General features: G+C 47.3%; 2 long non-coding RNA genes across 5 annotated transcripts; one reads left to right on the top strand and one right to left on the bottom strand.

Moving 5' to 3' along the window:
- The first annotated feature begins 22,327 nt into the window (after positions 1–22,327).
- LOC112544067 (uncharacterized) lies at positions 22,328–30,749 on the top strand. The gene is made up of 3 exons (XR_003087386.2): positions 22,328–23,004; positions 26,028–26,181; positions 30,662–30,749. It is a non-coding gene; the product is annotated as an uncharacterized LOC112544067 (long non-coding RNA).
- A 48,256-nt stretch (positions 30,750–79,005) lies between these two features.
- On the bottom strand, positions 79,006–143,427 carry LOC112544062 (uncharacterized). Of its 4 annotated transcripts, none has more exons than XR_012895731.1 (8): positions 141,715–143,427; positions 140,695–140,850; positions 138,751–138,814; positions 137,062–137,352; positions 125,084–125,153; positions 118,901–118,989; positions 116,160–116,515; positions 79,006–79,836 (listed from the first exon to the last, which is right to left on the bottom strand). It is a non-coding gene; the product is annotated as an uncharacterized LOC112544062 (long non-coding RNA). The 4 variants fall into 4 exon arrangements; XR_012895730.1 differs by lacking the exon at positions 118,901–118,989 and having other exon boundaries at positions 79,006–79,155; positions 79,633–79,836; positions 141,715–143,414; XR_012895729.1 differs by lacking the exon at positions 118,901–118,989 and having other exon boundaries at positions 141,715–143,416.
- Between the last annotated feature and the right edge of the window lie 752 nt (positions 143,428–144,179).

Raw genomic sequence — 144,179 nt, 5'->3', positions numbered from 1 at the left:
ACTGCTCTTGCTTTGCACACCTTATCTGAAAGTGTTTGCTTGGTTGTCTCTGTGTGTTCTGTGGTTCAGTCTTCTCTACCTATCCTCAGTGGTCTGTCCTCACCGGAGCGAGGATACGTTGTTTTCTGCTTAGCAACCATGCACCACAAAACACTGATGATATTTCCCACTCTCTTTTTGGTTTTGATTGTGAGTTTTATTTCCTAATCTCTCTCCTCACATAGTTTGCCCCCTGCTCTCCCTTTGTCCAAATAATACAGAAGGAAACTTTACCATGTAGCTGATGAATTTCTGCTTTTTCCAGTTCACCGGTACAGAAAGTGCTCAACATTTGTGCTAACTCTGATCTCTGTAGCTGTGTTCCAGTGCCCTCCTCGATCCCCAGCAGCTTTCATTCTCCATTTACCTCTGTCTTGATGGTAATAGCAGCAGTAAATATTTATATTATTATGGTGACACCCCAAGACCCCAAATGAGGTTGTACCCCATTGTACCAGATGCAAAATACCGTAAAGAGGGACAATCTTTGCCTGAGATCAATGTTCCCTCAAACTTTTTCCATCTATGTGCAGAATGTGCACAGAGGCATGTGTGTATGGGCACCACCAGTAGAAACGCCTGCTGCCAGCTGTGGACACTCTGCTAATCAGCTGGGCAGCATTTGAGTCTCTTCTGGGCAGTGGCCCAAGCACTCAGCTTACAAGGAACCCTGCCCAGGATGGTGTACAATCAGAAGCCTACATTCACCAGTCTTTGTCATTTCAGGTACAGTAGTTCTGGGTCCTGTAGATTAGTTCCTTGCCTGGTGTTTATATCAAAAGCTTTAACGAAACTTCAGGTAGAAGTTTTTTCCAGCAGCACCTCTTTGTCACCCTTATATAACTCTTGGGGGTGGGGCTAGGGAAAGAGTCTCCTCTGTTGTAACCTGTACTTCCTGTGCCTTCCCCTCTGCTGACATCGTGCTTATGTGTCTGGTGAGCTCCTAGATCTCCTCTACAGCCTGCAGTTCTGGTTATGTCATTAAGTGATCTCCGCCCATTGGTGTCTGTGACGTAGTGGGGGTACTTGCTGGGCTGTGGTGACCCCTGCTGTCTGGAGCAAGACCCAGCAGGGAAAATCTCGCTAGGCAGAGATAAGGCCAAACTTGTCGAACCAGTGGCCAGACACCCCCCATGGAGAGGAACAAAGGAAGGTGAATGCTGCCCTGGACTGGGGGGCAGGGCTGCAAGGGAATTTAGTTGTTACTGTGGGAGAGCATGGAGGAGGCAGCCTAGGGAGAGGAGCTGGAGTTTAGGGGCCCAGTCTCCCCCCAACTCAAGGGGGCCTGAGGCATCCTAGCCCAGTTCTGTGACCAGACTACATCTGTGCTGTGCTGTATCCTGGAGAGGCAATAAACTTCCTCTATTCCACTGGCTGGTGCAGTCTGTTTGTGACATCTCGGGGTGCAGGAGACGGGGAACCCCCAACACGCCGTCACACTGGTGTCAGAAGTGGGATGCACTGCACCCCGTGGATGGAGCTCCCAGCGGTGAGCGACAAGGCGCTGTAGAAGCAAGAGCCCTGGAGCCAGGCGTGCTGGAGACAGAGCGAAGCGGTTCCTGGGAATCGTGGGGCGCTGCAGCACTAGACTGGTGAGTCTGCACCGAGGGGCCCAGCGGGCAGATGGCCTACGCCCGACTCTTGAAGGCAGAGCTGGTGGGGCTGTGCAGAGAGAGGGGCTTGCCGGTGCGGAAAGCAACCAAGGCCCAGCTGATTACCCAGCTGGAAGAGAATGACCAGCCACGGGGCCAGGATCTTGTCCCCAGGGGAAGCAGCCAGACCCCCCCTGAGAGTGTGTCAGGCTCAGAGAGGGGGAGGAGCGCTGGGACCCACCGGAGAGATGAGACAGCGTCTCCCGGGAGGCCTGCAAGCCGTAGCCCATCTAGGGCAGGGGCCAGCCCAGCGGAGCTGCGGCGGCTGGAGATCCAGCTGCGGATGAAGGAATTGGAAGTACAGGACCGAGAGAAGGAGCGCCAGGACCGAGAGAGGCAGCGACAGCATGAGCTGGCCATGGCAGAGCGGAGAACCTGCGGGGCCCCGGCTGCGCCAAGAGTGGATGGGCCCCAGAGTCCCGGGGATGCCAGGCGCTTGGAGAGGCTCATGGTGGCCCAATTGAAGGACGTGGGCGACATAGACGGGTTCCTTAGCTCCTTTGAGAGGGCCTGTGGGCTGCAACAGGTCCCCCCAGCTGACTGGCTGCAGGAGCTCGTCCCCGCACTGAACCAGGAGGCGGCCGGAGTGCTCAGTCAGCTGGAGGACCTACAGCCAGGGGATTACAACCGAGTCAAGGAGGCCCTGCTGCACAAGTTCGGGCTGACCCCCGAGATGTACAGGAAGAAGTTCCGGGGGGTACAGAAAGGGCCACGGGAGACCTATGTGGACCTGGCCTCCCGCCTGGCGCAATACTGCCGCAAGTGGGTCTCGGGAGTCGGAGCCCAGACCGCAGAGAAGCTGCTCAAGCTGGTCATGATGGAGCAGTTCTATGAAGCGTGCCCACCCAAACTGAGGCTGTGGCTCAAGGACCGGAGACCAGAGAACCCCCAGGAGGCCGGGAGACTGGCGGATGAGTTCACGGAGAGCCGGTCCGGGGGTGAACGGGAGTCCCGGAGAGAAAGAGAATCGCGCAGAGACCGGTTCTCGGCGGAGCAACGGAGAGAGACACCTCCGAGGCGAGCCCCAGGGACCAGGACCAGTCGTCGATACCCCAGAAAACCAGCCAGGGCCCGGGCAGAGCCGACCCGAATGGGCCCACAGAACCTAACTTGCCATCGCTGTGGGCAACGAGGCCACAAGAGGGCTCAATGCACCAGGCGCAAGAACAGGTCCCATGACCTGGGACGTTCCAGGGTTAACTGGCTGGGGCGGGAGGAAGGGCAGGCTGCCCCAGTGGCAGGGGCTGGCCGGCAAACCTCAGCTCAGAGAGAGGGGAAGGATGCTCAGTGCACCTCCCCTGGGAGGTCTGACCCTCGGGAGACAGATTTATCCGTGCACCGGGTGGGGGCGGGGCGGCCCCTACGGAGGGACTGCCTCGTACCCCTGGAGGTGGACGGCAGGAAGGTGACGGGTTTCTGGGACACGGGGGCGGAGGTGACGCTGGCCCGGCCCGACATAGTGGCCCCAGACCGTATGCTACCCGACACTCAGCTGACACTGAGGGGCATAGGCGGCACCCCCTTTAAGGTACCCGTAGCCAGGGTGCATCTGAAATGGGAGGCCAAGGAGGGCCCCAAGGAAGTGGGGGTGCACCCGCACTTGCCCACCGACGTGCTAATGGGGAGTGACCTAGAGGAGTGGCCAGACGGACCCCACAGGACGCTGGTCACCACCCGTAGCCAGAGCAAGCGAGGGGCTTGCGGCCCGGAACTCGAGGAGGTTCCCCAACAGGGGGCCCAGGGCCCCGTCCCAGCAGACCTAGAGTTGGACCTAGGCAGTGGGGGGAACCACGGCCCTGTCCCAGCCCCAGCCGCTGAATTCCAGGCGGAGGTGCGAGCGGATCCCTCCTTGCAGGCCCTGAGGGACCGGGCTGACCTGGGTGCCGCTCAACCCCTAGGAGGAGATTGCCAGGAGAAGTTCCGGTGGGAGAGGGGATTTCTGTACCGGGAATGGCTTTCCCCCGGGACGGTAGGCAAGTGGGGGCTCCAGCGGCAGCTGGTGGTTCCCCAAAGGTATCGCCGCAAGCTGCTACACCTGGCCCATGACATCCCGTTCTCGGGACACCAGGGGATCCGGCGCACGCGGCTGAGGCTGCTCCAAAACTTCTACTGGCCGGGGATGTTTGCAGCTGTCCAGCGGTACTGCCGGTCCTGCGACTCCTGCCAACGGGTGGGAAAGGCCCAAGACAGGAAGAAAGCTGCATTGAGACCCCTGCCCATCATAGAGGAGCCTTTCCAGAAGGTGGCGATGGATATTGTGGGGCCCTTCAACAGAGCGACCCGGACAGGGAAGAAATACATCCTGGTGGTGGTGGACTTTGCCACCCGCTACCCCGAGGCCGTGGCCCTGCCCTCTATCGAGGCAGACACGGTGGCAGATGCCCTGCTGACCATTTTCAGCAGGGTGGGGTTTCCCCAGGAGGTTCTCACGGACCAGGGATCCAACTTCATGTCGGCCCTGCTCCGGTGCTTGTGGGAGAAGAGTGGGGTGCAACACACCTGGGCCTCGGCGTATCACCCCCAGACCAACGGGTTGGTGGAGAGGTTCAATGGGACTCTGAAGCAGATGCTACGGACCTTTATGCACAAACACCCGCAGGACTGGGACAAGTACCTACCCCACCTGCTGTTTGCGTACAGGGAAGTGCCCCAGGAGTCCACGGGGTTCTCGCCGTTCGAGCTGTTATATGGGAGGCGAGTGAGGGGCCCCCTGGACTTATTGAAAGACGAGTGGGAGGGGAAGGTCTCCCCGGAGGGTGAGCCGGTCGTGGAATACGTCCTGACATTCCGGGAAAGACTTGCCGAGCTCATGGGCCTGGCCAGAGAGAACCTGAGCAGGGCCCAGAGGAAGCAGAAGGTCTGGTACGACCGCAATGCACGGGCCCGCGCCTACGCTACCGGGGACCAGGTGATGGTCCTGATCCCCGTGCGGAAGAACAAGCTGCAAGCCGCCTGGGACGGCCCCTTCAAGGTGGTTAAGCAGGTGAACGAGGTGAACTACGTGGTGGAGCTGACGGGCCGGACGCGCGGCCAGCGGGTATATCATGTTAACATGATGAAGCCGTACTGGGACAGGGAGAACTTGGTGCTGGCCGTGTGTAAGCCCTGGGAGGAGCAGGGGGAGGACCCCCTGGTGGGCCTGTTCCCTGGGACCGGAGAGGACTCTTCGCTGGAGTCAATTTCCCTCTCGGACCAGCTCACCCCGGCCCAGCAGGCCGAGATCCGGGAGGTGCTGCGCTCCCACCAGCAGCTGTTCTCCAACAAGCCGGGTCTTACCAACCTGGCTGTCCACCGGGTGCAGACGGGCACTCACCCCCCGGTGCGCTGCTCCCCATTCAGAGTCACAGGGAAAACAGCCCAGGACCTGGAGAGAGAGGTCCAGGACATGTTGGCCCTGGGGGTGATCCAGCCGTCCTCCAGCCCCTGGGCCTCTCCCGTGGTGCTGGTTCCCAAGAAGGACGGGTCGATCCGGTTCTGCGTGGACTACCGGAAGCTCAACGCCATCACGGTGTCCGACGCCTACCCGATGCCAAGGCCCGACGAGCTCCTGGACAAGCTGGGGGGAGCTCGCTATCTCACCACCCTGGACCTCACCAAGGGCTACTGGCAGGTGCCGCTAGACCAGGAGGCCAGACTGAAATCGGCTTTCATCACGCCGCTGGGGCTCTATGAGTTCCTGGTCCTACCCTTTGGCCTCAAAGGGGCGCCGGCCACCTTCCAGCGCCTGGTGGACCAGCTGCTGAGGGGAATGGAGAACTGTGCCCTAGCGTACATCGATGACATCTGCGTCTTCAGCCAGTCCTGGGAGGACCACGTGGCCCAGGTCAGCCAGGTACTGGATCGGCTGAGGGAGGCTGGGCTGACCGTAAAGGCTGGGAAGTGCAAGGTTGGAATGGCCGAAGTGTCCTACCTGGGCCATAAGGTGGGGAGCGGCTGCTTGAAGCCAGAGCCGGCCAAAGTGGAGGCCATCCGGGACTGGCCTGTGCCCCAGACCAAGAAGCAGGTCCAGGCTTTCATTGGGATGGCCGGGTACTACCGGAGGTTTGTGCCCAACTTCAGCTCCATCGCTGCCCCGATCACAGAGCTGTGCAGGAAGGGGAGGCCCGACAGGGTGGTCTGGACGGAGCAGTGCCAGAGGGCTCTCTGTGCACTGAAGGGAGCCCTGGCCAAGGCCCCAGTGTTGGTAAACCCAGACTTCGACAAGCCCTTTATCGTATTTACTGACGCCTCGGACACTGGGCTGGGGGCGGTGCTGATGCAGGCGGACGAGAAAGGGGAACGTCACCCCATCGTGTACCTGAGCAGGAAGCTGCTGCCCCGGGAGCGGAGCTACGCGACCGTAGAGAGGGAATGCCTGGCCATGGTGTGGGCCCTGCAAAAGCTGCAGCCGTACCTGTTTGGCCGGCGTTTCACGGTGTTCACCGACCACTGCCCCCTGACCTGGCTGCACCAGATGAAAGGGACGAACGCCAAGCTGCTGCGGTGGAGCCTGCTCCTGCAGGACTACGACATGGAAGTGACCCACGTCAAGGGGAGCGCCAACATCATCGCCGACGCGCTGTCCCGTAGCGAGGGGCCCGAACTTCCCCAGGTCACGAGCGGAGTGACCCTGCTCAGTTCGCTCTCGGAGGGGGGAGAACTGTGACGTAGTGGGGGTACTTGCTGGGCTGTGGTGACCCCTGCTGTCTGGAGCAAGACCCAGCAGGGAAAATCTCGCTAGGCAGAGATAAGGCCAAACTTGTCGAACCAGTGGCCAGACACCCCCCATGGAGAGGAACAAAGGAAGGTGAATGCTGCCCTGGACTGGGGGGCAGGGCTGCAAGGGAATTTAGTTGTTACTGTGGGAGAGCATGGAGGAGGCAGCCTAGGGAGAGGAGCTGGAGTTTAGGGGCCCAGTCTCCCCCCAACTCAAGGGGGCCTGAGGCATCCTAGCCCAGTTCTGTGACCAGACTACATCTGTGCTGTGCTGTATCCTGGAGAGGCAATAAACTTCCTCTATTCCACTGGCTGGTGCAGTCTGTTTGTGACATCTCGGGGTGCAGGAGACGGGGAACCCCCAACACGCCGTCACAGTGTCTCCCTTTAACTCTCTTTATCTGTCTGGTCTGTCAGAACTCTGGGGCAGATCCTGCCTGGTCCTGCAGAAGCTCTGATTTCCTGTTCCAGTACAATCTCAATTTCCTTTGTCCTTTCTTGGGAAATGAGGGCCTGGGTATGATATAGCTTCCAAGTCCTCCTTTGCAAATACTAACGGGAAGGAATACATTTAATTTTTAGCAGCAAGGTCATTGTGTCAATAATTCCCTCCCTCTGTCTTATCATAGGCAATACCACTATCACCTTTGCTAAGCTCCCGGTTCTTACTTATTGTTATATCATTTTCCTTTCGTTCTCATCTCTTTTGTCACTCCCTTTCCTCCTTTTCTCCTGTACTTGAAATTTTTCACTTCTCTGGGGGTGTGTCTACACTGCACCATAACTCAAAATAAGATACACATTTTGAGCTATGCAAATAGCTTATTTTATTTCAACGCTGTTTCTAAATACCTTATTTCGTCATTTGGCGCTGTCTACACAGTGCCAAATTTCAAAATCAAGCTCTGTTCCAAAACATCCCTTACTCCTTGTAGAAAGAGGTTTACAGGGACTTCAGAATAGCAAACCCAAAATAACGGGCTTGCTGTGAAGATGCAGGATAGCTATAAATAGCATTGCAATGTAGACATACCCAGAAGCTGCTTTCTTCTCTTCAATTACTTTCTGGACATTGGCCTTTTGCTAGCTTGTAGTATTGTTACTCCTAGTACAGTTCTCGTTGAAGAGTCATTTCGTGCCTTGTTCAACCCTTTCCTTTCCCAGCCATTGTTTTAATCAACTCCACTTTCACCCAGCCTTTTGTGTCCTCTTCCCAAAGTCTCCCCTGCCCTCAGCTGAAATGCAGATTTGTCCCCACTTGGTTTTACATACGAATATTCTGGTCATTGTCACTGTACTAACAGCTCCCCAGGTTTTGTGCCAGCTGGAGTTCTCTAACTCGGTCCTAGATTGTCTTCGTTCCAACTCCCTCCCTCCGTACCACGTTCAGACTCTTCTCCCATCACGAGATAACCAAGTGCCGCTTTCCTGGCATTGTTAGTATTGCTGAAGTGGCTTCTCTTGAGGCACTCAGCTCCATCTTTCTTCTGAATTTCTCGGCTTCAGCTGCAGGCCATTCTTAAACAGAGGGGCTGACAGACTTGCTGAGCCCTTGGGCAGTGTTGGGGGCCCAGCTCTGTGCCCCCAGAAGGGTCAGGGCATCAGGCAGAAGGTGCGGAGGGCTGCCCAGAATGTGCCACATGTTCCTTCCCCCCAGCTCTCAGTGCTGCCCAGGGCATGCTGAGCAGCCCTCCAGCAGTGATTTAAAGGGCCTGGGGCGCTGGGCGCCACCACTCCTGTAGCAGCGGCCAGGAGCCACAGGCCATTTTGAACCACCTGGCCCCAGGGCAAATGCCCCCTTTGCCCTTCCTGTTGGCAGGCCTGGGCTTAATTCTTCTTATGTCTGTGCTTTCAATGTGAACTCAGATTACTAACTTCTTTTGTCTCCTACCCTAGCACCTGGGGGACAGTAAACTACATGTGTCATCTAGCTGTCTCAGATGACTCACAGGTGTGAGTACCAAGCTCAGGACAGACGCAAGGCACAAACCCCAGATTGGTTGTGATCTATATGCTTAAATTTCACCAGTTATCAAGTGTAAACTCCTCTGACACTGTAACAGCTTTAACATGGAGTCACAGACACACCCTTTGGGAACTCTGCCACCTAGGTAAGCTTGTCTTTATGATAGATGATCCCTTGCACCAAAAATCACAACAATATTCAAGTTACTCCTGGTCCCAAAGGACCCTTCACTTTCCCCAGGTCAGTTGTACCTTAAATCTTGCATCAAAGACAACTCTAATAGCCAGTCCTATAAAAAACTATCTAAAGGTTTATTAAGTAAGAAAAGGAAATATGAGAGCTGTTTATCAGGTTAAAGCAAGTAAACATATGTACACTTAAATAAGTTCCAATCTTAAATTTCAAAAAAGTAATAGCAGCTTCTATGATAAGCAAATGTCCTTTAGGGTTAACCCAGGCTAAACACTGGGGTACTTCTGGGGGGGGAAAAAAGTGTAGTCCTGTAGCACCTTAGAGACTAACAAAGATAGTCTGCTCATCTGAGGAAGTGGGTTTTGCCCACAAAAGCTCATGATACTATAATATAGATAGATAGATAGATAGATAGATAGATAGATAGATAGATAGATAGATAATACACACCCTGCTCTACACTATTTTGAAATACTGTAATAAGGAATAAGATTATTTCTAAATAGTTATTTCAGGAGTTATTATTTCAAATTTAGTTATTTCAAAATAATTTCCTAGTGTAGACCTGCCCCAAGGTGCTACATGGCTACTCTTTTTTTAAAAAAAAATTAGAGACTAACACGACTACCCCTCTGGGGTTCTTTTGGTTATGTTTAGTAAGCTTTGCCCCTCAGAGTCCAAGCACCATAACATTGCATTTCCTCCTTGTAAGGGGTTTGTATTTCTTCCCTCTTCTGCTTTGAATTGCAAACTCAGCTGATGGAAGGAATTCTCTTGCACCTTTCAGCTTCATGGGATGTGGGGGAAAGCAAGCAACAAGCTCTTTTGTCTCTGTTCCCCAAAAGTTCATCTGGTGTTCATGGGCCTTTGTCAGGCAGGGCATAACACCTGTTGGAGACTAGTATTAGGTAATGCTTTGCTCCTGTTTGGTGATTTACACAGTCACAGAGCCTTCCAAAGCAAACACTTAACTATTACCTTTACAGTATGGGATGCAGATGTTGTAAGTGAGATTAATGCAGGTAGCAATTTACAAGCATTCCATGTCTATACCCTCAACACATTTGTATCATTCTAACCCCTGTTTTAACAGCAAGATAGCTTGATTCCTGCTCTGTTTGTTAGTATCCAAGTGAGGCACAGGACCTTGGCATAAGCTGGCACCTGGTTTGCCAGCATGAAAGTGTTTCAGACATGAGACTGCACACCAGACTAACACTTCTGCCTAGTGTGTCTTTTCACTCTTATATTCCTAATTCTCTTTCCCTGGCTAGGGCGAGGGATGTTCTGAAGAGCTTTTTGGTGCAGGCTCCCCCATTATGCGCTTGTCCTGCCTCCTCACACAACAGGTGCTAGGTTTGCTTTCTGTCTTAGAGGGCTGCATTTGCAACAGTTTCTGTTGGCTGTTTCCTCTCCTGCTCCATGCACTGGGGTAGTGGCCATCTCTCCAAAAGTGTCCAGTTTTCTACGTGCTGTGCCTGGCACCTTGGAAGGTCAGCAGTGTGTTTAGTGCAGTGTTTGACCAATCATCAGGAAATATGGCAGTTACCACTGGATGTCTTTCTTCTGGTGGTCTCATGTCCTGGACTAGTCTCCTATTCCAGGATTCCCCTCCACATTGCAGCTCTTGTCCCTCTGGCATGTGGCTCCTTAGAAACTGGAGAGAACAGAGCTGGAAGGGAAGAAGAGAGAATGGATGAGAGTCATTGTAATGGGAGGGCTGTCTCCTCAGCAGCTGTCCACTTTGGCTGGGGATTCCACCAGAACGTGCCCCCTTTTGGAGATCTCACTATACACAGTTTTACACACCCACCCACCTACAAAAAGGCAAACAGTGCATAGCCTGGTCCACAACCCACACCACCACATTCTGGGCCAGCCCACGGTGTCCGTCCAAGACCAGCACAGATGGAGAGCTGGCAGCTCTAACGTCTGATTCCTTGACTTGACACTGGGCCCAGAGCTCTAAAAACCCATTGCGTTGGGCCCCGTCTCCATGAGGGTGGCTCCATCATGCTGCAAGGGGCGGTGTGCCTCCTTCTCCCACTGGAGTGAGGTGATCATTGAGGATCAGTCCTGGGAACCTCATCCCTGCAACCAAGATTATTGCTGCTGTGCCTTGCTCATGTGTTGTGCCTGAATCGCTACCAGACTGAGCCTTCTCCACTGGCTCCCTTTATAGAAGCCCCATTTTCTGTTGCCTCTAGCATGGATCATGGCATGGAAGGGCTTGCGGTCTATTAGAGCTGAGCTACAGCAACATGAAAGGAAGGCGCTGGCATTCCTATTTGTGAAGCACATGCTGCACCCCGTTCATTTGGTGGAGGTTTTGTTGTGGTGTTTATCTGTTTGCATTCCGGCGAGGTTCAGAGGAGGGATACAGCAGGCTCTGCATACTGTATCACAAGCCCGATCATCAGGCACATTAAAATTCCAAGACAGCTCCTGACAAAGTCTCTCTGTGCTGTGAAAGGTGGCTTGGAAATGCTGGGGAACTGTGACAGGCAGGCGCACAGGCAGACAAAGAACTCACTGTGTCAGTCTCTGTCGGCTCCAGGAGGAGAGAAACCACCCGCTCCCCCACACGGATGCACATCCCACTAGCCATCAGGCACATACACGCCAGCCTTTGCCTGCATGCATCGGCACACTGTCACAAAAAGAGGTTTTGGCTAATGCAGCCTGGAAATGTGAGGCCCAGAGAGAAATGGAGAACAGACGCACATGGCAATAAACGTTGTCAGGCAATTGTGAAGATGCATGCGCATGCACAAGTTAGAACCCAGCCTGCTTTCTTTTCCTGGGAAAGAGCACAGCCAATGACCACTGAAAAACAAATTCAGCTCCAGCCACGTGTACGAGAGCCATGTGCATGTTCTCAAAATGATTTTCCCTCTGGCTTTAGCACTAGGAATGAATAAAACCCATTGCACCCCTGTGGGATAGGTAATCTAAGCACCATAACAATGGGGAAGCTGAGGAGTTAGGTCACCTAGTGAGTCCACTGCAGAATCAGGTGTGAAACACCAGTGTCATCATTCTAACCAATGGATGGGTTTCCTTTCCAGTGACTGTCTGACTCAAAGTTTGGGTCTATGTGTGTGCAAGAGGGAGGGGTATAAGAGAATAGGCCATCTGGCTAATGTAATGCCAAATTTTGATACTCCCTTATATTTCAACTGGGCCTTGCATTCCCGCTCCCTACATTAGTAAGTGAATGACAGAGCTCTCTTGCAGAGTGATAGGGCATGGGAGGAATCAGTTACCCTGTAACAGTGGCCCATACATGGCAGGGGTTTTAAATGACGGATGGGGAATTCTCCGGGTTCTGGGGGATTTAGTGGGGGGGGGGTAATAAAAGAGAGCTCAGTAGAACAGGAACTTGATCATTTCTCCATAGCTGTGTGCAGACAGTGGATCAGCATTTGCCTGTATAATGAGGGTACATATAGTGTGTGTGCCTATAATGGGGGTGCATGCTGCCCCTTCTCAGGTTTGTATAGTTCTCAAAGGCTTCCTTTCCCCCTTCTGAAGCCTAGAGAAGCTGCAGTTATGTGTTTCACCACTAGGTGCCACTGCGGCAAAGCTGTAAAGAGCTGGGCAGGCCTCCGCTGACCTGTTTGGCTGCTGCTAACATTGCAAGTGTCTCTTGTACATTTTTATTTAATTCTATTTTTTTCTGATTTGGTCTGAAATACTCCCAAACTGCAAACACGGATCTGAATATTAAACCAATCTGAGCCTACACCCTTTGTGCGGTGAGGTTGGCAGGTCACTGAAGATCAAGTAGGGGGAATTCAGCCTGGGTAGACAAGGAGATGGCTGGGTAATGGGGGATGGGAATAGCATGTGCTTCCCCTATACACATTCCTGCTAGCACAGGGCTCAGAAGCTGGCTTCTTATTCTGCACCCTTGCCCCCAAAGCAAATGGATTAGAGTGCTCAACATGGGGTCTGTGTGTCCCTGTAATTAAAAGACCGGCAGGAAGGAGAAAGGATGAGAGTCTAATATCCTGATCATGCTTCATTCTGGGTCTCCTTTCCATGGGTGCTAGTGCTCTTTCCCGGCTCCCACAATGTCCAGCACTGGGTGGGTTGGTTGTCGTGAAAGTGCGCAGATTTAGGCTATGTCTACACTGGGAAAAGTGCTGTCGACATGCAAAAGTCACCAAAAGTGAAAACCAGTCAAGCCAATTTTTCTGCCTCCCGTTGTCAACATTTCATGGCCACATTGCTAGCACCTTGTTGACAGATAGAGCAAAGCAAGTGGGTGCAGTGTTATGGGAAGGCAGAGCTGATCCCTGTGCTTCTTGGGATTCTCTGGGAGCTCTCCGTGCTGAGAAATGTCAAAGCAGCACAGCAGTCTCTCCGGCCCTCCCCCCACAACAGCAGCAGAACAGAAGCATTCCAATGATTTGTTCTTTGTTTGTTGCTCAAACAGCACACTCAGCTGTCAGATACTTCCTGGAGCTTTGAAAGGGGAGGGGCGCATCACAAAACACTGAGCACAGCCATCGGAGCAGGCATTGTGGGATACTGGTGGAAGCCAGTTCTCTTGACAAAACAAACAGCAGAGTCCACACGGGCTCTTTGTCAACAATAAAGAGAGGGGGAAAGACAAAAGTCACTCATGGGGGTAGAAGCTTTTTGTTGCTAAGCTGGGTGTATTTTTCCCCTTGACAAAAGTTGCATTGCAGTGTAAACACTCTCACTGTTTTGTGGCCAAAAGGCAGGTTTTGATGACAAAACGTGCCAACGTAGACAAGCCCTAATTAGATGCCATCAAGAGAAAGCAGAGGTGTTGCTGATTGCCGTCTAGAAGCATTCTGAGGGCCTGACAAAGTCTGTGCCTGCGCTCTCGGTCGAAGAGAGCTGCGATTCATGATTTCATCCACAGCTGTGATGGCTAGAAATTTCCCAAGTGAGCCTCCCTTTCTCTCTAAAACAGGCCTTAGCCCTACTACTTACCTCTGTGTTGTAATTTTCCCCACCTGCCCTCAACAGCCACTTGGAAGCCTTTTGAGCAGATGCTAACATGCCTGGGTCTTTTGTAAATACCTACATAGGCACCATGAGCTGGTCTCTATTCTCTGCACTAGCTGCTTGTTCAGTGCTAACTGAAATTCCACAGTGAATAGCTGAGGTTGACAATGACCTTAAGTAGACTTGTCCTCGCTGCCTTGCCTTCTGTGTTTTGATGTGTTTGTGGAAGATGAGGCTGGAAGCAATAGGCCCTACGTACAGACCTCAGTGCTTGTGGACAGGGCTGGATTTAGGGGAAGGTGACTGCCTGGAGTGCCAGGATTTCTATAAGCTCAGAAGAAACTAATATTTTCATTTCCTTATATATGGTGTGAATAAATACAGATCTACAGATCCTAGTGTGCAAATACATTGTCTTGTACGGCAGGGATAAATTGTGCATCAAAGTTGTAATTGGACTACCAATGCAATCAAAATAAGGTATTCCAAAGGTTAGCCAATGGAGGCAGTGCTTCATGAAATCTAGGGCTGTCCCTGCCTGAGGATCCCTGTGAGATGGTGCTTTCAGGGATCTGTTGGGGGCCAGGGTCATCCACAGAGAAGCACCTGTCTGATGGGGCCATGGTGAGGTCCAGAGTAGGGATGTAAGCAAGTAGTCGAGTCGACTACTTGTCTGCTCACATTTCCCCCTGCCCCTGCTGCCTTTGTATCAGAGGGGGGGAAGCAGGACCCAATACTTGGGGAAGCCATCTTGAAATCCGGTTCCTCCTAGCACCATCTCCATGGTGCCACCTCCCCCCGACCCATGCTGCTGCCTCCAGCATGGGGGGAACAAAGGGAGGTTTCCAGGGGCTGTTGGACCTGGCGTGAGCTAGGACTGAGGAAGCCAAGCTCAGTCCCAGCTCGCGCCGGGTCCAGGAGCTACCCCAGCTGTGACTCTGAAGTTTAAATGTAGTAAGAGCCAGGCTGTTTGCCCACCTGGCTCTTACTACGTTTAGAATGCAGAGCCACAGCAAGCGTAGCTCCCTGACCTGGTGTGAGCTGGGACTTAGCACCTTCCCTTATCGACTAATCGTGTCGGCAATAAAAATTCTATCGACTACACGATGAGTGAAATACTCATTTCTTAACATCCATAGTCCAGGGTAGGGTGGCATTCTGCTCTGAAAGTGAGCAACTCACAATTCCCCCACCTATGAGCTAGCTAACATTGCTGAGGAATTAACTTTTCCTTTCTACCCTCCCCCAAGCAGTGACTTCAGGATATGGCCCAGATGGCATTTTGCTTTCCCACTGGATAGATTGGATGTTACTCTATTGGGAGAAATAGGCAATTCCTGATATTTGCAGAGTAAAATTGATCCTTTCTGAATCTGCCTGTGTCTTTGTAGAGGAGACACTGTGGTCTGGAGGGTAACACTGTTGCCAGCCACATGACCTAGCCTAACCCTCAAGCAGTCTGACCCATCTTCAGCACTCGCTGCTGCCTTCATGGGTGAGCTCTATCCCCAGCAAATAGCTCTTTAGCTCTCTAGGCTAGATCCTGCTCACTGTACTGTGTGTGCAGCAGGGCTTGCATGCCTGTCAACAAGAGCAGAATCAGTCTCCCTGCTCTCGGTGTCACACCATCTCAACACGCTAGAGAAGGGAAGACACCACCTCGCTCTATTCTTGTATCTTTGAGGCATATTTTCCTCCCATATCTTATGTCTCCTCCTGTGCCCACAACCTCTAATTTACCTGCCAGACCCTCCGCATCAAAGGAGGCCATCAGCTCCTAAAACATAGCCAAGCCCCTTGGAGACTGTGCAGTGGCAATGCACCCTGGCCTGCATTGCTGAAGGGAAACTGCCACATCTCCCCTGTCGGCACATCCCTCAAGTTCTTGATCCCGACACTAAACAGGCAGCAGTCACACCACACTCAGATTAGCTCCTGACTTCACCTCTTCTGCAAAACTCGGCTACTCAAAGTCCCATGTAATATGCAGCTGCATTTCCGTACCTCTAAGGGATGGCATGCTCCTTGTGAGTGGTTTGCATGGCAGCTTAAGGGCCTGATTCTGTGTGCATGCATGTGTAGCATTACTCATGTGAGTAACCCTATTACACTCAGATGGGGAAAGTTACACACATGTTTAAAGGTTCAGGCCCTAAATCTGGGATCCCTTGGGGTGACAAGTACTTTAAAACTGTAGGGCAACGGGATTATTTTGAAACCCCTCAGTACTAAGTTCTTGGCAGGCTGAGCTAGTGGAGGAAAATTTTTCACCTTCCCTTACTAATAAAGTCTGGCTAGAATGACAAAGTATAATCAGTGTTTACCTGGGAGTTTACATACAGTTTATTGTAATTATAGTTTCAATTCCTGCTTTTGATTTTTTTAAAAAATCTCTATTTTTCAATCAGTAAAAGTAAATACTATTTTCAGCCCAATGTAATTCTTCCACTCCCATGGCCACACACACAGCAAGGAGAGAGATTCCATTTGTGAGCTGTGCAATTGAGCATAGACAGGCGCCTGATGACTGCCGGGTGTTAGCAAAGTGAGAGCAGACTCAGAAAGCTCGGTGCCTGATTCTTCTCCCACTTACCCCATGTAAATTGGGAGGGAACTGCATTGAGGCTGCTGGTATAAGCAAAATCAGCATTAGAACCAGAAACTGCTTTCCCATCATGCCTGCTTCTTTTTAAAAAACATTGGGCCTTTTAATAGGCGACGTTAGGGAACATAAAAAAAAAGCCTTTGAGGTCTCACAGGCACTTTCCTGGATGGTAAAGGATTGTTCCTGATTGTATATTAACTTGGAATCAAAAAAATGGATTTGTGGTTTGAAAGACTGAATTTTTCCTTTTGCTAAAGACGTATTTTATTTGAAATAAAGGGTCTTCGGGATGTCATTCCTTCTCCCCGCTGGAGCTCTGTGTCTCACACATCCTGATTAAATCATTACAGTCCTAAATGGTTACACATACTCCGTCCGTCATTTTTAACAGACAAATGTAGACAGACCATGCCCGTTCATCCATACTGACTCACGCATATCCAAAGAGTTGCGGTCACTTTTAAGCCAAAGTTGGCTACTAAACTGACACTCTGAACTTCCTATTCGATATCTTATCATTGGTGCACAGATCCTTTCCAAGACAACTAGAATTCTGATCTGAGAATGAAACTGATCAGCATGCCAGAGGGAAGTACAGAACACCTTGATGCCTGAAATGCTGCTGTAGAGAGACTCAGATGAGCTGCCTAATTTTCATGCAAACCAGTATGTTTTACAGTTGGATATTAAGATATCCAGCTAGTTCCCAACAAATAGGTGCAGTTTGCACTTGGTAGCATTAGTGGCTTGATATGCAGGGAGAAAAAACAGCGTACAAAAGAAACACAAAGAATAACATTTGGGAGTTCTCTGTGTAGCCCGGGGCAAGGGTGATAAGTACAAAAAGCAAACTCTTCCTCCTTATAGGCTTTAATATCATTCCTCCATCCCAAGAAATATTATCTGGGATTTTCTATACCGCTGATCACCATAGTATCTAAGCACTAAGCATTAACTGTTTAGGCAAAGATTCAAGAAAAACAAAACCTTTACAAAAAACAGTCCTATAGAGCAATGCTTTACTCTGCTCAGTGCTGCTTCCATTCCCCATTCTATTCTATATATTGCTTGTTTAGGATCCTAATCCCCTACTCGTTACATCTGTGAGTACATCTTACGTGTGTGAGTAGTTTTATTGACTTCAAGGAGGCAACTTGTCCAAAACAGGGCTTGTGGAATATGTCCATAGGAAGTAAGTTGTTGTCCTACCTTTGGTTAATTGCTGTCAGTGCTATAGAATTCATAGATCTATTGTTTTTACATCTTCAATTTTTGGCTGTTTTTCAATATACACAAAACAAGGCAATTTTCCTAACAGCTGAAAATTGTCAAAATTTTGCCACAGAGAAAATGTCTGAAAAAATATATAATTTATTCTGTGTTTAAATAAAATAATCTTTAAAAAAACCTGTCTCTAAAAATGACATGTCAGAGAGGGGAAAAAATACTCATCACCCGAACTTTCAAATTCTTGTACCAAATTTTAGAGCAAAACCAGTTCAAGCTGTTTTCAATTTTAGCAGGTGATATTTCACCTCTCTAATGTCCCTCATTTCAAAAGACAGAAAGCAGTTGTTCAAGTCCCAGAACTTCCTGTTTTCCACACAGATTTGATGCTCCCGATTCTTACTGTTGAAAATGTCTTTACCTCAGAAATAAAGAATCACAAAGTGAAGTTCAGCAAGGAGAGTAACTTGCACTAGGCTCTTCAAGCTGTTTAAGTTTTCTTCATGAATAATGTTTTATATGTACAGTTCCTATTTGCGTCTTTTTTACTCATTGTGTCTCCTATCTGGGCTTTTGTCAGGCAGAAAGGTATGTATGATACCGTTCTGTGATTTTCAGTACAGCAGAAAACAGGAAGTGAAGGCTATCAGAGATAGATTGTCCTTATTACACTATCTTCTAACTTCATATAGTTTTCAGACTATACCAAGGAAGAAGAAAATTGCAGCTCCTCTCTTTACACATTTTAAAAATATGTTTTCCTTTTTTTCTTGGGCAACAAAGCCCTTCTTATTGTCCTGTGTAGCTTAACAGACCATCTCAAGAGAGCCTATCCAACTTAGCATGCTTCCCCTTTTTTAGAATAAGATGTTTAAAACCATCATACAAAATATTTATCATTTGGAACAAAGACATTAGATTTTTTTCAGTTTGGTTTAAATTCTGTTTTCCAGGCTTTTATCTTTTCACTCCAAATTTCAGTGACAATAATCAGATTTTGATTGGCATTAAAATTATTTATTGTCACACTGGAGCTGTTTAATAAATCATGTCTGCTTTTTAGTTGTATAAATGCTCCATCATTAGCTACCTTGTTGCATATTTCAAGGAAAAGAGTCCTTTCTAAAGGCCAACTTCAATGCGCTTAGCATGAGACAGGACTGTCTTTTGTGCAGCTGAAGGCTGAGAGCCAGTTGCATGTCTGTGCCTGATTTACGCACATTGCCGAGATATGGTTTGTTTTAAAATTTACTCTGTCTTATCTGATGGCATGTAAAGTACTTGTTAGCTGCCTACAAGAGCAAGAGAGTTAGTCTCTATGCAGACATCAGAGTACTACTTGCTTACCACAATTACTATTTTTATTTTTTAAAATCAGGATAACAGTAGGGGTTAACTTTGTGTAATCATTCAGGCAAAAATCATTGCTTAAAATGGAGCAAAGTGAGGGAATGGCTCAAGTGTGTATCAAAAAGTCTGGAGAGGTTAATTTGAATGATTTTTTAAAATTTTGCTTTCATTATATTGGAATTAATTTAAAAAAAATGTTCATCCCCATTTATGTCAGATGCCTGGAAAATGAAAGAAATACCTATTTACTTAAAAAAAAAAACCACACTTCCCCCCCCCCCCCCATCAAAATAAATGTTAACAAACTGGCCAGAGTGGATTTTCAAATCTTTAACAGCAGTGTGTATGTGTGTGCATGTTCTAGTCGTTTTCTAATTGGAGCCTTTGCTCCTTTGGAGCGGGGTTTGGAAGCAGTGTGTTATTTAGTGACATGAGCTGTGGCCAAAATTCTGAAGTGCTCAGCACCCTCAGCCAAGCCATGATTTTCTAGAGAGCTTTGCTCTGATTTAGGCACCAAAATATGACATCTGGCCCGTTTGGGTGCTGAGCTGAGGCCTTTTAAAAAAAATGGGAACTGCTATGTGGTGGTGGATGGTGTTTTATTATGAGCCTGATCCAAAGCCTTTTCAAGTCAATAGCCTCCCATTGACCTGAATGAACCTTCCATCAGGCCCTGTGAGTACAGGTGGGGGCAACTGGTAGAGAACAGAGATGAGGCTCCTGTAGATGATACTGGACGATGCGCAGTTTGCAGGAAAGCAGCACAGCTCATACGAGTCAAACAGAGGCTGATCTTGCCCCCATTGAAGTCCGTGATTTAAGTGAGAGTAGAATTTGGCCTGTGCTGCTCATACCTGCGGAAGAGCGATTTCCTCTGGGGTATCTGAATTCTTCAGCTAACTATCCCTTTCCTTGTTTTACAAATGCTAAAACCAGACATGTCGCTCTGGCATTTTGAACCTAGAGAGCTAACTCTCCCACAGCCTGGCTCTGCTGTCATGTTACCTGGGTTGTGCTCAAGGGGGTTGTACATCGCCGTGAGGAGCAGGATTTGGCCCCTCAGCTCTGCCATTCTGCTCTCCCTACGTGCATGTGTCTGGCATGTACAGTGAGAGTGGAATATTGGTGTGGATAATGCAGCTAGACGGCACAATGGGCCCTCTGTGCAACCAGCCCGGATCCCTTTTTTCTTCACAACAGAAAGGATGGAGAAAAGGACCAAGTAAAATAAAAACCATGTATTGTACCTGCTCTCTGGGGCAGGTAGCATTTCAGGCTACCTTCCCTGTTCTTGCACCACACAATCAGCCGGGATTTTATCTACAAAGGTGGAATTTCACTATCATGGAGGCAAATAAAATGCCCAGCCAGGGGAAAAATAAATTTACAAAATCTACATCAGACTCATCACTGCTTAACTGAGAGTTTTCTCTGCTGAAAATATGCCAGCATTAAAGACCCCTATATGAGCTCTCTGTGCCAGCACACTCATCTGAGCATGGCCCTAGAAAAGTAGGCATTTGAGCCATAGTAAGAAAGCATCTTTGCCCCTCTCATGAGGACTTTCTGATTCTTATTTTCAGGCTCGGAGGCACAATCCAAAGAGCCACTTGACTTAGAGTGGACAGTATCCACTGGAGCTTCAGTCACTATGTGCAGCAAATAATTTTTCTGAATTTAGTGGGGGGTTTCTTATTTACAAACCACCTGAAAACAGGTGTATTTGACTATCATGATATGTCCTTGGTCAGACTTGTTTCAGTTCATGGGTCAATGACATGAACTGTCCACAGCTATTTGTTATCTGGAGCATATGATATTGTGTCAGCTCCAGAACTGGAGGTCTGAAACTTTACATATTGGACCAGCATTAACAGCCTGTGGCACAACTAGCCCATTATGATGTGTGGCTCCCTTTGTTCCTGGTTAGGGGCATTGCACAGATAGCAGCTGTTCTCTAACATTTGTGTGAGCGAAGACCCATTTGCATGGATGTCCGGAAAAAAAGTGAAGAACGTGTGAATGAGGACAAGGTGGACGAGTGATTGAGAGTTGGTGCAATTGTTTCGATATTTTCCTGTCATTCCCCTGCTCTAGTACCCATCACTGGAGGCCTCCTGGGCTAGAAAGGCTTACAATTCACTCCTTGTGGAATCCATCCTAGATAAGGGCTCAGGCAGCCGGATTTGTTTACAGGCAGTATTTGTATTAAAATGGTTCGTTATTTTCCTGACTGGCAGATTTCCAGAGTCCATGCTGGTTAATAATTGCAGCCAATTAAATGTTCCCAACATATGCATCAGGAGTGGGGGGGGGGGGGGGGGGGGGAAGAAGAACCAAAACCCTGAAAAAGAATTTCTTACGAGATATCCCCAGGCTCAAGTTGGGTAGCTAATAACTCTAGGCCTGACTTATGCTGGGTCAGATAAGTTGCAGACATGAAATGAGGGCCTTGCTCCAAGCCCTATGTGCTGCTCTGACAGGCTACGTCTACATTGGCCCCCTATTACGGAATAGGGATGCAAATGTAGCATTTGGGAAGAGGCAAATGCGCGGGGGATTTAAATATCCCCCGCGGCATTTGCATTTTCATGGCCGCCGCTTTTTTCCGGCTTGGAGATAAGCCGGAGAAAAGCGTCCAGACTGGCGCGATCCTCCGGAATAAAGCCCTATTCTGGAGGATCTCTTATTCCTACTTGCAAGCCCTGGTTGCCAGAGATGGGAGGGGATGGTACAATAGCACAGACTGCAGAGTGCATTCTGGCTTGGGTCTCAGTCCATAGGCTGCATAGTGAGGCACTGGTTCTTTTACCTCCATGTCTGTCCCCACAGGGGTGTGAATCAGAGGCAGTATATCCTATGGTGAGCAGAGGGGCAAAAAGGCAGCTTTTCAGGGAGTCTGTGGTCAGGATTTAGTCTTTGAAAATAAGGGCCTGTTGTAGAAGTGGGTGGAGTCTTATGGGAATCCAGATCTGCAAGACTGACCCATCTGAAAGCTGTGGATAAATATTAGTGGGGGCGGTAAGTAATCATGACTTCCTTTCTGCTCCACTGAAAATAATGGGGGCCACGAAGATGAATAATACTAACAATGATTTCAGGAGTCAGTTTTTCCTGACTAGTGTTTTTATTCACTGTAGTGTGATTTGTCCCTCCAATACTCCTGTCCTGAGCTTCCTATACTACTCCAGACCCACTCCGCAGCTACCCTGCAGTTCCAGTCCTGAGTCAAACCAAATAGAAAACACTTAATTGTGCCAAAAGTCAATCAGACTCTGTGGTCAGTTTTTTGGGTTTGGGGCATGTGTGCACGCGTGTGTGTGTGTTTGTGCTTTTTTGGTAGCATGGGCAACCATCCATTAGACTGATAGTCCCACCCCTGCTCCCAGCCCCCTGCTCATTTCACAAGTGGCCTTGGGTATTTTGTTAAGCCATATATCTAGTTTATTTAAAATATTGTGAAAGCCAGCCAAAGGGAATGAATAAAGAAGCATTATTTAGCTAACATTTGTACAGCTCTTTGAAGATATAAAGCACCATAGAAACAGTAAGGACTGATACATAGTGTCAGATTACTGGAGAGTTTTATAGAGACAGAGAGAGAAATGATGAAATCCCAGTAAGAAGAAGGGTGGGAAGATGGGGGTATCTGCCTGTGCCGGTGGGGGAATGCTGCCTTTTGGAAAGGCAAATAAGCACAGTCTAGGTTAGGTCGTCTGTCGAGAGAATAATTGTGCTTCTAAAGGGCCTGATATGCAGAGCAGTGCTGCTTTGAAATAGAAATAAATACATAAATAAATCAGGGACTTTGCACTGATGAAGGCGAGTGCTTCCCCTGCTTTCTCATTCCCCGTTGGGTCCTGCTTCCCAGAGCCAATTACATATTTAAAAAGTTTTTCTCTGAAAAGGACTCCAACTCTCAAATAAAGTTTCTTTTGTGGTTGCCTAATGAACTGTGAGGGATGGGGCAGTTTACAGCTTGCTGACTGGTTTTCAATTGCTCTGGCTCCTGCTTGTAACATCTTTATGGAGTGACCACAATGACAATGACCTTGCAGCTACTGGGTCACAGGGTAACCCCGTGGCGACTGGTCATTGGCTCCATTGTGTGAGGGGAGTGAGTTGACCAGCTTGCCTCCCTTGTCATCTGCCCCTCCTAGTCCTGCCCAGGCAGTCAGCACCTGAAAGGGACCCCTGTTGCTTTATCATGCTGTGGCTAAGTGGACTCTCATTCCCACTGAGGCAGAAGCCTAACCCAACAGTGTGTCTCCATCGAGGGCTGTGAATCCTTCTAGGTAAGAAAGCATCCCAAAGAGAAGAAGTGGCCTTTTCTGTCACCCCACCCTTTCCCCAAAGCAGGGGAGAAGCTGAAGGAATCCAGTCCCCAGCTTAGTGCTTGTGCTGCTGTGTGGTGTTGTGGTTCCTTGCATCTCAGACTAACTGCTCCTGGGTGCTCCAGCTCCTTGCAAGTGAGAATGCCCCAGGCTGGAGGAGCCAGCTGTCTTCCCATTAGGCTCATTGTGTAAAGTCACCTTGCACACTACTCCTAACCCAGACCCTCCTGTTGCAGCTTCAGCATTGGGAAAACTGGGACCTGCTACCTCCAAAGTGTGGCCCCCCACCACAGGCACACGTCTGTTTGTAACCAGCCTGGGACACTCTCACCTGACCCGGTTACAGCACCCTCAGCAGCTTCCCTCAGTACCCAGCTTTGTTTTGTGTGTCTCTGCCAAGCGTTTCTGTCTCTTTCTCTGTGTAGTTGGGCATTCTGGGAAAATCTGGGCAGCTCTCCCATATTTGTAGACAGCCATAAATGTTGAGGGCACAGTATACACAAATACAAGCCATGAGGCCCTGCCCCAGAAACTTTATAACCTGGGTCTAATTAGGCAAGCAAGGCTATTAAAATCAATGGGTATCTCAGGTGAAAGAAATACTTACATGAATAAAGCATTGCAGGATCAGGCCCAAAGGGTAGGACATGTCTGGATTGATGACACAGAGCAGGGAGGGGACTTGGAGAGTAAGGAGCTTAGAAGCCATGCTAGCTTTAACTGATGGTGGCTGAATCAGAGAGATTCAGAGTGTGCTTCCCTTAAACAATCACATTTTACCACACTGATGTCTTACTGACAGATTTCCAAATGGAGCTTACAACCAAGGAAAAAAGGGTTCAGATGTTAAGGGCCATATTAGTAACTTAATGGATAGACAGACAGATGCCTACACATTCATCATACCCAACATGTATTTCCACTTTCCTGCTTTAAATGTGGATTGTTAGCAATGGAAATTATTTTGATCTGGTTATGGATGCAGGGAGAAATGGCCAATTCTTGACTTTTAACAATTAAAATTGGAACCTTCCATGCCTAGGAATCTTCTTAGGTTTAAAGAATGTGCAATTATGCATATACACACAAAAGGGTAATGAGAGGAAAACAAGGTAACCCTACATCCTAGGGCTAAATCTAAATCGCATGGAAAACTAAAAATTGACATCTAATCCACAAATGACACAAGCCATTATCTTTGGCAATAGAATTGCACTTTTTATATCTATGACAAAGTGGAATGTTAAGAATTGTGCAGCCTGGATTAATGTTTACTAACTTCTACTTGCCTATAGATAAATATGTCCAGATGGATGGGTGCGTGCATGTGTATTTAGTTACACACAGACCCATTATCAAACTTTATGTGGTATTTTAAACATCATATTAGTTATACAGCTGGCTAAATTATTCAACATAAATTATTTATTTGATTCAGTTTTTCTATTTTTAATTTAATAAATTATTTGTGAATTTGTCATTGTTATCTGACCCTCTGAACTCGTTTTACAGAACATAAGGGAACAAACTTGCCATGGCAGGGAGATGAACTGTGTGACCTAAGGGATCTTCCTCTATCTGACTTCTATGATTCATGAATATTTTAATAGATTTTATATTTTATCCCATATGTTGTAAATATTTGTACAACACAAAATCAAAGCAAACCTCTACAGGAAATTAAGGTGATTTGGCAGAACAGAGTGGGGTTTGAAGAGTGAAAAAGTGAGGAAGTTGTGAGCGAGGAACAGGGGCTATTGGCAGAGCTGGAGATGGCAAACCCAGTATGCTAACAGCAGAGGATTCTGTGGGCCAGGATTGACATGCATTGGCACTCTAGAAATGCTTCCCTGCCATGCATCCTGTTCTCAACAACCACAATGCAGTAGTAGCATTACTGACTCAGGTCCAGATTGAAGGATGCAAAGCCAGACCTGGCCTGAGCTGGATGGACCTGCAGAATGTGCTTCTCTTTTATTTCCATTTTTCCTCTTTCTTTCAGCATCCCCATGAAATGCTGGATTTCCGGCTGGTGTGGTACCCAATGGGTGGAAAACCAAGTGTGGGGGAGGGCCGAGAAGAAAGAGAGAATGTTTTTAAAAATGTGCCAGGAATTGGCTTGATTTTTTAAAAAATAGTGGTTTGTGTTAACACTATTCCTAATGAGGCGTCCTTCCGATCCTTAAGTGTTGCCAAGGCGATGACCCCAGCCAGCCATCTTTAATTAACTTAGAATAGATCTCTTGAAATGAGTTCCTCTGGTAAATTGCTCACCCAGCCTCTTGGGCACGAAGCAGTGTTTGCCAAGCCCACTCACTCCAGCATTCGCTTACTGTTATTTTTAAAAGATATCCAGAGATGGCTCCCTCCTCTCCATTTTCTCCACCCTCTGTGCATGCTGGTTGCTACAGCACCTAAAAAATAGGCCATTAGGCTTCTGGCATGGGAAGTTGGGGAGCTTTGTGCAGTGATCTCCCTGGTGAAGCAGCACCTGAAAAACAGGCCACTTGGGTTGCTGTTTTTTTGCAGAGGATCAGGATAATTGAGGGAAAATGGGTGAGACTCAGGCATTCAAAGCCCTGGAGAACAGTGAGGGAATTTGACCTAATGAGGCTTTCCCTTCTCAAGCATCCATGTTTCACTTGGAATAGCTGTTTCTCGAAAATGAGGAAAGCTGAAGGCAGAAAGGTCCATGGTGGGCTCAGTCTGCTCTGATGCTGTGTCCATGAGGGTGACACCAGCCAATATAGTAAAAGGCACCCCGCAGCTGGGCTATTCTCCAACTAAGCAGAGAGAACATCCCATTTCCTGTATGAGAGATAATGCTGGTCAAGAGAATGCCAGGACAATTCCTGAAAATGCCGTAATTGTCTTAATCTGATCGTGGATAAAAGATAATGATGCTAACAATATTGAAACGTAATTATAGCTTCCTGCTGTGATTGGTCTCCCTGAATGCTCTCCATTCAATTGGCTTTGTTTAGGAGAAGCCTCGATCTAATTCAGGATGCTCTGCGGCTGGTGTGTTTTGTAGCTTTTTTACAATTTCCACCTGCATCTTCAATCAATAGAGATGGGCGCTCTGCAGTGCAGCCCTATCCACCAGATTAGGGAATACCAGTACTAACACCACAGCAGGTAAACCTTTTGGTATCTGGGAAGGTACCTTTTGTTGTTATTGTTAAGATGAATGACCGTGGGGTGCTTTGCTACCTCCCATTTTCCCACTTTTGGATTGCATGATTTTTGCATTCCTGGCCTTGCAGTTTAATGCATATTTTGAGAAACATTCCAAGAATGCAAAAGGTGACTAGAAGAGAATAAAACTAACCATAATCTGTATGGCTGTCACACCTAGAGAGTGGGGCTTCATTTTCTTAGGCTGTACAAGTACGTAGTCAGGGACAGTCCCTTCCCTGAAGAGCTTACAATCCAAGTAGACAAGAAAAGAGATAAATGGGGAAAAGGATTAATTTCCCCACTTTACAGAGGGGCAGAGAAATTAAGTGACTTGCCCAAGGTCATATAGGTGGGCAGAGGCATGAACAGTCTCCTGAGTCCTGATCCAGTGCCCTACACCATAAGAGCAACCATACTGGGTCAAACCAAAAGTCCATCTAGCCCAGTATTCCAGGTACCCCAGAGGGAATGAATAGAAAAGGTAATCATTTAGTGATCCAGTCCCTGTTGCCCATTCCCAGCTTCTGACAGACAGCCACACTGCTTCTCTAATAGAAGAGAAATGTCTACTCAGGATGAGGGACAGATGCATGTATCTACAAAGGAATGAAGTAAAAACAGGAGCAAAGGCAGGATCTGGTCCACATGAACAGGCTGTAGGCTGGGGCTCTGATTCCAGATCTCAGGTCTTTAGTAGGCTGTCTGAATCCTCTGCTGGAAGCTTGTGTCAGCTCTTATGGACAGGTGTGGCCATTTATTTACTTAAAAGCTGATCTGCATTTCCCCTCGTGACATTCCTGACTCCTGTTCAGGTTCCCAGCCAAATTCTTCACTGCCCAGAGTGGGTAAAACCCAACTGACTTCAGTGGCATTGGATCCCTTTATACTACCCTGCCTGGACATTTGGAAACTGTGTTCCTCCCCAGATGGGTTGAGGGATATTAACCATATTGGACCAAATTATCTCGTTCAAACCCCTGCAACAGTATTAATACTAGTGAAGTAGCATGGGCACAAGTGAGGGTAGGTTTTGCTCTTGGTCCATGGACACTTACCCAATAGTTATCTTAAGGCTTTTGGCCTTGGATTTTTTGCAGGGAGCCTATTTGTACATGTATAAATGCTCTTGTACCATTTCTCTAATGTCTTAGGTCAAAGCAGGCTAGTTTCTGTACCATCCCACAACTGGATCTTGTCTTCCCATTTTCTTACCCTCAAATACCCAGTTGCATGGGACTTAAGCACTGTCCCTCAGCATGATAATATGAACATAATGCAATGCTACATTTCCAAGCTTTTGTGGTTCCACAGCTACTGAAGAATTGGTAGCGATGGTTGATCATCCCCATACCTAGACCCAAGGAATTGTCCATATTCCCTGCCTGTGCATTGTTAGGGTAGGATGGGCTCAGTTCACACTGAAATGAGGAATTCAGATATAACTGTCTGGCTTAGCTGTTTGACCACAGAATTGGCTACTAGACAACTCGCAGCTCAAAATGTCATTTGCCTGATACCTGGCATCACACACCAGCCTCTCCGGGTATTGCACAGTAGGAGCCAAGGTGTGAAAGGGGGAGACAGCTTCATTCACAAATTTCATTGAGTTAAACAATAAGGAGGGATTTCTGGCTTTGGCCCTATCATGGAATAGGAGTAGGAAACACAGATGCACTTTCAGAGGGTATTCCATACCGCTGCCACTTTTTATACTTTCCCTTCTCCCAAAATCAAAACCTGCTGCCATTGCCACTGCCTACTGAGGATCTGAGAGCAGGTATCCCCCACTAATCGAATACCAAAGCCATTAAATACTTCTCAGGGAGGGACTGGCAGAGAAGCCCCCCTAATTATCAGCTGAGCAGGGGGGTGCAAACTCTGTCCTCCATGCCCTGCCTCCAGGACCTCAGCCCAGTGGTGAAAGCACCCCTGGGTGAGCCAGAAGTGGAATCTTGGGCCTTTGGGCTCTCTGCTTCTGCTCAAACTCTGGCTCAGAGCTAAGCAGCTAGGAATTAGGGCTGGGCCCCATCAACAGGATCAAATAGGAACTTGGCAATCTCCACTGAATTCCCTATAGCCATTCTGCCAGCTGCCCCTCCCATAGGTGCATCTCTCCTATTCTTCCTGGTGTGGCCTGACAGCCTCCTCTTGGCACCTTTGCTCCCCTTGGAGAAAAAGAAACACCAGCAAGATGCTAGCTCTTAGGCACCTCCAAAGTCACTGGCCCTTCTCTGGGCCCTTGCAAAGCACCACGTGGACATTCAAACCAAGGGTGAGTGTCATTCCATCATGCTAGGCCCTGGGGCAGACAGAGCATGTATGAAACAGAACATTGGCCAAGCCACCCGGAGAATGGCTTGCTACAGAGAAGGAAAGAAGGTGCCGCTGGGCTTTCTTGGGCACAGTCTGTCTATCGGCATCAGACCTAGGATGAGCACCTGCCAGAAGGGAACTGGGAGGCTGTCTTGGTGAAGGTAGCCAGGGACGTAACTGTCCCAAGGCCAAATTATTTTCCTGCAAGTGAACAAGGGGGTGTCAGGGAGAGTAGGGGGAAAGCCTCTCCCCCTCCACTCCATCTAGTTAGCTTGCCAGGAAGCTAATTGCTAAAGCTGGCGAGTCACAGTGTTTCTGCCCTTCTAGGCCACCTGGGTGTTTAGAGCCTTCCTACACCTCCTGCTTCGCCAGGCCAAGCACTTGCTGCATGTACCAGAGACCTGCCCAGAGGTCCCCTCGGCGGGTCCTACAATAAAGATGTGTGGTGCCATCGCTCTGTTTGCATTCAAAGTCACATTTCGGTCAGCTGGAGTGGGGCTTTAAACAGGGCTCAGCGGTTCAGGTCCCCCCTCGCCCAGTTAACTGCAGCATAACGCTATTGTCCCTGGCTTTCCCCCGTGCACACAGCCGCGCCACCATTCCTGTCTTCTCCGCGGGACAGAGGGCTACCCACCGCCCCCAAACACACCGATTCGACGCCCGACCAGCGTGCCCCTAGTGCGCGCGATCGGTAGATCCCACCGAGCCGTACGGTCAGCAAAGAGGCTCAAAGGGAAACAAACAAATGAAAGAAGCCTGTGCACGGCCAGGGCTGCAAGAAAGTAGCAGCTCAGGGTTTCCCGCGCGCTTTTTACGTTCAGAGAAAGCCTCGCCGCTGTCAGACAGACTGCTCACCTGGCGTTGCCCAAGCCAAGTTCTGAGCACAGAACACGAGCGCCTGGAAACGGACCGCCACTCTCTGGATGCTGAAGGAGAGGGATTCTCCAGGCGGCATTTGGGGTCTGGTGTTTCAAGCCATTTCAGCACCAAGTTGTAGGACAGCGACCTTCGGGGGAACGCAAGCAAGAGAACTCCCAGCAATAAAAGCATCAATCGGGGGAGGAGGGGTTCCATCAGGTAGACAGACACATTGCTATGGCACCAGTCAGTACGTTTCTAAGTAGAGGTAGCTGGATATACAGACATAGTTTAATTATTATGTGGCGTCACACTTTTTTTCCTGATTCTGAAATAGTTGCTTTTCAACCGTAAACGTTCATGTCCCTCCTAAACCTGAGAGAGTTTTTCGTTCTCTTTGAATGAGATGTATTGTCCCAAGGCTGCACGCAAGGTTTAATAATCACCCGATTTAATTTTAAACGAGATTTTTGGTGTGGTGTTCGTTTGGGTGTGTTTTTAAATAACATGTTAAATTAATGATCTTTGTTTTAAAAGTCTCAGCGGAGGAGCCGTGTTAGTCTGTAACTTTAAATCAACGAGTAGTCCTAGGGCAACCTTAGAGACTAACAAAAATATAGGTAGTGTCATGAGCTTTTGTGGGCACAACCCACTTCTCACGAAAGCTTGCCCACCAAAGCTCATGATACTATCTATATTTTTGTTAGTCTGTAAGGTGTCCCAAGACTACTCGTTGTTTTTCATTATTTTTGGTTAGTGTATTTAAATTTTTTAACTGACGAGTACAGTTTTTAAAAGACTGCCTTTTATATTAATCGAAATCTCTGCCTTACACACTAGTTATTTCTTATATTCTTTATCACTAAATAGTACTATATTTTAAAATGGTTTATTATGACGGTGCTAATTTTCCGGGTTTTTTTCTTTTTACTAAAAATCTGATTCTAGTGTACGAGCTGATTTTTTTCTGAATGTTTAGAGACGAATTCGAAACTTTTAAAAATATTCCTCCAGCAATAAGAACATATCTCATAATTTTGTCCTACTTCGGAGTGACTATTTGACACCTAGCATTGAAAAATAAACTGAGGATGCGATTTTTGCGCAATATAAAGCGACTCGAGTGGTCAGAAATAGTTTGAGCAGCCAGTTCGCTTAGCTTATCCTAGGAACTTTTTGGGAGTGGAGAGGAGTTGATTAAAATTAATCTGTCTTTGAAAACTTTACTCCTATCCTAATTAAATTATTTTACGCTTTATTAAAATAGCTACACGGAGTACCTTACAGCTTCTTTTTTCTGGGAGCAAAGACATTGCGTCGAAACAAGGAAGCGGGGATCGCACGAAATAAATTACAGCCCGGAAGAGTGTGTCCGGCTCTTAGTTTATAAGCTTGAGTACTTTCTGGATTCAGGGAATCCATTTTTTTGCAGAGGACTTAAACCTGGGCAAATTAGCTCCTTGCGGGCAGTGGCCGTTCGGACTTTGACATCTGCCTCTGCAACCTAATTTCCGCCTAGAACGAACTGTACAGCTGGGGGGCAACCGAACAGCTGGGGGGCACAGTGCCTGCTCCGCAGGTGAGCTGCGAGCCACGGCGCAGAGCAAGGAGATCTGGATACTGTGGCACCGCGTGGGGTCTGCCCACAGCAGAGGAGGAGGTAGGAGTTCTGTGGTCCGGCCGCTCCTAAACAGGCAGGAAAAGCCAAAGATCGCTGAAAGCCCCTGAATCCAGTGTCTGGAAATGCCCTTCCCTTCGGATCAGTAACCAACCCCTCCCCCCATCTACCATCTTGGGGGGGGGCTGCTGCCTGTCCCCTCTTTGTCGCTCTTTCCCATGGCAGCCCCTGGGGCAGTAAAGGCAGAAAGGGGGAGAAAAGCCGGGCTGTGGCACCGTGGAGGGGTCTGCGGCGGCGGGTTTGCACAACGCAGCTGATGGTAATTGCTAGAGCTGCCCTGGCTCTCTTCTTTGCAATGGCATCGCTCTGTAGGGATGGCAGAGCCGAACCCGGGTAATTGCTCATTCCCCGTCCTGCTGGCAGTACGGGGAGCGAATAACCCCAATCGGAACGGCGTACCGGAGTGACAATTCAACGGTGCGGTTCCTTAGTGCTAGGGCCAGTCCCCCTTCGCGGGGCAGCCCCGTTTGGCCCGGTTAGAGCCGGAGACGCTAGAGTTATTTACGCCCCCCCGAGAGCCCTTTCTCGGCTTGAAAAAGCCTCCGGCCAAAGAGAGTTTTCCCTGTTCGCTAAACACCGTGAATGAAACTGAAGGGGGTTGCTGACCCGCTCGGAGACTGCGCGTTTGGGGGCAGCCCCGAGCCCGGCAAGTCTGGACACAAAACTGAATCTTTGGGGCACTTAATACGCGAGGGAAGGGGGCTGACAAAGCGGCGCTGACAGACACAAACTCTTTTGCTCAACGCTGCCAGTCACCTGCGGAGCAGCGCTCGGCTCACGGCTGCAGTCCCGCATCGCCCTCTTGCTGCTTTTGACTGTTCGCCAGTCCCCGCAGTGCCCCTCTTCCCCGCCTCAGGGAGCGGGGGATCCTGGCATTCCCCGGGAGCCTGCTGCCCGTGTTCATTGCTCACACCCGGCTTCTCTTACACTTCAGAGCTTCTTCCTCGCTCTGCTGGCTCCGATCTGCGCTCCGGAGGCGAGGCAGACGACAAAGCTGGCGGTGCAAGTGTTTTCATACAGCGGGAGACGCACTGACTAGCCCCTCAGATGGGGAAACAGGATTTCCATAGAGCCCATGGCGCGCATTGCAGCGTGGTGGGTTAAGAAGAGAGTCCTTATTTCTAAAAATAAGCCCTGCCGCAGAGACCCCAGAGCTCAGACCCGATCCCGCAACGGTTTACGCGCGAGCTTCATTGGGAGTGATTAGTTGCCACTTGAGATCCGGGGAACTTCTCGTGGCAGGAAAATTGGGCACATCGGGGCAGGATCGGGACCCCCCGCAAACGCTCTTAACAGTGAAGGGAGGGGGGAAGGAATGGCTCAATTGTCACCAGCAGCCCTCTTTCCTGCTCCTGGCCCGAGCGCTGGGACTGGACCGGGAGGGGACAGAGGCAGGAGAAGCCAGCGGGGCGATGAGATAGCAGCCCGGTTCCGGCGCAGGTCAAGCGGCCCAGTGTGTTGTTACGGAGCTGTCCCGCCTCTGGCCAGGCGGAGGGACAATGTGGTGGGCATTACGGAGTGGCTGGGGCCCCGCGCCGCGAAGGAGGGGAGAGGCTTCAGCGCGGCTAGGAAACAAACTTTGCAGTAGCCTCTAGGTGTGACTGAATCTCGGGGGCCAGCGCCCTGGGTGCTGTGGGGCCGCAGGTGCGGAACTAGGCCTCCAGCCCCTTGCTGCCCGCTTGGCACAGCACAACAGAGCTCTGCGTTAGTCTGAGCGCTCAGGGGCGGGGCAGAGATGGGCAGCAGGGCAGGGGAAGGGCATGACCAAGGAAAGCCCAGAGAGAACCCCAGGACCCAGGGAACACCAGGCGACGGCGACCGGGAGCAGAATTTCTCCCCCCTCCCCACCCATCGTCCGCCCAGCAGCAGAGCTGCGCATTCCCGGAGCTTTCTCCCAGTGCCCGGGGAGTCTGTCAAGGGTCGGCTGCCTGCCCTGGCTCCAAACGCCGCAGCAAAGCCCAGGCTGGGAAAGGCAGGGAAGGTCCTGACACTCGTTAGGACCCACTGCGCTCCCTCCGGCGGGCCCTGCCCCCCAGCAGGGAGATGAACCCCGGCGCGGATTTTGACCGTCACACCACAAAAGGGGGAAGCGTCGGAAGGGATCGGCTTTAGCTAATCCACCTTGTAAACCCGGCTCCTTTGTGCGCCTGACAGCGCAGCCGCTTTCTGCCTCCGCTCCCCGGGTCGCTCCCGCAGGAACACAGTCAGCCAGGGCCGGGTTCAGCCTCGGGCCTTGGCAGGCACCAGCACATGCGGGCGAAACGAGGTGCATGTCCACACGCACCCGTGCGCCCTGCTCACGCCTGGAGGCCAGAGCCATCAGACACGTCAGCGGGGGGAGGGGATCCCGGGTACAGCTCGAGTTACTGTCGGGGGCACCTAGAACCCGCTGGCTACCCCCCTCACATGTGCACTGGCAGCTGAGCCCGCGGGGGCCGGGGCGCGCTGCTCTTGTGCAGGCGCTGAGGGGCTGTTTGCCCAGCCAGGGTGGGGACCGTCCCTGGAGAGTGCAGGAGCCCGGGAAAGACGCTGCTCTGCCCACGGGATCCCCAAGGCTGGAGGGGCTCAGCTCCGAGCCTGCAGTCCTGCCCCGATGCCTTGGAAAGCGCCTTCCCCCACACACCTGGCTTTCCGCAGGGCCCTTAAGCCCCGCCCCCAACCCTTCTAGGCCAAGCACCAAAGCTCCTTCTTCGGCCTTCCCGTTGAAATGGCATTGCCACGGCGAGCTGAGCCCCGCCGCCCGGCCACGGGGCACCATTGCGGCAGGACTCCGCTGCGTGGAGCTGTCCTGTCCGGACACGCAGCGCGCTGCGCCACAGGAGCCGTCGAGCGCCCCACCGGGTGGGGAAGGAGCCCGCGCGGGTGGCTAGATCTCGGAGACTGCCTAGACAAATGGGCAGCCCCGCAGCTGGGCATACCGGGCCATACCTCGCAAATAGCCTCCCCGAGCCGCTCGAAGCGCCAGGCTGTACAAAGTGCACTGACATATATAAACAAAATGGCAATTTCAGGAAAGGCAGGGCTGCCCGCCCATGCAGAAAATTAAAGCTGACATTGAGTTTAATTAAACAAAACAACCAGACTCCGAGCTGAATCTGAAAAACAATGTATAGCACTTGGGAGAGAAACAGCAAAGCCTTGGATCCGATCTGATCAAAAACCTACAGAGCCGGTCCCCTCACCTACAGGCCCAAACGGCTGGGCCGGTGCAGGCCTTCTGGCCCGCCTTTCCCTCTGCCAACCCAGGGCTCCCACTAGTCACTTCAGTGCCTGTATGGCAATGCATGAGGGTGCAGTCCAACTAGCCACCGCCTCCGACCACATTGAACGTCAATGTGTGTGTGCACGGTGCAATCATACCATGCGGTGAGCTCATCTGAAGAAGTGGGATTTGCCCACGAAAGCTCATGTATATATGTTAGTCTCTGAGGTCTCTAAGTCTCCCAGGACTACTCTGCTCTTTTTAAAGTTATAGACTAACACAGCTACCCCTCTGAACCCTTTCTCCACTGAGTCTCCCTGGTCAGCAGGCTGCTAAGAGCGCGCCTATGTGTATTTTTGCATAGGTTACAAATAATTCCACAGAATGGCAAGTAAACTACAGATTCCTGTGATTGCCGAGGCTCTGTGTGTATGCACACCGTAGTAGAATATACATATGACACTGGACACCGACACGAAGTCCTGGCATGTGCACTATTGTGTGACTCGCTTTGCAAGGCAGTTGCAGGTGAATTCTTTTAAACATATCATACGACAATGTACGTGACGCACATAAACACACACGCATACACACGCGCGATGCCCCTCTGACACCTGCAATACAAAACTCGGTAGTTTACATTCCAGAGATGATACAGCTGAGTTCTTTGAAATCTCATACAAGATACCTCTCTGCAGGTACTGATATTTGGTAAGAGTATATTTTGCATGACATTTCAAATCATTCCACTGCACCTACATCATTTCCTGGGTGTGTGTACACACACACACACACACACACACACACACACACACACACACAACGCCTGCATCGGAGGATTGGTGGGTAAGATATCTAGTTTTCTCTCGTTCTCTGCACACAAAGCACTAAGAACGCAGCACACCAGAGTGAAGAGCCAGCAGTCTCCCATCTCCTCTTCGCTGTGTCAAAGTGAGAATAAGGGGAGGGAGCGGGCCGCCTGGTTTAACGCATTGCTCTGTGCATTTCCCTGGCCTCTTTCTGCTCACAGAGCTGGGGTCAGTAGAGGACCGGAAAACCTCTCCCTGTCACACCCAGCTACAGTGGGACGTCCACTTTCTCCCTACAAGTGGGTTGTACCCACAACACCTCATAATACCATCTACATGATTTGTTAGTCTGTAAGGTGCTGCTAGACTATTCACTGTTTTTTAAGTTTGCCCAGTTACAGCCTAACTCGGCTACCCCTCTGAAGTTTTTGTACAACGACTGGTGGTGTTCTTAAACGTCCTGCCCTTTTCCCGAGGCCTGTGAAGGGAAGCAGAGACCAAGTCCGGCTGTAATAGGTGTCTTGGGGATTTCTTTCGCTCCTGCTCAAGAAGAGATGGGACAATGGGCATCATCTTGCATTGTTCGCGTGTCCCACCGAAGCCCGTGGCTCCTACCTGAATCAGGGGTGCCAGATCGGACTCACTATTAGAGAACTTTCTCCAGGGGGAGGAGGGACAGGTGAAATGAACAGGAGCCCCACCAGCTAGCTGTAGGAGTTGTGCCGGGTGAAAGGGCAGGGCTGAGCAGGGACTTCCCAGCAGCTGCGATTTGCATCTTGGCTGGAACTTGTCCAAGATGAGCCTCGAGATTACTTCCTTTTCCCCTTTGGAAACTCTCCCGGGGCTGTCCAATTGCCCTGGTTGCGTGGGAAACCAATGGGGGAGAGGGCAGATTTCTACGGGGTGTCTACGTTCAGCGCACGATGTGTGCTCCGATGTCTCCTGTCACACACATGCCTGCCTGCTCCGCTGGGCTGGGCTGGGAGGAGCGCGCTCCGAACTGGAGCCCCAAAGTTCCAAGCGAAGGATAGGAGCAGTAGCGGGGGGTTCCGCTTCCAGTGCTCTGGCTCGCAGGCTGCACTGAGCCCGGTGCAAGGGTGAGGGTGGCTGGCTTGTTTGGGGTTAGTTCCTCTCCGTTCCTCCTTAAGAGCCACTTGATCTCCCACCTGCCCTAAACAGCAATTCGGACTCACTCCTAATGCTCCTGCACTTCGGGGCAGATTTTTGCAGCCTCCGGAAGGCGGTTCCTGACCGAAAATCAGGAGGGGAAGTCCACCCAATGATTTAAACTCACTGGTGAATATCATCTTCGCCACGTGGCTACAAAAAACCCCCAAACTCTAAGATGATTTCCTGTCCACTTTTAAGGCTGTTGGGAACCAAATTCCCAGGGAGATTTGTAAACATTTGGATTTCAATGTTTTCTTTAAATCGAGGGAATTTAAAAACGCCTCCAACCTGAGTGGCCAAGGAGCCATTTGCAGCCTAGCTTTCTGGGTGTGTATCCCAGACAGTTAAATCATCGAATCCTTAAGGTCTCGTCCGCAGGTTGGTGGTTTGAGGTTTCACTCTGGTCTGCGCTGGGATGAGAGTTAACGTGAGGATGGAGGTAAATGATTGGCGGTGTCCCAAACCTACGCTCACCCGGCGCTGTGAGCCCGGCTTAGCCCTTTCCCGGTTCCTTTTTGGAAAGAACCAATAGCAGGGAACTGTGGGGTTGCAAAACAGCGCGAAAGTTGAGCTCCACCCCGCCCCCCGCCAGCACCTGGAAGTCATAAGTGAAAATCGAAGAGAATATTTTGCGCTCGAACGTAAAATGCCCCTTCACAAGGGAGTGGGAGCTGCGTTCTTATTTCACACGTGAATGAGGTGTCATCTAGACACGGTATAGAATCTGCACACGGAGGCTGCCATCGATGAACTGGGAGTTTTACCCACCAGTTCGATTAACGTGTAAGGAGTGTTTATTTTACACGGAGCGGTTAGATCCCGTGAAACCTGTCAAACCACCTCGAAAAGTTATCCCGCAATAATCTACCACGCAGCAGTACCTCGCGCTGCTTTCAGCTCAGGGACTAGCTCTCCTGGAAGGCAGCAAAAACAATACTGGCTCCAAACCCAAACCCAAACTCAGAGGCAAAAACAAAACAAACAAACAAACTCAAGACGGTGTGGGGATGTGGAACAGAAGAGAGAGATTTTTGCTCGGATTCAATGATTGGTCAAATGTGGGAAGACATAGAGAAAATGACTAGCATATTAAAGAAAACAGGACGTATTATCTTGCTCCTGCCAGCAAGAAGCACTCTTTGCTAGGTGATTAGTCCCACTGATTTAAACAGAAATATTGGCGTGCCTAAGAACTGCACACACAAAAGGTGCAAGTTCAAATCTTACTGGTTAATATGGCGGCATTTAAATAGAATTTGGGGCGTGGAAGGGTATAGTTTTGCACTGATCTGGCTTTAGTTCCCTGAACAGAGCCGGTGTGTGCCTATGGATTCTTCACCGCAGTTCTTATTATTTTAGAAAGTGTACATAGAAAGTGTATATGATACGTTTCTAAAATACCATGCAACAAACCGCGAGGGATGAAATTCTTAAGGTGCTAAGAAGGGTCCATTTGTACATTTGGGGCCACACAACATAATAGAATATGAGAAATTAAATGTGGATCATGGAACAATGACTATGTACTAACTGGTGATGATGATATTGACATGGCAGCCAACACAAATCCAAGCTGCACCTTGTTTACTATTAACCTTGGATGACGTTCAGTTCTTCGCTCCCACCCGAGTCTGAAATAGAAACTGGGTTTTTTTCTTCTTCTGAGCGTTTCAAATATATATATATATGAAGTTGCACTGAGCTTTGACTTGTGCGCACACGTTTCTATCGCCCCATTTTTCCCACTGCAACAGATTGTGTAATCTCACTGGGCGTTAGATTAGCTGGGGCATTGCTATTAGTATGGGGTTTCCTCATTCATGCTTTTCTGTCCTTGGATTTTGGGTGCATTCTTTTTGGTCAGCAATCCGCAGGGGTGTGACTCCTTTTTTCCTCCCTGACAGGTAGCTAGGGTGTCGGCTGATCGGTGTGGGGTGTTTTTTAAACTAGGAAGAGGAAAGTGAGACAGTGAGCTCATGAAATGTCGTCTTTGAAGGATATTTGTAATAACATAACCAGCAAAATGAATGTCATATTTTTGCTCCAATGAATTGGATTTCCTGAAATATTGTCTCAGTAATGATGCCTCTAGGCTCCTCTGGATTAGATAGCTCTCCCACCACATCAAGAAGGCTAATTATCCCAAAACCATTTTCCCCACATTTTCGCATCTTTTTTATTTGATGCTTCTGAAATCTTTGCCCAGCGCTCTCCCCACCCCCACCCCTTAGACGATTTCCCTGCTTTTCGCCAGGTTTTTGGTGGCAGATTCCCGCTGTTCTGTAAACCACTAGACGCAAGGGGGAGGGTGCAGCAGGGAGATTGGGTTCTCGGCTCCTATCTCTAGGAAAACATCTGAAACCTTAGGACAAATGGGTGGCGAAGTAAGAGGGTGCTATTGCAAGGCCGACAAGGAGGAAATCAAGGCTCAGCGGTAATGATAACGGGTGTGTTGCGTAATGGCTGGGCCAGTTCACGGTGTGTTACCCGTGATGGTTTTTCCGCTGATCTTTACTCCCCAGCAGATTCCTTTGGCGCGGCAGCCAGAGGGACCCTGGCCTCGCGGGCTACTAGGGGTCACCCATCACCGTGGTATCTGAGCGACATTCCTCTAATGGAACAAAACCCTGATGTCCCCATCTAGTTTCTTTCTCCACCCTGTGGAAGGTGAGTCAACCCTGCAGGCCAAAAGTTCTATCCCGGTTCCCTGAGAGCTGGTCCACCCAGGTGTCTCCCTGCAGTCCTCCTGACCCGGCAAGACATGGGTTTGAAAGGACCCCAGGGAAGGGACCTGCTCTAGGGTTCATAGAGTCATAGAATCATGGAAGATTAGGGCGGGAAAAGACCTCAGGAGGTCAAATAATCCAACTCCCTGCTCAAAGCAAGATCATCCCCAACTAATTCATCCAGCCCAGCCAGGGCTTTGTCAAGCCTGGCCTAAAAACCTCTAAGGATGGAGATCCTACCACCTCCCCAGATAACCAGTGTGTCACCCCTCTCCAGGCAAATAGTTTTTCTTAATATCCAACATAAACTTCCCCACTGCAACTTGAGGTCCCTGCTCCTTGTTCTGTCATCTGCCAACATAAGAACATAAGAACAGCCTTGCTGGGGCAGAACAAAGGTTCATCGAACCCAGTATCCCGTCTTCTGATAGTCCGCAATGTCAGGTGCCCCAGAGGGAATGGACCCATTCTCAGCTTCTGACAGAGGCTAGGGACAACATCCCTGCCCGTCCTGGCTAAAAGCCATTGATGGACCTATCCTCCGTGAATTCCTTCTTTTTGTTTGTTTGAAACCTACCTATTAATTTCATTTGGTGACTCCCTAGTAGTTCTTGTGTGTGAGGAGGAGCAAATAACTCTTCTTTATTCACTTTCTTGACACCAGTCCTCTGTCATATCCCCGTAGTTATCTCTTCTCCAAGCTGAAAACAAGTCATATGAATCTCTTCTCATATGGCACCGTTCCATACCCCTAATCATTTTTTTGCTCTTTTCTGAACTTTTTCCAATTCCAATATATCTTTTTTTTTTAAATGAGACAACCACATCCACTTGCAGTATTCACTGAGACTAGCCTGACTCCATCTTCTTTGGAACCCCCTGCAGGCAGCTGAAAGCTGCTATCAAATCCCCCCTTGTTCTTCTCCCCTGCAGACTAAACAAGCCCAGTTCCCCCAGTCTCTCATGGTAAGTCATGTGCCCCAGACTCCCTAATCACTTTCGTTGCCCTCCACTGGACTAGTGTAACCTGAAAGTGCATGATGCCATCCGGGAAACCTACTGAACCATAAGGAGGGTCCTGGCGTTCCCAGTCCAGAGCAGAGAGATGGAGCATGAGCGGTGATCCAGCGGGCTCCCTCCTCCCCTATCACTATGCCAGGCTGAGCATTTGGACCCAGATTTTGGTAGCGCTGGTGCACGTGCTTGGCTTTGTTCTCGTGACTAGTCAGTTTGACTTCGATGGGACTAGTGGCGAAGGTAACGCTGAATAAGCAGGTAAATACTGTTTGACTGAGACGTGGAAATGATCCCCCCTCCCTTTCTAGGGCTCAGGGGGGAGGTCAGTCTCCAGCACCGACCTTTATCCCCTGAGCTCCTATTTATACCCGATTGGGGGAGGGGGGGGTGTGACGGCGCGTTGGGGTCCCCCGTCTCCTGCACCCCGAAATGGCACAAACAGACTGCACCAGCCGGTGGGCTAGAGGAAGTTTATTGCCTCTCCAGGATACAGCACAGCACAGATGTAGTCTGGTCACAGAGCTGGGCTAGGATGCCTCAGGCCCCCTTGAGATGGGGGAGACTGGGCCCCTAAACTCCAGCCTCTTTCCCTAGGCTCTCCTCCATCTCCCAGACAGTAACTAACTAAATTCCCTTCCAGCCCTGCCCCCCAGTCAGGGCAGCATTCCACCTTCCTTTGTTCCTCTCCATGGGGGGTGTCTGGCCACTGGTTCAACAAGTTTGGCACTACCTTTGCATAGTGAGGTTTTCCCTGCTGGGTCTTGCTCCAGACAGCAGGGGTCACCACAGCCCAGCAAGTACCCCCACTACGTCACAGGGGGTCTGTGATGACCCTTTGGGTCTGTAGGTTACACCTCAGACAGCTTCTACCTTGATGGTGAGGATGCCCCCTTCCCCCAATACAGAGCGAGTGCCTTCGACAGAACCCTGCAGGCACATCCTGTGACTCCCATTAGATTTTTTCCCTGTAACCCACCTGAGCTCAGTCACATCGCACGGAAGCGTTTGATATAAACTAGAACGCTCAAATAGGAACGAGAACCTCCCTCGGTTCCAAGCCTGAAACGAGCCTGAGCTGTCAACTCCGGGAGAGGGAAGGGATACAAAGCCGTCGGGTGTACGGATGCGGACTGCGAGCTGCTGGACCTGTCGAGGTTTACACTGGTCAGCTAAAAGGGATTCTGCCTTCAGCGCCCCTCTTTGAAAATAACAGCCCGGCAAAGCACGGATGAATCCTCCGGGCCGGTTCAGTTTGGTTCCCCTGCACCGGTCTTTTGCCTGCTTGTTGCCGCTTGTTGGCGCGGACCTATGGGGCGCCATTGGGAACTATTTCGTTGCCTGGGGGCAGAGGGGAGTCTTCAACTAGCGGTTTTGCTTTTGCCTTGCTCACCCCGCCAGCTACAACCTCCCGTGACACGAGGCGGTACAGGGAGCCCAGCCGGAGTCTTGGCTACGCACCAGGGACTAGCCCGGACAAAGGGTGTCACGGGTTTGCAAGCCCGGCGACTCGCGCTTTGGAACCAGGGCTCCCTGGTACCCGTACGGCCGGCGCAATCCCGTGCGGAATAAGGGGGCAGGGAAGGGCGGAGCGGAGCACCCAGAGTCTTGCTCGCTAGGGAATGTGAGATGAATCCCGACGGGCGCTGCTTTTCCCAGGATCGGGGCCTGCTGGAACCACAGCCACGCGCCTTTCCTGCAGGGCTCCCCCGGCCAAGCGCGCACAGCCCCTCCTCCGCCTGGCAGCCCGGCCTCTCTCCCGGGCGTCCGCTGGCCCTGGGCAGGGCCCTTGCTGGGGAGTGGGCGAAGGGCTCTGCTCGCCCTCCCGGGTCAGTTCCCTTCGGGCCTCTAGAGGGCGACGTGCGGACAGTTCTAGAGAAGCGCCGGGATTCAGGCTGTCTCCAGCCATGCGGGGCAGTTCCCTGCTGCGCTCTCCCGGGGGCTGTGCGGAGCTGGGCCCTGGTGGCTGCCTGACAGCCCCGAAGGGACAGCGGCCCACAGGGCGCAAAGCGGCTCCTCTGCACAACAGCTGCGGGAGGCTGCTTGAGAAGTGAAAAAGGCCCGTGAGGGCAGGGACAGGACTTGGTCTCTCAAGGTCCCTTCCGGTTCTCGTTCTACAAAGCTCGAAACGGGGCAGGTGGGCGCCTGGACAGGTGTGGGCCCCGCCCCTAGGGCAGCACGTCCTCCCACACCGGCCCCAATGACATGGCCAAGGCCTTGAAAAACCAGAGCCGAGCAGCCTGCGGTCGGGCGGCTCCGCTGGGGATCGGGCCGGGATGGAGAATGGCATCTTAGTCAGCCCTCCCCCCTTGTCAGCCAAGCCGGCTCCGCGGCCCTCTGCCCGCTGCTCTGTGGAAGGTTAGTTTTACTTTAGGGGGCAATCCAGGCACGCCGCCCCCCTTCGGCCATTAGCTTCCCCCTTCAGCAACTTAGAAAAGGGTGGGGGGAAGGTGCAGAGAATCTCCCACGAGCCCATGCGGGGGTGCAGGGCAGCCTTCCAGGCAGGGAGCAGCACAGTGGGGCCCTGGCTTGACCTCCGTAGTGGAACAGTCCTTGAACCAGCGCGGGAAAGATGTTGTAGCTCAGGGTATCCCCTGGAGGTGGGAGACCCAAGTCCTGACCCCAACCACTTTCTCATCGTTTGGCCGCCGCAGAACTGCTTCAGCAGCAGAGTGGGAGCGAGCTCCGCATCCGAGTACTGCTGTAACAGCCTAACCCTTTCCCGCAAGAACCTTCAGCTCCTAAACTGCCTGACTGCGGGAAGCAGAGACAGGTGCCTCCCTGAAGGCTGCAGCTTGGCCTCGGGTGTTGAGAGAGGGAAAGGGCCTGGTACCCACCCCTGTAGGCCACGCCTCCCACTGGCTAGCGCAGGTGGCAGCCAGCCCAGGTGCCTAACTCTTTGTGCATCCTGGTGCTGTGCCTGGGATTTTGCTTGGTGCCTAGAAGTTAGGCCTTGTTAGCACTCAGCAGCATGGCAATGCCTAGGTAACTTCATGGATCCCACCCTGGGACTTGTGCTTTTCCACTCCTGAGAGGCCCGCACCCCTCTCAGGGACCAGGCAGGTGGACTTAAGCTGAGCCGCCAGAGTGTCTACACTGAGGGAGGCCAAGGGGAGCACAAGCTCCCAGCTTCCCTTACTTCTCCCAAAATGAGGAGTACAGGATGCTGACCCAGGCTGCTCCCAGCGTTCCATTTGGGAGTCTACAGTAGACCCGCCTAAATGGAATGCTAGAAGATGGACCAGAGGTTCAAGCTTCTTCGTAGTGTAGACATACCCTGAGAGATAGGATGGGCAGTGAAAAGCGCGGGGGCACTGCTGAGAGGCCGTGTGGCCTAGTAGACAGGGTAGTAGACAAGGATTCAAGTCACCTGAGTTCTCTCTCCCGCGCCCCCCAACACTGACCTGCCTCCTGCTCTTGGACAAGTCACAGTATCTCTGGTTCGCTATCCCCATATTGCACATGGGCACACTTACATATACACGGGAAGGAGCTGTGAGGCCGATTGGGGATAAGAGCAACTGGTTATTGTTGCCTGAGCAACTCCTGAAAGTTCTGATATCTTTTGTCTTGCATGGCAATGAGGGTGCCCAGCACTGTTGAAAATATGGTGTGGGAAAGGGAAGAGCTTTGGAACCGTTTCCCCCTGTAGGGAAATAGCCAAGCCGGGGGAGGGGAGGGAGAGGTTGTGCAGAACCGAAGTAGCTTTCTGGCTGCTTTGCAACGCTGGATCAGCAACGGAGGGCAGGGCCCTTCGCGTGTGAGGTCACAACTCCCGGACTGACGCCGAGACGCGCTATGCTGAGGTTGATTTTTGTGAAGGGGGCACCGGATCTCCCTCGGGAGGGAACCAAGAAAAGCAGCATCAAACCCGTGCACCTGCCCGCACTATCTGCTCGGGACAGGCAGCTGCCGCGCTGATGCCAGCGGGATATCAGAGAGACTCCCCCAGTCCTGCAGAGGGGTACACGGAACTCTGTGTAAGCAAGGATTTTGAATGGGAACTTTCCCAGCGGCTCTCATTCCTTCCAGCCTTGCTGCTATTCGCTCGGCTGGCATCTTGCCTGGGTGCCAAGCCTGGGAAACCCAGGCACTGAGCCAAACCTCACTGAAGTCAGAGTCCTTCCTTTGATGTAAACGGGCTTTGGAACAAGCCCCTGAGAGAAATGGATCCCTAGAGGAGCAGCCCATCGTCAGCACCCTGGAGCCAGATCGCTCCGTGGCTCTCAGAGGCTTTGGGGAGCTCGCTGCGTTTAGCCTGTTTAGAGCGCGCGCTCTCTCTTTTCTTGTCTACATTACAAAAGTCGTGTGAGGCGTGAGAACGCCGCCCGCTTTGTCTGTCGGGGCTTTGTGGCGCGGGACAGCCTCCTCTCCTCTTTCCCCTTGTCGCAGGCTGCTGTGAAAGGTCCCTTTATGCACACGCATTAAAAGGGGGAAAGAGGAAAGAATCTGTCTAGGCCTGTCTATGGGGATGCACGGCGCATACTAGTTCGCTGGCCAGCAGCTTTCACATCCCAGCTGAACATAAATCACAGGATCCAAGCCGTTGCACCTGGCAACAGCACCCTTCCCTCCCGGCAGCTCCCCCAGTGCAAGGACCCCAAGCCCAGGGCCTTATGAGTAACTCCCAAACTGAAAGCCCTGTTTGGGAGCACACATAGGGGGGAGGTGCCCTCAGCAGGAGCCTAACGAAAGGGTCCAGAGAATCCTATGCAAAACTGCGGAATAACTGGAAGGATGCAGCTCAGTGGGAAACTCTCCCTTTATGCTCATTGTCGACTTCCTGCAGCTTGTACTAGAGATCGTGGAGCGGGGACCAGTCTCCGTTGCTGGCACAGTGAGGGGAAAGACAGTTCTCAGCTGAGCTTCTACGCTGTTATTTGTTATGAATCAAATACAGCCGCGTCTTCCGCGCAGCAGAACACAATAAAAGGGACAATCTCTGCTATTCGGAGCAGCTTTCAGTCTGTAGAACCTACACACGAGTAGCCACTTTCTCTGTTCCCACCAACCCTCTTCTTTTCCTTCTAACATTTGAAGGAATCGCAGGTGATTGGTTCTTAGGGCAGGGACTGTCTTATGTGTCTGTACAGACTTCAGCAGCGAGGCTCTGTTTTAGCTAATTATTTAGGCCCTGCTGTAATAGAAATTGATATTAATAATAAGAAATTAATATTAGCAACAGTGTTTGTGGAAGCCAGATCGTAATGGGCTGCCACCTTCCTCCTCTAATCCGGAGAGTAAAATCATCCTCGGAGGTGTCTGTCCACTGACGAGTAACAGCACAGCTCTCATCTGAAATATTGGTTGCCAATCCTTGGAGTAAATAATTGACAATATATATGTCAAATAAACTCAAATAAGGATAAATGGAAAGGAACCGCTTCCTGTTGGCCGATATTTCATAAAGAGAATAGAGGCTAAATGCATTCATTGCATCCATTAATTGTGAATTATTCACTCAGCCATACAGACAGCCGGGCCTAGAGTCAAAAGCCTGTCTCGGTTCTGACTTGAATGGGGCTGTAACGGGGGGCTGAATCTGGAGTTAGAAATTATTAATGGAATTGGACGTTTCTGTCCTATTGCTGCATCTTCTTCGCAGAACAGAAATGTCCGTTTGGCCTTTCAAAGTTCATAATAGAAGATAATAATCGTGGAATTAAGGTTACTGGATATTTATATTAATATTAAGGTTAATATATATCATAAATAATGTGTGCATGCATCACATGCAATAATGTATCACATACAGACTGGCTTAGTAACACACATAAAGACTTATGCGCTCCTATAGACATGTACACTTATATTCCATATACATATACTGCCTCTTGCTCAAGCACACACTCTTCTCGTGCTGTATATACTTAGATTTTGCAGAATCTATCTATCTATCTATCTATCTATCTATCTATCTATCTATCTATCTATCTATCTATCTATCTATCTATCTAATACTAGAGGTATGGAGAGATGGGAATGCATCTACTAAATGCTAGTCTGACATGACATGCTTTCATTTTGTTCCAATTTACAATTAGAGCTGAACAAAAACCGGTAGAGGTGAAATCTCTGAATATTAGTTGGAACACGAAAAAATAATTTTGGTCCAGCAGTATTTGTGATTCTTTTGCGTTCTCTTTCTGGCAATATTGAAGAGGTGAAGGCTAGTAGTAGGACTCCTCTAGGAAAGCGGATTTAAAATTTCAATGGTCAAATTATTGCAGAAGGCGAATTTTAAATCATGTATTCGATTGTTTAGCATGTGAAATTCACACTGTGTTGGTCAATTACATGGGTCACCGAACCCCCGAACTGAGTCCATACATTTAATTATGCCATTGACCGCCATAGCCCAGATTTGTAAGTTTTATTTCTGAATATTCTCAATGAATAAACTATTAATGCATTATTCACTGTGGAAAACCTTTCACAGAAATATTCACAAGTGATTAATAAATCTGAGACTTTCACTGACATTTTGAAAAAAGAAAAAGAAATAAAAGTCTACAACTCAGTTATTAAATCAGTTCTGATTAAACTCATTACTTTTCCCTCACTGATTTTGTTAACTGGGGCAAGATATTTTAGGCCTTTATTTATTTTTTTGTCTGTATCATAAATTTTTAAATTTCTGTTCTTGTCAATGACGGAATTTGATCTGGAAAAAGGAGAAAAAGTAAGTCGGAACAAATGGGCGAGGAGCTGAATCAGACATGGAAAGATACAAAATGACTCAGAGCTAGTTGCAAATCGGAATCAATTTTTTGTAATAAGTGCCCTTTATTAAGGACTTGGTTGGGTTTGTGTGTGTGTATTTCACTTCTAACAAATTGGAACACAGACCTGTTTCAACCACACAAAACTGTCCCTGACACACCAGATACTCGGATGATGAGCGATACAGAAATTGTAACGCATTATGTCCTATTATTGCCTTGTAAAACAATCTAAATCGGATTCAATTACCAGTCTGCTGGAGACTGGTCTGCGTGCTCAATATCTGTGTTTCTGCCTGTCTAATCTGCCTACCAGAACAGAGACATTCCTGCGAGATCACCCACTCCCTTGCAAATACTAGGGGGTTGTCTCCAGTTTTATTTCTAACACATTTGAGTGCTGCTTAGTCAGCGAGAAGTTTGTCCAACGCCTTCAGGACGATTCACCTTCAGAGTATGCGCCTTTTTATTGATTTGTTATGGGTTTTTTCTCCCTATTTTCAAAAAGAAATTCCCTTCGATGGGCGGCGGGAGGAGTGCTTACTGGATCAATGTAAATACACCTCCTTTATACCATCCAGTACCAACAATCACCCAGGACCGCAAGCGCTCTTCGTCACACCTTTTTTCAGTGTGTGTGTGTGTGTGTGTGTGTGTGTGTGTGTGAGAGAGAGAGAGAGAGAGAGAGAGAGAGAGAGAGAGAGAGAGAGAGAGAATGCGAAATATTCTTCCACTTCTTTTAGTCAAACATCGGCCCACGTTTGAAAAATTCAGTACAATCGCCCTTTCCCTTAAAAATACAAGTTTGGGATGGATCCGGGTTGACTGCTAAGTCATTTCATAAACAATAGCGAAGGGGAGGGGGCGCCGTTCATGTTAAAATCAACACTAATGAATGGAGCGTGTGAGAAGCTATGGGAAGGCAGGAATATGGGGGAGGTTACAACAGTGGGAGGGGGTTTAATGTGGTGGGTTTTTTAAAGTAAGTATTCAGATGTGCCTATTACACCCACCAGCCTATCCGAACTTGTGGCTCCTTTTCTCAGCTCAGGACTGAATCGATGGGGGAAGGCGCAGTTTCAGCACAAAAATGTGCCTTTGGAGTAACAGGCTAATTAACCCCGCACTAGTCGGACTCCTGGTTGGTTAGCTAATACCCACGTACCCCCGAGGACCCTAGTCAGAAAGCTGGGGGCTGAGCAGGCGCTGGAGCTCCCAATCTAGCCTGGTCTTTCTCCGCCTCTCCCCCTTCCTCGTAGGCGTTTGAAAATAGATCGCGCGCGGTGCGCAGCTCTCCCCCCCCCCCCACCCCAATTCCTGGTAAAGGGAAAGCGCAGCTCGGTGGGGCTCGGGAACTCGCTGCCCGGAAGGGGTTTGTCATGTTACCGGATTTTAAGGAGATCGGACAGGTTACTGCTGCACCCGTGGGGGGGGGGGGGAGGAGCGGGGAGGTTGCCCCAAAAGTTGGTACAAAGGGGGCCATGTGAGGTGTTGAATGAGAGCGTATGTTCTACTGATTCTGTATATGCTAGTCATGTATTTGTATGATATATGCGTGTGGATTTATAAATATCTGCTCTGTGTTGATGCTGGAAAATTCTCTGTCTGAGGCAGAGCAATGGGCAAAGAATATTCAGCCAGGGACAATGAATCTCTAGGGGCCAATACACACCTGCAAACCAGCCAGGGCCTAAGGGCTGCCAGCATGGGACACAGGGATAGGTCATTGGACCATGTGACCTTCTCTGGCCAGGAGGATGCCAGGAGAGGTATATAAGTGCCATGTGACACCCTCCATCTTGTCTTTGGCTCAGCTCTTGATTCCAGAGCAGGAAAGAACAGTGGACCCGTCCTGACATAGGATGTACACCAAAGACTTTTAAGCCAGCAGTAAGTCCACCTCTGCTACGAGCCTGTATAGAGACTTGGCGATTCGATGCATGTAAGGTATTCTCCTTAACAACCTTACTCTCATGCTTTTCTTTCTTTTAATAATAAACCTTTAGATTTTAGATTCTAAGGATTGGCTCAGTGTGATCTTGTGGGTAAGATACAAAGTGTAAATTGATTGGGACCTGTGGCTGGTTTCTTGGGACCGGAAGAACCCATATGGGGTAGGCAAGATTGGGTTCTATAACCCCTCACCTGTGTGCTAGGCCTGGGGCTGACTGGGGCATAGGGAGAGCTGGGATGTCAGAGGGGTTTGGCTCGTGAGGCTTCTGGCTGGCCAGACTGGCAGCTGAAGCACTCGGTGCAACTGGTTTGTGGCTTATTTGGGAAGGGCCTCCAGTCATGGGCTGTAAGGAGCCCCAAGTTTGAGCAACTCGCCGTGAGTGGACGCCCTCAGCTGTACCCAGACCCAGCCCAGTCCATCACAGGGTTAATACGTGCTTCCCACAATTGCCCTTTAGTTGTGGAGCCTCCTTCACACTGGCGCAGTAGCCAGTTTACCAGGCTCAGAGTTTCCTGTGCCAAGCAAGTATGCCCTTTCCTTCATACCCCACAACAGCACACCCCACCTTTCTATTGCAAATAGTGGCTGTGAACTGATTCAATCCAAACCCTCTGGCCAAAAGGCACATTCCCACCGCACCCAACCCCGCTGGTGAAATAGATTTGTGCGTGGCCACTGCAGTGAAGAAGATAGAGGATGCACCCAGCACCACCACACACTACTTAGTCCCTGTGTGTATTTGACCTGCAAATGGCCCAGAGCTACCGCTGGGTTAGCCCTTGGCTGGGGAGTTGTGTGTACTTGTAAATAAAAAATTTGGTTATAAAACTGTTACTCATTGCAGAAGTAGTGTAGTCACGGGCAGCCAGTTCGAACTAAGGGGATTTAAAAATGGCGCCCACCCGGGAACATGCAAATGAAGCCCGGGATATTTAAATCCCGGGCTTCATTTGCAAGTTCGAATGCCTACATTAGCCACCTTAGTTCGAACTAGGGGGCTAGTGTAGACATACCCTAAGGTGCCACAGGACTACTCATTGTTTTTAAAGTTATAGACCAGCGCTACTCAACTTTAGATGCCCCGGGAGGCACAATGATACAGCACATACTGAGGGCCACAACTTAACTGTGGTTGCATATACATGCAAATTTATATGCTAATATATGCAAATAGATTCTTTCACACTGACAGGCATGAATACAAAAATTAAGGCAAGACTATACAACACACAGACTCCATTTAAGTCAATTCTGCTGATAGTAATAAAATGCAATATTTACCCGATTTCCACCCATAGGACAGCACTTTTAATGAGCAATGACAGTCCAGGAATTTAACTACTAAAACACATATCAACAGAAGATGATCATATTGAATTGCCATTGTGGAGCATGTTCCCTGTGGAGTCCATGTTCAAAGGATCCCACCCACAGGCTGCGTGTTGAGATCCGTGTAAACCCAAACCGCACCGTGGGCCACAAACAAACAGGCTACCCCTCTGAAACTTGTAAATATAATACCAGGAGCCTGGAAGCAAATGTTCTTTCCTTGTATCCTCCACCACCATCTATACAGCTTGCAAAAATATTGCCAGGCCCTGTGGCCTCTTCTCAGCATTTTTTCAGCTAGAAACAGGATTCAACTCTACATCATCCTGTTTCCCAATAGCCTTCGGCTGTCACTTCAGTAGACATATAATCCACAGCAATGTGTGAATCATGGCCTTATAGGCTACCTCTACTCTGCAATGCTATTTTGGGATACCGGAGTATTCTGAAATAAGCTATCCCATGACTTCACACCAAACTTGTTATTTTGAAATATAATGGGCTCGCTATTTCGATGTCCCTGTAAACCCATTCCACAAGGAGGAAGGGACATTTCAAAATAGCGATTTGTTTCAAAATAAGTGCTGTTTAGACAGCACCAAATTTTGAAATAAGCTATTGCAAAATTGACTCAAAATAAGCTATGCAATTTGCATAGCTCAAATTGCATAGCTTATTCTGAGCTACGGGCGCAGTGTAGACGCACCATAGAGAGTAGGAGCCTAATAGTCTGGATTATGCCTTTAGCTCAAGGCTAAAGCTCAGAGCTGTGGGTTTAAAGGCCCTTCAATCCCTTACATGTGTAACCAGATAGACCTAAAAATGCTGCTCTCACTTTGGGGTTAGGGGTCAAGACAGTAGCACATGATGGAATTTAGGGTGTTTTTTTCTCTTTAAAAATCTCTGCAAGTGATGAATGCAAGGAAGCTGAAGTCACACACTTAAGAGACAGGCAAGGAGGCATCTGAGTAACATTGCACAATTTTGCATTAGGATAAAGTCTTTAACTACATGATCATAGGCTGTTTGTTCTGCAGGACTCTGATTCATTCTGTGCACTGGAAGGCCTGTGCAGGAGACAGAGGTCTGTAAGAAGAAAAAGGCTGGTTTGCTGTAGTTAACACTCTGGGGTGGGGACCTGGAAGAGAGGGATTCTATTCCTGGCTCAGTCACAGACTTCTTACATGATGTCAGGAAAGACTCTCTGCTAATGTATCCATACAAGGAGGGTGAATGAAGGTTGCATGGACAGCTGTAATCCTGGCACTTGCTAATCTTTCAGGCTGCGTCTAGCTTGGCATGATTTTCTGGAAATGCTTTTAATGGAAAAGCTTTCCATTAAAAGCATTTTCGGAACAGGGTGTCTAGATTGGCACGGATGCTTTTCCGCAAAAGCACTTTTGCGGAAAAGTGTCCGTGCCAATCTAGATGTGCTTTTCCGCAAAAAAGCCCCGATCGCTATTTTCGCGATCAGGGCTTTTTTGCAGAAAACAAATCTGAGCTGTCAACACTGGCCCTTTTGCGCAAAAGCTTTGCGCAAAAGGGACTTTTGCCTGAATGGGAGCAGAATAGTATTTCTGCAAGAAGCACTGATTTCTTACAGTAGGAAGTCAGTGCTTTTGCGGAAATTCAAGCGGTCAGTGTAGACAGCTGGCAAGTTTTTCCGGAAAAGCGGCTGATTTTCCAGAAAAACTGGCCAGTCTAGACACAGCCTCAGTGTTTGATTTTGCTGCAATGGTGTTTTTAACATAATGTTTTTGCTGTAGTTATATTTATTTTGAGAAAATGTGAGTTGCAGGTTACTACAGCTGTTATAAGGATAGAATAACCTTACGGAGACTATATGGACTACATACATAGGGCCAAAGAGAGGGCACTCATCTACTAAGGAGGGCATTCAGAGGTGACATCTTCTGTATTTGCAGTATTGGTTAAACTCTAAGTATGAAAATGCTTCTGACTTCTGTTCAACATGCAGCAACTCATCTCTATAGGCACTCAGCGAAGATATTCTAGGCAGTTGTTTCCTAGCTGTGTATTTTCTAGACTGATCCAAATTTTCATTAATTCACACACACACACACACACACACACACGCAAACTTCTGTATGGGCTCTACTCTCAGTGAGGCTGGTACACTTTTAATAGTAGGGATGCTGAAACCCAGCCCCATTACCCTGTCCATGCCCTCCATTCAAGAGGGAGTGGGGCGTGGGTGACCCAGACAGGGTAAGGAGGCTAAGATTGGTGTCACAGCAGGAGGGGGATGCAGGGCCAGGAGCAGAGGCCAGTGGTGCAGGGACAGCACTTGGAATCCTGGGTGTGGGGTTGACAGTGGAGCCTTGGGCTCTGGGCCAGAAATCTGCATGCAGAGTCGGGAATAGAGCCCCAAGAGCAAGTCTGGCCACCTAGAACCCCAATGGGGGGGGGGGGCAGAAGCAGAGTCTTACACTAAAGACAATTCTTGTAAGATAACCTTATAACAAGCTACATGCAGATTTATTAATAGGAAAAGTAACTAAGAACATTATTTACAAGGTGCAGGGAAGCATATATACACACAAATTAGTTTCAATCTTAAGTTTCAAAAAGTATTAAAGCTCTTGCAGTAAGTAAGCTCTGTATGTCAGAGACGGGCAACCCAGGCTAACGAGTGGGCCACATGAGTGGCCCTCCTTCATCTCAGGGGACCTCCAGATTGTCGCAATCAAGAAAGTCTCCCAGGATAGGGTAGTTTTCCTAAATGTGCCTGCATACCTAGAATTCGCAGGGTGTGCCCATTAAACCATTGTAGCACTTTGGCAGGTTGCAAAGGGAGGACACAGCTCTCACAGCCAACGTCATGTGCAATCAGCACGCATCTCACTTCACATGCCCTTGCTTTAAGTGAGTCTCACTTTTGCAATAGCGGTAAGAAAAAGTTATGCAGATGAAAACCAGCAGAATCTGGCAATCCTGCGTGTGGGCAATGGTAAACAAAATATCTCATTGGCCAGACATAAAACCACAATGAGCCGCATGCAGCCCTTGGACCGCAGGTTTCCCACTACTGCTGTATATTCGTTAGGGTTAACCCCATCCTAGGATAAGTACTGAGGCTCTTTTGCTCATGTTTAGTGATCTTTGCCCCTCAAAGTACAAGCACCATAAAGAATAGTAATAGAAATGTAGCCGTGTTAGTCTGGTGTAGCTGAAGCAAAATACAGGACTATGTAGCACTTTAAAGACTAACAAGATGGTTTATTAGATGATGAGCTTTCGTGGGCCAGACCCACTTCCTCACTGAGACCTGGGGACCTTGGCATGAGCTGGCACCTGGTCTGCAAGGGTCACAATAATTATAAAAAGACTGTGCAGTGATTTCAATGACTGCTGCACATGGGGGCTTGCAGGACTGGCCCTCGGGGTAATTTTCTAAGGAAATATATAATAGTGGATAAGTGGCAAAAGAGCATAACTGGCATGTGGATAAGCTGGGAAATGAATGTGATTGAAGTGATGCCTGTTAGCCAGAGGAAAGAACTAGATTTCATGTGCATTGGGACGGGGTTAAAACAGAGTGTGCTGCTTTTTGTTACACTGATCTATTAGTTGATTTTGCTGGTAGATACTCTTTCACCCTCTAGTGGCTCAGATTTGCCCCCCACTTCTGCCTCACAGGATAGGGATACACTGCTGAACTTCAGCAGGACTTTAGTTATCCTGCAGGGGAAAATAGGGTTATAATGAATGCATAAATAACACTCATTGGGCCAAATCCTGTCTATGGGGTCTTAATAGTCTTTTCTATATTTTCAAATATATTAATTTCAACTATAACTATATATTGATTTCAACTATAACTGTTTCAACTATAACTAATACAAAGTGTACAATGCTTACTTTATATTATTATTTTTATTATAAATATTTGCACTGTAAAAAATTATAAACAAAAGAAATAGTATTTTTCAATTCACCTGATAAGCAATCTTTTTACCAGGAAAGTGTGACTTACATATGTAGATATTTTTTTTTGGTTACATAACTGCACTCAAAAAAATGTGGAGCCTACAAGTCCACTCAGTCCTACTTCTTGTTCAGCCAATCACTAAGGCAAACAAGTTCGTTTGCATTAATGGGAGATATTACTGCCTGCTTCTTGTTTACACCTGAAAGTAAGAACAGGTATTTGCATAGCACTTTTGTATCCAGTGCTGAAAAATATGTTAAACATTTGTATACCTCTTTAGGCTTTGACCACCATTCCAGATGACATTCTTCCATACTGATGATGTGCATTAATAAAATAACACATTCATTATATTTGTGACACAACTGCTTGAGGGAGAATTGTATGTCTTCTGTTCTGTTTTACCTTCATTTTGCCATCATTTTATGTGATAGCCATCTTATATGATGACCCAGCCCATGTTATTTGTAAAAACACTTTCACAGCAGATTTGACAAATTGCAAAGAAGTACTAATGTGCAATTTCTAAAAATAGCTACAGCACTCAGCCACAGGATTAAAAATCTGAAGCGCCATACAAAATCTGAGAGGGGCAGAGTGTGGATCATGCTTTCAGAAATCTTAAAAGAGCAATACTCCGATGCAGAAACTACAGAACCCAAATCAACAACAAAGAAAATAAACCTTCTGCTGGTGGCATTTGACTTGGATGATGAAAATAAACATGCATTAATCATCTTTGCTTTGGATCATTTTTGAGCAGAACCTGTTTTCAGCATGGATGTATGTCCTCTGGAATGGGAGTTGAAGCATGAAGGGACATATGAATCTTGAGGACATCTGACACATAAATACCTTGTGATGCCAACTATAATAGTGTCATGCGAACACCTGTTTTCACTTTCAGTTGGTATTGTAAAAAAATAATAGAGTAGCATTATCTCCTGCAGATATAAACAAGATTGTTTCCTGAGCAATTGGCTGAACAAGAAGTAGGACTGAGTGGATTTGTAGGATCTACAATTGCACGTTGTTTTATTTTTTAATTCATTAATTTTTTTTACATAATTCTACATTTTTAAGTTCAACGTGCATGCTAAATAGATTGCACTACAGTACTTGTATTAAGTCCATTGAAAAATACTTTTTCTTGTTTTTTACAGTGCAAGTATTTTCAATAAAAATAAATATGAATTCAGCACTGTACACTTTGTATTCTGTGTTGTAATTGAAATCAATATATTTGAAAATGTAGAAAACACCCAAGAATGTTTAAATAATTGCTATTCTATTATTATGCAACAGAATGATTAATTGTGCGATTAATCACAATTATTTTTAATCATGTAATTAATTGCAATTAATTTGTAATCACTTGACAACCCTAATTATAATATTCTTTGTATTATTCACATTCCATTCCTTATCTATTCAAGTTACTCTGCCTTACTGCTCACCCTTGTTTCCTGACCAGCTTCCATTCATCCTACCACTTACATTGACATGACTGCTGAATTTCTCCTGGCAAACTGCAATGAGCAGTTATACCCGCTTTCTCCTGGCCCTGAGTCTGAAAGCTCTGCACATTCAGGGAAAGTGAGACCTCAGAGTTGAGATATACAGGGGGAGCCTGGGAGTAAAAGGTTGATTTCTGTATGCAAAAGAGAAAGTATAATTCAGAAAGGCCCCACTTCTGCTGGTTGGAGCCAGGCCATTAGAATGAATATAACACAAGGTTATATAATGCAGTGTCTTTTCTCCTACAGAGTAATATTTAAAGTAGAAAGAGGAAAACCATCAGGATTTTTTTAAAATGCAAAATACCTATTACTAACTCCAGTGCATAAGGCCCCATAGAAAGGTCTCCTGGACATTTCCTTACATTCATCTTTTTAGTGCTTTAGCTGATCTTTTCTCTGACCTCCTTCTAGTGGTGATGCCTTGATGTCTTCTACCCTGTTCCAAGGCCTAATTGCCCTTGCAATTAGAAATATCCTTTCTGTCTTGTCCACACATTTCCATTTTTAGCTTCAGGACAATGCCCAGTGTATTATGATTTCCAGACCATGTGAATAATCACTTTTCTTTCCTAAAAAGAATTCTGATGGTGCAGTGCTATCCTCTTCCAACCAGCCCTTTCCTGCTCACCTCCTTGTCCTGCCTACCCATCAGAGGACACTTACCTAATCATGCAGAAAAGAGTGCAGAGCAGGGGGCTGCAGCACTAGAGGATGTGGGATGTTCCCCTCCCCCTTTCTGTCTGTCTTCCTTGGTCCTTTCTGACTGCAGGCCCTTTGCTGCAAGTGCTTGATATCAGATATTGATCTGTCACTGTACAGCACAGGATACACTTAGTCCTATATACATCATAAATCAGTATCTGCCTTTGCCCTGTCTCCCATTGAAAGGATTCTAGGGCACAGCAGCAGCCACAGACCAGTGACAGCACTACTGCAGCAACAGTCCTGCTGTGGTGGAAGGAGTCAGGTGTAGTGAAAGGAGGTAAGTGCAGTGCAGTGTATTTTAGCCATTTGACCATGGTCCTAGGCCCTACACTGCCCCACTACCATGAGGCAGGTCAGGAGGGAAGAATGCAGCCCACAAGTACCTGCTGGGGACTTTCTGATTAATTAGTCACTCTTAACGATTAACACAGGTCCATCAGTCATGAAGACCCATATACATAGGGCCCTATATGACCAGACTCTGTGGAGGAGATGGGGACCAAGCCTCAGGTGATACCAGGACAACGTTTTAGCTGGCATCTGCTGTGTTGCTTGTTTTTATGACCCCGAGCTAGGGAGAAAGGAAATAAATACAACTCATAAAGGTAAAAATCCCAGTAAATGGGAAATCTCTTGTCAGTGTCCAAGACCCAGAGGTTCCCTGTGACTTAGAGACACAGAGAGCATATGCAGCTCTGTAAAAGGCATATTTCCATATATGTGTCAGTATTTTCACTCTTTCTGAAGTCAGCAGGGGTTGATGTACATTGCCACTAATGGATCAGTTATTATTGTAACTGGTTATCAATCTGTTCTGCCCTGTGGGCTTGGCACTGTAGAGAACAAGGAGAAAACATTGGTATCTCTAGGCCCTACTGGTCCAGAGCTCTTAGCAATCTTTGGGCCTAGAGCCAAACACAGCTCTTTCTCTGGCTCTCCCCTGCGAAGCCTAATTGACTCATGATATGCCATACTGGAGGAGATGCTCAGTTACTTATTTTTTAATGGTCATTCATTGCCCAGTTATTCAACCCCGATTTCCCATATCTTCAAAATCTGTTAAGGGCAGGGTCATCCTTACCCATATGCAGAACACCCAGCTGCATAGGGCACCCAAAAATTTGGGGCACCCCTGGGTCTTAAAGTCCACCCACCACTCTTCCTATCTGTAGTCTGTGCCTCTGCTTCCTCCTGAGAGGATCTAGTTAACTGAAAGGCCTGCCAGACCTATGACCAGACCACGTGAAGAGCCTTTCAATTGTCAACAAAGCCATTTAGCTGGCACGTGCCAACTCAAGGTATATACTGTCAGTTTCTTGAATTTACTGTATTAGTCAAAAGGACCTTAGTTTAAAATTTGCTTTATTTAAACAATTTCATCAGTGCATTGCTGAAAATTTTAAAAATTACATCTCTAAAAAATTGTCATCCTCCCCAGCTGCCATCAGGCATGGGGGCAATAGTTTAATAGTACTGTGAGACCCCCATAAATCCTAAGTACGTCTCAGTTCTTGACTCTCAACTTCTGCATGCTGTGTCACTGGTCTACCCCTTGTAGGCTCTAGCAAAGAGAGAGAGAGAGAGTAGCTAAATATGACACAAGCTTTTGCAGGGCCTACCAAAATGCAACGTCTTGTTCCCCTGCTGCTGGATGTTTGACAGAATCGCGCAATTCTCAAAGCACCAGTGATGAGCGGTCGCTGAGACTAATGCACAAACCATGTTGGTTGGCAGGCTAAGACCTACTGTAAAGTGAAGTTGTCTGACAAAGAATCCTCAGCATTTCAGAGCAGAGGAAGAATAAAGAGCAGAACTTGCAAAGAAAAGAACAGGATTTTCCAGCTTCTGTTACGTTTTACAAACAATAGCTGTTAGAAAAATACTTATTTAAATATTGCTTGAGAATCTCCTTTTAATTTTTAATCTCCATACATAGACCTCTTACTGGCCGAGTGGATTAAATAGCTATTCCCCAAGTACAAATTTAAGCCCTGTGCAGTTGAAGGATATGATTTATTCATATCTCTCTTGCTCTCAATCTGTGTGTATTGTGTAATAGATGTGTGTGTGTGAAAGAGAGGGAGAGTGTGTATTACCTGTACGAGCGGGTGAAAGAGCTTGTGTGTGTATAAAAAGTGATCCCTAAGGATGTATATGTGTATTTATGCCTCTGTGTGTATGTGAAAGGGTGAGTGTCATTGATGTGACTGTGTGAGGAGGAATCTGTATGTTTCAGTGTGTATATAACATGTGAGTGTGAATGTGTATAATAAATGCCTGTGTGGGCATGTATTATGTCTGTGACATGATGTGAGAGTGTGTGTGTATAATAGATGTATCTGTGTGTGTGATCTTGTGTGCATGTCTAAGTGTGATATGTACATATGTGTGAGTGTGTGGATGTGCCTAGGTGTCTGTGTGAGCATGTGTATGTTGCGTGTCTGTGTGTATGTATGTGTATAACATATGTGCCCATGTGTATATTGTGTATGCGTGTGTGTGTGCAATGTGTGAGTGCATATGTGTGTGTGATGTGTGAATGTGTGTAAAATATATGAGTGCATGTGTCTGTGAGCATGATGTGTGTATGTGCGTTCATGTGTGAGTATTGTATATGTGTCAGTGTGAGTGTAGGTATGGGTCTTTGATGTGTGTATATAACATACATGTATGTGATGTATGTGATGTGTGTATATATATAACATGTCTGTATGAAGTGTGTGTGTATGATGTGTGGGTGAGCATAGGTGTCTGTGTGTATAGCATAGCTCTGATGTGAGTCTCTTTCTCTCTCTTTGTATATTTTAAACAAGCCCAGTGCAAAGCCGGTTCCTTTTCAGTCCCTCAGTCTGGGCTTTGCAACTTGCTAGCCCAGCGCTGCCAAGGCCTCCTTTAAACTCCAGGCTATTTGCTTTGGACGTGGAGTTTATAGTTTGGGATTATTCGTCCCCTGCAAGCTTTTTGTTAAGCAGCCCTGAAAGGACTCAATGGCTGGGAATACCATTCTAATTACAGGGAAGCACAGCTTATTTAGAAGATAAAAAGAGACTTGTAGTCTCATAGCAGCTCCTTACATCCGTCAAATAAGGAGCTCTAATGATGGGGTGAGAGCCAGTGAATGCCTAAAACAAACTAAAAAAGGAGCGAAAATAAAGCAGCTAGGGGCTTAAGATATATTAAATTACCCTGGTTAGGAATTGAGGCATGGCTCAAGTCTGGCGGAGAGGCTGGGGGCGGGGGGAGGACGGAAAGTGCTGCTATTCATTTCTGGGGAGAAGGGTCAGGAGGTCGGAGGAGTTCACAGGGCCTGGCTCCATTCTTATGCTAACCGAGAATGCAAGCGCTGGCCTGGAAAATAGAAATGAATTTGCAATAATCCGAGCCCCTCTGTTTGCAAGGCGAGCAGCTCTATAGCTAATTGCCGCCCTGCCTCCCTACTCCTCCGTAAGGGTCGTTATAACGATGCTCAGGGGATTAGACCCGAGGAGTTCCCCCCTCCCCCTGCGGCTCATGAACTATTCGGAGTCAGACACGGCTGTTTGGGCTGGGCTGGGCTGCAGGGGTCAGGACAGCCAAGTTCTTGAACTTTCCCAAAGTTAGCAGGGGCCGGGCTGAAACTTTTCGAGGCCCCCGCTTTGCCATCGCACACAGGGGCGGAGAGCTCCGGAACGCGCCACGTCGCTAGCCCATTGGAGCGCCCGCGGCACCTTGCACACGCTGCGTCAATCCCTCCCCCGTGGAAATGATAAAGGGAGCGAACGTGCGCAGCTCAGAGAGCAAGCACAACGCAGGGACACAGAAACCCGCACACGCGCATACACACACACAGACGCGCGCGCGCACCAGGTGTCACATCCTCACCAGCACACAGGCACCCAGACAGACCCACTCTCTCGCCTTGCTCTCGGTTTACTCTCAGCGGGTGAGTCAGCCCAGGGATTAAGAAGCGGCCTAATGAGCCGCTGCCAATCCACACATCGCTACACTCAGCTTCCTCCCCACCCTCAACCCGGAACATTTCCCCTGCACAGAGCTCGTCTACACCGCCCGATCCCCTGACAAGGATTTCCTGACAAATCTCCCTCCCCCACGCGCCTCCAGCGATGAATTCCTGTTGGGGTTGGGGGGTTTTTTGGGTGTGGGAGGGTGACTGTTCTCCACCCAGCCTCAACTATTTTCAAAACAAAACAGAGCTGCCCCCCTATCCCAGCCCTAGAGTGGGCTGGATTGCCTCGGAGACCAAGGTGCACCTTGAGAACGCAAGGAGGAGTCCTGTGGCTAACACAAACCTATAGTATCAGGATCTTTCGTGGGCAGTTTCGCTAGGCCTGCTGGGGGAGGGGGAGAGGGAAGGGGGAGGTTGTTGCAGAGACACAACAATGTCTCTGTCTCTGGATGCTAGCCTGGAACAAGAGGATGTTGTCTGGGGCGCTGCAGAGCCGGGCCCGCTATTCAGCTGCCAGTGACAGGCAGAAAATCAGGGAAGAATTGCACGAATTAAAACAAGTCATCAACTCAGCTCACGTGACCTTACACCTACAATCAGGGGCCAGCAGCCGCAGCCGGCCTGTTTACAGGAGCGGCTCGGGGCTCTTTCCAACCGCCCAGAGTCTCTGTCCCCTCCTCCTTGCAGGAAGGAAGGGCTGACATCCTGGCCCCGTCCATGCTTCGCATTCTCCACTGCGAAGGAACTGGCTGAGCCGTTTGTCAGCTGGGCGTGAGATGTGTAAACAGTCCCTGGAAGCTCGGGAGATGGCGGATTCGAGCTTGTCTGTTCCCGGAGGAGAGAACGCCGATTGTTCACGCCTATTCCGTTGTTTAGTTGCTGACTTGGCCGCAATGTAATGCTCTAGGGTGGCTTCCCTCCCTCCCGATAAGCATGCAAAGGAGCTCTTTCGAATCGATTTCTGCAGGCTGTCTCAGGGCGACCATGCCTGGTAGTCTACAAACGTCTGTCCTGGGACAGCAGACCTGGAAAATGATCTTCCATCCGCGTGTAGGTCGCCCTTTCTCTCGAGTTACCCGGGGTTGTCAGAAGAACATTGGGGGCCGAAGAGCTCCCTGCTGCCCGGGACCCAACCCCCCCTTTCCCGAGGTGCTAGTTGAGAAGGGGCAGCCAGGAGCGTTTCATGGCAGCTGCTTCAGGGTGGTTAGTTTGGGTGCAGGGCAAAACCAAAGCAGTATTAGCAGAAGAACATGTAAAAGGCAGATCCAGGTGCGGTCAGAAGGTCATCCAGCGAGTGAGCCCTCCGGGTACATAAAATAATACGGGGAGGCGGGGGGGGGGGGATGAGAGACAGAAAGCGCAATAGCTACAGTAATGGTTTCTGTGTTGGGAAGCATACAGGCACTCTTACATATCACGATCTCTAGCTTCTTATTCTATTTATTGCCTGAGCTCTTATTTAATTCCCACGTTAATTCATTACTTGAATCTACATCTGAGTCATCCCATTCAGCAGAACTCAGTGCCTGTGATTAAATATAGAGGGGTCACATTAAAGGTGGGTTACCCCTGCTCACTATTGTATCTCATCGACAAGTAGTTTTTCAGGCTTCATTTGGCTGAAAGATGACTGCTGGCGCCCTGTGGTCCCAGCTATTTTTAGGGACTTTATGGTGCCTTTTTTGTAGTTTGGGGGTGGGAGAACCCGAAGTCTGGGCAGAGATGTGAAGGGATCTTGCACCTGCCGAAAGACAGTTGAGTTCCTTGTCGGGTGCTAGTTGATGGTTTATAGTTAAAACACCAACTGTCAAACCTACACGATAGGAACATTGTAATAAAGTGGGTAGAATTGCAATTAGCTCTCCGAGTTGGCAAGAACCCTGAAAGATAGGAAATGGTGCGGCTGAATTTTGAAGCCAGTTGAACGCTCCTGGTTAATTTAGTATATATAGCGGTTTGAAAATAGCTAATCCAAGCAGATCCTGCCAATATTTCAACTATGCATTCAAGGACAATAAGGAGTAAAGAAAGATTCCCAAGTGTGGGCCCTGATTGCCAATTAACTCCTATATTGTCGGCTGGCTCCAGAAATTTACAAGAGCAAACTTTGAGCAACCTTAGTGCTACGGGATTAGGTAGGGGTCCGTTTGCTCCTTGCATCAGTTCACTCCTCAGAAGCAACGACACGTGGACTACGGGCGTTGCCTTTTGAAACACCATTCCCGCCTGTTTTGTCTCTACTGCCTCTCTTGTCCTTTCTCTCCTGGCGGCGACTCCTCTCGCCCTTGCGGTTTTGACAAGACCCACAAAATGTGCGAGGTGCCCCGTTCCCAGCAGTAATTCTACCTGCCTGAGACGCACACTGCTCGCACCCTCTCAGACCCCGGAATAGCCTGAAGACGCGTCCCTTTTGGAGGAACACGTCCCCTCAGGAAATGCGCGCGCAGGGTGTAGTTGCCCTTGTTTCTGGGAAGGGGTGAAAGCCAACGGTTTCGGTGCCAACAGGCAACAAGGCGGTTGCAGAGCAATAGGTGTAAAAATCACCCCTTGAAAAAGCTCGGTCCCCTGCCCTTAGCTAGCGCTATTGTTCAGCGCATGCGCGGTGCTTGCCATGCTACCCTCCACCCTAGAAGTCTATTGTTACATTCACTGACAATGACATTGATATATAAAAATAATCTGGGGGATCGCTTCTGGCTGTTTGCAGCCTTCCCAAATTCCTGTGCACACAACTCTCCCGGGTTCAGTTATTAGCACTGATAATGTTTTAAGTTTCCACGAATACTGTATTTAAAACCAAAGCTACCCAGCAGAGCTAGGCCGGACTTTCCCAAGCAGTGGGGGGAAAGGAAAGAGCTTTTATAAAGAAATCTGAACAAGGATCCCCCCCCCACACACACACACACGTTACAGTGTCACTGAGACGTCAGTGTTAGTACCAGGCTTGCCTGGAATGTCTTAATTAAATCAATATTCCTCTCGAACAGCCTTGTCACTCACTCGCCTCCTCTAGAAAGGGCAAGGTTGGGATTCTGCGCGTCCAAACACTAGAAGCCCACAGAGACGGGCAGAGAGAGAGAGAGAGAGAGAGAGAGAGAGAGAGGGGATGCGTGTGGGTGGGTGGGTGCGTGGGTGTGTTCTGCGAGCGCCCAACAATCGAGAAACCTATTTCAGCACCCTGGACAGGAGGGAAACGACTCCTGCCTTTCCCCGGCGATAGACTGGGATCCCCTCTCTCCCGACACAAGGAGGGGGGAAAGCGGGGAACGGGCGGGGAAAGCATGGCCGAGGGAGGGTTCCAAGCTGATAGGCCCAGCCGCGTGTGCGCAGGGCGGACTGGGGCAAAGGGGAGCTGGGTGTATCACCGTTTTTTGCCCCCCTCCAGACTCCTCAGCCGCTGCCCCAGAGCTGCCCAAGAATCCCAGCCTCGGCGGGGAGCTGCGGAGCCCAGGCTGTAGGAGCTTGCTTGGGACGCGAGAGGAGGCCCCTTTAGCTTTCAAGTCCAGATTCTGACAGGGCCCCGAGGCTAGGCCCTCCCAGTCTTGGCTGACATTGCCCTGTCCCCAGACCGTGGGCAGCAGGGAGCGAGTGTCGGGAGGGCAGACAACTCTTGGAGCCAAGGGGAATCAAAGGCAAAGGCTGGAGCTTGGCCGGGCAGAGCTAAGGGCCTGTCCGCATTTCCCGCACCCAGCCCGGCCCGAAAGAGAGCTGCAGGGGAAGGAGCTGGTGGTACCAGAGCCGGGGAAGGTTCTGTTGTGCAGGCTGCCCGGGAAGCCAGGGGCAGGCAAGTAGCGCGAAGTCTGTAGCCCCGCTTTTGTCCGGGGATGTTTCTTCCTCAGAAACACACATTTGCGATTCAAGTCAGGGCCAGCAACTGGTTCTCTACAGTGTCAGCGGGGGAGCCGTGCTAGGCTGTACCGTATCAAACAAGGAGTAGTCCTGTGGCACCTTAGAGACTCACCAGCTCCCTTCTCACCACTTGGAACCGGCCCTGAGCACTCAGCTGCAGGCTGGCAGGCTGGCTGGCTTTCTTCCCAGACTTACCCTTGTGCCCAGCTGTTTTGCTCTAGGTTACTCAACTCCTAGCAGTTCCCTAAAAACATACCCAGCCCAGCGCGCCTGGCCCTTCCACCCACTTCCTTCACTCCCCGCCCCCTTGTTCCCTCTACCTACGGGGACTTGCAGGGGAGACACAAACTTCCCAGCCTTGCCAGCGCCAGGAGCAGCTGTTTCAATGGGCTGTTTGGGAGACTCTCCGTATTTGTCCCCGCGGCTTTCCCCCCGCTGCACACCTCTCTGTTGAAGAGCAAATCAAAATATTGTGTTTTCCTGGGGGAAGGGAGAAAAGGCGCTTGTGCTCGGCACGGCTGAATGGCAGAGGCGCACTGTGGTGTGTATCCCAGGGGGTGAATACGGAGCCGCAGTCCGCTCCGTACGCCCTCCAGTTGGAATGTGAGACTGGAGAACAGTCGTCCCCCTCCTTTCATCACAACCACGGGCGGCGTAGGAAAGGGGGCTCTTGTTCTACCTTTACAACAGGTGGGAGGAACCTGGTCCCTGGACATTGAGCCTGGTGTGGCTTAAGCAAACCAAACCCACCGGCTTTTCGGGAGACATCCCTTCAGATTTCCAATAGACTGGCAATCCAATATCTGTCCAGCATAAACAATTACAGAGACATGATTTTTTTTACCAGATCACTAATAAGGGACAGAAACTGAGGGAGGGAGGGAAGAACGGAAGAAAGAAAAGTCCGGCTTTGTAATTACATTAGTTAAACAGACTACATATTTCGGCAGGAGGTTTGAGCAGGATCTGTTTGAGAAATAGTTACTAATGTTGCGTTAACCTTCCTACCGACCGGTTAGTTCCCAACTCAGGAACCTCTCCCCCAAAGCAGGCTGATAGTAAATTGCTCCGGAAAGTCCCGAGGAGGATTCCTCTACAATCTATTTCCTGACAATCTTAGCAGAGGCTTTTCGGGTCACGGGCTCTTGGGATTGGCTGCAGAGATGTATTCGGGCGACTTGGGGCACGAGACTTTCGTTTTACACTGCCAGGCAGCTAGATGGGCTTGAGTATGGAAGCACGATGTCTGCAGAATTACAGGCGTGGTATTTCATGGTGATAAATACAACAACCTTACAACGCAGGCAGCCCAAAGGCATTTTTATCTAGAAAAAATCCGATCACACGTTACTGTATCAACAACTAGTTTATAAAGAGTTAACAGAGGATCGATAGATGGTGTAAGAAATATCTCTTGTTATAGAGCATACTAGGTAGGTTTAAACCACCTATGTGGCATATTCTAACCGATCTGCTTATAACCATCTGTAGCATTGTCTGTGAGGTGCCTCTAATATCTAGTACTAGTGTATTAATGTAATATTATCAGCTATTTATAAATATACAGTGGTACCAAGCCTCCAATATTATACATAATAGGGTGATTATATCTTATAAATAAGTTCTGGAGGGGGGAGAGGGGAGAGAATGATTGTTGCAGATACAAGCTGATGTTCTATATTTTCCCCCCAGAGGGGGAAAAAAATCATGACTCGTGTGAACTCTCGGCTATGGTAAAGCAGTTATATTCCGGTTTGGGAGAAATGCAAACATTTTGGGAAGGGTCTGAGACGCTGTTAATTTGGATCCTTTAAATATATCGTGCTTTCTCATTGCTCTCTTCTGCGCCCTGTCCCGGCACGCCGACTAAAGAACTGGGTCGCTATTGTGTCTATCTTCTCTCCATTGTTAACCGGATAAGAAAGTTTAGTGGGCGACAGGAATACTTTCCTGGGTTACAATAACGAAGCTACCTGTCTTGGCACCAGCCTTGGTGAAGAAGGAGCAACACAAACACTCCAATCAGACGTTCATGTCAGTTAATAAAGGGTATATTCGCTTTATGCATTCTGGGGCGACTGGTCATCTGAATCTCACCAAATTAGGAGGAAAAAGGTGCAGATGAGAACTGTTGGTGGGAACGATCGAAAATCGATAGCACCAGATTGTGGTATCAGATTTGAACCAAAATCCCAGATACACAGGTCTTCGAAAGAGATCGTGCACTAGCTTAATGACCCGAGTCTTATTACCATACATATCCCCCCACTCCCTTATTTGTAATAACATTTTAATAATAATACTTTGAGACCTTGAAAACTGAGTTTACTCCCTCAATTCAAGGATCTGTTTCACTGTAGATACGGGTCCCTACCCTGATTTCATTGCAGCTGAATCAGTCAAATTCAGAAATCAATGGGAGTTTTGCGTCAGTAAGGAAAGCAGGATCTGTCCTATTGTGTGTCTGGAGGAGGGCTGCGCCGGTGCACAGTACGTGTGTCTCTTTGGGTGTGTGAGTGTAAATGTCCACGTGTTACTGTGTATTTGTCTACAGGTTAGTATGTCTGGATCCATTTTGTCTGGTATTTACCGAATTGTATCACAAGACTGATTTTTTTAAAATTAACAGTCTTACAGAATCTTAGTCCCATAACTTATTCACACCAAAACTATACATTGTTCTTTACTAAATGCCTCGCCTGCAGGTTTCACCCAATATTCTGTCTGTTAAAAAGACAGAAACTCTGGTTATTACGCAGCTAGCTGTTCTGACCATGTGAAAATGATATTTCAGGTACACTTAAAAATCCTTGTGTCTAATTTTCGTTTTTATACTGAATTTCTTAGAAGGAGGTGGAATTATTATTACGTATAATAATAATATATTAATTCGTTCTGGAAATATTTTCAGTAGCAAGGATTCATTATGGAAGTTGCGTAGTATAATTCAGAGACCTAGAAAAAATGCGTGATTTTTTTCTCTAAAAATTGGGTTTTTAAAAAATAGATATATCGCCTATTGAATGCTTTCTTTTCTAGCACACATAGAAGGGCTTCTACAATTTTATTTCTTAGTGGAAGCCAGGACAGCTTGTATTTGCAATGGAAACACATGACACCCAAACTAAATATATTTCTAAAGGAAAGCTGCAAATGTGTGCGGAAAAAAAATGCAAAGATAAAAATATTTTCGGTATATTTACTGCATACTCTGTACACCGATTATATCGTAAATCTTTCTCACCTTACTCATGGGAGCAGATCCATTGATCGTGTGTGTCTGTGAGTGTGTGTATGCTGTCCAAAATATTCTATGTACAATATAATATTACCGCAACACAGTGTTGATATTTATAGGCATTTTATAGTTGTCAATTGCAAATCCATCCTCAGAAAGTATAAAGTTCCCCATTTCTAATCTCACCCAACCGTCTACATGCCGGGGTATCGTGTTTACAGAACTCCTACTTTTATGTAATATGTTTTGCTTCCCTCCGGCCCCCCATCTCTCCCCCCTCCCTCCACACACACTGTACTTTTTACAGCACACTCTTTTATGCAGCGAAGCAATAGCAGTTGGGCATTAAAGGTTCCTGTCTTTTTTTGAAAGCCTCGGGGATTCAGAAACAGAACCTGAGGATGAAGGGGGCCGCCGAACTATGGCTAACAAGCGAGTCTGCCCGGTGTCATTGGGGCTCGGTAACACGACTGCATGCGTTTGTTTGGGAACCTGCGCTGCCAAGTTTTCAGTGCCACCGGCTAACACGGGAGAGAAATGCACTGTGCTCCGCGTGGCCGTGCACACATGCGTCTGCAAGCCAGAGAGCAGGAGCAGACAGCAGGGCATATAGGAAGAGACAGACAATCTCTGGACAGAGAGCGAGAAGAGAAGATCTTTTCGCTGCAGACCTTATTCCACAGGACAGCTGCTTTAATAACATTCCGATAAATAAATGGCGACTATTGAACTGCTGCCCTTTATTACTCTCCTATTACAGCAGTTAAATAAGTCACTTAAATGAAGAAAAGCGGGTTTATTTTACCACAAGCGGCTACAGCGTGTGTGTACACGGAGACCCGCTGCTTCTGGAGATATATAAAACACGGGAATATCGCGGATTGGTTTGGAGGGACTTTAAGAAAAGGGCCAATTTCCCAGCACAATGGGCGCTAAGTACCGTCTAAATGGGGGCTAGTGTTTATTCATGAGCAGGTACTTCGGCCTTGCTATTAAAATAGCCTGTGTACTCTGCCTGCCAAGGTACTTAAGCCTGAGCAGGTGCAGCTGAGAGGGAGCACAAAGAATGCAGCCGTGTAGAAGGGAGAGTGTTAATGGAAGGTTAGCGCCGGGAACACACATAGACATCAGCGCTTTGTTCTTCATTAGGGGCCAATTCCACTTAACTGGAGGTCTTAGACCAGCAAAGCATTCCTGTTAATTAGGAAGAAATTCGAAACGCCCCACTCCCAATCTGCACCTATTCACAGTGCTGCTGAGAAAGCCCCGATTGGGCACTGGTGTTAAAGACCTTTTTCTCCGTTTTACTGGGATTGGGGAAACCGGTGACTTAAGAAAATGGAGAGAAAGAAAAGGCACGATGGGCGTTTGGGTAGATTTCCAGGGGAGTGAGACTTTCGCTGGGCTTTTGTCGCCGGACCCTTTAAAGAACTTTCTTGTGCGACCCCCTTCCGAGTGGTGTATTCTTTACATCTATGTGCCTTCGAGGGAAGGTGTTCCCCCATTTAAGCAACAATATCTGACTGTATATGAGGGGAATCCGCCAGCCCCGTTTTCCCCCGCTCTGGAATCGTTGGGAGAAAGGAGTCCACGCTGTAAGCCTGGCAAGCTTTCCCCTCCACGCAGCAGTCTATTTTCTGCTCTCGCTCCTCGCCTACGTGTGCGTTCGCGTGCACCGCGTCTGCATGTGGTGTGCGTGGGTGCACATGTCAGTTCACGCGTCCAGCCTTTGCGCGGTGATGGCGGAGCGTTTGTGTGCCGACGGGCCCTTGTGGGCTGAGTTCGGGCCCTGGGATTGAGTGCTCGTAGTGAGTCTGTGCACTGAGCGTGTGCTGCGGTTGTGCGCACAATGTGCCCGTGTGTGTGCTACTTCCTGCCCTGTGCCCACGGTTCTTCCAACAGGGGCTGTGAATCCGTTATCATCCCGCCTCGGAACCAGCGCTCTCTCCCCTACTCGCTTCTCTTCTTCCTCTCCCCCTGCGCCTCGCCCGCCTTCTAATCCTTCGGAACAGGCTGCGGCTGGTGTCCCCGCCGCTAGGGGCTTTGTAGTCGGACAAGCGAGCTTACGAACCGCGGCGAACGCTTCTCCCGAATAATTCCCCGGGACCGAGCCGTGCCAGTCAGGAGCGCTCTTCCCGCGATAGGCCGTCTACAAGCCCTGGCTCCGGTGTCAATCAGGCTAAATCGGCAACGGCGCAATTAATGCGCATTATGGCTTATTAGGGAAAGAAGCAGCACTTCAATCAGTAACACAAATCAGGGTGAGAAGGGACGTAAACCCCTCGTTGTGGCTGGGAAGTGCCTGGCTAGGCCGAGCGACAATCCCCTGCACCCAGGGGCAAGCAAGGGGAAGCCTGAGCTGCAAACCCCGGCGATGCCCTTTAAGACAGGAGAACCCCGGGCCACCCCGGGGCAGGCTCACGGTCCGCCTGGCCCAGTGTCCCGGCTTGGGGCAGGAGCCAGTGGTAGGGAATGAACAGGACAGGCATCTTCGAGCGATGCATCCCCTGTGGTCCGCTGCCAGCCTCTAGCAAACAATGGCTTCCAAAGCCAGCGCCTCGCTGGTCTGCAGGAAGGCGCAGTGGAACGGGGTCCTTTGGGGAAAGCAAAGGCCTGGTAAAGGGCGAGGGGTGCTGAGCAGGGAGCCATCAGTGCTCACTGCTCGTTAGGGAGGCTGCCATCCCCCGCAGCCCCATTGGGGTGTGATGGAACCAGCTCTCCCTCCTGGCGCTTCCCAGTACCGGGCTCTCGCCGTGTCTGCTGGGGGCAGCACCTGAGTGCTGGGCTGTCGCGGTAATACCATTCCAGCCACGTTGGCCTCCCCTAAGCCTGGCCAGGAAGGCGCTTTCCTAGGAGAAATGGGGACATAGGAGCGTAGGAAAGCGACGCGGGAACTTGTCGGCGCCGCTTGCCCTCTCCTCTAGCAATGGCTGGTGTTTGTGCTGTGCATGACCACACGCTGCACTGCGCACACAGACCACCCCATCCCCCCTCTGCCTGTATGTTAATAGCATGCAAATCGCCTCATTTGCATGTTTATCTCTGTCAATGGGAAAGGAGCTAGGTAATATATTTCCCAACGTGGCACCGCAAGGAGACCCCCACTGCAAGCGCTGGGGAAGGAGGCAGGGCTCGAAGGGCTGCAAGGGGGGGGGAAGGGAGGGCAGAGCAGCCTTGCGCGTGTTCTGATTCGGCAGCCCCGCCTGAGCATCCCTGTGCCTGGCACGGCAGCAGGCACCTGCTACAAAATGGCTGCCTCGGAGGGGAAAGGGCTCTGCTCGCCCCTGTACAGGAGGCGCACAGGGGACATCACACCGCTGATGGAGAGGTGTGCACCTTCCCACAGCAAGCATCCCGTAGCCGGGCCTCTGTCTTCATCTGCGAAGAGAAATCCCTGATCTGACTGGAAGGAGCTGGTTGTCTACAAGGTGCAGCTCCCTCCCAGCATAGGAGTTTGTAATTAAAGCAGCCAATCAGGGCTTCCATCCACCCTACCCCCCCCCCCCCCAAGCCTTGCAAGAGAAGGGAGCGCAGGATGGTCTGCAGCTTTTGCTGTTTCTACTGGAGTCAGGGAAGTCTGGTTCTGCCCCCAAGGGAGCTCAGCGGAGCTGTTCCACCCCCCACCCAACATTGTACAAGGGGGCAGAAAGGGAGCGCTGAGGACGGAGGAATTCGTGACCGGCGCGTCCCTGAGTTGGAAGAAGTTCTGTCTCGTAGCCTTCTGCAGCGTGGTCTCAAAGCAGCAGCATTACTTTGTTTTCCTAACAGTGCGTTTCAAGTGTTTGGCGTCTAGATTCTCTGTATGTTGAATAGTGTTTTAAGGGCGTGTGCCACGAAAATAATACGCCGTGTGATCTCCCAGTTTCTTTCCATGGGAAAGACCTGCGATCCCATAAGTACAATTACAGCCAAGTCGCTACCATCCCTGCATAAATAGGCCGGAAATTTGGGGAAGCTTCGACTTGTTTAGTTTTAAAGAGCAAAATAGATGCTGGCTTTTAGAAGGAAACTCCTCCAAAATAGCACCGTCCCTTTGATCTTTCAAGACCTGAAAGGCCATTTGGGGGGAAAGTAAAGCTCCCAGAAATGCCATGGCTTTCTGGGTGCCCCCCCCCCCCGGGGGGAGGGTTTAATAAGACTAAATAACTGGGGGTAACGTGCTCTTTGCTCTGTTTAAGAAGCGCGAGCTCTACGTGCCTCTCGGCTGAGATTTCAAGCCTGAGTCATAGCTCAGAGTGCAACAAAAGACGACTGCCTGCCTTTGGCATGGATAGACCACAACAGACATGCATATGGGAATTACAGAGGAACAGATCTGTCTCTGGAGAGGGCTAATAAACTCACTGGAGTTTGAAACGGGATCTTGACTATTCGACTGGGGGGAGACATGACACTGAATTCCTGTCCGTTTCAGTGACCACCAGTCCCACTAGCAATGAAGACGGTACAGGACTTTTCCGGTAGAGCCGGGGGAGAGGGAGGCATTCGGCTGCCATGGTCAATAGTCCAGACTTCCCCCCGCCCAGCTCCACACCTGCACACTTTAATTGGAACAGGCTGTAATATCCCAGGCTCTGAGAGCCAGGGGGTGGCTGTCATGCTTGTCTCCGTGCGCCCCCACTCATTCATCGATTTGGGAAATATGTTCTATTCCATCGTCTTTAGTTTAAAAGGAAGATTTGTAATTAGCCAAAGTCACCGTTAAAGAGGAACGTGCATCGACAGGTGCCAAATTGATCGCATATAGAGATGTGTGCAGTCGCCACAACCGCCCCCCCCCCCACACACACACCGAAGTGTTGTCATGAGTCAGCCCCACTCCCCGGAAATGGGATGCCTTGTACCCCTTTCACTTCCTTTCTTTGAAGAGTGTGAACACGGCACGCGAACTCTTAGCCCAGAACTATAGGAATGGCTATATAATCTCTCTACAGATGAATCCGTCTAGAAATGTGGGAACACGGTACAGGATACATGCACCTAGAAATGTGGGAACACTGAATTTGGAACGCCCCAGAATTATAGCTAGATGGTTCATAATAACCCACTCCAGAAATATGGGACTACTACAGATATACCCTACCCCAAAAATGTGTGAATACTGTACAACATAATTCCTGAAATGTGAACTTTCTATTCATATTAATTCCCTCTAAAAATGTGGGAATACTGTACCTAATCATATCCCATAAATGTGGGTATATAGTATAATATAATCCATTCCACAATATGGGAATATTGTCATATAATCCCTCCCAAAATGTAGGGAAAATGTACACTATAATACCTCAGAAATGTGACTATACTGACTAGTATACTGCCTCTCCTGAAATGTGTCTATGCTTGACATATATTCCACCTAAAAAGATGAATATATTGTACACATAATGCCTCCGGAAGTAAGTGGCGATTTAATTTTAGCGCTGTATTTGTTTTAACAACCTAATGTCCATCCCGGAACATGGCCAGAGGCTATGGTGGTGATTGAGTATGATATTGTAACTCCGGATCGTCTCCGGAACTGTGGCTGTAACCTCACTCCCTAGGTAGGTGTCTAGCTCCATGGCCCAGAAGGGCTAACATAGCCACTTTTCTTACTTTGTGGGGTTTGCTCTTATGAAATGGATGCAAATCATCCCAACTCACTTTGTTTTGGTTAAGTGTTTAACGAAACAGACTCGTTTAAAACCAGATTACAATCGATTCGTTATTCCCTATCTGAGGTTATTTTGGAGTTAGTAATTTTCTTAAAACTAGTCATTCAAGCCCTCCTACTTCCTCATGTCTGTCTCCTCTTCCTCTGCCCCTACTCAGTCTTGTTTGTTTGTTTGTTTTTTTACTCTTTATTTTCTCACAGACGGTCCTGTTTACTGGTTTATCTTCATGTAGTGTTTTCGTGACTTCCTTTCCTTTTCTCTTTTTTGATGGCTGACGCTATGAACAAGGATGTTACAATTTCTTGGTCCTTTCCTGGCATCACTATTTTTTTTACTCGCCTAGAATATTAGGGAGGTGAATGGGGAAAATCCAGCTGTATTGATCGGTCTATAGGATTTCCATCGATCAGGTTGTTTTAGTGCTCGCCAGACATCATCTGTGCCAGCCAATCAAATGCCACCTTTCATAAAGCCCACCGTAGATGGTTTTTGTGTTGAAGTTGCTCATTGGGATTTTAAAAACAAATACACGCTATTAAGGAAAGGAGCTAGAGACCAACTAGAAATGCTGAGCCGAGGTGTAAGGATCGATAGCTGTTCCAGGGGTAACCAGGGCATTACAGGCGGCTGAGATTCCATTCATGCAGGAGCTCTAAATAGCTTTAGCCACCCCCCAGACTCCAGCTTGCGGGTTAGCGCTGCTTGTTTGCTATTTGATAAAATGCGAATTAGTCGGATTGCAACCGCATCTGTTCTTCCTCCCTAGTCCATGTCCCCTCCCTGCCTCAAAGTCCACTGTAGGAGCAAATATTCTCCCACCGAGACAGATAAGATCTTCGTTAGTGTTCACGGGTCTCTGGCTCCCGGTGAGGCTCTGTTGGTACAATGTGCCCGACCAGGCTGGAACAGTGAAATGTCACCTCTAGCAGCGTGTTGCTAAGGACGTGTGTCTGTGTCTTTGGGAGGTAGCTGCTCGTGTGCATTTGTCTGAGTATGTCCCATGTGTCTCTGTGGGTAGATGTTTGTGCCTAAATACGTGTAGATGCACTCCCCGCCCCAGAGCATATGCAGGGCTAGCGTTACATTAACCCTGCCTTGCTGTGCCACCTACCCTCAGCAGAGCAAGCCGGAGCCATCTTTTGCAGCGCCACTAACAGGGCCGGGTTTACTTTCCAGTTGTTAGCAACCCGGCTGTTCTCACGTGCCTTGCCCACGGGCACCAATACGGAGCGAGTAAGGCCCAGAAGTTCCTTCTTGGGCCGCAAGAAGAAGGGAGAGAAAAACCGGCTGATCGGGGGGCCTCTGCTCCCCAGTTTTTGCAGTTGATGACAATCACATGCGCACCCTTGCGCACCCCCTACTGCACTGGACTCAGCTGAACCCCAGACGCTCTGAGCTCTCTTGATGTCGGAGCTTCTGTCCCAGGCTGGGGTCAGCTGAGCCAACAAGGAACCTTCCCAGCTCTGCACTGTCACCGCCGTCTTGGGACAGCCAGCTGACTTCAGTGGGACTGGCGTGGGAGCAGGGAAGGGGCTTGCAGCCCAGTCAGGGGGTTAAATGGCCAAAAGGAAGGATCCTGTCTTTAGCTGCCAATATGCGGCCTTGTGTGGGTTTGTTTGTGGCGTGCGGCTGGTGGTGTATTGGGCAATAACACTCCCCCGGACTGTCTCCCTCTCCAAACCCCTGTGTGCAAACCTTTGAAACAAACAAGCAACCTCGGGCTACAGAGACGCTGGTTTCGCTCTTGATCGCAGAAAATGCAGGCGCGCGGTGATCTCTAGTGCGCTCCGGAGGCTTCTCCCCTCCTCCCACAATCTATCCTGGTTCGGTTCTCTCCGGAGGGGAGGGGTGTCCCTGCGTGGCCCCTGTTTATGTCGCTTCCGACTTTGACAAGGGTCTGCGCACCCAGCTGTGTTTGCGGTGGAGGAGGAGGGCGCGCGGAACTGCTGCTGCTCTCCTGATTCCTGCGCCTCGGGCTGCTCGGCGGGGAGAGCCGGGCTTGTCTAAGCAAAGGGGTGTTAGAGACCCCACTCGCTTACACGTCCCGTGTGGCTTGCACCAAGGTTAACGCAGCGCTGGGCTCCCGGTTGCCCAGGTAATCCCGGCCACCTCCCAGAAGGCACCGATCTTTGCTTAAACAAACTCTCTTTTCCCTGGCTGGCTGCGAGCATCTGTCCTCAGGACAGTCCTGCCAGCTGCGGCGGCTGCAGGGGGTGGCTAGCTCCTAACCCGGTGATGGGGAAACGGAGAGAGGCAGAAGAAGCCGAAAGCCTGGAAAGTCTTTGCCCTACCAAGCGCCCTGGGAACCTTGTACTGCCACGTGTACCGACTCCCGAGCGCTCCCAGTTGTAACGACTCGGCTACAGCTGAGCCTTAACGCCTCTCCCGCCCGCTCTCCCTTCCCCTGGCAGCAGCCAGAGGACGTGGCGAGCTGCCCCAGACCCACTGGTACTGGCGCGGTGACACCAGCCTCTTGCAAGGTGTCTGGCTGAACCGAAGGGGTGAAAAGTTTTTTTTTTTCTGTAGCCGCGGCCATTATGTCACCGAGACACTTCATTATTAGAGCATCAGCTCGCGAACCCGGCTTCGGGTCAAAGTGTGACACTTAACCAAACAGCAACCGCCCGTGACTTCTGATTTATGCAAAATGGGTGCATCGCTTGTAACTGAAGGGGGGAGGGGAGCCCCAGAAATAGCTCCGCAGACCGGAAAGTGCAAAGCTAAGCCGGTCTGGAGCTCAGAAAGCGAGGCACCCCCTCTAAAAAAAAAGACAAATAAATGCAAAGTTCTTCTTACCTGAGTGTGGTCCGGCTCTGCCTTGGCTTTGGGGAGCCCCAGAGAGAAGAGCTGCCGAATTTTTTCGTGCTTATTCTCTCCTCCCGCTAGTACAGGGTCTTACGGACTTTAGCAGCAAGTTGTCTCTAGGTGCTTTGGAAGCTTAACTTTGAGAGCAAGCGCCTGAGTCCCCATGTGAAGGGACCCTGTATCGTGCACTAGGGGACTGGCATGGCACCCCCGAGCCCTTACAGCAGGGAATGGGGGAGAGACGCGCACTACCCGGGGAATATGGATATGTAGAAAGAAGGGTAATTTGAGTGCTTAGACCAAGAACCAAGGCTGTTAAGTTTGCAGTCAGGCTGCTAAACGGTGCCAAGTACAGAAGGGCGGGCGAGCGGGCGGGGGGGATAAAGAGCAATTGTCAGAGGCGAACAAAAGGCGGGGATGGAAAGGAGCTGAGAATCCCCTGGCAAAGCCCGTCAGCGCGGACTTGAACTTGAGACTTGTCTGAGACGCTGCAGCAACGCTGAGAACCTCGCGTGGGGCTGCGCTGGCTGGGGGGGGGGGGGCACGCACTGGCTTACAGTCCTATGGCAGCGTATAATGCTAAAGTACCGAGGTACGCTCACCCCAAGGTCAGGGTGTGGGGAACACTGACCCTTCTCCCAAAGCAGCTTCTCTGGGTGGGAGAGAGGCCGCCACCTTCCCCCGCAAGTGTCCACAGCCCTCCCATATCCACCTGACTCGGGATCCCTTACTGGTCTGACACGTGGAGTGGGCCCTGCATGGCAGAGCCCTGCTAGACCCACTGCCTCTTTCCAAGGCTCCTTTCCTGGGGTGGGGGCACGCTGGTACCTCTCAGCCACATGTCCCGGCCTTGGGGTGCTGACCCGCGAACCTGGACAGAAGGGATTCTATGGAGGGGGGCTCCCTTTAGCCACGGGGCACAGAAGTTAGCCCTTAACTTTGCTGCAGCAGCCAAGCACATGCCAGGCCTCCGCGGGGAGCGGGAGCGGGACTAAAGCCAGACGAGATGTGGTGCTGGGAGGGGTGGGGGGACGAGTACTGTAAAAAGCTGCCGGGGCTGAGCTGGCCTCTGGTTCTCACAGTCTGAGTCCCAGGCTGGATTCTCTTCACGTCCCAGTCTGTTCACCCATCGCTGCTATTCAGCTCTTAATTGAACGTTAATGGCAGCTGCGGATGAGGTCATTGGAGCCGGCTTTTCTCACACATTTTTCATGCAAATCCGCTAAACTCTAAACAAATTTGAATAAAACCCCCTTTGTGCGGGCCCTGTATGGGCCGCGCCGCGTGTTTTTCCCGGGGCCTTTCTGCCTGTCTCAACAGAGCCCGACCAACTTTATTTGGGGGGCCGGAGAATGGCACCGCGGATTGTTGCGTATCATCTTTTTTTCCCAGGAGAAAAGGAATGTCTGAAGCCGGCAGCAAACTGTACCCAGCACAATGAGAACGGAGGGAGGGGGGGTTGTTCCGATCCGGCTATAAATAGTGGAAGGGGTTTGAATCCCTGCCATGGGCCTCGTTAGCATCTTTCAGAGGAAACAAGCGAGCGGGCAGGAAACACTTTTCAACAGCGGCGGGGTTTGTTTGGCCTTAGAAGAAAACCTGGGAGGTGCGTGTGTTGGGGGTTGTCTAGCGTCAGGGGTTGCTTGCTTGAGTCGCTTTACTCCCCGTGGCCTCCAGGCCTCTAGGGAGCAGCCGGCCAGCCCCACCTGCCCCTGCTCTTTGCAACCCTCCCTCGCACAGCAGCTAATAAAACAGCCGCCTCCGGGGCCCCGGCTCGCGGCTGTCCCGCGAGACTGGAAGGAACCTTAGCCGGGCCTGGCCCTGCCCCTGCCCCTTAGGCACCCCGCGCCTGTGTCCCAACGAGACAGCGAACGAAGCCCTCTTGGGGCCGGACCCAGCAGCCATGCTCGGAGGAGGATCCGGGCCACTCTGACCCGCTATGTTTATCCCCCCCCCCGAGAAGCGGACCCCGCCTGAGTGGGCAGCTGGCGCCCCGCGCAGGAGGATGCCAGAGCGGGCCCTGGCAGGTTTGCCCGAGCAGGGGCTGCAGGTCTTGGTCTCTGCTCGCGCAGCGCTGCCAGCTGCTTTTGCTGTTCGCCGAGCCCTGGCCCAGCAGCTCTCCCTCTTCATTCACCGGTCTTGTGTCCGGCACAAACTGTCCAGTGCCCCGCTGGGCGGCCCCAGCAGCCGCGGGGAAAGGCCCAGTAAAGAGCAAGCCACAGGCAGCCACGGATCAGGTGCCTAGGTAGGAGGACTCCTGCCCCCAGGGGCCTTGGGGCAGCTCCCGTGGCCACAAATGCATCTCCTTTCTGAGCGGCATCTGACCGCTCCCTTCCCCAGCGACGCCAGGCGCCTGGCTAGGCAGCGCTGCCAGAGGGCGGCTCCCTCTGCCCTCTAGGCCCGCTGAAGGCAGGCGGGGTGAGCGGTCTGCACGCCCGGAACCTCCTTCCGCCAGGCAGGCTTCATTCTCCGCCTTTGGCTTTGCTTTTCCCTTGAGATGTCGGACTCAGGCCCCAGTCGGGCTCCCCAGGGGTCATGGCTGCAGCCTCCGCCTCGCCCCCTCCCCCCGAAAGATCAGGAGTGACCAACGTAAGGGCAAAATATAGCGAAATCGTATTGGCTAGAAATCGACTTATTTTTGTAAGGGAGTAAGAAGCCCTCCTCCAAGTCAGTAGCTTCCCCTTCCCCTCCCCAGTTCCGCTTTCACCCGCTAGTACTGGGAGCACCGCTGGGCAAAGGATCCTGCAGATTAAAGGTCACACTTGGTTCCTTCGTCGGGCTTTCGGACAGCCCCAGCCCACAGGAGAGCTACACGTCTTCACCTCCCCCTTCTCTGCCCCGGAGCGCAACCCACCCACCCCACCTTGAACTTGGTCTTGCGGGGATCTGCGCCCCTTTCTCCCTGCGACTCGCGTGGGAGCCAGCTTGGTGTTAGGTTTTCAGCTGTGGACTCAGTTCCCTCCTGCAGGAGGGCGAGAAGGGGCACGGAATCACCGCACCATAGGGGCAACCCGCTTCGGGAGGCAGACAGGCGGGCTTCACAGCATTGTAGAGACCTGGCTATTATCGCCTTTCCTGGGCCTGTTTGCCCTGGGTTGAACAGCTGCTTCCCAGCCTTCTAGAACGGCCAAACGTTCCGCAGCCAGGGATTCGATGGTTCGGGGAGACTAGGAGATACTTTTGTGTGCAGGACGTGGGGGTGCGGGTGGGGATGTGGCGTGGTGTGTAAGAGCACATGCATCACACTGCGGGGGCAGGATTTATTTGGATTGGGGCGTTATATTCCTCTCCATATACCAGACGAAAACACACAAATCATTTTGACAAGTGAATTGTTTATTTTAACCATCGCTTTGTTTAAACAAGTGAAGGGAGCGGATGTGTCTTTTACAAAAATAAAAGACATCGCAACTACATCCATAGGGATCTCGCCAACCTGCTAGGCCGCCACCATGAATAAGTTTGCAGTGAAAAAAAATCAATATCTGTTCCAAAACAAAGAAAAAGAGGGATTAAATAAGCTGGGAAGCAGGCAAGCGCCTTCAAACCCGAGTGAAAATACAGTCCTACATTTACGGGTTCTTCTATGATGACCAGGAATTTAGCCCATGTAGACAGTTTTTCAAAATACCCAGAAGGTTCAGTTGTCTCAGACATTAACTGATCCATTGTCAGTGCAACAAAGCAAAATAAATCAGACTGAACTTTTCCACATTGACTCCGTTGGTGCTGTCTCAGGTTTCACCGCTTATAAATACATATAGTAGATTTCCCCCTCCCCGTCCCCAGTTGAGGCATTTGCTTTCTGGTCGCTGCCTGGACAGGAGGGTCAGTTTTATCAGGAGAGCAAGGAGGACTGTGATTTCTGGGGTTACAGAGCAGCAAAGGTGACCACAGGACATTCACCAGTGGTGCATTATACACTTTATACAAAATCAAAATTTTCTTCTTGCTCCACACACCTCACCCTCTTCGCCTGCAATCCTGAAAGCTCTCGAGATCCAGTGTCTAAGGCTGCTGCTTCTCTGGGCCATTTGGAAGCTAGCTGGCCAGTCCATTTTCAAGGAGTATGTGATGCAAAAAGGCCCCAGCCATTTTCATCTGTAATGAAGTTTAACAAGGAAACTAAAGTTGCCTAAGCCTTGCCAGTGTTCAGTCACAGGAATCTGTAAAAAAGAAAAGAAAACCCCAAATATTATTATCCACACTAATAAAATAATCACACCTAAAATCAACCCAGCAACAGTAATTCACTGTGCCTGGAACCTCTCCACCATGCATGGAGCCAGTGCTGAAGTACGGAGATTGTTTCACCGAGACACCGGTGCCAAAATACCTTTTACAAATAGGACGCCCACTTGCCAAAAATGTTAGACATGTTCAGCATTTACACTTTCAGATGAATTCTGCTGCTTTGTGCATTTTGCTGTATAGCCTGCAGGGTGCCCCTCTGTGAGTGGCAAGGCCTCTGTGCTACTGAAATGCTGGGATCCACTAACTTCCTGTGGCTGTTAATACTTCTTGGTAAATCTCCCTACCTTGTTCAGTGAGGAGCTGAGGTGTTCTAAGCTCAGAGGTGCTGCATGTGGCCACTCAGGGGGAGGGGTCACTATGTCCTTCCTCTGATGCTTTGGGGGCATGGGATTAAGCTGCATGCCAGAGCCTCTAAAGAACCTGCCCTCTGATGTTTTAATCTTCATGTTAACTCTCCCTGGTTTCAAAGGCCTTGTCTTTGGCAGGCCCTTCTGTAAAGTGACATAGAGCTATTTTGGCTGGATCAAAAGCCATTATGGTCAGAAAGAAGGTAATTTGAGTTATTTTTCCCTGTTCTGTTTTATTCTTCTCAGTATTTTTTACCCTTTGTTTTCTCCTGGCTGTTATTCTCCTCCAGTCACAAGTTCATAACTACTGGGACTGTGCAAATCCAGAGGGGTAGCCATGTTTGTCTGATTAAGCAAAAACAAGGGCTACGTCTACACTGGCCCCTTTTCCGGAAGGGGCATGTAAATTTCACGAGTCGTCGTAGGGAAATCCGCGGGGGATTTAAATATCCCCCGCGGCATTTAAATAAAAATGTCCGCCGCTTTTTTCCGGCTTTTAAAAAAGCCGGAAAAGAGCGTCTAGACTGGCCCCGATCCTCCGGAAAAAGTGCCCTTTTCCGGAGGCTCTTATTCCTACTTCAAAGTAAGAATAAGAGCCTCCGGAAAAGGGCACTTTTTCCGGAGGATCGGGGCCAGTCTAGACGCTCTTTTCCGGCTTTTTTAAAAGCCGGAAAAAAGCGGCGGACATTTTTATTTAAATGCCGCGGGGGATATTTAAAGCCCCCACGGATTTCCCTACGACGACTCGTGAAATTTACATGCCCCTTCCGGAAAAGGGGCCAGTGTAGACGTAGCCAAGGAGTCTGGTGGCACTTGAAAGGCTAACAGCTTTATCTGGGCATCCGCTTTCCTGGGCTGGAACCCACTTCATCAGATCTGCAGAAGTTCTGAGGGTTCAGCCCCACAAAAGTTTATGCCCAAATAAATTTGTTAGTCTGCCAGGCGCTACAAGACTCCTCGGTTTTGTGCAAATCCAATTCCTTTCCTTTATCAATTTTTCTTGTTACACCACATGGATTGGTGATGTAAACACCAGTTAGGAATAGAGCTGGTTCAATAATTCACAAAGAATGCAGCTAGTTTCAGCTCTTTTTATTCACCTGCCCACAATTTTCTAAAATACATTCCTTCACAAACTATTTTTGTGTATAATTCATGCTATGTGTCTCCTTTTTTAGTTACAATAGAAAATTTAATATTTGATTGACCACCTAGAGCACATTGTTACATTTTTATTCCTTGACAGGATGAGTGAGTGTAACTGATTCAATCACATGAATACCCAACATTTATTAATCCATAGTTTGATTTCCATGGACCTTCACTTGAAAATCATTCTCTCTGGGAACATCCCTGCCCCTAAAGTCCTTTGCTAGAATATTCATTAAGAACCAGCCAGAAAACTCATTGATATAAATGGAAAGGCTCCTCTTAGCTTTATTATGACTTGGGTGAGGCCCATAAAACAAAGAGGAAAGGGATACATCCAGTTCTAGGTGTATTCATTCTAAATGAAAACCTGAAGGCCCCCTTTATTGCTGGAAAGGCGTTGGTACTGGCCAATTTCTGCTCAGAGGTAGAGTGGTCATAAAACAATTGCAAGCAACACGGTGTAACTCATACCCATCTAAAACGCAGATCCCCTTGTCACTGGTCAGAACCTGCTAACTCCTTTCTGCACTGGGCCCACTGTCTCTCACTCCAAACAGTGCAAACAACAGAGATAGTCTGCTGAAATCTCTGGGAGTCTTTCCAATGGCTGCAAAGGTTGGATGGGATCCTAGGTGCTCAGTACAGCTAGTGGCCCCTGATATCCTTCTCTGCTCCTCCCAGTGGGCATCTGCTTGTGGACATGACTCCATACTGAGTTAAGTCTGGATTGTGCTCCATTTCCCATCTAGTTACTTTAAGCTCTTACTGAGCAAAGAGCAGCTTCGTTTACTCTCCCACCTGTTTAAAATTTCATGCTTGCTACATGCCCAGGGCAGCTGGGAATTTCCACTGAAACTGAATCACTAACTAAATAAGTCACTTTCAAAAGAAAAAGGGGGAGGTGAAATCTGCACGAGTGGCCAGCCAAGAATTCTCTAAGCAGACCAGCCTGAAGATTCCACTTTCTACCTTAGGAGGAAGCATCACTCTACTTCTCCTGCAATTGAAGCAGGCATGTGCAAACACAGGCCTGATGTTTCATGCTCCCTTTCCCCTCCACCCTGGCAGACTGTCTCAGTCTGTTGCAGCCTGGGGAGGGGCTCATCTGTTGTGCAAATAGAGGAGACACTGACTGGTAGGAGAAGCAAACCCACTCCTGAAAGCAGCAATGCCATCTGCTGCTATCTACCATTCTGAGAAATTTGTACCTTTGTGCATCTAATATATTGTGTGGGCAGAAAGACTGGACAGACTCCTTTGATTTCAACATCCATCTTTTCCAAGGGGCTTTAGAAAAGGCAAGGAATCTTGCAAATACTCTGTCATTGCACATTGTTCAGTGCCATGTGCCTTTGCCTATCTGTGTAAAGAAAACACCCCAAAAAGACACTCTGTGGTAGATTTCCTGTACCGGCCAGTTACTAACCAGTGTTGGGAAACACAAAAATTCACTAGGAACCTGATCCCAAGCCAGTAATATTTGTCTATTCACTTCCATGGGTTTTAGACCAAGCTAGAGGTGGGGACTTGCAAAACAGATTTACGTTTCCTTCCTTTTGGAAAAAAATAAATATAATAATTCACAAAATTCCCTGTGCTAGTCTGAGCCTGTGGGAGACAGCCGGGGACCTTCTTTTCCTTCCTAGTGTTGTTCTAAATCAGTTAAATATTCTAAGGTTTGCGGTTCTTTAAAAAGGTCCCTTCTCCATTGCTGAGGCCCCTACAGAAGCAGGATTGCTGCGGGGGAGGGGGAGACAAATACAAAACTAACAACAAATAAAATGCAGGGCTTACCTGCCTAATCAGATTTTTTCCCTTTGCCAATTTCCTATTCATGCCTTTTGGAAGGATGGACTCTGCCCCTCCCCTTCGCCTCACCCCATCGCCCAGTTCATAGACTCATAGGGAGAAACTTTCTGGACAATTTAATCTCACCGGGGTATTACTTAGCAAAACCCTCTTCACTGTCAATTTTTTTTTCACTCCACTCCCCCTTCCCCTTATTTTCCTTCCAGCCTCGATTGAATTTTGAAAGCCCCTGATATCTTTCTTTTTGTACAGACACATGCTGCTTATGCAAATAAGAGCCTTTCATACAAGCTCCCTGGCTCAAGACCTCCAACTCGAATGTGACCAAAAGCTGTGTTCTCCCCTGCTAACTCCTTAGCACAATTACACCTCCATTCTGCTTTAGGGGCCTGGGGAGGGAGAAACCATTTTAAACTAATAACACGTGCTGTTTGCCTTGGATAATTACAAGGGAGCTTCAGCTCTAAGAGCTATGAAATATTCCATTCAATGGGGTAAGAAGGAAGGCTGAGAGTGTTATGCCTACACAGCTTGTTTTTATCTTCTGCACAAGAGACATAAGTGTGTGTGTGATTTTTATATATATGTATAAAGACATTTCCTGCCTTGCTAACGTGCCCTGTGCTCATGCACCTAGGCAATTATTTATATTTTATATGAAGGAACTTTTCTACACTTTGGGCTGTTAGAGCCAGAAAAATGCAGCTGACATTTTCTTATCTCAAATTACAATTCCCTGCAAATATCAAGCCAATAAGAACACCAGTGAGCTGAAATCCAAGTCAAAGGAGAGCAGGGTCTCTCTCTCCTTCACACACATAGAATACCAGTAAGCGACCCAGGGAACCGAGTTTAGAAATGTTAGGGAAGAAGGCCCAGCAAGGGACCTAGCCAGCAAACACCAAGTGATCCAGCCAGTCTGACTGGGCCTCTGGTTTGAATAGCCATTCGGCTGTCATTGTTCCTCTCCCTGCCTGGTCTCCTGGGGAAGTTTATGCAGAGGGTTTCTGCAGAGGCGAGGAGGAGGAGGGGAGTTTTCACCAAAGGCACCCAGGAATGTGTCAAAAGGGGGATAGAAAAAAGAAGAAGAAGGGAGACAGAGAGTGGGAACGTCAAGGACCCCTGACTAATGAATAGCAAGTTTGCCCTTGAACCTCACTGGGCTTTGCCATTCCCAGGCTCCAAACAAGGGCTGAGGCATGCCTGAGCCCAGCTGCAGGGGGACTGGGCTATGGTTCATCTCAGACACTTTGACAGGCCAGGCCTTTTCCCTGCATAGCTCAGACTTGCCTAACTGCTCCCCTGGCAACAGCTCAGTGCAGGAACCTAGGCTGAGGCCCTGTCTGCTGCATACAGAAGCAAAGAGGAGGAGGGGAGCTGGCTTGCAGAAATTAGCTGGAGAATGTGTTAACCCATCACGTGCTGGGCACCCTTCATCATAAACCTAAGCATCCTCCCTCTCAATATGAAAGCATGTTTATTTCCATCCCATGAGGCTTAGTGGCTGGATGTTATTGGAATGGTGGCTGCACTGTATTGGAATCAGAGCTGCCATTTTCCCTGGGTACTAAGAAAGGAAGGAGATGGTCCAGCTCATGATAGAACACCATGGCATTGACCCAGACCTGGAGGGGAAAAGATTGTTCCTACTCCTTAATGGCTTGGTGCTAGCTGGAGGTTCACTAGCTATTTGGGAGTCAAGTGGATGAGCCTAAAGTTGATCCATCTTACATAGTTGGAGGGCAGCCAGAGTTCTACAAAGCAGCCAGTGGCCACTGTCCCCTTAACTAGTGATGTGGGGACTGTAGAGATGAGAGAGGCCAACATGTGATTTCTCCAGAACCAGCAGCTAAACTATTCAAGCCAAAATGGCACCTGGCAGTCTGGGTCACCTCACCAGTGCACGCCACCCCTTCATACCATAGACAGGAGCAGCAGGGGGCTGCTTCCTGCTGTGCAGACTAGATGTAGCCCTCAGATTCTTGGCCAAGCTCTTGGTTGGACAGAGTTTAGGTGCCTGCCTCTTCCCTAACCCTAATTCAGATGCACAGCAGGTGCTCAGCTCTGGCATCTTCTGTGTGGTACTGAAAAAGGCAATTCTTTCACCAGCAGAAAGGGTGAGTCAAGTTGGAGGTAAGAGACATTTTGACTTGTCCTGCCCTAAATTCAGGAAAAGAAACCTAGATCAGAGAAAGGGAAAATGGAAATGGTACCCTCAGGGATCCTAACTAATTTTTTGGGGATGCAGACACAGCAAGCAGTGGCAAATGTTTACAGACTCCAAAATAGACCCTCCACAGCTACTCTCATAGTGATCCCATTCAGGCCACTGATAGGTCAAGGAAATGGGGGAAAAGGGTCAGTAATGTTCTATATTTTAGAGAGTATCTTTGCTACACAAAGCAGTGCTTTGCAGAGTGTGTCACAGAGACGGAAACAGGCAGAAAGGCAGTCATGAGAGTCGCTTTATGGGGAGGAGGAAAAAAAGAGGAGGATGCTGAAAATGGAAAATTATGAAAATGTGTGTCAACCAGAGTAGTTCCACTAGGTGGGGTGGGAGGAGACAGCAAAAGGGACAGAGCAGAATGGGGCAAGGCAGTGATGGAGAAGGTGAGTATGGGTGTATGTCCCAGAGAGGGAGGGATGCAAGAAGGCCAAGTACAAAGGGATTCCAATCTCTGCTGTAGCCTCCAGGCACTACTCAGATATCAACAGTGAAGAAAGAGAAAGGTTTTAAGATGAGAGAATTCAAACTTTATCACTCTGTGGAATTAGTCCATGGTTTCTCCCTCAGTGACCCTCATTACTGCTTCTACAATTTAGCTAGCTGGGGTATCCCTCACCTGCATCCCTGGGAAGTATTCCAGCTCATCCTGCTTTGTAGCCCTGCTCAGAAATTCCTGTATAACACCACTGCTGAAGTCATGTTTGCCTTTGGCTCACATGAGGAGTCATCTGTTCCTCTCAGGTTAGCCAATTGTTACCTCTGTGGTTGATGAACATTTTTTTCCTGAGGCCAACCAGGAAAACCAGGCTGAAGTTTCCTTTAGCACAGAAGGCAGGATCTCAGAATAAAAGTAGACTGGTAAGAGTGTATCATACCTAGGCTAAACAGTAGCAGCCAGTAAACCCCTGGGTGAAATTCCAGGTAATGTTACTATCTACAATGCTCTAAAATGGCTTAGGAACCAATTACTGCAAAGTCCACCTCTCCCTGTCTGATCTGCAAAAATCTCTCCTGGTCCAGACGATTTAAGTCACCTGCCCTAAGGCTGGTGAGGTCGCTCTTGGATAAGATCCTGCTCTCTGATACATATTCCCACTAGAAATAATTTGGAGGATCAAAAAGCACTGCTAGATGCAGCTCTTTGTCTAGGGTTTTTATGAATGGCGAGGGACTCTGCAACAGCCAGTACATTGATAATGTCTCCTCCTGTTCTGTGGTATATTTGAAAGGAAGAACAGTCTTGGGTCTAAGACACTGGTGGGGAATTCAGGAGATTGGTGTACACTTTCTTACGTCACAGGCAACTCAGATCCTACAGTAATAAGGGTCAAATAAACAGACATTTTTGTGGAGGTTTTTGCTTGTAATCACTGGAAAACGGGCTCTCAAACCATGGAGAAGGGATCTTATAATAAATGTTTGTAACAATAGCTACTCTTCTGCATGGTCTTTACGTCAGTACAAATGGTATATCAGCTTTCCTCTAGCCCAAGGGTCGGCAACGTATGGCAAGTGTGCCATAAGTGGCATGCAAGATGGGTTTGAGTGGCACGCGCAATGAAAGCCTAATGGTATTATGGGTATGATCACCAGAAAAGTCCCCTTAGTCCAGGGTTCAGCAACCTGTGGCTCACAGGCTATATATGGCTCACTTAGGAGCTAAACATGGTTCGCAGTTTGAGCTCAGCCCCCCTCATTCTCCCTCCATCTGCAACAGGGAGCTCATGCTAGCGATCCAGCATCATGTCCCCTGCTAAACTGGAGCCACCATCAGCTTCCTGCAGTGAGGAGGGAAGCCCTGAGGCTCCACGCTGGATCCAGCTTGGTGTACGCACTGCTTCTCCCCTCCCCACAGCAGCATGTGCGTCCTTATCCACCTTGCCTTTGCCATGCTCCGGGGAGGTAGGACCCGGGAGCTGCACGGCCTCTCCCTGTCTGGTGATCACCAGAGAGAGCACATCTGGCTGTGGAAATGTGAAAGGAAAGGCCAGAGCAGAGCTCAGCACAGGAGACCAACCAGGGCGCACAGTGGAGAGAGTCCTGGGAGAGCAGCTTGGCCCAAGACTGGAGGGTACTTTGGGACCATAGCAGCTGTTTGGCCCCCTCCACCTAGTGAACAGAAGTGGCCACAGATGCTCTCAGGGCAGGCTGGTTGATTCCCAGCGGGCGTCACAGTCCAGTCTCTCACCTGCTCAGGGGAGCAGGGAGGGTGCAGCCTGGCCGGGTGAGGGGGGCTGGTGGGATGGAAGATGTTGGCCAGTTGATCACCAAAGTCATCATGGCTGCCCAGCACAATGTCACTGGATCAGCCGTCTCCAAAGCCGGATGTGGTGGTGATGCACATTGAGCATGCAGGTGCTGTGGAGGTGATGGCTAAAATGGTGGCAGAGGATCTGGGTTTGGGGGACCAGGAGTGGCACACACTTCTTCCAGCACTACCTGCAGATCCTGCCTGAGAGATACTTGTCCCTGGAGACCAGCAGGTACCAACCAAGCTGCTCCTGCCCCTTCTCCCCAAGGATGACCCTACATGGTAAGATCTGCATCCCTATTTATTAATGGAGCTGCTAACATGTAAGTGGGACGATTATTGACTTTAAAAAGTATCAATGGCCTGCAGATCCGTAACTAGAAGTGAATAAGTTAAATCTTGGCACGCCACTTCTGAAAAATTGATGACCCCTGCTCTAGCCAATCAGTATGACTTTGGTCTCCAGCCATTCAATGTTGGCTGCCACCTCAAAATGAGCAGAATCAGTACACATGTGAGCACCAAAGCAAAGCTCCAGGTGCTGAAGGATCAGGCAGGCTTGACCGAGCATGTGTTCCCACTGAATCAGACATGTCTGGATGCCCGAGTGCAGGGTGGGTGCTAAGCCAGCTTCTAGCAATGGATCATGAAGGCTTTAGTCATGTGTGATGATTCCATGGATGTTAATTCTAGAGCCCTGGCCACAGTCCAGTCAGGGAGACGATGTGGTGAAGAAGTCAGTTTGCACTTCTCATTCTGCTAAGCTGCTGTTTCCTGGTGCTGGTGGAGAATGGCTGCTACTTCCACTACAGAGCTGGCTGCATTTCAGCAATGGGTGAGTCATTTCTCCATAGTAACATGTGTGCAGCCCTGTATCCCCATACATGCAGTTATTTTCCAAGAGGTTTTGAACATATTTTCACATCTTTGCACTTTTCTTCCTAATCATGGGTGGATCCTATCTGGACCTGCAGAGGATCTAATTTCTTGCTCCTTTCTTCTTCTGTGGTGATACTGATTCCTTCAGGATGTCTTCTCCTGCCACTGAAAATCTTGCATCGGTTCCTGATCTGAGGAAGTTATTCCCCTTTTAAAATGGAGCTAACCATTTGGGCATTGCCTTACCCCTCCATCTCTGAAAAATCTTCCCTTCAAAATCTCTAGGGACACATTCAGTAATTTCTTGTTTATGTATCAATAATACCTATTATCTTCCTGGCTTATTCCCTTTCAGAGCCTTTCTATATCTGATGGATTGGACCTCATATATAACTCTACCTAGCCCTTGAATTCACCTGTTGAGCTTTGTAAGAATTCAGTTGTTCAGTGCTCATTGCAAGATGGACTCCAGGACCCTCACTGGAAAGATATTTGTTCATCTCTGGATGTTTCCCATTTCCCTTCTCTGTCCTCTCACACAGCTTTTTTAGCCAATGTGATTTCATGCAGCCATCTCTGCATTCTTCCAGAATTCCCTTGCCTGAAATTCAGCATCTTTATTCCACCCTTATATGGTGTCAGCCAAGTCCCATATCCAAACATGGTTCTGGTTGCCATCCCTTGGCTGTTCCCCCATGTTTGTGCCCCTGGTCAACATGTCCTGTCAGCACGCTTCAAATTCAAGTGGCTCAGTTCCCCATGTAGCTCCCTCTTTTGTATGTCATGTCAGAAAACTGTCTGGTGGTAAGTTTCCAATGGATCACTCAGTTAATCCCTTCCCCTCCATTTTGCTGTCTTTACCGTTGGTTGAGAAGAAAGTTCTCAAAGTCTTGGCTTCATATGCTCATACACTTGGCAGTGCAGAGTAACCAGCCATGTGCACACTGACTGTTAGTGATAATTTCAAACCATGAGCCTCTCTCTCTCTCTTCAGTTAATTCCACCAGAGCCTCTTTCTTCAGTTAGGGAGGGCAATGAAATCTTTTGTCCTGATGTAATGATTTTGATTGGAAGAGTTTAAGACAGTTTACAAAGGGCAGGTTTATTTCCTACCTGGAGAAATGTGTGTCACAGACAGCTGCAAGGGATTTGCCCATGGGCCCAGGTTGGGGCAAATGAGTGCAGACTTGCAGCTACTAACATTCCGGCTAATTTTGGCCCAGTGAATCAATGGAGGAGGTGATTCAAACCCCTACTCCCTTGGTCTAACCATGAGGAATCACTGTCTTCCTCTTCACTTTAACTGGTCACACAAACTCCTGCTACAGGCCCTGAAATTAACAGGACCAATGTGAAGGGAGAAGTTTTAATTTTTCTCTTGAAACTCAAACTTTAACACTCTCTAAGGCTTTGTCTACACTGGCACCCTTTTCTGTAAAAGGGATGCTAATGAGACACTTCAGAATTGTAAATCCGCGGGGGATTTAAATATCCCCCACGGCATTTGCAATTCCGAAGTGTCTCATTAGCATCCCTTTTCCGGAAAGGGGTGCCAATGTAGACGTAGCCTAAGAGTGCACATCAATTTTAAGAGATTTCTAAAAATAATGACTTTCCCTCTCCTTCCCTCTTTCCAGTGTCAAAGACAGAGATTCACACATGCACACACAAGTGTGAACACACACATTGATGTGTAACTACATGGGCAAACACACATACATAACTACACAGTGAGGCAGACAAACATTCACAAACACACATGGCTGTTTGCATTCTCATAGACCTGGGATTGCACAAATCTCCAGAGAAATACGGCATTGTTTCCTTTTGCATTTTGTGGCTCAGTTCCTTCAGAACATGTAACATGGCTAGATCAGCCTCAATTGTAGCTCGATAGTGGGTTTAATGTTTTGCAAGGCACTTGCCTATTAGCTAGGGTTCAAAGCTATACACAAATCTTTGTTCCAGGTTTGGCACAAACAATCCAGATTATTGAGGGATAGAAGCTTGGCTCAGCAATTTAGCTGATATGACAGCTAAATAGCAAGTAACATTTCATAGAAGAGGGACCACCAACAAATTTAAAAGGATTTCTCTAATTTTCAGTACCCTATGATCAATGCTTAGTGGATACAAACAGAGATGTTACATTCCTTTTTTTTGTGTTGTCCTTTCCCTTTCCTTCCTTTCCCTTCCCTCTCTGTTGTCTTCTTCCATTCTTCTATTATTTTTTTGTATAAAATTCACTCTTATATCTATATTTATATGTATATTTATGACATGGCAGCTGCACTGAAGCCAAAATTTCAGTATTTCAGAAGTCCAGTATTTCAGATTCACTGGGAGAACATGTGGTTCTGTGTCCACCTCATTCTTTCCTCATGAACTGTCATACCCATGAGCAAGGCTACACATTGTGGCCACATCCTCATTAAAGCACTGCAGTGTGATATAGGCATTAAAAGGAGGGTTCAGGCAAGCAACATACCAATTTAGCTAGCACAGTACAAACAGCCTAGGGTGCAATGGGAAAAACAGATCTTTCATTCTTCTTGGCCCATCTCTCTTAAAAACCCAAACAGAAGTAAAGGAATCCCCCATCCCAGAGATAAACCTTTCAACAAAGGGCTTCTCTGTGTGGCAGTCTGACTTTGTGGGAGATTTTCTATGACCATCCCTCACATATGCAATGCAAACATTAAGTCCCTTTGCTACATAAGGGTTTGCATGCTATTGGGTTATCCATACTATACAAATGCTGAGTATTACTACATTTCCTCCTATCCCCACTTGCCCTATTTCCAGCAGCCCATCCTCCAGACAAGGATGAATGGATGCCGCTCCCTTCGAAGCCAGCCAGGGTTGCCCTGAGCACTGGAGGGTGACGTACTTCCCCTCCCCCTGGGACTGAATGTGCTGCTCTTACAGTGCTTGCCCAGGGAGCAAGCTTGCAACTTGAACTTGTCACAAGAGTTCCTAGAACCTTTTATTGATAATTGGCTCCCAAGAGGCCAGCCATGTAATAATCCCAACACCATAACCCATGGGAGGCAGGGTGCAGAGCAAGTCCAGAAAGCCCAGACATGGAAATATATAATCCCAATGTAGCCTATTTCTAATGCACCATTAGCACCAGTTGTCATCATTCTGGCACTACCAGGAGTATGTCTGGTATCTGGGCAGCTCATACAGTCACCATAACATGTGATCTGTTTCACTCCTAATAATGCCACATGATTGGTTGTGGCCCAGAGCAGGTAATTATTAAACTGCATTAACCGGGCATCATCACTGCTCAGAGGAGAAGATCCGAGATTTCAGATCATGATCTGGAGGCAATGACCCTTTCTGGGGCAAAGAGAGACACTCTGCAGAATCGGCTGACATAAATCTTTTATAGGAATTGCATTTCACAGGCCTCTCCAAAATTTTAGTCCAGCTCTGGACATGTCAAATTAAACCACATTCCTCCTGGAGACCCCAGAGACTAACATGGCCTTGGAAACCAAATGTTTCCTGTGTGGATATAAGAACTGGGGCAAACTGGATAATTGTTTGGCCACCCTTGAGAAGTCAGGTACAGAGAGCACCTAGCATTGTGTCTGCAGCCCTTTACCATCACCACAGTGTGCTAGGCACTGTGCAGACATAAATGAAGGCAGAGCCCTGGTCTCTCCATGCTCCTTTCCATGCTCAGTGATCTGTACAGCTCACCAACAACCTGTTGGATTAGACCTCGGGGTGCAGTATCCCTGTGAGAGAGCAGGTCATTTCCAATTATTTTATTGGTGGGAGGAAACATTGGCATCAGCCCACTAGCTCTTTGCTCAGCCAGGAACTGAGTTGCCCTAATAGTAGGCTCAGAAGGAAATGAGGCCTCACTGCAGTTAACAGCAAAACTCCCCTCACTTTCAGTTGGACCAGGGCTTCATCCCTGAATGGTGAGATTGAGGTTGACATACAAATATTTCCAACAGGAGTACGCCAGGGAGCTGTCTCTGTGCAGGAGTCTCACTGGCTTCCTTGGTGTGGGGAAGGGGTGTTCTTTGCAAAGGGAAACAAGTGCCTGGATTCTCCAGCTGCTCCAGGCAGGTCTCTCCAGCACCTCTCTCACAAGTACAGAGGATGAAATATTGGTGAAATGTATTGGTGAAATTACTGGCATCACTTCTCTGCTTCCCTCTTTCCCCCCCACATTGAAATACCCATCCCCCTCACCTCAGCTGATCACGTTCACACAAAGGGACATAATAGATGGCCTGAGCCTTTGCTCCATGTAGGCTCTTGTCTTTCAAAAGGTGAGCAGCTATCATTGGACAGCCTGATAGGCAACCCCAGTGATCTCATTGCAGAATGAGGCCTAAAAGGCAGCCCTGGAGTTAGGCCAGTCCTCACAGTGATGGAGCAATGGGAGACATTCAAGGCCGAATGAATGGGTCCCAGAAGTGCAAGGAAAAGCCATTGCCACTTGTGACGACAGATGAAATTACAAGGAAGTGGGGCTCCATCTTAGCCAATGAATCACCCTCCCACCAGGTCCCAGCGGCTGTGGCATGGATTGTTCCACCCAGAGCAGGTAGCAACAGCTGCAGCCCATCCCCAAACCAAGATCTAAGGCCCTACGAGTGGTAGAATTTAACTTGTGCTCCCAGTTTCCCAAATATCACTCTTCAAGAGGCAGCTCCCACCTGCATGTTCTTCTCTGGGGCTTGTATTTTTTATGGGCTCTCTTTGCTGCCAATTAAGAATGCTGGTTCTTCCATGCAAAAGGATGAAGATCTCTCTCCATAGAAGTAGGGCATGGTAGTGACAGTGCAAGCTTCACAAACATACTATCCTCCACCAGTGTACCCAGGGTCCGAAAACTAGTCTCAGACGCTGGCTTCTCTTTTGAGCCTTTCAATGGGAGCAGCTAGCATGTAAGGTGGCAGTGGTGGGTTTTGCAACATGGGTACCCTGTAAGCTAAGAGACAGGCCGAAAGCCTGAGCATTGGACCCATTTTATTCAAGGCAAACAGATGTCGCCCAATAACAGCATGGAGTCACTCAAGCTGCATAAAGGCTAATGCTCCAGAAAGGGAAAGTTTCACATCTCCCTGCTAGTTCCCAGAGCCATCTCAATTGCCTTCCAGAACAACGATTTTGCCTTCATGTGGTTTCAGGGCACTGGGTTGCATTGTGCTGGGAGACAAAGCAAGTGAGGCTGTTAAACAATTGCTTTGCAATGAAGTGAAATAGCAGCAGGGTTAGTGAGACCCAAGAAACCACATCCAGCCATGGTGTGAGCATAGCAAAGTCAGTGAGTCCCAATCACTTAGATCAGAGCTCACGCCCACCCATCCTCTTTATTCAATGCAGCTTTCTGCAACTCTGCTGTGAGTTGTGCAATGGGCTGGTGGGTCTGGATTTTTTTCTCCTCCTTTTCCGCACCATAAGCAAAGTCCTAATACAGCTCCCATCCCCACTGCCAGCCCTGCACCATGCTCCCAGCAGAAAAGAGATGCAAAGCCACGCTTGGAATCTGATTCCCCGGCTTTAAACGCTGCTCTGCCAGCAAAGTGCGACTTGAAAGCTCCCCTGTCACAGTTACAAAGCTCAGAACAGCCCTTCTTCGGATAATCACGCTTATCTCCAGATTAAGAAAAAGAGAGCTGCAGCTGAGGCTGGTCACATGGGCTGGGATGTGGGCAAATCTCTTTTAAACAATCCCCATATAGCTGTGACCTCCACCACAGCCAAAATATTCATTCCTACTTGAATATCCAGCTCTGGAGACATGAAAGAATGAATGAGAGGGGGCATGTGCAGGACATGGGTGTTTGTGGGGGAAAACACAAGAGTGCAGGGGAGATGCAAACAGCACGAGAAAAAAGACAAATAATCGGTAATGAAAGAAATGAAGAACCAGACTAAGAAAGAGGAGTATGGGGAATGAGGGGGGGGAAGCAGAGAGAGAGAGAGAGGGGAAGAGATGGGGAAGATGTCTGTGTGCATGTGCATGTGGTGGGGGATAGATGAAAATGAAGGGAGAGAGTTGTGTTATGCTTCGTGCACATGGATTAGTGGCTCCCAGTTTAACCCTTTCTGCTCTGTCCCTTGCTGGCACACTAGTCCTGTTACGTGACTCAAGCTGTGCCAAGCAGCCTTGGCAAGTAGAGCACATTACCCACATTGCTGCCATGGATTCATTGAGGGGCTTTGCTTGTATGGAAATATCCTCCTTTCCCCCCCAGACAGCTCTTCAGCAGAGCTACCTGGCCAATAATTTTGACAAAGCAAATGTGAGTTTCACTGCAAGGGGCTTGCATTAAACAGAGATTGGATGGATGAGTGATGCAGCAAAAGAGAAAAGGTAGAGCAGGCATGAGGACAGGGATTTATTGGATTAGGTCTCCCCAGGGGTATCTGCTCTTGGGCGAGGCACTGGCAGAAAGAGGCTGTTCTGTGCAGGTTGTTTTTCCACTGTCATCCAAGTATTTCCATGCAACTAAAATTGGCTCATTACTAGGTAAATGCAGAGCCTGGCCATTCCAGAAGGCAAGGCAAACTCTGTATCCCTCATTTTAAGTCAGATACAGTTTTGTCTTTAGCTGCACCTTGGCTCTGAGCATAACACAGTGTGTCAAGTTTTTTTTCACCCACTATGAGATGTCACCAGACTCTGTGGAGCTTGGAATGAGGGGGCCACTTCATACAGGGCATTAAAATCCATCAAGAGTCAAGGCATCCAAATCCCATTAGCAGGTTGTGCTGAGTGCCTGCATAAGACACTAGCTCTGTGTGTGGCTGGAGTGGACCCAACAGCCACAAGAGGAAGAATGTGCAGGGTTAACTGGGATTTCCTTGGCTTGGGCGGTGGAGGACAATCACCAGAGAGAGCCCACCTGGCTTCCCCAGGCTTAGCATGCTGCTGCTAAAAGGTGGGCATAGACAGGGTGTGTCTAGACTACATGGCTCCATCGATGGAGCAGTGAGAATGGAAGCCAGACTGGGGCCAAGTGCCTTTCTCTATGCAGAATGAAACTGAGATACAGAGACATTCACAGAGTCCATTGCTGGACTCATATAGCCCCACTCCATAATCCCATGCCCTGGCCTTGCCTTCTTCTACCTCAGGCACCACGGACATCTGATCCAAATTCTACCTTAGCTCAGTCACAGACTATGTTAAAGGTGTCTCAGCATGTGCTGCTGATCATTAGCCTTCTGATATTTCCCAGAGATGGGTGGCTTTTCTGCAGCATTGAGCTCCAACTTGGAGAACTGGCCAAGATCATGCAAGATAATGGCAAGCTAGCAACAACCCTGCTGGCCTAGTCAATCCTAGCGGGATGTTGTAGAAAACAGAACCTGAGAAGTGGAGGGTCACATTTCTGTTTGTTTGCTGAGGCAATTCTGTGGGTAGATTCTGAGGCAGCCTCCTGCAGGCACTGTGGGAGTGTGTGTCTGCATGGCTGGCAGGAAAGTTGAGAAGCCATTTTCTTTGCGTTCTGCTTTCACATGTTGCCCACACACACAGGATACTATGTGCCAGGCATATGGGCTGGGCATTGGGGATTACCAGGGAGGGAAGGGAAAAGGATCTGACCTAAAAGCATAGACATACTCCACATATCAGCTTAACACGAGATCAGAGTCAGTCCTGTCAGTCACATTGCCTGTCACCTCTGCTTCCAGGTGCAACACTTTCTTCACAGCCCAGTAACATGAGAATAAAATATAATGACAATCTGTCCCTTCCCTCGCATCTTGCACCCAAAAGACCTCAGAGCAGTTGACAAATACTGGGCCAAGTCCCAGAATCCTTCCTCAGGCAAAGCTCTCGCTGATTTGTCTGGGAAAGGGAGGAGTAACGACTGACAAGCTGATGCACCCCACGTATGAGCCCCCTGAACTCAGAAAGGGATTAGTTCGAGGCAGGGCCAAACATGGCCTGGGTGAAAATCTCTGGATTTCTCTTAGCAGTGAATTTAGATTCACAATTAGCTCTGGTGAATTATTCACGTGGAACTATTTATCTGATTGGGGTTTTTTTTTTTTGTTCCATTTACAAATTATCTCCAAATGGCTTGTAACTTGCAAATTTGCTCAGTGTTCCATTGTTGCCATCCCTCATGATTTTACCACAAGTCTTATGATATAAGGTGTGTTGCTTAAAGCCCCACTTCCTGGAATCCTGTGATTAAGGGAACATCTTAGCTTGCACTTTAAAAAGTGTACATTTATAGCCACCATGGCTGTGGAGAAAAGATTGAAAATGTGACCCAAGTGCATCTAAAGACTCAGAAGACCAAAGACAAATATAAACAATCCCACATTTAGTAATTTTTAGCCAATCTTGTAATTTTGGGAGCCTGACTTATGATTTTTGAGCCTTTGGGATTGCTGTACTGATATGCACCAAACAGTTTGTCTGAAAACATGCTGGACTATGCTGGTTCATTGAGTCATAGTAAGTCACATGGTATTGCTTTTGTTCCCTGAATGGATGACCTGTGCTTTCTAAACAGGAGGAATCTCCTCTACTGATCACATTTTATCCACAGAGTTTCACATTTGTGCAGTGAGTCGAGAGAGCAAACAGCAGAGAGTTTCCAAAAGAATTTTTCACATGGGCCATAAGAGAGCTTAGTTGCACATATTCTGTGCATTCACATCAGAGATGCAGCTAGTGGCTCCCACAGTCACATCCACAAACTCACAATCACTTTCAGTGACTTCTCTAAATGCACAATGAAGTCCCCAATCCCAGCAGTCATTGCTTAGGAATATCTCCGCTCTCCATCTCCCATCTCCTTGCATTACAGGTGACTATGACGCCTGGAGAATTTCCCTGATGGACTGGTAGCTTTAATAGAGTCACACCATTTCATGGGAGGCACAACTTCCAACAAAAACTACCATACCCTCGTTACAACAGAAGGGGACAAATAAAACCACTGGCTAAACACAAACACATTCACAGCCTGATGGTATAGAAAAGGCTGCCCTTCAGTTCTTAGCAATCTAAACGCCTGGACTCAGAGTACTACAGGAGTTAGGAGGAAGGGTGCTGCTGTGTGTATATGGCCTATAATGAATTCATAGGAACTCCTAGGATCTGTCTACACCAGTGTTTCTTAAACTGTGTCCCACGGTACATCGGTGTGCCGTGAGGCAGTCGGAGGAGTGCCGCAGAGAACAACAGAATTCAAATGGCCGCCCTTAAAAGGGTAGGCGACCTCTTTTTTTTTCCTTTGCTCAACAAAAAATCCTTGGTGTTCCCCATAAAAAAAATTGTTTGGTGTTCCTCAGTCTTAAAAAGTTTAAGAAACACTGGTCTACACTGCTTGTTTTTGTGCAAAAACCTCTTGTGCAAAAATCCTTGGGCAGAGAATATGCTAATGACAGTGCAACAAATGGTAATGAGCTCTTTATTAGCATACTCTCTGCCAGAAAAAGCTAGCAGTGTAGACATAGCCCTAGAGAACTTTGCATAGAGAGCAGAGGAGAGGCATTAGAGAAAAGCCCAAGGAGTGGGTAGGTAGCTCTGTCTTGGCTGGCTCAGGGCTGGTACTCCAAGTTGTCTGCCTGCTCCTGCTGAACAATCCATGAGTTTCAGAGAAGGAGGGCACAGGTGAGTGTCAAAGGAACCAGGTTCTGGCAAAATGCAAGACAAACTCTCTTTGCATGTAAATACACACACTGCATACACAGTCTCCTGCTATGCAGAAGCATAGAGGCCTGGTCTACACTACAGCGGAAGGTTGAAGTAAGATATGCAAGTACAACTATGTTAATTATGTAGCTGGAGTCGACGTATCTTACATCACATTTCCATGCTGTCCACATAGCGGGAGGCTGACAGAAGCAAATGCTCCCTTCGGCTTCCCTTACTGTGAAGAGCAGCACCAACAGGGGCACCCTCTGAGTTTGATTTAGCATGTCTTTTTTCAGAAGTGAACTCTGGAAGATTGACCATGGCAGCGTCGATTTTCCACGTAGTGTAGACATGGCCAGAGAAAGAGAGATCTCCCTGCATGCCTGCTATACAGGGATGACAGAACAATTGTGATAGCTAGAAGCAGAAACCATGTATTTGGTTGTAATTACTAACTCAATCTGGGGGGGCTGCTGCATGGCCAGCACTCTTCATTCCAGCACCCCTGCTTTTGTACAAATCTGTTGCTGCAGAACCTAGCAGCAGGGATACAGAAAACACCAGCCAGAGCACAGAACACACAAGGTGATCGAGTCAGCTCAGTCCTAATCTAAGAAGCACACAATACCTCCGTGGAAATTGACCGCAGTGTACTGTGGATCAGCTCCGCTGTCCTGCACTGCCTCCCTCTTCTGCATTACCAAAAATCCACTTTTTCGTCTTTCCCCACTGCTGAAACATGGGCCATCTTTTGCCTGTATCACTGCAACCTTCTCCTATCAATTAGCTCAGACTGGTGAAAGGAGTCAAGTCCTTCTCTTACCACTGTAGTCACATCACTCACCCACCTTTCACCTCCTTATCACCTTTCTGTCTGTCACTGTATAACCCACACACCTCTTGTGGTTCACTGTCCCATGTAGTGGCACTTAGACCACTTACAGTGAGAGCTAAGAACAAGGGAGCTCTACAGCCTAAGCCAGGATCCCAGCTGACTTTATAGCTCAAGCTGTAGAAGCTCCTACACTAAGGTCCCAGGTTTGAATCCACCCAGTGGTGGTTAGAATTGCACCAAGCTTCCCACTCTCACCCTGAAGAGCCTGTAGCAGCTTAGCCTCTCCTCCCCTTCCTTGCTGATCCATACATCTCCTTTGCCAGCTTTTGGCTTTATCCTTTCTATCATGCTGCTCCTTTCCCTGGAATGGTCTCCCAGTCAGAGCCAAGATTCAGTGAGTGCAAAGAGATGGAGAGAGAAAAACACCCATGAACAAGAGGTGAAATCCTAGCCCCACTGACATCAATGACAAAACTCCCATAAACTTCCACAAGGTTAGGGTTTCAGCCTAGGAGTCTAACTTATGCTGCAGCAGGACAAGTCAAGAATCCCTTTAGCTCCATATCTGACATTTGGCCAGTCACTGTCCAGCCATGCAAGTCCCTTCTCTCTAGATCGTTAAAGAGGGTTTATTTTAAAATTACTCTTTAAGGATATTTGTACAGTTGGACTTGGGGTACAAAGGGTACCTGACACTATACATGGAGGGATGCAAAATTAGCTCATGAGAATTAAATATATGTATATAACTCTAACAGTTCCTAAAATTCTAACCATTAGTAAGTCTGAGTCATATACCGCCTAAATGCTAGGGTGGGAGAAAAGGTACTGGTGCTAAATGAGTCTATCCTAAACATAAGCCAATAAAGCCTTTTGAACTCACCAAATATTCTCCCTCTCTATTTTTATGCTTCTCTGTTTATCTGTCTGTTTTCGTGGCTACACTCTCCCTAGCCACATGTCTCATCTCCTATAAAATATGCTCATTATTGCCAGTGGATTTTTCACACATCTCTTTGGTGTAGTAGGCCGGGTGTTTGTTGCTGTTAATGCTTTGTGTGTGTATAAAAGTGTGTTAGGATCCACTAGAAATAAACATATTTTAGAGGATTTGTAGGACAGTGAGGAAAAGATATAAAGTAAAAATGGCTGCTATTTTTTTAACTTCTCCTGAATTAGCAAACCAATATGTTAGACTGCATTTCCACAAATTATGTGCCCTAAGATGCAGTCTATAGGCCCCCTCTGAGAACTAAGGAGTCACTTTAAACCTCACCCCTTCTTTTTGTGGTTGCTAATTATCCAAGTCTTCCAGGCTCTATCCAGCACACATACACACTCCCAGCTCCAGAGTTCCCCTCATCCTCCCCCACCATGAAAACAGCTTTTGCCAGTGGAAGGAGGACAAACATATTCATTGGCACCTTATCAGACATGCATGCAAAACTAATTAACATGGGGAGACATGCAAGCTGCCATCCAGCCACACACGCACGTGCGCACACACAAGGCAGCCCTTGTCTGCTGGGGACATTCAAAAGGCTTTGTCGCTAATTTAGGCATCTGTCTCAGTCTGGTCTGGTCCTCCTGGCTGGGCGAGGTTTGTGTTTTTTTTTCCCACCCCATTTGACAATGCTGGGAACATGCCCGGAGACCCCTCATTCAAATCGCCCCTTGACAATGGTCTCATTGTGTGAGCATCTAGACAAGGGAGAAGAAGGGGGAGAAGGCAGGGAGGGGGAGGGGGAATTAAAATGCAAACCCAAAGCAGTGTTTACTAACACAACCCTGCAGCTGCCCCATCTCCTTCCCCCCTTCCCGCTCTCCCCCCCCCCCCAGTTCTCCAGCCTTAACAGACACAGAGAATCAGAGAGGGACTAGGAAGATGGGGTGATTTGAAGCTCATGGTTTTGGGGAGATTACATGCTGGGGGGGGGGGGGCAGGGTATTGAAAGGCACACAGAGGCTTTATTCTCCAAAAGGGAGGATGGAGGTTATAGCCTTTTGAGGTGGAGGGAGCTTGGTGCTCCAGGGGAAAGAACTCCAGCATGCTATGGGCTTAGAAAGGATGGGCTGAGGGTGGTTATAGGTTCAGGGAGGGGAGTACAGACTTGAGGGAGCAGTAGGCTCAGCCATGCTGATATTCTGCTGATAAAAATAACATTTGCTTAAACCTGGCCTCACAGATCAATGTCACAGCAACGACCCAGACACTCAACACTGGATTTTTTTGTAATCGCTGCTTCTGGGGAATGCAGAGCAGGAAAGAAAGGAACCATGTCGGAAGGCCTCTGTGGCTCCTGTAGGTCTGCACAAGGGAACAGGCTTCAGAGGTTTGTTTTCTTCCCCTTGCAGCTAATCAGTTTCAGGAAAGATTGTTAGAGAAGACCGTGAAGCAGGGGAGCCACAACTCTGACTGCAGAGGGGACAGATCTTAGCCAGGTGACCTTACCACACCTGCTGGAGAGGCAGGCTGTGCAGATATTGTTCACGGAGAAAGACCTGGGGCTTTGCAGAGCCAAGGAAGAAGAGGGGGCCCAAAGTTTTCCAAATATGCAAATATACACAGAGAGATCCAGACAAAGAGGCTTCAATGGAATGAAGGCACCAGACAGACGCAGGCACCCACCTAGGCTATGCATTCTAATTCTGCTAGAAACCACACAAAAAGCCAAGACTCTCACTACTGTTATTTATGTATGCACTTTTCATTGCTCTAGGGAGCTACTTATGAGGCTGGCACAACAGAAGATTTGAACCATCTCATAGAACTTCCAGCATCCTGGGCAGGGCTGGATTATCCAATAGGCAGACTAAGCACATGCTTAGGGCACCAGCAAAGCAGGGGCACAAAAAAAAAGAGAGAGATTTTACAGTATAATATTGTTTTTATTTTGAATTACATATGGAGGGGGGGCACCATAATCTTTTCAGTGCGTAGGGCCTCTAAAGGTCTTAATCCGGCCCTGATCCTGCCCCTGAAATACTGTCAGACCAGATCTTACATTATATTAGCCCAAAACAAATCCAGCAAAACCCATAAACACAAGCATCCCATATGCAAAATGAACACAACCATGCTACACAAGTGTGCTCACATTAGAGGTGAAAAAGCTGTTCTTCTTGAGTAATTTTTCCTATTAATCAAACCCTTTTCTCTGTTTGTGAATTCTCCATGAAGAGCCTTTGATTACTTATTCATGGCATGTGATTGGGTGCTTGTATCACATGATATTATTTCTGCACCTGGATCTGATGACTGAAACTTTCATAAAGAGGAGGTAAATCAAAAGAGATTTCAAGATGTCTACTTGAATAGATTGGGGCAAATCTTCACACAAACGTGCAGGCTCATGAGAATTTGTGGTATTTGCTTACCACAAGCATTCTTGTGAACAAAAGGGGAGGGGGAAATAACATGTACAAATGTTTATGGAAAACAAAACGGAAGCTAATGTCCAGGAAGCATGTCTGTAATATTCACACATGATTTTATTGCCATATTGCCTCAGTTCTAATACACAGATAGACAGACAGACAGACACACACACACACACACGCTATATTTGTAATTAATGCAGCACAGCTACTGCATTAAACTTCTAGAAATCAGCTCAGGATACCACCACAAGGAACCAAGGAAAACACAATAATTCAATGTTAAAGCAAGATAATTACAGGTATAATTATATAGGACCACATTCTATTGCCATTTCCATGGATGTATATTATATTACAACAAGTCAATAGAGTTATATAGGATTTAAACTGGAGTAGGTCAGAACAGAATTTGTTCCATTTGGGACCAAATCCTGAACCCTCCTCATGCGAGTAACTCTACTGAGCAGTGTGGAAGCCAGGAGTAATTGAAAAGGAACAAACTTTTATTTAGATGCCTAACTGTGGTTTTGGTGCCTACATTTAGGCACCCATATTTGAAAATGTTAGTTACAGTATATGCATCCCAGATTCTCAAAGGTATTGAAATGCCTAACTCCTATTGATGTCAATGGGAATTAGGTGCCAAACTACCTTTGTAGATTTGGGTCTACAAATATAAACTAAGGGACGGATAGAGCCAAAATCTATCAGTTTACACCAGTGGTGTCCAACCAGTTTTGAAACAGTAGTCACCATAGTGACTACTGCTATAGTGAACTCAACTGGCCAAATAGCCACATTGTTCAAGCCAACTAGACACACTAAACCGGCCAAATAGTCACATGTGGCTAGTGGCTAGCATGTTGGATACCACAGATTTCCACCAGAGCAGCTTCCACCAGCTTACTAAAATTCTCATTCCTAAGCAAATAAGGGCATTTCAGAGTCATTCCACTCAGTTAACTAGTGGTGTACCCCAAGGGTCAGTCCTGGGACCAATCCTTTTCAACTTATTCATAAATGATCTGGAGAAAGGGGTAAGCAGTGACGTAGTAAAGTTTGCAGATGATACCAAACTGTTTAGGATAGTCAAGACAGAAGCAGACTGTGAGGGACTCCAAGAAGATCTCACCAAACTGAGTGATTGGGCAACAAAATGGCAAATGAAATTTAATGTGGATAAGTGTAAAGTAATGCACATCGGGAAAAATAACCCCAACTATACGTACAGTATGATGGGGGCTAATTTGGCTACGACAAATCAGGAAAGAGATCTTGGAGTTATCGTGGACAGTTCTCTGAAAACTTCCACACAGTGTGCAGCGGCGGTCAAAAAGGCAAATAGGATGCTAGGAATTATTAGGAAAGGGATAGAAAATAAGACCCAGAACATCTTACTGCCCCTGTATAAAACTATGGTACGCCCACATCTTGAATACTGTGTACAGATGTGGTCTCCTCACCTCAAAAAAGATATTTTGGCCTTGGAAAGGGTTCAGAAAAGGGCAACTAAAATGATTAGGGGTTTGGAACGGGTCCCATATGAGGAGAGGCTAAAGAGACTGGGACTTTTCAGTTTAGAAAAGAGGAGACTGAGGGGGGATATGATAGAGGTCTATAAAATCATGAGTGGTGTGGAGAGGGCTGATAAAGAAAAGTTATTTATTAGTTCCCATAATAGAAGAACTAGAGGACACCAAATGAAATTAATGGGTAGCAGGTTTAAAACTAATAAAAGGAAGTTCTTCTTCACACAGCGTGTTGTCAACCTGTGGAACTCCTTGCCAGTGGAGGCGGTGAAGGCTAGGACTATAATAGAGTTTAAAGAGAAGCTGGATAAATTCATGGAGGTTAGGTCCATAAAAGGCTATTAGCCAGGGGATAAAATGGTATCCTTGGCCTCTGTTTGTCAGAGGCTGGAGAGGGATGGCAGGAGACAAATCACTTGATCATTGTCTTCAGTCAACCCTCTCTGGGGTACCTGGTGCTGGCCACTGTCGGTAGACAGGATACTGGGCTAGATGGACCTTTGGTCTGACCCAGTACGGCCGTTCTTATGTTCTTATGTTTTCTGCCATTCTCTCTTGAGCCAAAGGATTCACTGTCCTGTCTCCTTCTTTCCCCATCCCCTTGGTTACACAAGGAAGTCAGGGCCAATCTCTCTGGGAGCCACTAGCTGTTTAATATGCCCATTGCAAGCAGGGAACAAGCATAGCCATTTTTCCAAAATGCCAAAAGATTCACAGTTCTAAAGCTGAGTTTTATAGACTCCTGAAAACCTTTTTGAAAAAATTAAAAACTACTGTTTTGAAAATACTGTTTAAGATCCTACCATAGCTATACACTATTCAGACAATTTTAAAGCTGCATGTGATTCTAAGGCAAAGTATTTGAAAGTCTCCTTTAATGACCAGCAAAGAATGAAGTTCAGATTCTAGGTTTCCAAGGCAACCCCTACTGAAATTCCATCATCAGCTGCTGCAGGAAACAAATGGAGAATCCTGAATTTGGGCCTAGCAAGCTCAAAGCTTTTCTGTCCCCCTTAAAAAGTAAAATATAATTCTCTCCTTCTAAGGCCCTGCCATGTAGAAATCCCAACATCTGTTATTCTAGCTCTTCAATCACTTAAAAGAAATGTGCATTTATTGAACTAAATTTCCAATGGCCTCTATGCATAGAGGTATATGAGAGCATATGATTTTGTGTTTGGGCATGACTTGCATTTATTTCTAGACAGTTAGGCTATGTCTACACAGCAAGCCATTATTTCAAAATAATGTTGAGATGGAGGACTTCTTACTCTGACCCCTGTAACCCTCATTTCATGAGGAGTAAGGGAAGTCGAAGGAAGAGTGTTCTTTCTACGACTTCCTGCTGTGTAGACAGCACCAAAAGCCAAAGTAAGCTATTTCGACTTAAGCTATGCAATTGATGTAGCTGAAGTTATGTATCTTAATTCAACTTTTGCCTTGCTGTGTAGACGTGCCCTAAGATATCTTGCTTCTTTGCTGGAGCATGCAAATGTTGTTTAGCTGTACAAATACAGGACAAATGGTAAAGGATAACTGGAGACTATTTGGAAAATGTATCTCCAAGCGTATATGTGTACATGCTAATACAGAGACTCTTTAAACAGTCAGCTCTTCAGGGCAGGACTAACTTTTGCTGCATTGGAATAGTGCTTTGCACAATGTGCCTTAGCCCCTATTTGTGTGTATATCCACACTAGATAATACACTACTTCATTTACCACTCTGAATACAGTTTTACACCATTCTAATTCCACTGATTTCAGTGTAATTCAGCAGTTCTTAAACTGTGGGTAGGCAGATGGAATTACAGAGAATTCAATAATCAATCCCCCCCCCCACACACACACACACCTGGTATGGTGTTTGCTATCTAAGAACTTGATAGGGGGTGAGCTTTCCCATGCTCCGAGATGAGTGATGGACTCTCTAGGAGAATGACACCCTGTGAAAAGTAAATTCTAGCAGCCATTATTTGTCCCAAACCTACCATCAGACTAGTGCCATTAATTTGATTGAAAAAGCAAGTGCAAGCCAATTAAATCCATGGCCAAAATAAATGTTACTCCAGCAGCAACATTTCCAGCAACAAGGCTCAGCCCTGGCTGTCAGGCTTTCAGGCCCTGGCCTTTGCTTTAGGCATGCCATGTAAATAGAATCCTACATTTACCAGGGAATTACCATTGGCAGGTCTTTCATGTTCTCTAGTCCCCAAGGCAGCTACTCTCCTCATTGCCCACTGCCATGGTTTGGCTTGGCATCTGATCACATATGACACGACTAGAAGCCCATGTGGATTCTCCTTTCAATTTCTGACAAAAATGTGTCACCAACAGCAAAGGAAGAAAACAGTAAAGGCTACAGGACAGATCCTTGGGTGAGGGCGAGTTGCGGAAAGCATAAGTCAGGCTGGCAGGGAGCTTCTGTCTCCTCATTACAGTGTGGCAATGTGCATGTTCATCAATAGGGACTTCCCTTCTCCCTGGGCTGAGACACCTCACAAACTCTCCAGTGTCTAAACTCCCTTTTTGAAGCAAAGCTGAAGAAGAAGAGGCATTAAGGAGACTCCACTGCGACCTGCCAATATCCTGGATCCCACGTCTCCTGCTTTGGGCCAGAGGAGGCATTTGTTGCTCTGTCCAATGACCTGTTCCTGACCACAGATAATGGGAGTGTGTCCGCAGGGCCGACTTATCCATTAGGCACAGTAGGCACAGTGTCTAGGGCCCACAATACCTTTAGGGGCCCACGAAAATGTTTTAATTTCTTTTAAAATCAGAAGAAAAAAAATGAACTTTTAGGGTTGAAGAAAATGTTTAAATTTTTTTCTCATATCAGAAAAAAATGAAACTTTTAGGGCCCACGAAAATCTATTAAATTTTGCCTAAAACAGAAAAAAAAACATGTTGAAGTATTTAAATTTATATCAAAAATAATTTTTAATATTGATATTATTATGGTGGGAGGGGCCCACAAAGACAAAAGTGCCTAGGGCCCACGAAAGTCATAATGCGGCCCTGTGTGTCTGTCCTTATGCCGCTGGGCCTGTCTGGGACATTTAATGCTATTGATCTGTCTCATCTCCAAAAACTGCTGGGTGTTAACAATAATGCCTGGAAGCAGCTCAGTTCCTTTCTCTCAGCCTGAGCCCAGAGAATTGTCATGGGCAACAGCTCCGCTTCCAAAATCCCTTGCCTCTCCAGTGCCACAAGGCTCCAGTCCCTCCCATGTCTATATGACACCATTGGGAGAGCTACTGAAACAACACAGACTTAAATGTCAGTGGGACACAAACACCACACCGTTCCCCAACTCTTTGACATGGAGCCCAAATCGCACCATCTCCCATGCTTCAGGAGCTGGCCAAAATCAGCAGCTGGATGGAGAGCAACTGGCTGACGCTGAACCCAGGCAAGACTGGGGTGATGCTGGCAAGAAAAGATTCACACTTTGAGGAATTAGACTTCGCTATAGCACCTCCCCCATCATCACACTGTTCAGTTTGTCTACAGTTTGGGGGAGGGGTGGGATCCTTCCAGGTTCCTTAGTGCTGTCGGAAACCCAAATAGCCTTGGTGGTCAAAATGACCAGAAGAGTGCACCTTGGCAGACACAGAAATGACCAGCTTAAGGATGGTCTCTCATGCTCCCTTCTGTCCAAGAACAAAATCCTTCCCACTCTGAAAGCTCCAGCTGCTACAAAATGCATTAGCTTGTTTGCTTAGTCACACATTACCCTAGTGCTCCACCCTCTGGATCTGGCTCCTTTTCCGAGTTATTGCTTCTCCCTCCATGACTATGACCTCCTACAACAACTCAGTTCCACCAGAGCAATGTGGACCAATAGGGGTAGGCCTGCAAGTTCAGGGGATGGAACCAGACCTTGGAACTCACTCCCACAAGACATAAGAATGAGCATAAACCTCAGCATTTTCAGAACTGAAAGCAAAAAACTCCTTTCTTCATCTTAGCTCCAGCACAAGTCAGTCACGTACAGAGTTGGCTAAAATGGCTCACTAGAGCTGTGACTAAATGGCCATTTAGAAAACTAATGAATGTAAAGGAGAGACTCAGCTTTATTTATTTTTTTAAAGCAAACTTCCAGCCCTTCCAGCCTTTTTCCTTGCAAAAATGGCCTTGAAAATGCAAGCCATTCTGGAAGGCCAAGTCTTGTCCCTGATTTTCCTTAAAAGCTCAAGTCATTCATAGGCCCATTCCAACCATTTAAGACTGATCTTTGAGAGCTCTTGGTAGCTATAGCCCATTGATCTGGGATCTTCCCAAACAGCAAATTCACATAGTGGAGGGGCCAATGCCACCCAGGGCACCATCAATGGGTCAGTTCTCCCTGCCAACTGCTTGTGGCCAGGCCTATGGCTCTGCTACCCAGCTAATGTGACCATTACCCATAAGGATGGGTGGCTAAATAAAATGGTTTCAATGAGAGGCAGCATAGTCGAGTGGATAGAGCAAGAGACTAATCCTATTTGCAACCCCAACTCCCTTTGTTAGGTCACACAGACAAAAGTGGACAAACTTGAGTGCCTAAATCCAGAGGTGCAGAGGCAGGTAATTAACATCATATACCCACTTTTAATCATTTGAGTCTGTGTGCCAGTTTCTACTTCTATAAACTGGGGATACTAATGCTTCCCTACCTCTCAGAGCCATTGTGACACTTGAATTGATTTGTGTCAAATATATAGGTCCCCAAATTCACCCAAATGTCCATAAAGCCTTCCAGTGGTTGAGGACCCTAGGAACTTCCAGATTATATGGACAACTGTTCCTTGCACATTTTTTCTAAATGTTGGCAACAACCCACAGAGCCCAACACAAGCAGCTGGGCTGGGAGTCTCCTGGAAGCATCACAAACAAGACCTCAAGAACCCAATACACATAATGTGCATCAGTTATAAATGATGAAGGAGAAATGTTATAGTAGCACCTGTATTGTGCTAGGCACTGCCTACTTGTATAATAAAACACCGTCCCTTCCCTAAAGAGTCTAACCACAAGCATTAAAGGGGGCTGGGGAGAGAGAGGAAATATGCAATAAACACTGTTTATTTCTGTTTCCCCTATAACAATCAGGTCTCTTCACCTTGGTTAGTTTCTTGGAGGTAACAAGACAGAAATGGGCCCTGAGGATGTGTTTGCAGAAGAGGAGGGCAGAGACTATTGATCAGCTTCAGGAACGAGCTCCATGTGCGAAAGGTGATATGGAAGAAGGCACAGACAGCTGTATGAGAAAAGAACAAACAAAGGGTCCACTGGGAGTGGGCATGGATGCAATAAGATACAAGAATGGATAAGCAGAAAGGGCAGGGTTAAATTTGGGCTCCATGCCAGGCAAATCTTCCCCAGCTCCTCTGGCCAGCCCTGCCTGTAGGGGAGCAGGTATAGTGGGCAGATGTTCTTTACTGTTGGAGGAGGCGGGGGAATTGTTTCACATGCTGATCTAAAAAATGCTAAGGCTGGCTCTGAAGTGGACGGGTCAAGAAATACTCAAGAGACAAAATAAAGAGTCCTTTGGGTTTGACTAGGAAAACCAGCCCCTCAAACTTACACTTGGTTCCCTATTGCCAAGGCTGTTCTGGCTAAAAGAAGCTTCATTGTAACACCTGGGAATGGAAAGGGGCTAAGGCAATTTTCCTCGGTCTGAATGTAGGTATGACCTACAGATACACAGCGCAGGGTGCTGGGCTTATTCACCTTTTCTTTGCAAACAAACTGGAAAAGGGCAATTTTGGAAGCTAGTCCCACCCCAGCCACACAAAATATCAGTCTCCTCCTTATATATTTAGCTTTCTATGCATGGGCACCCTGTTAATTTGACCACAAGTGAGATGAACTTGATGGGTCTCAGCCAAGTACTCAGTCAGTGACTCTCCATCTCACAGGACATACAAGCACGGCTTGGGGAAGGCATAGAGCTGGACTAGTTGGAGCTGCTAGGAGTGAAGACAGAAATCCATTAACAGAAGCCCAGGATGGAATAGCCAGAAATGTTGCCAGTCAGGATTGGGATGCAGTGGCAGAGATGGGAGAGGCATGAAGTTTGCATAAGGCCTGACTCTAGTATATGCTATTAGCCCTTCATTTTCATGAGCTATAAAGTCACTTCACTACAAATGACTGAAAAACACAGCAAAAGCAGTGGACAACAGGGGTGATGGTAAGACTTACACAATGGATCACAGAGATGCAAGCAGAGAAAGGGAACAGATAAAAGACCCCTCAGGCAGGTGTATTGGAGATTCAGGGGGTGAAAGAGCCCAATTAACATGCCAGCCTGACACCACTGTATTAACCAAGGAGAATTCCTCACCAGCCCCTGGAGGGTAACACTGGCTTTGTTCAGTGACTGCATCTCCTCTCCTGTCTCTCTCCCAGATCCCACTGCTGGCTCTGAACAGGCTATCCTCACCCACTGCTCTAAGCACAACACTTCACTGCCAAAGCAGGGCCCATGTAAGACAAGAAAGCAGAGGTCTGTCTTCCAGGATCTGGACCCATGCTCAGGCACCATGACCTTGCAGAGCTTCTACTGTTCCTGCACAGGAGACTGCAAGGAGCCCAAGCTTACCCAAATCAGGCTTGCGTGAAACATGAGCGCACATGGGGAAGTGCTCGGAGACATGTACACTCATGCCTCCATGCATGCACATGGGCACCATAGGTACTGGAACTAGGAGTGTGGGGGTTGGCGGGGGGGGGGGGATCTGCAGCACCCCTTGGCATGGAGTGGTTTCCATCATATAAAGGATTACAGTTGATTCAATGGCTTGCAGTACCCCCACTATACAAATTCTTCCAGCCCCCCAGCGCGCACTTCCCTCTGTTTGTTCTCTTACATAAGATAGTCCCAGTAACCAACAAAAAGGCCCAGTCTGCTAAAAAAGAAAATGAACACAAAAGCCCCTCCTCCCCCTTCCACAACCCTTTGCCTGCAAGTTGCATAGGAATACACTGCTCATGAGTAAAAAACAGTTTTTCCCCTTTGGGGCTGGCCAATGCCACTTGCTCCATGATCCTATTGCCTAGAGAACTGTCTATGGTACTGGCCTTCCCAAGAACACAATCCTGGTCTTCTCTCCCATTGTGCTGTGAAGAGAGGGGCTAGGAGTGGCAGGTTGGGGGACTAGAAAAAACACAAGATGCAGCATCCTGGCATCAGTTTGTTGCCATATTCTCCTTCCCTTCGCTCTCTGCTACAGAAAGAGAAGGGAGCCCAGGTTTCTCACTTTTATGTTCCCTTCCTACTACCTCCTATCCCCCCCAAAATTACAAAGACAGCTCCAGAGGTCATTTGCCACAGAGTTCATGAGGCTGGTGATTTCTTTTGCACCAGATCATGCTGCTAGTAAAATCCCAGCCTTTCCCTGAAATTCCCCTAAATCCAGAGAGCTAGAAACACACACATAACTACAGTGTAATTTGGGGAGGCCTCGTGCCACACAGTGGCCAAGTTACCTAGAAACCACCTTGTGATTGTGTCATGCCAGTTATTCACAACCATCCACTTCATCTCTGAGGGCAACTGCATGATATTTTCATGGGAGTCATGTGCAGAACTAAGGAGACGTGAACTACCAGCTCCTCCTGCTCAACGTATATTTGGACACTAACTTGACTGAAACCCGTTCTGCACATCCATTGTATCACTGAAGGACAACACTGTCCTGTTACTTCTCAGGAGCAAAGAGGCTGCATGCGTGGCTGGCATTGACTATTGTTAACTCCATTGTCATGGCCACATTCGGATTTGTAAAATTATATTCTACCTCTCTACACTCCCTTTGTGGTTTCATGGGATGCAGGATTCTCCTTTACTCCCTGTTTCAACCAGTTTTCAGAGTTCAGTATGGCAAACCTCAGGCTTTCAAAAATCATGAGTCATGCCACAAAAATTATGAGATTGTTTTTAAAAAATAATGAGATTTTTTTATTTTAAAAATTATATATTTGTTTTAAATTTTCCTCCTAGTTTCTGAGGCTTTATTGTTCACTTGCTTCATGTTTGCAAGCTTTGGTCTGCATCTATGATGGCTAGACCCTTCAATAAAGGATGCCATTGCTTGCTTCCATGGGCTGGGGCTTTAAGAAAAACACTTAAAAAGACTCAATAAAAATAATGAGGGTTGTCCACACTGAGCATTGCTGGGAGTTTAGGATCTACTGATTCTAGCCCAAAGGTTTCTGCATATCCATGCTGGCTGGAGGGACGCTTGTTTGAGTATATCCTATATAGAGATGTATATAGACAGAATGGAAGGTGATCTGCACATGTGGGTATGATCAGAACAAAGTGTTTCCAGAATTTACAAACAACCATCCTGCTGTGGAACAGCCAATGAGGGGTGAGATTTCTTCTGAACACATCTGACTCTCTCCTGGCTGTATCAGGCATTCCTCACTCATTTACCTAATGTGATCTGCATTATAATTAGCAAAAGCCTCACTGTCTAAAAGAGATAAAGGATGTGCCCCTGCAGTGTAAGTTATGCCAAATGGAGGTTTTATATTATACAGGGGTGGAACGGAACTACCATACTAGTAGCACTTTTACTTGGCCCTGCATGGAGAACTGACAGGGGCTAGAGAAAATTATGAGCATAGGCTTAGCTGCTACTCTTCCAAGTCCCACTTCCATTTCCTTCCCTAAGTAAAGTCCCTGGCAGGCAAATCTCCCCAGTAAGTAAGTTTAGGTCCAGAGACAGGTTCTGACAGACAGCTGTACTGAGGACAGTCCTTAATTTACCCCAGACCTAGTAAGCAATGCAAGCTCCTCCCCACAAACACACAAATCCATGTGTCACAGCCCAAAGCTACGAGGAGAGTTTGGTTTCTATGGCTCATTCAGTCTCATAAGAGAGGCCCAGCCAGTTGTGATGGTATTTGTCATCTGCCTACTAGAAATGGAACTTTGGAACCCCTTGCATTGGTGTAGTTTTGCTGTACAAACTCCCTGGCTCTTTAAAAAGGCACCATCCTTAGCAGAGCCCAAGAGAAGGTTCTTCCCATTCAGCAGTCCCCACCAATGACAGCAAGCAGGAATTATTAAACAGAGTAAAGCAAACACCAGTGCATACAACATGTGCACACACTCAGATGGAGATGCATCGACACTTGTTATATATGTGTTCTCGCATGCACAGCCCTTCTGCTCAGGCACTCACCCAACCAACACTTACCACAAAACACGACACACATGCCTGTTCACACATGATGTGCATGCAAAAGAGCTACCTACACAATCAATGTCAAATGATTCCAAGAAAAACAAACAAACACTCGCCTTTAAAACTGTAACCTAAATAACGGATTTCCAGGCATGCATTAGAAATATTAGACAATGAAGACTGTGAAGCTGGGCCTGGCAGCAAGCCAGGGAGGCTCCTGCCCCTGGGAGTCTAGTATGTTTCCTATTTAGTCCATTTTCACACTGCTAGGTAGCCATCCAAAGCCTTGGCAACCCAGAACCCAGGCACACATGTTCGCCCATATAATTAGAGTATCTGGGAACCACCATGACACAGAATGTGGATGTAGAGAGAGGAATGAAGGGGGTGATTATTATTCATTGTACATAGAGCCTCATCTCTCTCACAAGAGCTTTACTTGCTCTTTAATTGGTTCCATTCATGGCAGTCCTTCAATGCCTTCCATAAGTGTAATTATGCCAGGCTCGCTCCATCTGTCTGGAGTCGGGAACAGCAGTTACTTCTAGTGTTTAGATTTTGAACCAATATTTCGGTAGCTAGATTTGTTAGTAATAATAATAATAATCATCATCATTATTATTATTGCTTGACTGTTTGGCGCTCTCCAGTACAAAGTCTCTCCTACTCACACCCATTGCAACTCCAGTGGGAGTTGAATTTGCCTAATGCGAGCAGGATTTGGCCCTGGCTCTCTCTGGTCTGGGATCTTCCTGGCATTGTTCATAGGAATAGCCCAATGCTTTATCAGTCGCTCTTGACAGCTGCCTCCACCAAAGTTATTGAGACATGTGTAGGCAGGTTTCCTTACAGGCACACAAGAGACATCAGAAAGGATAGAAAATAAAGAGGTGCATCCTCTCACCCCTAGCAAACTATAAAACCAAGATCACCTCAGAATCACCATTAAAAGCACAGGCTCTTGAACTGCACCCCTCTGGAGTCTCTGGCAGGGGGATGCGAGTTCAGATGGGTTGAGGCCTAGTTTCACATGAGAACACAACTTACACCTCCAAAACTCAGGCCCAATGTTTTGTACACGCAAACATCAACGGAGAGAATAAATCTAAATACATCCATCCATCTCCAGACCTGCACCTTTCATCAGGCCACCAGTGGCACAGACACTTAGATCTGCATCCTGTATAGCCACAATGAAGTCTGGAAATGTTTCCCTTGCACAGTAGGTTGTCTGAGTTCACTATGTTTTTCTTAGAGAGAGGATGTAGATTTTGGTGGACCCGCACAGGAAGGTGTTTGCTGGCTTTCAAAAAGAAGGAACTCTCAAACAGAAATCCTGAGCAACTGAGCACCATCTGGTCAATGATAGTTCCTGACATGATGGCTTGTGTTGGCATGTTTATGATGCAGACCAGAGGCATAGTCTCATTATCCCCACCATACTGTTATGTAGGATTCAAAACAAGGCACCACAAGAAGCAGATGGTGAGGAAGAGAAGAAAAGAAAATGAGTGAGAGAGAGCAATAGATTTATCTGAAGCTTAAGTCTATAGCCATGAACATGGACCAATAGGTAGAGCCATGTAAGTAAGAAACTAAATGGTGGGAGGCCATAGTATCATTCTTGTACCATTTCAGCTCCTTTATAGTTTATCATCAGCCTTTTTCAAATGAATCATTTCTACCAATAAACAACGCATATGTAAGCTGTAACCCTTGCAAATCTGGTTAATATCTGAACAACTTGAGCAAACAGTTTGTTTATATCATTACATTTTGGACTCCCAGCTTTTGTGAAATACTGTCTTGGGCAGTATGCTCCTGAAATGCATTTACAATGCATGACATTTATATTCTGCATTACATTCTTAAGTCATGGCTTTCAGATTTCCCCATATAAAAAAGGCATAATATTCACAAGCTCCATACTTTAGAACTCATAATAACATTATTGCTGCCTTTTCAGCATACTACTGCAAAATACTGTAGCATTTTTTAATAAAAAGGATAGAAAAGTGATCATCATGTATGTGTAGCCCTATTAAGTAGGAAAGTGGGGGGCAATATGTATTTTGCGTGACACAAATGAAAAAAATATTGTATAAAATAGTAAATACAAACATGATGTGGTTTAAGCAAAGAGAGAAGATGAGATGGGTGGTTCTCCTCCTGCTAGATTGCTCTTTAGCAATTGGACAAATACTTTTAGAAACAAAAAGCACGGCCTACTTCCCGGGTGTGGAGCTCAGTGCTTTAGATTTAATGATATGTATTTAAGTTCCTTTTAGGGGAAAGCCTTCTGAAATCACTAGGGGAAAAAATAAACAATAAATTGGTTTTCAAGGCTTTTGTCATTGTTGTGTGTGAGTCTAATGGAGGGGCACTCGCTCTCTGTCACTGGCTGGGCTGTCGGAGACAACTTAGACAGTGAAAAATCACGTGCAGCCCGTTAAGAGGTGAAGAGAGGAACACAAAACAGCAGAATATTGGTGAGTCTCCCCTGCTCCCTCAGTACAAAAATAACTAAATAAAAGAATACAAGGAAAATGGGTATTTTAATCTGCCACTAAAACAGCAGCAGAGATTGTTTATCTCAGTATATTGTAAGGTCTGTGTGCCAAATCCCCGATGGGTTGTTGTTCCACCCGCCCCACCCCTTTTATATGTCATTAAGGATTTTTCGCATGCAGCCGAATGGGCAAATGGAAATAAAACATTTGTTCCTTTCCTACCAGCTGGATGAGCACAACAAGAAGGATGGGAGCAGGCATGCAAAAAACACAGGGCAAATTAGGAAATATGTTAATTCAATTAATATCACAGAGGAGCTGAAGGGGGGGGTGTATGTGCAGATTTTCCGCCTGAGGAAGAAGGTGGCAGAGAAAGAACTGGGGCATGCCAGCTCCAGTTATTGTTCTGCCTTCATCGGTAATTAGCAAGATAACAAGGAGAGGGCATGAGGGAGGTAGCATGGTAAAGATTAGGCAGATTTGCAACCTACCTCATGCCAATGCGGCCATCTTACAAACAGCACTTGATTCCATCAAAATGGCTTCCTGGCACCTAGCAGCCTATAAACTGCAGCAAAAAATGGCCCGGTATGGCAGAGTATGTCTTCACAGGGGCTGCCCTTCTCCATCGCTCTGCCTTTTTTTTTTTTTTTTTTTGTCCTCCTCCTTCAGCTCTTGCTTGTTGAAGGACCCATGCTGCGTTGATGGTCTCAGAGAGAAGGGAGAACACCAGAGGGGCTGGGAAGGGGAGGTTAACCGGGGAGGAGCGACATTCCACCTTTCTTTCCTGTGCTGCTTGTGCCAAATGGGAAGTTTCTTATCTTTGCTGCAGAACGTCACACAGGCTCTATGCAGGAGACAATAAGGCACAGCCATTACTCACCGAGAACTGTACATGGGCATAATGCTACAGTTACACACAGAAAGAAAGGAGAAAACAGATAACTCTTGTTAACTGATTGATCACTGCATTGCACCCTGTGGCTCCAGCCCCTCCACATACAGGGCTGGGGCAAAAGCATAGCCAGTTTATGCCCAGCTTGTCCTGCCTACCAATACTCTTCTCTAAGGCAGAAATGCAAGGTGTTTCCCTTGTTTTGTTTAAAAGAGCCTCCCAAGCACCTGTTTATCCAGCTGTTTATCTCTGGGCACATAACTCCACCAAAGCCTTAGAGTTCTCAGGATATTGACAACGAGACTGGACAAAACACTAGGAAATGTCCTGTATGTAGCCTTTGAGGAGGGAAAAACAGAACCTAAGCACTTCCCATTGCTAAGGCTTAGGTGACAGCCCACTGACAAGCGACATCCAACTTGCTTGTTAAGCCTGAAGACCCAGGCAGGTACATTTTGGAGGAACCACACACTATACCCTGACTGCTAAAGTTAGGGTTGGGATTTGGGAACCCTCCCAATAAGGTACAAAAGCAAATATAGATATAGGGCATGAATGTACAGTTCGGCTACATCTAGACTGGCATGATTTTCCGCAAATGCTTTTAACAGAAAACTTTTCCATTAAAAGCATTTGCGGAAAAGAGCGTCTAGATTGGCACGGACACTTTTCCGCAAAAGCACTTTTTGCGGAAAAGCGTCCGTGCCAATCTAGACGCGCTTTTGCGCAAAAAAGCCCCGATTGACATTTTCACGATCGGGGCTTTTTTGCGCAAAACAAATCTGAGCTGTCTACACTGGTCTTTTTGGACTTTTGCCCGAATGGGAGCAGCATAGTATTTCCTCAAGAAGCACTGATTTCAGACAGTAGGAAGTCAGTGTTCTTGCGGAAATTCAAGCAGCCAGTGTAGACAGCTGGCAAGTTTTTCCACAAAAGCAGCTGCATTTGAGGAAAAACTTGCCAGGCTAGACACAGCCTTCTTGTGCAGTCACAACTCCCACTGCAGTCTATGCATAATGACTGCAGGATAAGGCCTGTATTGAATACATGTTACATAAACTCCATATCAGAGATCCAGACATATTTAATGCTATTCTGTACAATACCAGATTCCTTAAATATTTGTACACAGTAAGAAGGCTGGCTATAGGAGAAAGAGGTAGAGTAGAGAGCTATCCAGCTGGTCAGTAGAACATTTTCTGGACAAGGTTTGGGTCAAAAGAAAGGGGAGCTCACATTTCTATTATTTTTGGAATGTAAAACCCAGGCCCTTATAATTTCAAGGCTAGGCTTCCAAAAATGATGGTTTGTTATGTCAATGTAACTCATCTAGGGTCAAATCCCATAGCCCTTTGTTTTCTTTCAGTCCTCCTTACCCATGTATGACTCCTGCTGACGTCCAAGGATTTAGCTAATAGTGAAATAATTTTTTTATCAATGCACACTTTGACTCTGAATAAAATTTACCAGACTGCCAGGGTCCTTAAACCCCATGTAAGTTCTTCACATGTCATGGTAGGTGGTGTGAAATGCCTTGCACACGCTCTTTGATTAATTTTAACTCTCTCCATTAAATTTTCACTGTGTCTGGAGTCACAATTCAATGTAAGTGGGAGCAACAGCAGCTACTTATGCATATGGGTCAGCATTTTCAGCATGTTTGTGAAGACATTTAAAAGGGGTAATGGCAAGTCTCACCACCCATTTGTGCATTCATTTACCGATTTTATTATCTCAGATGTGGGATTTTGCACACAAAAAAGGAAGCACCTACACATTTAGAAATTTAGCTGATCCATGTTTAGAGACCAGGAAAGAATATGAGCTCTGCTCTGTGGATGGATTTAATATTATTAACCATATGCAAATTCTCTCTCTCTTTTCCTTTAAAAAACCAAGCAAATTAAATATAATCCACCCCCAGCCCTATATTATTGCAATGCTAGAGTCAAAATAAAATAAGTCAGAAAATGCAAACATTAAGGTTACACCAGCAACACTGACTCAGCCACCTTGTACTTCCTAGAGATTTAATGATGTAGTCAAGTGTTCCTAAACTTTGAGGGGGGTGGGAGAGCAAGTTTGAAATAGCACAGACTTTCTCTTAAAGAGAAATTGTCTCTTAAACACAACCCCTCCCATTCAAGATTGAATCCCATCCCTAAGACAATTTACAACAATTGCTTACATGAAAGGTGACATTAGAGAAATGTGAAATATATCTTTAGCTTCAGCAGGACATCTGATATGTGGAAAGTTAGATAAGTGCTTAGGTACCTTGCTGAATCTATGTGTGCAGCTGATAGTTCTCTAAAAGGATGGGGATTATATACTCACAGACATCGGGAGTTTTGTGCCTCATACAGACCTTTGTTAGGCAGTTAAACAAAAGGGACAGATGGCTCGCTCCTAAATCCTGGGCTTGCCTACAAAGGAATTTAAACTCTAATCATACCAATATAGTTAAACTGCTAAAACTCTGTGGGTACGTCTACACAGCAGCGTTATTTCTGAATAACTGAGGTTATTCCAAAATAACATAGTGTGCGTCTACACTACAAGCCTGTATTTTGAAATAATGTCAAGCTGTAGGGCTTTTTACTCTGACTTCTATGACCCTCATTTCACAAGGCGTAAGGAATTTGAAGGAAGAGTGTTCTTTCTTCGACTTCCTGCTGTGTAGATAGCGCCAAAAGCCGAATTAAGCTATTTTGACTTAAGCTATGCAAATGACGTAGTTGAAGTTGCATAGTTTAATTAGACTTTTGCTCTACTGCGCAGACGTACCCGGTGTGCACACTTTTATTCTATAAGAATGGTTTATTCTGGTTTAATTTAAATTGCTTCTAAATGCGATATAAGATAAACCAGAAATAGGCCCTCATCAACTGAACTAAATATCCTCATGGAGAGTCCTACCAGTATAACTATCACTATGATTGATCAGTCCTTCAGCCCTCAGAGAGCACCAATCACAACATGCCAATCAAGTTGTTCTAGCCAGTCCCTCAGCCACTAGTTGGCCAGACGATCTATGGCCAGAAGTATAACTATAACCATTTAAATTGGCACCCTACCTTATATCGGTGGGATGGCCCATGTAGAGCAGGCTTTTCAAGTCACCTTGCCATACTTAATATAACCCTGACCCTTCCATTATGACAAAAAACACTGTCACTCCCTGCTTTCTTGTGATGCAAGTCTGCCAACCCAAAGGAGTACAGACACAATGGCTTGGCATTTTGACTACACAATAATCTGTTTGAACCTTCTTATAAAACAATATTATGTATGCAAATTTTGCAGGGATGTGGGAGAATCATATTTTAGAATGAAAATGTGGAATAAAATATTGAGGTATTCCTTATATTTTAATTGATCTCTAAATGTAGATAGGGGAAGGGACTTACTGCACCTCCTAGGAGAGTCCTATCATACATTCTGAACTGAGTATGTCACTGAACGGGGAATGCTAGGGTAGCTGTGTGTGAGTCTCCAAATTTGAGTGATCCCATGTTTGCTCCTATATTTGTGTATATGTATGCTTACATAAGTGGCATATACCTAACATTTATATAAACAGACATTCATATGCAAATGAAAATACAGCCCTGTTTGGTTCCCTGCTGTATCCCAGCCCCTGACATTTGGAGGTTTCTGAGTAGTACAACTAAACATCACATCAAACATTAGCCCTAAGAGGTTTCCTTCAGGGAAGGAGCAACAGTAGGACAGGTTTCTCTTCCCTGTTCCACCCAGCTTTTCCAAGTCCAGCAGCCCCCAGGTTTTGTGTTTGAAGAGGCAAAGGGCACAAACACAAAAATCTTCTTAGGCTGCTTTGGGAATGGAGCTCAATTTCTTTTCCGTTCTAAAGCAATTCTCATAAAATATATTTTATTTTTATCAAAGCAAGAGGAGACAACTCTGCCCACAGCCCTCTTTCTTTACCAAAACCAAGCTGCAATGTGTCTTCAGATGCTTGGAGTACGAGGAAAGGGCAGCAGGAGTTGGAGAAGGCAGTGAAAACAAGTCCTGTAGTTGTTACTTCCTAATGCTGCTGCCCTTCTACCCACCTGGTATGGCTGGTCGCTGCTCCATCTTCCCTAGCACTTTTGAAATTCCCTTTCCTTTTTTGTACTAAGTGGTTACCTTTTGGAACAGACATACAATGGGGTGAGTGGCGTTACTGTTGGTAGGGAAATCTGGACTCTAGCATGCAGCCTCAGTTCCCCTCACCAAGGGCACCCCAGGACAGTATGAGCTCTCCAGTCCCTGCAAAAACTATACCTCTCAACATAGCCACTTTTTCTCCACAAACCAGGGCTTCTCACTGTTCTAACAGAGACACAGGATGTAGCCATAACGGACATGGGAACTGCTGCACCAGAACCCTGAAGGACCATGTGACGTGTGTTATAGATATTACACCATGTTCTTTTAAGCTTTGTCTGCTGCAGCTGCTTTTGCCCTTTTGGGGCCATGCAGTCTACAAGGCATGTTATGGCTTTGGCTGTGTCCAGACTCAGGGGTTTTTTCGAAAAAACTTCACCTGCGTCTAGACTGCAGCCGCGTTCTTTCGAAATTAAATCGAAAGAACGCGGCTTTTCTTTCGACGGTGGTAAACCTAATTCCACGAGGAAGAACGCCTTCTTTCGAAAGTGCTCTTTCGAAAGAAGGCGTTCTTGAAAGCAAACAGGCTTTTTAGAAAGAGAGCATCCAGACTCACTGGGTGCTTTCTTTCGAAAAAGCGGCTTGCTTTTTCGAAATTCCACGTGCAGTCTAGACGCTCTCTTTCGAAAGAGACTCTTTCGAAAGATACTTTCGAAGGAGCCTCTTTCGAAAGAGGCTTGCAGTCTAGACATAGCCTTTCAGATGAAATGGTCTCTTCCCCTACTGGGCCCCCCCACTCTCCCACCCAGTGTCATTCAGTGATGCCGCATTAGTCAAGACTCAGATAACCATAAGGATAAAGCCTGAAAGTGGGTAATTGGAAGAAGGGTGGATACAGAGTGAGACACTGGGCCAGACAGTCGCCAAAGGAGGATGAGTATGGTGGTGAATATGTGCGTCGAGATGAATGCTCACAAAGGGCTGGTTTAATTAATAAAACATTCCCACTACATCTCCTTTTGATTTGGGTGACAGAATTAACCCTGTGTGGGCAATGCTGCATAACCTCCCCAGCCTTCTGTTCTCAGGAGGGCAATTGTATCCCTCTTTGCTCAGTCATTGTGCATCTCTTGTGCACTTTGATCTAGGGATGTTAAATATCAGTTAATTGAATAGTTGATTAACCTCATGAATTCTTATTGGTTACTCGACTATTCTATAATCCCCAGGGGCAGGGCCAGCAGCCAGTATGCTCTGGCCCCACTCCCGAGGAGCCCCCTGCCTTCCATGCTGCTGCCTCTGTATCAAAGGCAGCAATGCAGGGTGCCAGGCAGGAGCTGGTTTGTGAAAGGAGCCAGTTTAAAAACCAGCTCCCTTCGTAGACCAGCTGCCTGTCACCCTGTCCTGCTCCCTCTGATACAGAGGCAGCGGTGTGGGGTAGCAGCAGCCCCTGTCCAGTGGGGGTTTGAGCTCCTGGACCCAATGTGAGCTGGAACACCTGCACGCCTGGCTCCAAATACACATTAAATGCAGAGCCGCAGTAGAGGTAGGTCCCAGACCTGGTGCAAGCCAAGACTGAGCCAGGCTGCTGGCCAGCTTGCTAAAAAATGTACTGGCAGGAGAGAGGAAATGTGCGTAGTCTACAGCATTAACCCATAAGCTTTTGCTTATTGGTTAATCAGTTAATTGACTACACTATTACATCCCTACTTTGATCAGCGCTTGTTAAGCCTTTCCAAGCTGCTTCAAAGCATTCTCTCACCCTATCCACATCTGCCTGAATTCTGCTCAGATGAGAAGATCCACCTCCCCACCCTGCCACCTGCCACTCAGACTGAGTGAGAGTAGACTTAGTGCAAAGACAGCTATTGTTTCAGTATAGATCATCCCCACATACTCACATCAAAGGTTTTTTAAAAAAACTAATACTCTCCTAGACCCACTAACTTATGTCCTAAGCTTTTCATTCCAAGATTTCCAGGGAGAGAGACCATCCAGGTAGCAAGACATATTCCCCCCTTCCCCCCAATTCCTTATCTAGAGGCTTAAGAAAACCTACATTGAGACCTCTTGGAACTGATGGCCCAAAAAGATTCATTTTAATGAGGGAAATCTCTTCCAAAAAGGAGGGGGAAAATACTACAGGTTGAACCTCTCTAGTTTGGCACTCTCTGGTCTGGCAATATCCGTGGTCCCACATGATATTAGTTTTCCAGATGTCCATTTATTATGAGTGTGGCCAAATTTCCCTCTGTCCCATAAAGTGTTATAGCCACTAGTCCTGGCTCTCAGTGTTCTGTGCTGTTATTTAGCTCTAATTTATTCCTAAATGTCTTCTAAGAGCCCAGAAAGCAACGGAATTGACCTCCCAAGGTTCAGCAAATTCTTTGATTCGGCACCGGTCAAATCCCAAGAGTGCTGGACTATAGAAGTTCAACCTGTACACATAAATGAAATACCTTAGGGGTTGCCATGGTCTAAAGTAGTTGCACATGTAAGGGGACATGATTCCAAAGGGTTTTGCCTCCTGTGAGTTATAGTTTTATCTTTCAAGCACAGAATAAGCGCTTTATCCCACTGCTCCCTGCAGTGTATTCCATATAGATGGAATGATTCCTAGAACCCTGCAAATCTGCAGATTTCTTCTTTATATCCACAGACATCTGCATCCACCATATTGATGCCAATATACACGATGCATTTTGGCGGATACAGATGCAGATTTTGTATCTAGAACCCTACATATTTGCAGATATCTGTTTTACCTCTATGGAAATGGATGCGGATATCCATGGATCATTTTTGCAGATTCAGATGTGGATACCAATTCTGTATCCATGCAGAGCTCTATTGATTCTCCCTGTTTCTTAATAAATCCCAGTGCATGAAAAAACAACAACATTGCATGGGCATCTTTCCTTTCCTATTCTACCTTGCAAAAGCAATAACAGTGATTAGGACTGTGGTGGAAGGGCAGCACAAAATATGGTGTTTTCCTGGATTGACTAGCATCAAACTGGTTTGCAAGCCATGATCTGCTAGATCCCGATCAATTTATTCTCTCAGGTTATGTCTAAACCAAAAATGGGCCCAGTCTTTTTCTACCAAAGCAACTTCATCTACCCATTAGCAGCAGTAAATAGACAGGGGTCAGGTATTTTTATTTCCATGTTGCCCATCCCTGCTCCAAACAGGCACAAAGAGCACACGAGTTCTGTCTACACCTCACTTCCATTGTAGTAACCACATGCAGGGTGTGTCTAGTCTACAGGGCTTTTTCCGAAAAAAGTGGCCTTTTTTCTAAAAAAAACTTTCCCTGCGTCTAGACTGTTGCTGTGTTCTTTCAAAAGTAAATTGAAAGAACGCGGCAGTTTTTTTAACTGCAGAAAACCTCATTTTACAAGGAAGAATGCCTTTTTTCGAAAGTGCTCTTTCAAAAAAAGGCGCTATGTAATGCAAACTGTGCTTTTTTGAAAGAGAGCATCCAGACTGCCTGGGTGCTCTCTTTCGAAAAAGCAACTTGCTTTTTCAAAAATATTGGTTGTAGTCTACATGCTCTTTCGAAAGAGGCTTGCAGTCTAGAAATAGCCATAGAGTTGCACTGAAAGAACCAGTGGTCCTTCTCTTGACATGGCAGAGTAGGCCTTGCTTGTTACAATATGGTTGTTCCCATCTGACACCCACCCAGTGCCCCTTGGGAAATGAACATGTGATCTTTGCCCACTGCTTAGCTAGCAAGTGTACACATCTCTAACACTAGTATTATGTGGCCCCTTTGCCTTCTCTGCTGAGCAGACCCACAGAGATCAGCTGGACCTGCTGTTCCCTGTCCCCGCTGGGAGTGCTAACTTCAGTTCATATTCGAGACACATTTCTGGGCAGATATGAGAAAACTTGCTCTGTAGAGGCTCATATCACACAATACAGTGAATAAACAGAGCAATCCAGTCTCCATGATTCAGAATAACCCGATAAAACCAACATTTCACATCTTCTGGTTTTGTTAAACAGAATTTAAAAGGAGGTGTTGTGTCCTCCCCCCCCCCCCCCCCCCACACCCCGCTCCCCGGTATTTTCTTTCTGTGCCACTCTCAATCATTTTCTTTTAAAAATACAAAAATTTCTACACGCTGTTTTTCTTCTCTGTTGACAAGAAAGCAAGAGATGCACTGCTATGCTTCAAAAAGTGGCTGGCTGCATCCTTACCTGCCTTTGATTCCCACCTCCCATACTATGTAGGGCATTTGGAATTATTGCTTCCTGTCGTACATAGTAACAGCAAACAGATGGCCCAGTTTCTAAAGACTAGCTGGGGAGGTTTGGCTAATAGCAAGGTGGGGGGAGTTTGAGGATCAGGCCTCCAGTACTTAAGTTCAACTTATCCTCTAACAACTAGGTTTATTGACTCACCTCCACTTGTCCCCACAGAGAAGACCTGTCTCTTCCCATGACATCCCACTCCATGAACTTTCCGTCAAGTCTGATTAAAGAAGAGACAATTAATCTCAATTAAAAAGATGCTCCCACACATATGGATGCAAGTCAAGTAACTACTGGATGTCATTCCCAGAGAAATGGCTGCAAACAGACCTAAGATTTGGGACCCCCTCACACACACACAGATTTATATCACATACACATATATGTGCACACTTATAATTGTGTGTATATGAGGCACTTACATGCATGCTTCGTAGCACATCTCATGCAAATGCATTTGGATACCAGTCCCTCATTGAAACACATGCAGCCATGCAAAAAGCAGCAAGACACTATCATTTCCACTAATAAGGAAATAAAGCAAAGTGGATTTGTGCAGCCAGAGCCCAGAGAGCAACACTGTCTCTTTAATTTTCTCTCTGGATAGCTCATCCTTTGCATGAATCCTTTCCTCCCCATGGCTTCTTCCAGCCTGGTGGGCAAAGTGGGAAAACATCATTAGGGAAGAAAAATAATTTAGTTTGTTAATCAGTATCCAATGGTGGGAAACTGGAGGCAGGGAGCAGGGCTGGCAGTTGGAGCTCAGGAAAGGCCAGCACAAAGCCACCATTCATGACGTGCGAAGCTGGGATTCTCATTGAATTAAACAGACACAAAGAGCAGAGGCATTTCATGCTCTCTCCCCAAGAATTATCATATCTTCCTAGCACGAAGAAGCCTTCAGCATGGAGGGGCGGGAGGGGAGTGATCAGGCAGGCAGGATGGAAAGATGGTCCCAGGCACAGAAGACTTTGTTCTCGGGTTGGATTTATGGATGGGGTGCAGCAGAGGGTTTTGATGGGGGCAACTGGCCTTTGTGCATTGGATTTAATAAGATTCAGTTAATGTGAAACCGGGAGCCCCATGTACCACATAGTAGGGAAACCCCGCTCAGAAAACAAACAGAATAACTTTGCATTTCAAGGCTGTGGAAGGCTTTGGAAGCCAGCAAAAATCTATATACATGTCCACACGTGTGTTTGGGGGGGCATGCAAAGGAGAGGATGCAGAAAAAAAGACCAGGCAACACAGTTCAGTCATGAAAGTTAATTAGTTAATGTGCAAACCTCGGCAGCCTCTGCCTGCTGCCCTGCTAGGGTCTCTGCCAAGCTACGCTGTCTGCGGACTGTGACTACAAATAGCAGGAGCAGATTAAGACAGGCTCCTTGGGATCCAGTAAAGGGACCTGACACAGCAGTGAGAAACCAAAAGTCCATGCATAGGGGATGAGAAAGGAAGATCAAGATTATGGCTCAGGGAAGAGTCCAGAGTACAGGCCGGGAGGAAGTCTCTATCCACAAGTGTGCAGGGCAGGGGTGTGTATTTATTGCAAGCCCAGATGTTTTGGTGGGCTTCAGCCCTGTCTAGTTTTAATCAGCTTCCAGTGAGAAGTGACAGATGCACCAAGAACCAGGAACTCTGCACTGGTTCAGATGTAAACTCTTTGGGGCATGAGCTCTCATTTCCAGAATGTTTGCACAGCACTTCACATTTAGTTGGTTTCTAGGTGCTTTCTCAATAAAAATGTGCAATAACTGTTCAGTAACTGAGAACCTAAGCTGGACAGGTGTCTTCCTCATGCTAGCACTGTCCACTGGTCTGGTGACATCATACTGAGCCCCTGATCCCATGCCCTGCTTATAAAACAATACCATCATGTCAGTGTTATTGGGGGGTCACTACTGCAGAACACAGTAGTGTTTGATGTAAGAGGGTTATACCCTCCCCTCTGCAGACTGCAAGAAGTTTCTTGGTCCCAAATGCTTTTTCTCTGGGGAAAACTTCTCTCTGGAAAATCCTCAAATGTTATGATGCTGGGGACCTTATATATATCTCAAAAATAGACACATAGGAGGAAGAACAAAAAGAAGAAACAAATACGTTGGTGTCTCTGGAATCTAGATACACTCTGTTGACCAGAAGTGAATATTTGTCATGGATAGGAGACTGTCTATGCCCCTGTATGGGTCTCTGATCCTGCTAAAGTACCAAGCCCACTTCCCCGCAGCAGAAGGAGGTCACTTTTGCTCTGGGTGGCCTTGGGACATAAGATTAGTACAGAAATTACTGAGTGTGAGAATGGGGAGAAGAGAGAAGTGATACCCAAAGAATTTTGTATGAACCAAATGGGAGTTGGCAGGATGACTTGGGAAATAAAAGATGCCTTCACTTATTCAGTAATGGATTTATCTTTGTGAAGAGAAACATATGGAAAACAAAGGGATCTAAGCTTAGGGGAAAGGCAGGTTTGGAGATCTTGGTGCACGTGTAGGTAAAAGTTGAAAAGGAAGCACTAATTAGCACTGGGTCCATCACATTCCATTAATAGCTTGTCACTGCTTCCTTGATGTTGCTGAAGGCAGGAAAGTTGGTATGTGTGATGCTTACCTGTCTCTAGCTCATTAACAGTAGGCAGGGTGAGAACAGACGTTTTATGCCTGCATCACAGATAGAGACAGGTTTCTTTTGCTCAGACTAATTATTGGATTGACTTTGTGGACGCAGGGAGGGGGAGATATTTAAAACATGCATAACATTTATACACATACACAATGAACACACAAACATACTGTACACATGCACCATAAGATGATGATGTCAGGGTTTAGAAATCCCATCAGGAAAAATATGGTTTTGACAGACCACAGATATTTTTATCAACAGCAAATACACTGCAGGCTGGTGAAAACTCTTTTGGATCAGGAAAGCACATGCAAAAAAAAAATAGGGGCCATAACTATTTTGTTTTATTGTCCAATGAGTAAAAGAAATACCATCTACTTCCCTTCACATTAACAAAAACAAAAACTAACTAAATTTTTAAAAATTGCTCAACCAGAGTCCAGTTTGCTGCAAGAGGCAGGAGTATCTGGTTGTCCATTCACTGGCATCACAACGCCAAGTATGGAACTTCCCAGTAAAGAAAGACAGAAAAAGGCCATTCCAAGCACAGATCAATCTGCATTGCGTCTAATCATTTCCAAAGTAAAATATGGGCAATTCTTCCAGCAGTTAAAAAAGATTAGATCTCCTGTTTAATATACAAAGGCCTCCCTTCTCCTCTCATCATATGAAACAGCTCCCATTAGCGACAGTGGAAAGAACAAGCATGCAAATCAAGGAAAGAATGCAAGGGCAGCAAATATTTATGAGTGTGCAACGTGTGTCTATATATGGCATGATTACAGGTGTGTGCGTGTGTTTGTGTGCGCGCCTGTGCATGAGCACAGTATGTACATCCCCATGGGTATCTATTTCTTCATGAGTGTGTACATTTCAATAAACAAGCTAAAGATTCCTCAAGATAAGGAGCCAAAATGTCCATCTGAAACAAGAACTATGCAGAACTGAAGGCAAAGAAAACAATAAGGCTGTTTCTCTGAGAACAAAGAAATTTCCCCTTCAGCTGCCTATGTTTTCTTGCTTTTTGGCAACATATTCTAAATTCTCAATTACTGCTGAGGGACAAGTTACATTCCTTGCCATATTTGCTTTCCACGTGCTATTCTTTTTTATGAGAGATGTGCCCAAATATTTGGATGCTAGCACTTTAGCTGTATTGCTGAATTTATTAACCTTAATTTGAGATATTGCAGATTATGCACTACATATATATATTTAATTATGACTTTTAAACCAAACTTTATATTTTTGGACAATTTAAGCATTATAACCAGATGTATAGAGACTCTTTCCTTAACCTGTGTATTAGATAATTTTAATGTTAGCTTTAATTTAACAAATTAAATCTCTTCTTATCAGTTTATTCTGCCCATCCGGCCAATTGCTGGTGTGTATTTTTTCTCTTATTTTGTCATTCTTTTTTGCTGAACATTAACCAACATGCCTTGGGTATTTGTAATACATATTCAATAACATGTGTGTTTTATAATTTTAAATATTTTCTAACAAAAGTTTTAATCAATTTACTCTTCTCATTTATCCAAGAAAACAAATTCAATAATCTAAAGAAGTCTTTTTCCATCTTTAGCTTCTATGTTCTATATTTGCTACTACCTGACAGTGTTGATGACACTTCATACAAAAATACTGCTTTAATAGACCATTTTTAGATTGACCAAATTAAGCACACAAAAGCTAGGAAATGCAAGATTTAAGGCTGTCCATGCAACCTTAATTCAGCTCCCTTATACGTCCATCATTGGCTCTGAACCAAGTTTAGATATGTGATCTTGTAATTAAAGACTGGATCATAATGCATATGCACAACAAAGCCAAATTAAGATTGTGTGGGCATCTGTAGACCTGGCATTTCCTAAAGCTGAATGCTTGATTTTGCAACCTAAATAATGTGTATTATGTATATATATAGCTCATTTCCTAGCTTTTAAAAAAGACTGTTAAAACAAATTACATTGTGCGCAATTGTAGCAGTCCTGCTCTCTACAACCCCCTCCCCCCCCACACACATCCTAACAGTGCAAGCAGAATTGCAAGCCTGAAACTTCAGCACAGTCTTCTACCACTTGAACTAGGGGATTAACATTAGATGACAGCAGGAGAAGCCTATAACCTGCGGAATGCACATGCAGGGAGGAAGAGAAATTGGCCACAAGGTCCACGTGCTGGGGATGGGGAAGGTAGCAGAAATCTACCCTTACAGTTCCCCCACTTACTTCATTTCTTCCATCGGTACCCAAGCATTCCCAGTGCAGTGTCTGATAATGATACTGCATTGTTGGTGTTGTAAACCTGGCTCTTTGGAATGTTTGTGGATAGTTATCATTTTGGTAGGATATCAGGTTTTCCTAAGGCATACAAACAACATAGGGGTGATTTTAAATGCTTTTATAATTCAACTAGACCTGGATGGAATTTCATGGGACAAAGGAAAAGCATTTCCTAGCCTCAGAGCTTCCCTCTACTGAATTTCAAGGACCTGCCACAAACAATGGCAGTGCCAGAGTGTCTCAAAAAATTTGTACAAGACTCTTATAAAAAAAAATGTTATGCAACCCACATATAGTGGTCACTACCCACTCTTTTATAATAAATTATAAGAATAAATTGCTCTATCAAACATTTAATGAAGTATCTATGCTTAATATTAACTATACTTTTCAACCATACTGTGAACATAAGAAAAAACTGTAATCTGTTACCTATTACAGAGATGTGGAGTGTAAAGAGACCCTTGACAAGTAATTTCTTTATTTATCATATCCCACAGGCTGCATTCACTTCTGTCAATCTGTCCAAAAATGTGTCCTACAAGGGATAGTATCAAGAAATTGTGCACCCATAAATTGCCCATGCTTTGCTGCCCCACAACAAACCAACTTTTACTGATATAGGAGATAAAGACATCACAGAATTATTGGACACAATTCCACCAACATACCATGAATAGAAAAAAGAAAAAAATGAAAAAAGGATGGGGGAGGGAAAGGACAAATTCAGAGTTAGTGGGCTCAGTTCTGCTCTCACACCAGTTGTACAAGCGTGTGATTCTAGTCCCTCCTGATTTTCACTCATTGTATCTTCAAAGTATCTTGTGTGCAAAAGTACATACATAAATAAAGGCATGGCTGTGGTATTCATGTACGGCCTTTCTTCAGTCTGTCGGCGCAGAACAGCTGGGAGTTATGCTTTTTAAGCCTGTGGTCAGACACTGACTCAGCCTAAAGCTGGTGGGTTTCTATGTCATTACTTGGGTTCACCTACTAAGCCAACTTGTTCCCCTCTTCCCCACCCTGTACCCCCCACAGCTCCCCTGAAGAGCAGGGATCTGGCGTGGGAAAGAAGTCTTTGGGCTTTTCACAAATCCAGTATCCCCTTGAACCAAAACCAATTAGCCTGGCCCAAGGTCCTGCCATTGAAGGACTGTCCCCGCTTTTCAAACCCCTGCAGTCTCAATTGCTCTAAGGAGCCTGGATATGAATGAGCAGAGCCCACTTAAAGTGGTGCTTAAGCCTGGACCAGGGAGAAGGGAAAGAGAAAATCTCTATAGGAACAGCAATCTGGGTTTCTAAGAGACAACTGACCAAGATTGTGTTCAAATCTCCCTCCCCCACATTGAGTTTTGAGACAGATGCCCTTAACAAAACCTGAGCCAGTGAATAAACTCAGTCAGCAACACCTGGAATTGTGGTTCCTATTAAAGAGACCTAGAGCCAGATCCTAGTTGCTGTAAAGTGCTCTAGCTTCATTGAACTCAGGGGGGTTACGCAGATTTACACCACTTCACGATCTAGTTCATAATATTCAAATGAGTGTCAAAGGCTCGACTACAGCTAACATTGTGCTAAACCTGTTTGAACAAATATTTCTGCTACCTAGATCCTTGAACAGCAAATACTCCCAAGGTGACTGAGCTCAAAAAAGCATATAAGAAAAGACAAGGATGCAAAATACACAAACAACTCTGAAAACAGTGACTCTGGTAAGCCACATGGTACAGAGAAAGCCAGCAACGGCAGCCATCTTACACTCACAAAACACAGCAACCACATACTTGCAGGAACTTCGTTGCTGTTACAGGAAATAAAATGGACATTTTACAAGAATGTGTAAGGCCTCCAGAAAATGAAAATAGGGTATTGAGGCACAGTGTCTATTCAGCTTCCACTTATACATGTGCTGAATTGTGCATAAGTCCCTCACCATCGGTTGGTACAAACACCTGAGTTCATACTTTGGTCATTTTCACACCAGCATGTGCATCAAGCTTACAACCTGCACCTACTGAGGCATTGTACCCAGGGGGATCTAGAGAGGCAAATTCTAACATTTGCACACAGAAAAGTGTGTTTGCACTTGTGTAGGCCAGAGGCTGAAGACTTACCCTTTTATGTCAAACAATGTCCCATCACTTCAGCATTTACAATTAGATAGGATGAATTCCTGGAGAATGCAAGACAGAGAACACTCCTGCACTGGCCACCATGGGGAGATGGATGGGTCCCAATAGACCCTTTTCATTTCTAACGTCTATAATTGCATGGATAAAGCTAGATGAGAGAGGTATCAACATCGAGGGAAAACTAAGTCACCTGGCATCACAAGCCCAGGAAGGGGACAAATAAAAATAAAATAAATCATGGGCACTGCTACCACTCTTGATCCCCATCAGCTTTTGGACCAAAGCTTACAGTGATTTCACAGACATGCCCAATGGTGGAATTTCAGTTGTTCATAACAAAATGCTAGGGCTCAGGCAGCTTAGTACATTCAGCTATGGGTACAAAAAGCTTGTTTAAACAGCAAGAAGCAAACAGTCTCCGATCTGCCCTGGGGGCCTCTGTGTTTAGGCTAGTTCTACAGTCTGATTCAAGCCTTGATCTAGACTGAATGGAGGTTAGAACATCAGGAAGAAAGAAAAGAGATCGGGACCAGAGTGTGGCAGTGCAAGCACCCAGCAGGGGGTGATCTGAGTGATGGTTTGCTCTCCTCCCCCGCCCCCCAAACACTTTTTTCAGAGAATCCTTTCCTCATCTTTTCAGCTATTATAACACCTCCCCCATTTACTAGCCCACTCCAAGCACTGCCTGAACAAACACATAGAAGCCTTAGCTATTCCTTTATGGAAAATCTCATACAAATTTACCTATGCTTAATACTGAAGAAGATCCATCAGGGTGGAAAGGAACTAAAGCTTCCCACAGAGACACGAAAACAACTGGAAAACATAGTAAGTGCTGAGCCTATTAACTTGTTCTGGTCTATTCTTTTCAACTTCCTATATCACTTCCATCGTGATATCTTGATCACTATGCTTCCATCTGACTCATATGGGATAAGAAGCAATCACAAACCTTTAACGACCAGGACAGGCCCGTCCTAACTTGTAGATTTTAGCCCATATTTGTCACACAGGATCTCACTGAAGCCAACAAGAATTTGAGCAAAATTAAGGGCCGACAACTGGTTCTTGAATGGACTTTTGTGGAGCTAGGGCTTCTCACACTCATATTTCACCTTGCCAAACTCTGTCCTGATTGAGGGCAGATCCTATGAGATGCTGATGCTGGCATCCCATTTTAGGAAAAGTTGCAAGCAGAGATGCAGTGAGTACAATTGACTCTGCAACTTTTGGGTAAGTTGGATGGTAACCCTGTAATGGGGATGCCGTTTGTGTGAGTTGTGCAAACAACCAACAATAACCGCAGAAGGAGAGAAGAGACGCTAAAAGACTTTGAGCTTTGTTTTTCTACTCCAAATGGAGTAGCATTCAATCTGTGGACAGATTTTGACACTCAGCACTTCAGAAAAAAAGCCTTTTCTTTTATTTTCTTCTGGGAAATGGTAAATCAACAAAAGATTACTAAACTCTGTCTCACAGGGCATGATAACTGGGAGCTAAATGGGGAACTTTGTTCAGATTTGCACCTCTAATTTTCAATATGAAACTGACCACACTATCAACTTGTACAGGCATCTGTTTTGGGTGTGCATACACTTGCGTGCAAAAAACCAGGTAGCTGAGCATTCACCCATTTGATCTAAATGTTCGCAGAATAGGCCTATCCTCAATTTTCCATGAGTACCTGCTAAGCTGCATGTTCAAATACAGAGGCCAACTGAAAATATGGCTCCAAATATTAGATTTGGACAAAACCCTTTGAATCTAGGAATTTTAAAACCTGGTCAAATATCAATATGAAAACACTTTATGTGCCTTAGAGTCTTTGTATGAGTTTCACATGTGGACTGAAATTTCCACACACTATTTTTTATTTAGTAATACTACAAATTTGATGGTGTGTGTGTGTGTGTGTGTGTGTGTACACATACATATAGAGTTCATCTCTTTAGACTGCCACCTTCATCCAATTATAGAAGTTAGAGATGGAAGAGATCAGCTAGCTAATCTCCCTGCCAGTGCAGAATTGTTCCCAACAGAATACATATTCTCCAGCTCAGCCAGTTGAATAATTCCTTGTGAATAATATTTGTTGTAAATTTTGGCATTTTCCATCAAATAAATAAAGTGTTTGCTATCAGCATACCTCTGTTCTCCATTGTTTTGTTCGCTCTATTTTAAAACACCTCAGATTATGCTGTTTCCATCAGGATCAATTTTATTATTTAAAAAGATGCCACTGAACAATACCATGGACTCAGCATTGGAAAATTATTTCTTAATAAAGAAAGGAGGGAAACTGCTAACTTTCATTCTCCCTATTCTCTTTCTCTTCCAAATATTCTGGGACTTCACGAAGAACATGCTTTTCAGATGGTTTAGAAAAAGAAAGTTAGACTCTTAATGGCCTGTTTTTTTGCTGTGTTTGAAATGAATGATTCATCCTGATCTTGCTCAGACTTTGTGCCACTGTTCAGTTCCATTTCTAGAAAATCCATTTCTTTAATTCTGGCACTGCGTGTGGGACCCAGCAAATCATGGAATTACTGCTGTAACTTCGGATTAGTAACGCTTTCTAAATGATAGTCTAATTCCAGGCCTTCATGCTTTTCAGCATTCAAACTCACACAGCCTTTTCCCTGGGAGGCCTCCTGTGGAATTAGTGCAGGCGTCTTCTTCTTCCTCTGCCCTTTTTAATTTCTCCAATGACTTCTCATTAGAATATAAAATGACAAGAACTTCTCAAAACTTTTTTCTTTCTGTATAGTCACAGATTAACTCTAGATCCCTCCTCCTTCCCCCTCCACCCCAGGGTTGTTAGAATCAGGAGTGCAAGGCTATTGCTTAGGAAATAACTGTATTCTGCCACAGTTGTAAGGTGGGATGGAAATTTTAAAAGGTCACAACAAATGTTCTCCAGGATTTCCTATTCACCTTGTCCACTTCAGCTTGTTGATGTACACTAAATGTCCACACCAAGCAAAGCTCTTTTCTCATGGGACTAACCCCTTTGGAATTGTGTGGTTTGCCTACACACGAACACCCCCACATGCTATATAGGAGATTTGGGGTGGAAGAACTTTCACTAAGCAGGTTGGTGCTGTCTGAGGAATAAAGAAGGGTTCTTGCTCCCAGAGTGAGCTACTTACTTAATATTCAGGACAAGAGTTTTAAACTCAATGGAGGGTTTCTAGTGCAGCCAGACAGAATACAATGCACCTCTAAAGCCACCATTTCTTCACACTGAATTGCCCGCGGCCAAGTCTGCAAAGCCCACATTGCCCAGACAGGCAGAGCATTATATGATCAAGAAAGAAGCAGGAGATGGAGGCCCGACAGGCAGGGAAAGGAAGTTAGAAGATCAGAGAAAGCCCCACATAAGCTAATGAACACACAGGGCTATATGGCCATAGTCCTTACTCAACTCAAATTGCTATTGAAATCAATGTTTGCACTGGGCAAGGAACAAGTAAGGACCACAGGTGGGGTGCTGAACCAAACAATCCAGAGAAAGCGAAGACAAGAACAACTGTTGAGGTGAAGCCCATTGCATGCTGAACCCTAATGCCCTCCAGGAACCTAGTAACATGCTATCAGGCCCCTCGCCAAAAGCAAACACATCAATAAATAAATAAAATCAGGCTGTCACACTTGGAAGGGGGGAAAGACAGGAATGGCTCTTTTAAACCCCACCACAACTCTCAGTGTCAGGGCCTTCAAAGAATTCCCAGCATCCTAGGTAAAATCTCCATAGTAATACAGTAACAATGGCAATAACCCAATTCTGGGATGAGACCCTAAGCTATGTAGTGCCTTGATCTGTGCATAGTGGGTTGCTAATTGGTCAGACCCATACACAGCTACATTCAAACTAGAATAAGTTGGAACTGTCCAATGAAGAACTGTGTGTTTCAGAACAGAAACAGCCCTGCCTGCAGAGTATGGCTGGCTCCCTGTTTACAGCAACAACTATCCAGCTCTTTCCAGCTCTCCAGCAAGCTCCAGAGAGAGCAGGGGGTGGTAGCTAGGTTACTGCTGGCATTGACTTTAAGCAGCAAGTATATTCAAAGTCCACCTGCTGCTCAGGAAAAGGAATCCAACTAAAGCCCTTTCCCCTTTTAAGGGTATGCAATACAACACACACACACACACACCTTCCACTCCCTGCCTGTCTGGACTCAGCATCCCAAGGCACATGGGGAAATAGGTGCAGTTTTTCAGCTGTCATCCCCCCTTTAATTCTTGCTCTCCGGTTGGGGTTCGCTTCCACCAAGTACAGCAAAGAAGCTGGTTTGCCTCAAACCGGCTGCCAAAATGTGCCAGAAGAGACTCAGCAGAGTGCACGGTGCTTTGTGTTACCATGGGAACGGAATGCAGATTTCCCAATTGCTTTTTTATTTGCTAGACATTGTAATATATATTATGTTTCAGCGTCTCGGTTTTGCGATGGAGGAAAAGGATCCTTTCTGAATGTTAACCATTCAGGCAACTTGGAGAAAGAAAGTCCCCACCGTTAAAGCAGGTGGTTTGTATGCAGGCAGAGTCTCTGTGGCAAGGCCCTGCCCCTAAGATCCAGCCCCCTTCCTATTGAGAATACCCCCCTTCTTTTCTGCTTCACTTCACTCTGCACAGAGACCCCAACTACACACAAAAGCAGCTGCCAAGGCCCATGAAAAGTGATCAAATTATCAAGAACTTGACCTCTCCGAGGCGCAAAGCTTTGGGAGGCCCGAATCAAACCCAGACCAGCCAAATCCGAATGCTAATGCGCGCTTCGGGGTTTGACTGGACGAATAATTTGATCACGGGCCATTGTTAGACGTCTACGGCCCCCCGGCCCCTCCTCCCTTTCAGGCTGCCTCACGAGAGGGCTGATTTCCATCTCCTGATTCAGGAGCCAATTCCAACTCACCTTCAACAGACTGGGGCAAACTGATTTATGGGGCAGTAAAAATCTTGGCTTCCCGGCTCCCCTTTCCTGGCCGCTACCTGCCCCCCTCGCATTTTGATCCCTGGCTCCCCAAAGGGGCAAGACATTCACGAGGGCGAGTCGGAGAAAGCCACAACGGAGGCTGCAGAAACGTACCTGAGTCTGGAAGGAGCCGGGGAATCCTCGGAGGTGAGCTGGGTTTCTCGAGGATCCAGGGTGCGTCTGGCTCCGCGTGTCTCTTGCTCCATTCGCTCCCCAGCTCCAGGCAGGGTTGGAAGTCATTTCTACTTTCGGTTATCTAGCTTTATGATGGCTTAATAACACTCATACAGCTAGATAACCAAAGACAGAAACAGCCCTCCTCCTTCTCGGCTCTCCAGGGCAGCCAACGCTGGAGAGCTCCCGGGGTGGGTTAAGGAGCGGAGGCTGGCTGGGGCGTTCTTCTGTCTGCCAGCAGAGGAGAAGGGGAGAGAGAAAGAGAGAGAGAGAGACCTATGAACGCATTTCACTCAATGGAAAGACACGGGCAGGCGCTGCTCTGCAGGGTCTCGCTGGGACGAAGCTGCTGCTGGAAGGTCCCTCAGCATCTCTGGAGCCCACCCTCCTCCTGCAGGGCGGTGAGACCCACCCGGGGAAGTGCCCAGCTCGCGTGGCAGACACGCTCTGAGGTGCTGAGATGCCGGACAAGAGCAGAACTCGCTCACTTGCTGGCCAACTTCTACTCTTTTCTGATGTTAATCACCCCTCTGGGAAGTGACATCACCACCCGGCAGAGCCAATGAGAGGCCTTGCATTCAAATCAGAACGCCTTCCCGCTCTTTTTTTTCCTCCCACAAAGCACCCCCCCCTCCCCCCAGCAATAATTTAAACTATATTCCCCGGGTTTTTTTAAGCTGCACTTTCTCAGCCACATCAGCAAGTGTTTGCATCCTCCCCATCAAAGAGATTCTCCGCGTCAAGACCTGTCCATCCGGTCCAGACTAGGAGGTTAGGTAAGTGAGGAGGATTATAGGACAGACTAAGAGTAAGATCTGCGCACTAGTTTGGCTCAGCACATGGGGAAGGTTCGGCTGTTCCGCAGTCTACCCCCCTCCATGGGATGGATTGGGCCAATCTTCGTTGTAATATGTAGAATGGCAATGAGCGTGGGACGGGCAGAAAGCGGGAACATAAAGCGCCAAGATCTCGAGGTTACCTTCCCGTTTGTCTTTTGTGGAGCCTTTGCAAAGCCCAGCGTGCAAAGTAAAAGCAGCAACTGGCTCCTTCGCTGTTTCAAGTGGAACAGGCTGGGTCGGGGCTGCAGTTTTTCCCCCATTTGGGATCTAATCAAGTCATTTTTTTCCAATCTTGCCATTGCACCCAAAACACCGTTCGACTGGGACACAGGACATTTCAACGAGGGGAAATAACACCCCCCCCCCCCCCGCGTACAGTGCACGTGCACTCAGTACACTTCAACACGTGCCGGGCACGCGGCTCCCCTTCCCGAAAAAGAACTGGCGCTCAGAACTCAGCTGCACTTCGCTAAATACAAGCCCCTCCCTCCCCTCCCTGTGAATAGCATCCCAGAATTAGGACTCTGCTACATTGGTTCTAATATAAATACCATCCGACGTCATTACCAATATGTAATTCCCTTCCGTCTCTGCTACTTCGCCTCTTTATATTATTTCTGTGTTTTAAATACAGGGTTTTAGTTATATAGCTATATATAGATACTCCTCTATACATGTATCTATATTATATCTCGCATTAGATAGGCATATAATGCACATGTGAGAAATACACGAGGTATTATCTTGGGTCATCTGACCTAAACCCAGCAACAACAATAACAACAAATACCTAATCTCCGTCCATTTCTAGACAATGCTCCCTTAGATCTGATGTGGCGGTAAAATGTGACCTTCTGCAAAACAGAGGATATGTAAAATGAGCAGATTAGAGAGATAAAAAGCACTGGCTAAATACAAGCATCCAGAATACCAGCACCTCGAGGCTGATAGTTTCATTCCCTCTCCCCAACCCCCTCTCTTCAGAAATAAACTGGAAGCTCAATCAGTTTAAAAGCTAAAAGATCAGCTCTATCAGCCCATATTTAGAGACAACTGTGTAAGACGCTGGAAAATGAGAGAGCTTCGTGCTGGGTTTTGGCACTTCCCCAATGAAATAATTCGGTGGCTTTAAGCACACGTTTTGCAATGTGCCGTTTCGTTCTCTCTTTCTTGTGCAATAGTCAATCAGATTGCCCCTCGTTCACATTTCTAAAGGGAGTACATTTCTATTAGCTGCTAATTCAGTCCATATATCTCTATATATTTTAAAGCCGTCTTTGTTTATTCTCCAGTCTCTGGGCTCCTTCGCACAGCCCCGAAGAGACCAAGCGCTTTTAATCTTCCTGTGCTATGAAATCTGCATCAGCCCAAACCCCTCACATCGGTTTCCTTTTATATTTCTAGCCCGAGATTTTTAGCTGCGAGCTTGAGAGATATTTGGTGACAGACAGCTTTGAAGAATTTCTTCACCCGGACGCATATGGCAAAAAACTCCACATTGGTGGCTAGAGAATACAGATTTTAGGGCTAGCACCAATTCCGCTTTCTTTACATATTCTGTTCAAGTCACTCCTTCACTAATATAGCCACCTCAGAAAAAAATCTCTCCCAGTATCTGTATTTGTGTACACGGACATTCTGTCTGTCATTGTGTGGAATTAGTAGCACGCAAACCGGAGTTGTCTAGTTCACTACAAAGAGGATTAAAACGACATTCGATCTAATTCCACCCTGCCACCGCGTCGTTCTGTAGACTGGGGCAAATCCCTTAACTCCCTTGCCTCAGTTTCCCCACGTGGAATTTTGGGGTTACACTAGTTACTGATCTTACTGATGATTCAGTACTCAAAATATCGAATGCTATCGAAAGGCTACTAGAGTAGCAAATGAACGAAATATACATTCTTTTTTAAAAATTCACGTTTTCTTGGACTCATTGCACCGAGTGAGAAAATTTGGATTTTAGCACATTGTAAAATAGTGAAAGTCACGACCAAAAAAGGAGACAGGACTAGACAGAGAGAGGGTGCTTGATCTAACTTTGACCATAAGTAATGGGTAAAGCTCTCGAGTTCTCTCTCCAATGTAAGCATCACATAGAACAATAAGACCAGTGATGCCTTTCCCAACCTCCTGCCCTGGGCGGCTGTTCTGCACGAAGGGTAGGAATTGTGATGGGGGCGATCAGATAAATTGAGGGGGGCGGCTCACGGCCTGTTATTTCACCTCCGCTGGGCAAGAAAATACAGTGTACTGTATTGCCAAGTGATTTTTATTGTATTGTATTTTTAGTAAAATGCCTGACTCTTCTTTCCAGTGGCAGAATGAATATGACCAAGGCACATCTCCATCCTACTATTATGGACGGGGGAGGGCTCTTACTTGAGAGAAAGTGGCCCTTCTGGTGTAATTTAAGCAGGATGCACACAAAATGGCTTCTTGGTACACTGCAAATAACTAACAAGCAGCGTGGGGAATGCATCCAGACCAACAGCAGGGTTCGAGTGCTCGATTTGCCAAGGATTTCATTATGTTTTACGGCGGTTGGGGGGGCAAGGAAGAAAAAATACCACCCCAATATGAGTGTAACTCTGTGGAACTCCCCTCCCACAGGGCGGTATTACTGCGTGGAAGGCAAGTCAAAGGCAAAGCCTTTGTAGAGCCGGTCCTCTGGGCAGCTAACGGGAGCATCTGAAGACATCAGATCAAGTTGGAACATTGGGCTCAAACTCACCCTGCGGCTGATTCGGTGCATTCTACCGCCTGACGCGGGGAATTACGCAGGTGTCAGATTCCACCCACTTACGGGCGCAGGCCTCTCCCGAGACAAACGATGGAAATGTTGGAAAAGGGGCTGGAGGAGGTTAATCTCTCTTGGCGGCTTCCTTCTCTATATTTAAAATGGTCATTGAATTCACCCGGCGCGGATGTCGTAGAGTTGGAATTACCCAGAGATACAGTTTTACTTATCGGTGCTTTTGCTACTCTTTCCCTCTTCTCTCTGGGAGATTCCATAGCCTCGGTTGGGCTATTTTAATCGCTCCAAACAGTATTTTATTTATAATATGAATATAGAAAAATAAATATAGATTTTAAACATATATACACACATAAACAGGGACTTATCCATTAGATAGATAGATAGATAGATAGATAGATAGATAGATAGATAGATAGATAGATAGATAGATAGATAATGCATGCATTATGGTAAAATTTACTTTTAAAATCTGAACTACAATCTCTATTATTGAGACAACCCCCACAGAACTCTCCCAAGACTTCCGGCCTTGCCACCGCGAGCCATTTGTCACATACAATAAAAGAAATAGACCTAGATGTTTAAATAAGCCGCGTCCATCTCATGCCACCCAAGTTCCCAAACTTGGCATCTGGGCGTTTCTAACAGGCAGCCATGCCTCTGCCCATCTCTGTCGGAGACCTTGCTACGCTGCTGCGGTTGTTTAATCCAATTAATGGTGAGCTCCGGGGATGGAATCCGCAAGGCCACGTTCTCTAATTGCCCCTCGCCCGGGCTAAGGAGGTGTGGGCCATCAGCCGAGCCAGGCCGTGCCAGAGGCCTCGCCCCCAGCCCTCCATTCCGAGAGGATGCGGAGCAAGCGGCACCGGTGCTGACATACATAGGGTGACTCCATTCCGTCAGGCTGCCAGTGCCTCGGAGCCAGGAAACAAGCCCCGACTCCTTCCGCCCGCGCTAGGCACAGAACTACCGCCGCCGAGCTGTGGCACTGACCATGGTGCTGCAAACCTGCTGCCATCCCTCCGGCGCGGCGGGGCACCCTGCCCTGTTCCCCTAGCGGGGCTCTCCAGCAGCCCCTCCATCACCTGTTCCATCCCGAGGCCTGCAACAAAAACAGCCGCGGGCAGTCCCTCAATCCAGATATTCTCCAGAGAGCCCATCCCAGCCTGAACGCCCCCCGGCTCAAGTCGGGCCCCCTCCGGCGCATCGCGGGCTTCTCTCCTGGGAGTAGGCGAGGGAGACGCTCCGGTCCGGCAACCCTTAGTCAAGGGGGGTTTGATCCACCTGATTTGCGGGCTCCTGCTACCTAATTAATCCACCAGGCCTGAATGAAATCCAGTCCCGCTCAGCAGAGGCCAAATAGACCACGGAACTGGGCCACACGCCTCATTCTCGGGCTTGCCCAGTCCAGTGGCCCTGGATCCGTGTGTGTGCGTGTGCGCGCGCGTGTGTTGGCGTGTGTGAGAATGATGGGGGGAGAGAGGCCCTGCTACCAGGGCACGCGTCTGTGCTTCCTCTGGGCTCAAAGCAAGCAGGCTGTCTGCTGCGGGTAATGTGCCTCCCAGATCCATTTCCCTGACAGCTCGGTACGATCCCGAAAAATACCGGTATTCCGGGGCTGGGAGTACAGAGACGTAATTGGAAATGAACGAGAAGCTTTCCCTGACAAACACAGAGCCATCTACATGACAGGCTGCGAATCTGTGTAGCTAGATTTAGAGATGTAGAAGGAGATACATATACATATGCATATACATATACATAAACAGTGTGTGTGTAAAAATATGTTCCTGTCTGCATAACAACTGCACCCTATCTGTGTGTGCTCAGAGGCATGTAACATGCCTGTGGGTGGCATATAGACATTGCCCTGTGAAATTAACAGATCTGTATATGTTGCATGCCGGTGGGTGCACAGAGCTGGCGAAAGATAAAGATGGTCAATGTATTCTACAGGGTGTATTTAGCACCCGGGAATCAATAGAGCCTCCCGTTCCCACGGATCCTAGCCTCTGAAATGCCTCCACGCCAGGCCAGTTCTGAAGCAGCCAGCATCAGGAAAGGCTGCTTTTCCACTCCTTGAAATCCTAGTGTAATAATCAGGCCGCTCCTGAATTATTTAATTTGCTCATCCCTGTAAAGAGCCCCCTGCCTTTCCCCTTTCTACGTCCTGCACGTCTGACGTCACTTTTCTTTAATTAGGATAAGTTATTTTTAGCCAACCTAGAGTAACCCCAGTTCCTTGCAGTCTCGAGAGCATCTCGTCTTAATTGTTTTTCTTTGCCTCTCTTAATCGGGGCTTTGCCAACTTTACACTGAAGCTGCCGCTCCCGATGGGCATTTAGGAAACGTGTTGCTTTATTTAGTAATTAAGAGCCATATCAACGCAAGCCAAGCACTTGAGAAACAGAGCAACAATGGCACAAGGGTTGTACCGCTTCCTTTACATCGTCAGGGATTTGAAATTGATACACAGGCTATGACATTTTCCCTGAATTGATCTGCTCTTTTGCGGGCTGTCTGATTACACAAAATCCATACAGGGGTGTACGTGTGTCACTGTGTGTGTGTGATTTTAGGCCACAGCCTTAATTTAAAAAAAAATCCTTATACTATGTATACACATACACGTACACTGTTATATACAATTGTATGCATGTGTACACACTATTCACACACCACAGCTTTTTCCTTCAAGCTGCGGCCTAAAATGATATTTGTTCCATTCATTTGAAAACCCATCTTAAGTATTTAAAACAAAAATGCAGAATGAGATAATATTAAACATCCTGAAAAGCTGCAGGAGCAAAAAGAAACTAATAAAAAAGAAAGACAAGAAAGAAATTTAAAAATAGGGAGGACAGTGAGAAGGGGGATTTTTTAGCAAAATAAACTGCATTTTGTGATCTCTTTGATATCAGATGTAACCATTCATTGGCATTCAATCCCTAAATGGAAAGGGCAACATAAGTGCCAGGGAATATCTGAGAAGTTTACAAACACTGTCCCAAACATTTTTTTCTAATGCAAAATAAGGGATCCGCTTTAATCATTTCTGAAATTCAGCGAATTTCATTATTCAAGCAAAATGCAGATAACAGCAAACCTCGCTACTGTCTGACATCCAGTTCGCAAGAAGGACCACTTCGCAAAAGATGAAACTTCCCTTTTTGTTATTTTGTTTAACTGTAGGCCCAGAACATGGAATTACGGGCTCTTACTACTGCAATGTTTCCCTCTTTCGGTTTATTTTAAAGGTTCGGTAAAATTGTTCACCTTAATACTATCCCCTATCTCTAAAATATGTATAGAGCTCTAATGATATTTCAGAGCAGCTGCCAATCTTTTTCTATTCTGTATTACATACACACATAGCGAGAGAAACACACACGCGCTAACATATGGGTCACTATCGCCTTAGAACCCGCTTTGCTTGCTACGAACACGGTAATAAAGTG

This window comes from Pelodiscus sinensis, chromosome 14 (genome assembly GCF_049634645.1).
Source record: "Pelodiscus sinensis isolate JC-2024 chromosome 14, ASM4963464v1, whole genome shotgun sequence".
NCBI lineage: Eukaryota > Metazoa > Chordata > Testudines > Trionychidae > Pelodiscus > Pelodiscus sinensis.
The sequence above is the reverse complement of the archived record's forward strand: the minus strand, read 5'-3'. Positions and strand labels throughout refer to the sequence as shown.